Source organism: Stylophora pistillata, chromosome 1 (assembly GCF_964205215.1).
Source record: "Stylophora pistillata chromosome 1, jaStyPist1.2, whole genome shotgun sequence".
NCBI lineage: Eukaryota > Metazoa > Cnidaria > Anthozoa > Scleractinia > Pocilloporidae > Stylophora > Stylophora pistillata.
Window position 1 is genome coordinate 53,953,153 of NC_142519.1, and position 138,863 is coordinate 54,092,015.

At 38.5% G+C, this 138,863-nt stretch overlaps 19 protein-coding genes and 1 pseudogene across 30 annotated transcripts; 16 read left to right on the plus strand and 4 right to left on the minus strand.

Annotated features, from left to right (window-relative positions):
- Positions 1–6,315: 6,315 nt before the first annotated feature.
- Positions 6,316–8,652, plus strand: LOC148743109 (techylectin-5B-like; annotated as a pseudogene).
- Positions 8,653–11,587: 2,935 nt separating this feature from the next.
- LOC111335388 (ficolin-1-like) lies at positions 11,588–15,976 on the plus strand. 3 transcript variants are annotated; one of them, XM_022941278.2, is made up of 4 exons: positions 11,588–11,959; positions 12,808–12,898; positions 13,369–13,795; positions 14,322–15,976. In XM_022941278.2, the coding sequence occupies exons 1-4, from the start codon at positions 11,636–11,638 to the stop codon at positions 14,539–14,541; spliced, it is 1,062 nt and encodes a 353-aa protein (XP_022797013.2). In that variant the 5' UTR covers positions 11,588–11,635; the 3' UTR covers positions 14,542–15,976. The 3 variants fall into 3 exon arrangements, with proteins under 3 accessions (XP_022797013.2, XP_022797014.2, XP_088618641.1); XM_022941279.2 differs by lacking the exon at positions 11,588–11,959 and adding an exon at positions 12,397–12,527; XM_088762515.1 differs by lacking the exons at positions 11,588–11,959; positions 12,808–12,898 and adding an exon at positions 12,966–13,084.
- Positions 15,977–16,076: 100 nt separating this feature from the next.
- LOC111335386 (vesicular glutamate transporter 3-like) lies at positions 16,077–23,193 on the plus strand. 2 transcript variants are annotated; one of them, XM_022941277.2, is made up of 10 exons: positions 16,077–16,612; positions 17,155–17,188; positions 18,051–18,250; positions 18,804–18,891; positions 18,981–19,076; positions 19,588–19,712; positions 19,931–20,086; positions 20,696–20,825; positions 21,279–21,517; positions 22,376–23,193. In XM_022941277.2, exons 1-10 carry the CDS (start codon positions 16,457–16,459, stop codon positions 22,538–22,540), a joined length of 1,389 nt encoding a protein of 462 aa, XP_022797012.2. In that variant the 5' UTR covers positions 16,077–16,456; the 3' UTR covers positions 22,541–23,193. The 2 variants fall into 2 exon arrangements, with proteins under 2 accessions (XP_022797012.2, XP_088618618.1); XM_088762492.1 differs by lacking the exon at positions 18,981–19,076.
- Positions 23,194–23,303: 110 nt separating this feature from the next.
- On the plus strand, positions 23,304–33,379 carry LOC111335384 (vesicular glutamate transporter 3). The gene is made up of 10 exons (XM_088762486.1): positions 23,304–23,897; positions 24,541–24,574; positions 25,621–25,820; positions 26,494–26,581; positions 26,932–27,027; positions 28,661–28,785; positions 29,239–29,394; positions 30,497–30,626; positions 31,256–31,494; positions 32,010–33,379. Exons 1-10 carry the CDS (start codon positions 23,736–23,738, stop codon positions 32,169–32,171), a joined length of 1,392 nt encoding a protein of 463 aa, XP_088618612.1. The 5' UTR covers positions 23,304–23,735; the 3' UTR covers positions 32,172–33,379.
- Positions 33,380–33,417: 38 nt separating this feature from the next.
- On the plus strand, positions 33,418–36,082 carry LOC111335399 (neuromedin-U receptor 1-like). Its single transcript, XM_088762527.1, has one exon. The coding sequence runs from the start codon at positions 33,583–33,585 to the stop codon at positions 34,555–34,557; it is 975 nt and encodes a 324-aa protein (XP_088618653.1). The 5' UTR covers positions 33,418–33,582; the 3' UTR covers positions 34,558–36,082.
- On the minus strand, positions 34,620–43,247 carry LOC111335400 (uncharacterized). 2 transcript variants are annotated; one of them, XM_088762532.1, is made up of 5 exons: positions 42,932–43,247; positions 37,764–37,917; positions 36,919–36,981; positions 36,329–36,554; positions 34,620–34,935 (listed from the first exon to the last, which is right to left on the minus strand). In XM_088762532.1, the coding sequence occupies exons 2-5, from the start codon at positions 37,825–37,827 to the stop codon at positions 34,803–34,805; spliced, it is 486 nt and encodes a 161-aa protein (XP_088618658.1). In that variant the 5' UTR covers positions 37,828–37,917; positions 42,932–43,247; the 3' UTR covers positions 34,620–34,802. The 2 variants fall into 2 exon arrangements, with proteins under 2 accessions (XP_088618658.1, XP_088618661.1); XM_088762535.1 differs by lacking the exon at positions 42,932–43,247 and having other exon boundaries at positions 37,764–40,261.
- Positions 40,246–48,980, plus strand: LOC111335374 (acid-sensing ion channel 2). 2 transcript variants are annotated; one of them, XM_022941263.2, is made up of 7 exons: positions 40,246–40,384; positions 41,103–42,053; positions 45,755–45,917; positions 46,395–46,457; positions 46,911–47,136; positions 47,516–47,607; positions 47,898–48,980. In XM_022941263.2, the coding sequence occupies exons 2-7, from the start codon at positions 41,127–41,129 to the stop codon at positions 48,044–48,046; spliced, it is 1,620 nt and encodes a 539-aa protein (XP_022796998.2). In that variant the 5' UTR covers positions 40,246–40,384; positions 41,103–41,126; the 3' UTR covers positions 48,047–48,980. The 2 variants fall into 2 exon arrangements, with proteins under 2 accessions (XP_022796998.2, XP_022796995.2); XM_022941260.2 differs by lacking the exons at positions 40,246–40,384; positions 41,103–42,053 and adding an exon at positions 43,815–45,092.
- Positions 48,468–57,551, minus strand: LOC111335375 (phosphatidylinositol 4-kinase type 2-alpha). Its single transcript, XM_022941264.2, has 9 exons — positions 57,083–57,551; positions 56,046–56,246; positions 54,273–54,404; positions 53,615–53,768; positions 52,600–52,676; positions 52,361–52,457; positions 50,263–50,396; positions 49,837–49,896; positions 48,468–49,452 (listed from the first exon to the last, which is right to left on the minus strand). Exons 1-9 carry the CDS (start codon positions 57,425–57,427, stop codon positions 49,279–49,281), a joined length of 1,374 nt encoding a protein of 457 aa, XP_022796999.1. The 5' UTR covers positions 57,428–57,551; the 3' UTR covers positions 48,468–49,278.
- Positions 57,552–59,479: 1,928 nt separating this feature from the next.
- LOC111335398 (uncharacterized) lies at positions 59,480–63,598 on the minus strand. 2 transcript variants are annotated; one of them, XM_088762547.1, is made up of 4 exons: positions 63,461–63,598; positions 62,963–63,076; positions 62,044–62,108; positions 59,480–60,822 (listed from the first exon to the last, which is right to left on the minus strand). In XM_088762547.1, the coding sequence occupies exons 3-4, from the start codon at positions 62,047–62,049 to the stop codon at positions 59,815–59,817; spliced, it is 1,014 nt and encodes a 337-aa protein (XP_088618673.1). In that variant the 5' UTR covers positions 62,050–62,108; positions 62,963–63,076; positions 63,461–63,598; the 3' UTR covers positions 59,480–59,814. The 2 variants fall into 2 exon arrangements, with proteins under 2 accessions (XP_088618673.1, XP_022797026.2); XM_022941291.2 differs by lacking the exon at positions 62,963–63,076 and having other exon boundaries at positions 63,461–63,542.
- Positions 63,599–67,259: 3,661 nt separating this feature from the next.
- Positions 67,260–70,624, plus strand: LOC111335389 (putative skeletal organic matrix protein 8). Its single transcript, XM_022941280.2, has 2 exons — positions 67,260–67,388; positions 69,544–70,624. The coding sequence occupies exon 2, from the start codon at positions 69,544–69,546 to the stop codon at positions 70,378–70,380; it is 837 nt and encodes a 278-aa protein (XP_022797015.1). The 5' UTR covers positions 67,260–67,388; the 3' UTR covers positions 70,381–70,624.
- A 2,326-nt stretch (positions 70,625–72,950) lies between these two features.
- LOC111335397 (putative skeletal organic matrix protein 8) lies at positions 72,951–77,932 on the plus strand. The gene is made up of 3 exons (XM_022941290.2): positions 72,951–73,080; positions 73,413–73,481; positions 76,364–77,932. Exons 2-3 carry the CDS (start codon positions 73,464–73,466, stop codon positions 77,108–77,110), a joined length of 765 nt encoding a protein of 254 aa, XP_022797025.2. The 5' UTR covers positions 72,951–73,080; positions 73,413–73,463; the 3' UTR covers positions 77,111–77,932.
- Positions 77,933–79,764: 1,832 nt separating this feature from the next.
- On the plus strand, positions 79,765–83,479 carry LOC148743110 (putative skeletal organic matrix protein 8). The gene is made up of 3 exons (XM_088762565.1): positions 79,765–79,917; positions 81,727–81,794; positions 82,208–83,479. The coding sequence occupies exons 2-3, from the start codon at positions 81,771–81,773 to the stop codon at positions 83,063–83,065; spliced, it is 882 nt and encodes a 293-aa protein (XP_088618691.1). The 5' UTR covers positions 79,765–79,917; positions 81,727–81,770; the 3' UTR covers positions 83,066–83,479.
- A 5,401-nt stretch (positions 83,480–88,880) lies between these two features.
- On the plus strand, positions 88,881–93,053 carry LOC148743111 (putative skeletal organic matrix protein 8). Of its 2 annotated transcripts, none has more exons than XM_088762579.1 (3): positions 88,881–89,301; positions 90,956–91,048; positions 91,777–93,053. In XM_088762579.1, exons 2-3 carry the CDS (start codon positions 91,031–91,033, stop codon positions 92,632–92,634), a joined length of 876 nt encoding a protein of 291 aa, XP_088618705.1. In that variant the 5' UTR covers positions 88,881–89,301; positions 90,956–91,030; the 3' UTR covers positions 92,635–93,053. The 2 variants fall into 2 exon arrangements, with proteins under 2 accessions (XP_088618705.1, XP_088618700.1); XM_088762574.1 differs by having other exon boundaries at positions 88,883–89,272.
- Positions 93,054–98,476: 5,423 nt separating this feature from the next.
- LOC111335382 (putative skeletal organic matrix protein 8) lies at positions 98,477–102,745 on the plus strand. 2 transcript variants are annotated; one of them, XM_088762597.1, is made up of 3 exons: positions 98,477–98,883; positions 100,537–100,629; positions 101,444–102,745. In XM_088762597.1, the coding sequence occupies exons 2-3, from the start codon at positions 100,612–100,614 to the stop codon at positions 102,203–102,205; spliced, it is 780 nt and encodes a 259-aa protein (XP_088618723.1). In that variant the 5' UTR covers positions 98,477–98,883; positions 100,537–100,611; the 3' UTR covers positions 102,206–102,745. The 2 variants fall into 2 exon arrangements, with proteins under 2 accessions (XP_088618723.1, XP_088618719.1); XM_088762593.1 differs by having other exon boundaries at positions 98,479–98,854.
- Positions 102,746–112,729: 9,984 nt separating this feature from the next.
- Positions 112,730–117,034, plus strand: LOC111335359 (putative skeletal organic matrix protein 8). 2 transcript variants are annotated; one of them, XM_088762611.1, is made up of 3 exons: positions 112,730–114,212; positions 114,481–114,562; positions 115,408–117,034. In XM_088762611.1, exons 2-3 carry the CDS (start codon positions 114,545–114,547, stop codon positions 116,182–116,184), a joined length of 795 nt encoding a protein of 264 aa, XP_088618737.1. In that variant the 5' UTR covers positions 112,730–114,212; positions 114,481–114,544; the 3' UTR covers positions 116,185–117,034. The 2 variants fall into 2 exon arrangements, with proteins under 2 accessions (XP_088618737.1, XP_022796979.2); XM_022941244.2 differs by having other exon boundaries at positions 112,730–114,562.
- A 2,869-nt stretch (positions 117,035–119,903) lies between these two features.
- LOC148743112 (uncharacterized) lies at positions 119,904–121,057 on the plus strand. The gene has a single exon (XM_088762626.1). It carries the CDS (start codon positions 120,043–120,045, stop codon positions 121,042–121,044), a length of 1,002 nt encoding a protein of 333 aa, XP_088618752.1. The 5' UTR covers positions 119,904–120,042; the 3' UTR covers positions 121,045–121,057.
- Positions 121,058–121,543: 486 nt separating this feature from the next.
- Positions 121,544–124,826, plus strand: LOC148743113 (uncharacterized). Its single transcript, XM_088762617.1, has 2 exons — positions 121,544–121,645; positions 122,456–124,826. Exons 1-2 carry the CDS (start codon positions 121,631–121,633, stop codon positions 123,503–123,505), a joined length of 1,065 nt encoding a protein of 354 aa, XP_088618743.1. The 5' UTR covers positions 121,544–121,630; the 3' UTR covers positions 123,506–124,826.
- Positions 124,827–124,962: 136 nt separating this feature from the next.
- Positions 124,963–127,921, plus strand: LOC111335390 (uncharacterized). The gene is made up of 3 exons (XM_022941282.2): positions 124,963–125,318; positions 125,628–125,714; positions 126,887–127,921. The coding sequence occupies exon 3, from the start codon at positions 126,887–126,889 to the stop codon at positions 127,682–127,684; it is 798 nt and encodes a 265-aa protein (XP_022797017.2). The 5' UTR covers positions 124,963–125,318; positions 125,628–125,714; the 3' UTR covers positions 127,685–127,921.
- A 648-nt stretch (positions 127,922–128,569) lies between these two features.
- LOC111335392 (putative skeletal organic matrix protein 8) lies at positions 128,570–137,472 on the minus strand. Of its 3 annotated transcripts, none has more exons than XM_088762629.1 (2): positions 137,124–137,472; positions 128,570–129,970 (listed from the first exon to the last, which is right to left on the minus strand). In XM_088762629.1, exon 2 carries the CDS (start codon positions 129,929–129,931, stop codon positions 129,146–129,148), a length of 786 nt encoding a protein of 261 aa, XP_088618755.1. In that variant the 5' UTR covers positions 129,932–129,970; positions 137,124–137,472; the 3' UTR covers positions 128,570–129,145. The 3 variants fall into 3 exon arrangements, 2 of the variants coding, with proteins under 2 accessions (XP_088618755.1, XP_088618753.1); XM_088762627.1 differs by lacking the exon at positions 137,124–137,472 and adding an exon at positions 130,942–131,811; XR_016002281.1 differs by lacking the exon at positions 128,570–129,970 and adding an exon at positions 133,730–135,184.
- LOC111335396 (putative skeletal organic matrix protein 8) lies at positions 132,412–135,266 on the plus strand. Its single transcript, XM_022941288.2, has 3 exons — positions 132,412–132,495; positions 132,848–132,903; positions 134,512–135,266. Exons 2-3 carry the CDS (start codon positions 132,886–132,888, stop codon positions 135,193–135,195), a joined length of 702 nt encoding a protein of 233 aa, XP_022797023.1. The 5' UTR covers positions 132,412–132,495; positions 132,848–132,885; the 3' UTR covers positions 135,196–135,266.
- Positions 137,473–138,863: the final 1,391 nt, after the last annotated feature.

Consider the following 138,863-nt stretch of genomic DNA (forward strand, 5'->3'; position numbering starts at 1 on the left):
AAAAACCTCTTATGTCCAATACACAAAAACAGATTCTAACGGTTTTCTGTTGAAATAGGCAAGTCTGAACGCGAGATAGAAGCCGTGAATCGGTAGAAATAAGACATTTGGAGATCGAGACGTCGGTCCTTTTATCAACTGGCTGGGGGAGGGGGGGGGGGTGTCGTTTTATTTTGGTTATGTTACAATAAAATTGCCCTAACCTCGACTAAGGCTCTGTAGCCACTCCTTGCCCCTATTGGTAATTATGATCATCACGACCCTCCCACCTTCCCCTAATGGTGGTCATGTCAAACTACCAATATAAAAAATCTGTACGGCTTATTGCTCTGACAAGGACATAGGTGAGGAGTTCATTATTTTTCATTTTTTTTTTTCAACAAGCTTTGTTGAAACTAAAATGCAGTTCCAAATAACTTTTCCTGGAACTTTCTGAAGAAGGTTTTTTGCTGTAAAATAAGTGCGACGGCCTACCTATTTTCTATTTCTTGCGTTCCCTTGCTTTTTCGCAAGCATGAATACATAGAGTCAATATTTTCCGTGCTTTTTCAGTCAGAGACTGGAATCACTTGTTTGCAATCGTCCCCTTACTTGAATTCAGTTTTCTTCGTTTACCGAGTCTTCAAGAGCTTGAACAAAAATGTGTTCGTTACAAAGTAATTCCAACGCCAGAAACAAAATGAATCAAATGTCATTATGAAATTTGACTTCTTCAATGAAGTAATAAGACATTTCTCTCGGCAAAGTACTCGAAGCCCAGGCAATTTAAAGCAAACACTAGTAGAATAATCATTTGGTTAATTAGAAGAGCACACATAGTGATCACAGACACATTCTGACAAGCACCACAGAAAACAGGGCAATCCGTGAACATTGTTTCAGAGTAGCTATGACCTTAACATTGCACAAAATGATGCTGAGGTAAACATTCTAAGGTACCCCGGGTAAGAGGATATTTGTAAAAATCCATTGAAAACAGTGAAGATGGACAGTATCGACGCTCTAGTCAAGTCGATGAGTTTACCCGGGGTACCTTAGTATGTGTGAAGGGTTGGTGCTAAAAGACTATGAGAAGGACCCGTTGAGAGAGATTTGACTAGGGTCCAGGTTGACCGCGCATTAACGGTCTCTTAGCTGCACAAGATGTTCCTTCCACGCATTAGAAGAATTCAGAACGGCCGTTAATATTGAAATTCTCGCTGGATTGGTTGCTCGACAAACCAACTTTTTTGGGATAGTTTTCGGTAAACTTAAAGGGAAACTATATATTTGGCTTTTGGTGCTGCCAAGTTTTGATTCGAGGGAAAGTGTTTAAGTGTTGTTTTCGATCGATTTTGGCGAGCATGCGTCAACAGAAGTTTCCGACCTTCCCGTATTTTGTGCACGGTGATTTAGGGCGTCAAGCTAAAACACATCAAAACGGCCTCAAATCGCGAGGAGAACAACACAGACTACTCTCTATGAAGGTAAGACTATATTTCTTTGATAATTTCACACAACTTTACATTTACGGAGCTCAAAAGCAAGTCCAACTAAACCACTATACAAACTCTTTAATTATTCACTGTGAAAGAGCCTGTGACAGAGCTTGGACCACCTGTGGTCACATGAAAGCAGTTTCTGGAATATTACAGACCATAGTTAATCGAGGGGACTGGTTATGAAACCCGGCAAACTTCAAAGGATTAACTATGTACAGACTAAAGACAATCCTAGAAAAGTCTGGGACTGCGTGACAAATTCAGTGAAAATAATTCGATCCTCGTAACAGTATTAAAAAAGAATGAAAGCAGCCGGGTAGTTTAAAATTTTTTTTCTCGTGTTCCTCCAACATCTCTAGTGGTTTATTAGCGGGTAAGCTGATAGAAAGTGTGTTTCATTGCTTTTCTGACATGAATATGGGTGACGTTTGTCAAAGCGGATGATAAATTTCACCTTGTTTTGTGATCTAGTCGCTGATTCTCATGAAACCCATCAAAAATTGCGCTATAAAAAATCAATGAAAAACTGCAAGCCAGAACAACGAAAGCTATAATTCATTTATTGCTGAATGAAAGCAATGTAGTGGTGTTGTTTTTCAAGATCTGGTACTTTTTATCGGACCAGGTGTTTTCGATTCGTAGCGCGACGCTCCAAGGAAATTGAATTTTTTTTAACTTTCTCATTTCATTTCTTCTCTTGCCTCTCGCTTAAATAAAGACGACTTTTTCTAATTACGACAAAGTCCAAAAATAAGGGTATTTTAAGACCCAGTACCTCCGATTGGCAGCCACTTCTGATCATCATTCCTCTATTAGCAGTGAAAGCCATCACTGGACTTCCAAAATCAGTAATGAGATTTTTGGGCAATTTATTTTATAGCCCGTCATGACGTGAAATTTACATCTACCTCCCGCTAATTCCGTACACAACATCTTTGTTTTAACTTAAAATAACTTGAAATTTACAAGAAATTTCTCAGAGATTATCGTTTAAACATGAACGAGGAGAGAATATTTGAAGAGCGCAAGTTGAGCCATTTCAGTAGAACTTATTTCGCAGCCATATTTGGATTATTCTCGTGGAAACGCAGCAGTTGATGATGAACATCAAAGGGGCGGGTACTCTAACTTTCTGACAAAAGAAATCTAGGGAGAAACTTGATAGTACGTAGATGTCTCTGTGGTGCCTCAGTTGCAACTTTTGGCTTGATATCATTTGTAGATGAGGAGCCATTATGTCAACAATGTACCAGATTCGATTTGCTTCGTTGCCTTGTTGAAATATTAAACGCAGACAGAGCTCTCGGAAAGATCCACCAAAATGATTGGTCTTTTACGGCGTGATACTTATCGACCTACATGATATGTGTTGGTGACAAAAAGATAATTTTCTCTAAAAGCTGATGTTACTCTAAAGGACAATTCGCCATCTTTGATGAGATCGCACCAACAATTTTGTTCAGCGGTCAACTTTGACATTCATTTAGCATGTTGTGTTTCTAGTCTACAAATTAAAGTTTAAAATATGACAAAGATTTACGGCTACCAACATATTTGAATAGTTATTTTTTAAGCTTGAGATAGTTGCTGGTTTACCGAAAAGGAAATAAACCGGTGATATATTGGTCTCCTATCAGCACAGACAAAATATAGAAAATGGCAAAAAACTTAACACGTATAAAGAAATCACTTACATATTTTATCCGAGGTTTACTGCATACATTTGATGTGTAATCTCTTGTCTATTGTAATATCTGGCTCTTCGTCGAGATGTACCTTAGAAATTTAACCAACTGAGCTAACCGCCTCCCGGTTAGCTCAGTTGGTTAGAGCGCCGGATTGTGTTGTGCGGGAGGTCGAGGGTTCGAGCCCCGGCCGGACCGATACTCATGGTCTTAAAATAAGTGAGGAGAATTTGCTACCTTTCTATAATCAAGAAATGGATAGATATTCTAGTCTTCTCGGATATGGACGAATAAACCGTAGGCCCCGTCTCCTGCAGGGTTAGGGGTAGGAGACGTTAATTTCCCACGCACGAGATTACTGTGTCGTGGATGTCCTCCCCTGGGGTGGGATGGATGGAAATTGACCCTGAAAAGCCCCCATGGGGAGTGGTCAACTAACGTATGTATGTATGTATGTATGTATGTATGTAAATTGGTCAATTGCAAAAGTGCAGATTATTACTCAAAGGTGAGGCGATTAAAGAGGAGGGGTCGACAATCAATTTCGTAGTAAGTATCAGACAGAATATTTTGTCCTATTATTTTCACACATTTGTTAACTCGTGATACTTAACGTTTGTGCTAAGTCTGAGCCAAATCGGTGATTTGAGGTTTATCGCCCCCTGCCTAGTTTTCTCGTGGACACGCTCTTGAACAAAAAATACCCATTTGACGCCCAATTATATACTTCTGTTCCTCTTTCGTTCCACATTTATCTCGACCGACCGAGTGATATCGTGTCATGAGACATAGCTTCTTTTTAAAATTGATTAGCCTTAATTAGGTAATTGCCTAATTAAAAAAGCCATCTTCCCACACAATCAACTTGGCTCTATTTAGACAAATGTTTTACAGGTAATCCAAATAAAAAAGAAGAGGTTAAAAGTCGCAAAAGAAAACAGACTAAAGTGGAAGGATAAAAGATTGAGTCACGGAAGCAGAACATTCGGAACCCGTCGAATGAACAACTAAAAGATGAACAAACTCATGACTGATAAATTGGCCTCAGAAATTACATTTTCGGACACGAAATGGCGTAAAGGTGACACATTAACAGGGAATCAACCCTTGACGTACAAACGCATTACAAAGAGCCGGAGATCCTCCAATACACGAGTTTTTATTCGCGTCGTTTTCCAGGCGCAAAGGATTCGTAATAAAGGAAGCGCTACGCTCCCTAAGATCAAAATTTCTCACGCTTTACGTACAGTGAAAACGTACAGATATGTACAAGTTACGCTTGAAGAGTAGAGGATACCCAGATCAAATTTTGAAAGAAGTTTAATTTTACTGGGAAAGAAAGGTTTTTCCGAAACAGGGAAAATAGCAAACAAAAGAAAATATTGCCTGGCGTAAGACGATATCATTTAGCGCTACCTAACCACAAGAACACAGTAACGGAGAAATAGCATTTTATCTAAAAGTAACCAGCTCAAAAGCAATGTTGAAGAAGCCACATCAATTAGTGTGATATCGAAAAGTGAAGTCGTTAAAAGACATTCTGATTAGCGCTTAACGACTCTTAATTTGAAAGAAGATTTCTAATCGCTTCCGGTTACAGGAGTTACGCGGGCCCGTCGACACCCTTAAAAGAGAAATTGACCTTACGCGTTTCTTCCTTTCAGGGTGATTGTCCTCCGGATACCGGCTAGTATGGAGAGCGAACCATCTTCTAAGGAAGCTGTAGTGCTGTAGCCTCTAACAACACGCCTTCCGGGCATAATTCTATATTTCTTTCCTTGTCTGTAGTGTGACTGTTTTCTCGCTGAATGATATGAATTATGTGTAATCGGTTCCCAGGATGATGTCATGAACCAACCCGCCCCGTTTCCCCCATTTCTCGGTCGTTAACATGATGGAGGCCATTGTGGGGATATTTGAAAATTAATGAAAATAAATGGCTAAAATAGAAGAGACATTAGTTTTCGACTTTGTTATCAGTAAGACAAGGTTTACTCTGTCGAGTAGAGCTCAATTGGTAGAGCGCTGCACTAGTATCGCAGAGGTCAGTGGTTCGAGTCCCGTACAGGCCTGATTTTTTTCAGGTCTGATTTTCGCTATTGCATAAATAGCGCTATCTACTGCGAGGATCGTGCATCATACGTATCTAATACCGCAGTTCAAAATATAAGAACTTCTTATATTCATTGTATCTCAGACTTATATCTGTTTGATTAGCTGGATGAAAACTCTAGGGTTAGTCTTTATGGAATTTCCTAATCAGAAGTTAAGAAGACACCCATATAATCGCGAAAAACAGGAAATAGAGATAATATTAACGATGATAAAAGTCGGCCGTTCATTTGAAGGACCTTGTGGGAATTTTTTCGCGTATAAAGAGCTAAATAATGATCTTGCAAGTATGCTTTTATGTAGTTAATTAAAGGAAAGTGATTTTCCGCTTGCCTGCATTTAGGGGGTATAATGATTACGATGATACTGATGATAAAGGATTATTTACAAGACCTCGTCGAGTGAATTCTTCGCGCCGTAAGAGAGATGATGGTGATCTCAAAAATTAACAGAGAGTATTCATTTTATAAAATTGATTAGTTTATAAGTTGTTCTCCTCTGCCTGGATTACGATTATTATAATAATAGTGATGATAATGGTTTATTTACAGGACCTCATCTTGAGCATTCGTTGCGCCGTTAAAGAGATCACGGGTGATCTCAAAAGTTAACAGAGGGTATCCCTTTTATAAAATTGAATAGTTTAAAACAACTTTCCCCTCTGCCTGGGGAACGATGATTATCTTAATACTGATGATAGAGGATTGCTATCAAGACTTTATCGAGCGCATTCATGATTTGCGCCGTTGAAGAAATGAATGGTGATATCACAGGTTAACGGAGGCTATTCCTTTTATGAATCTGATTAGTTTCTGACTGTCCGCTCTACCTAGGATATGAGGACTGTAATGATGACAAAAGTTTATTTACAAGACCTCATCGAGCACACTCTTCGCGTATTAGGAGCGTAATAAAAAGAGTTGCGAACTATTACATCAATTCAAGGATGTATTTTCAACTGCTAACCAAGGTCGCGGCCCAGAGTCCATGAAGATACAACATGACTACACGCGAAAACCTTTCTATGGAGACTTAACATGCATCTGGGGAAATTCAATCTCGTCTGTACAGCTGTGTACGGCATTAGCTGCCTTTCAGAACCAGATCTGAGAGCTGTTAACTTCGCCGACAAGATAGAAGGACAAAACCTAAACGGAGGCCTGATAAAAGAGATAGAAGTCGATACGGAAAGTTCCTGTCAGCTTGAGTGTGTGGATGAGGAGCGATGTCAGTCTTACAACTTTGGAACCATGAAGGGAGGCTCAGAGAAATTCAAGTGTTAGCTAAGCGACTCTGATCGATTTGATGGATTTGCTAACTTTACTGAGGATAAATATTTCATTTAGAGAGGAATAATGGTAAGCTAAATTGGTCTCAGTGCAACACAAATTAATTGCAGCTCAAAGTTTGAGTCTTGTTGTTCCTAATCGTAGCTGGATCTCTCTATTTCAGTTTCTTTGCATAGTTCTTTCAGTAATCGTGCACTAATCAACAAAATGAAGAATTGGCGCGGTACGTTAATTGCACGAGTACGTTCGGGTGCAAGGAAGCGAACTAGTTAAGATGGCAGCGAGTTTTTTTTAACTTCAGGGGGCTGAAATCGCAACGATGGAAGTTGGGCGAACTTGAAATGGAGCGAAATCTCCCTAAACTATAAGCTATGCCTCCAGGCCCAGAACTTATAGACATATTTGACTATTTGTTTAAGTGTTATAGCTTTCGCTCTTGGACTATTTCAAATGGCAAACCGTTTTCCTGCATGTAAAATCGAAAAGAGGGTTGAAAATTTTAAAAAGAAACAAAACGTCCGCTATCCAAATTTGAAAATAATACGTTTCTCAATTTCTTTCCCTAATGTTAGAGCACCTGCAAAGATGACCCGTACAAAGAAAACGAAATATGTCTCGCAAGCTACAAATCAAACACTCACTTCTGTGAGCGTATCAGAGGTAAGTGGAAATCCGTTAGGTTTTTTTGGTTTGAGAGCAGCTCAAGTCTTTTTCGTTAGAGAGGAGAAAGTCCTCTCAAGCCGATTAATCAAGACGTATGTTTTCATCTGTTACCTCGATCAGCACAGGACTGCGATGTTTTGAATGTTGAAACACCTTCGTTCGTTGATTACTAAAGAGAGATGAAAGGGCCAAATCTTACCCTTCGCTGGAAATCGTTACAACACATTATTTTCCCTTTACCACGCCATTTTATCATGTTAAGGCAACTGAAAGCAGAAAGTATGCCTCGGCATTACACAGTGAAACAAGGAAAAAAAACGGACGGAAAAGGGAGGGACAAAATGGCCGTGACGAACGATCATGATTTTGGTTGCTAATCTGCTTTGACTTTTAAAGGAACAAACGTTCAAGTAAATCAGATTTTTCTGGTCACGTTTTCATTTTGTAAGTTAAACCATCGAATAAGGTGTATCTATGAATGAAGGTAACCTTTCCATTCGCAGATTACCCCAAAAATTGTTTTGACTATTATCAAAATGGTTCCACAACTGACGGTGTGTACTTGATTTTCCCTCATGAAGAAGAACCATTCCAAGTAGTGTGTGACATGACAACTGATGGCGGAGGCTGGAACACCTTTCAAAGGTGCATGGATGGCTCTGTAGACTTTTATGTCCATTGGGAATCATACAAAGAAGGCTTCGGAAGTCTAAAGAGCGAGTTTTGGCTTGGGAATGACTTTCTTCACCGTCTGACTGCATCAGCCAACATGGTGTTTCGCATTGATATGGAGGATTACGAAGGCGACCGAAGATTTTCCGAGTACACGACTTTCTCTGTGGCCGACGAAAGCGATTAATATCGGGTGACAATCCATGGATACCGAGGCACCGTAAGCGACTCATTATCTTCAATTCAGTCCATGAGGTATGTCATAGGTAATTCCATGATTGCTCTTCTTAAATTGGTGACCAAACATTGCTCCTTGCACCATGACTCACTTTTTGTACACTGCGTTTTACACAGATTACTATGTTCCTTTCCTCTTTGACTTTCCTCGGATCATGAATACATTTTTTGCATATTTTTGACAATGCAGTTAAGTTATGCAATGCTTCCAGTAGCATTACTATCCAGCTCATTCTAAAATTTTTCAAGAAGTTGTTATTTTGTGTTTTTTTTTTCTTTTTTTTTTAATACAGAAATATGAATTTTACAACCAGAGACAGAGACAACGAACTCAGTGACGTTGGAAACTGTGCAGAGTATTTTAAAGGTGGTTGGTGGTACAATAGTTGCCACAGGGCCAACCCAAATGGTTTGTACTAAGGTGGAGGTCAAGCTCAAGGAGTTAGCTGGATTTCATTTCGAGGACTAGATTATTCGTTAAAGCGCACCAAGATCAAACTTCGGCCAGCATGATTTCTGTTGAGGCCATTCCTCAATAGTGTCCATATTTGTTCCGATTTTATAATTACATAATACCATGATGCTCAGCGTGCTTTTTCTTCGAATTTGGTGAGGCGTTCGTGAAAGAAAATGTGCTCAAACAATGATTTCACGCCGCTTTGATACTGTCTTGTCTCATCATTTGGTAAGATTGTTTCTTTATTTTTGTTTTTAGCTCCTTCGTGAATTTTGTTTCGTAAGGTAACTCTAGCTTTGCGTCGTGTACAGGTTGATTATGGCCTGTCAGCTTGCAATCCATGGTCGAGGCGTGCTATGTTAAAGTACAAATAAACTCGTTGAGTTCTACTAAACACTGGTTTCTCTCGGTGCTACGAGCGCCTCATATGTTCGACTGGACAATTGTTTCATTTGTACAAGTTGTCTTTAAGCTCTCAGCTGGCACAATCTTACAAGAGTTAGAGATGTCTGCTATGCGTACAGTGACTCTTTGCTACAGTGGCTTATCATGATTGTAACATCGCTTTTAGTGAGGTGTCATTAACCGAGACGGAGTTTACCGGGCTTAATTTTGATGAAAGGATGCCACAAGCTTTATAGTCTGTAATGCAGTAGAACAGAAAAAAATAGATTAGTACTTTTGTATAGATCATCGCTACAGCCGACTGATCTCTCTCCTAAGCCAACGAATAAACTTTGTAATCAATTATTGGTAGCTACATGAGGAAGTGAATTAAATGCTTATAAAGTCCTGACGAAAACAAAAGGAAGATCTATACCACACAATATGGAGAAACTCCTGAAATTAATTCAATAAGACTTTTCCCACCGTTTTATTGCCTTCATTTGACAGAATTGCGTTAATTCGGCTTGCTCTTGCTAAGATGATACAACCACAGGCGGCCCAGGCTCTGTCACAGGCTCTGTTGGTTACGAAGCGGTCAAACTAAACACTAGCAACACTGATCATGACTAATCATTCATATCGTGGGGCTACCCGTTGGGCCTACTTTTGATAGTGTCCAGGCCGACCGCGTCGCAACGAACTTTTGACTACACAGGATTTGACAGACGCGCTTTCTAATGGCGTTGAAATGGCGGTCAGTTTGAGAATTTCGCTGGGCTGGTTCCTCGACAACCCAGCTTTTGAGGGATTTGTTTTAGTGAACCTGAAGGGCAACTATTTGGCTTTCGTGCTACCAAGTTTCGATTCAAGGGGAAGTATTTAAGAGTGTTTTTCGAACGATATTCGCGAGCGTGTGTGAGACAGAGCTTTCCTACTTTCCCTTTTATTTGGTAGTGCTAGGACTTAAAGCTGAAACACAGCAAAACAGCCTCAAATCGCGACAAGAACGGCGCAGACTACTCTTTATGAAGGTAATACTTTATTTCTTTGATTATTTCACCCAACTTTATATTTACGGAGCTCAAAAGCAAGTCCAGCTAAACCACTATACAAACTCTGTAATAATCCACTGTGAAAGAGCCTGTGACAGAGCCTGCGACAGAGCCTGGGCCGCCTGTGATATACAACTGTCTTCTTTTTCGTCATTTGAGCAAGTTGCCATACCTGCGACTGGAAGTGTCCTCCGAAAAAAAGTGAGTCTGGTCTTAATTTTACAATCCAAGCTATTTTTTTTTCCTGCTTCGGAGTAAGTATCCAAGTTTTCCGAGTAAAATTTTTCTGACTGGCTTGGTGAATACTTTCGACGTCCATTCTTTTGTCGTCTAATATGCACCGTGTGGCTTCGTTTCTCCTTTTGGTAGCACCCCCCCAATAAGTATCACGGAGGCTGCTGTTCGAATACCGTTCAAGCCTTTTAATAATAATCATAATAATAATAATAATAATAATAATAGTAATAATAATTTATTTACTTATATAGGGCCCTTTAACACTACAGGATGATCAAAGGCGCTTTACAATCCTGGAATATTAACATTTACAGTAAATAATTACAATAAAGATATTATTTACAATATATAATTACAATAAATGAATGAATGAATGAAAAGTAAATGAATAACTTCAAAATACAGATAAGATTGTAGTGCAAATCTGAAACGCTAGCTTAAAAAGATAGATCTTAAGAGATTTCTTAAATAACTCTAGCGAATCAATCGTGCGGATATGCGCAGGCAAGCTGTTCCACAGCGCAGGCGCAGAGGTATGAAACTAGTGGGCACCTAAAATTGTGCGCATAACCCCTTTTTGGGCATTCTAAATCATAGCATTATCATTGCGTAACGAATATCTAGACGATGATCTAACACAGATCAGGTTATCTAAATAACTAGCAGCCATGCTATGAATCGCCTTAAAAGTCATCGAGATCTTGAATTGAATACGATAATTTACTGGCAGCCGATGAAGGTTGAATAGTACAGGATTAATCTAAAAAAATCGAGGCGCAGCCAGGATGAGACATAATAAAATACACTGAGAACATTCTCTGGTCAAACGTTTGAGAAAACGTAAGCTTTCGGCTGTTGATCAACAGCATTCCACGGATACTACGGCTATCCGTGAAAGGCTGTAGATCGACAGCCGAAAGCTTATGTTTTCTAAAATTTTTAGCCAGAGAACGTCTTCAGTGTATCTTAATTTTTTTAAAAAATATAAAGTTGTCTTTTTTTCATTTTTTTTCTGCAATTGCTAAAATCGCAGCTTATCTGCGATAATCATAGCTCAACGTAGTCCCCATGCAGTTGTTTGATCAGATGTCAAGAGAATGGCCAGATTAACAATTGTGACACTGCAAATGGTGACTGGTATTTTGATCAAGTTGACGTAAAACATGCATATTTGTCGGCAAGTTGATGCTTATATCATGATGTTGTAAACATTCGTAACAATGATAATTCTTTGTTCCCTCGCGACGAAAGTTTTTAATAATGAATCAGGTAGTTTTAGTTTGTTTAGTTTTAATAGTTTAGTCCACTGGATCACAAACTCAGCGACTACGATTTGGGTCGAAGTCAGCACAAAAAAGCTAACATGTGCCTGTGGGTGCTATTGATGGTTCCACTTATGGCCCTCGTACAGGCCTCAAATCGTTTTTTGGAGCCCGAGTTTAAAACTGCTAATTTTGCAAAGGCGATAAACGATCAAAAACTCGACGGGAGTGTCCTTAGAGACTTTGAAGTGGCGTCTGAAATCTCTTGTCTGTTTGAATGTATCTCTGAAGACCGATGCTTTTCATACAACTTCCTTCCCATCGATGGTAAGGCTGCAAACAGATGCCAGCTAAGTGGTTCGGACCGATTCGTGAGTTATGGGAATTTTATAAAAGAGGATGGAGCATTATATCGAGGAATACAGGTGAAAACACTACATACTTTGAGAGTTTATGCTCGTTAACCTGAGACCTTGCACATATTTGTTCTGATGAATTCGGTTCGTTTTAAGTTTTTTACTTTATTAAGTCAGAATTCATTTCGAACAAGATGCTGCGATTTTTATCAGATTCATTACTTCATACCTTGCTAGTTGTTTTAGGAATTCAAAAAATAAACAACTTTTATTAGCTAGCTAGGACCGTTTATTTCATGAATAGAAGGACAGGAACTCTTTGAATGACGCAGTGATTTTGGTAATGATTGCCTTGCATCGCGAGTCAGTAATTACTGTGTTTAGAGAACTCATGCCGTGCTTTGAAAGCTCGGGACTGAAATTGAAATGATCACAACTTACATAATTAAACACTTCAAAACGTCGGCCTTTTGAAAATTGTGTTGTATCTACGGTTTTGTAGGTGTTTCACTTCTTGACTGATTCCAAAGAAAACAATATCTTTCTAGAGTTATCAGTGCCAAGAAGCACCTGTCGTAAAGGCAGAGGTTTTCACAAGAGAAGGAACGAGAAAAACCCCGCAAAACCGTTCTTTCATGTAATGAATCTACTTTAAGATAAAACAATCTAAATTCCTTAGAAATACTTTCGTCTGAAAAAATTTAATTGGGAATGTCGCCCAAGAAGCTAACTTAGAGATAAATCTAGAAATAAGCCGAGATGATTTCGTTCTTGGACGCCTTTTATGTCCTGACTGTCTTTCTTTTAAAATCCATCACCAACATGAGGCAATACGTTTTTTTAGACTATTCAACGAAAAAGTCTGCCATCATCTTTTTTATGTCAGTTTGTAAACTATTTTCTTTCCTTGACTTTAGAGCACCTGCGAGAAAGATGATCCTTGTAAGGAGAATGAAACATGTGTGGTTGACTACAAATTAGACACTCACTTCTGTAGGTGTATTAGAGGTGAGAGGAGATCCGGTAGATTGTTTCTAGTTTAGCAGCCATGGAACGAGACACTTAAGGAAAGATTATCTCATGGAGGGAAGGGTAAACTGGGAAAGACAAAAATCTTAGGAAAAGAAGATAAGATCAGGACGCTTTGAAAAATGCTAGGGGACAGATGAAACGGGTAGATTAGCAGCTGATGAGGTAAGTTTTCGAAAGATAAAATATGAAACGTCTAGTACAAAGACATTTAAAGAGAGAGAGAAGATCGGTTCATGTAGTCTTCTTTAAAAAGCGGTAAGGAAATCAGCCAGGGAATTTGGTCGTCGAGTATCACGAAAGATATAAGCGATATCAAATGAGGACTAGATATGGTTTATTACATTTCTATGTGTTGCTATAAAATTCAATTCAACTCAATTCAATTCAATCGGCGTTATTGTATGAGGCCGATTTTTTTACAAACGATAGTATATTTTATTTTACAGACTGCCCCAAGAACTGTCTTGACTATTACCAAAATGGTTCCACAACTGACGGTGTTTACTGGATTTACCCTGATGAAGAAGAACCTTTCCAAGTGTTGTGTGACATGACAACTGATGGCGGAGGCTGGACCACTTTTCAAAGACGCATGGATGGCTCTGTAGACTTTTATGTTGACTGGGAATCATACAAAAAAGGCTTTGGAAATCTGAAGGGCGAGTTTTGGCTTGGGAATGATTTTCTTCACCGTCTGACTGCATCAGCCAACATGATGTTTCGAATTGATATGGAGGATTACAAAGGTGACCGAAGATTTGCCGAGTACACGACTTTCTCTGTGGCCGACGAAAGCAATTATTATCGGTTGACAATCGCTGGATACCGAGGGACCGCTGGCGACTCATTGCTATCGCTCACGAAGCCTATCAGGTACGTCGTAAGCATTGCAGTTTTTTTTTTCTTTTTACTGAGAATGACCAGTAATATAAGGGTAATTTCTGAAAAGTTTCTGCCTTAGAACTTTGAAATTCGTTGATGATTGCCGGAAGTTGAGGATCTCACTATAATGCTGAGCAGCTTTTTCTATAAATGACGAATCTAAGCTGAATTATTGCATCCCAGTATGCATCGCTACATGCACAATGACCGATCCAAGGTATTTCAACTTCAAGTTTATTGTTAACCAGGATTGATTCTTTTAACTTGTTGACACTAGATTTCTGTTTGCTACATCATTCACCTTATAATTCTCTGAGTAAAAACAACGGTTGCCATTCCATTTTCTTTAACTTTCCCGAGAAGGGAGTCTTTTCGTGTGCATTGCTGACAATGCAGTGCTCTTTGCACATTTCTGACCATTCGATGCCATCTGCACTTTAATGAATGTGAATTGCTACTAGAAGCATCGCTCCCCAGCTTTTACTCAGTTTCTTATTAAATGCTTTTAATATCATAGAAATATGAGGTTTACAACCAAAGACAGAGATAACGACGTTCATAGCAGTGGAAACTGTGCAGTAAACTTCAATGGGGGCTGGTGGTATCATGTTTGCCATAACGCCAATCCAAATGGTTTGTATCGAGGCGGAGGTTACGCACAAGGAATTACATGGCAATCATTTCGAGGACAAGATTATTCGTTAAAGCGCACCGAGATTAAAATTCGACCAGCATAATTTCGTCCGTAAAAATTGCCCCTTTAAAGCAACAGGAAACCTGTTTATGGTGATAAACTTCAATTTTTTTGGTGTAATAATTTTATTGATCTAGTTTGTATCTGTCTCTTATTTATTTCTCCACTTCACCTAGCAGCAAGTCAAGTTAAATAATACTGAACAACGTAATAACTACCGTCAATGCAATTCTATTTCTCTACGTTCAAATGTGAGATAGGAGAGGAGAGAACACTTCTAGATACCTAATACAGTGCCCCTTAATTAACAAATAAAGGAGCCTTGAATGTGCTCTATCCTGTTGCAATGAAGAACGCTGGAAGTGGCTAGAGCACGAAAGAAGTGTAGGGAGAAAGAGGAGAGGTACGTCGAGTTTTCCTCCCCACTACTTTTTTTTGCGTTTTTATGGACCAAGACGAAGTCGAGGTCTATAAAAACACGGAAAAAAAACGAGGCCAATATCCAGCTCGTTTAATTTTTTCTTTCTTTTGACTGACTTCTAACGATTTTTACGACTGCGTCGCCGACATTGCCTAAATGTTACGACCTTTGTAGGTCCGCTCCACGCACTTTCTCTCTTGCGCAGGATCAAAACGGACAATCTCGAGCAAGTAAGATGGGCCCATCTTGCCCCTTCGGGTCGCCAATCAGAACACTGGATTCGCTTCATCCTACCCACAGGCGCAGACAGCTATATAATTAAAAAAAGTTATTCACTTAGCTAGACTTAACCAAAACAGCTTACCTGAGAGAGAAAGACAGAAGATGAAGCACATAAATAGTTAATATTTATTCAGATAGTAGTACGAAAGTGCTTTTTTAAACATTAATTTTGTTTAGTTGGTTTTTCTCCAATAGGTTGAGAAATATCGTTTCAGATATGCCTACCGATAATTGTTGGACAAAATTTCCTGAGAAGGAATTGATTGACAGAAGGTTGTGGGATACACCTCGAATGTCATAATCATGCAGTTCGGACATTAACGAGAGATTTAAGTTGAAATGTTTCTCAGTAGTAGAATAGTCATAAAGAAGTAAAGAGGTCTTAAGTTTGACGATGTTAGGAACTTTAAAAAGTCTAAAGGCAGTATGGCGAGGAGTAATCGGTTCCTTTAGAGGAACGTCATTGATAATGTGAACCGCTTTGTTTTGTAATTTTTCTACTTATATCCCCAGAGTGCACAACCACACTTAAGATATGGATAAATAAGAGAATGATAAATGCATCTTAGTGTGTTGATCGTTAGGTGATGCTTTTACTTTGTTAGAATGTCCATATAGATATAAAATGCATTTTCGTCTCTTTCTATCTCGCTCCTTCGATTCACTTGAAGAAATGTACTTATAGGTCGTACTGTCAAAACGTTACCTATTTCACTGCTTAAGACTTTCGTAGATTTTCATGACAGGCTTATATTAAACTACTCGTTTAAATGTCTTAATTGAGGAATTTGTTTAGTTACTTAGGCTGGCCTGCAGACACACTTAAAATAAACATCAGCAGAGCCTTGTTAAATCTCTTCAGTCATCTTGATGAAAAGGGACCTGTTGCAGTGTGCTCCTGTTTCGTGTTTTCTCTGGTACCTCACTCATGACTCAATTGAAGACCTGTCATCTTTCTTGTTTTTCAGCGTCTTTCAATAAATAATTACCTCAAAATATAATTTCAAGTGTCTGCTACATTTCAACATGAACTTAAAAAAAAAGCTGTGGAAAGAGATGTTTTAGACCACTAGACATTTGCTTAAGCGATGAACAACCTTTGGAGATAGTGCTAAGCTGAATTATGGCCAACAGATCTAAAACGACGCGTAAATCGTAATTCTGTTACAATTCGAGTGAGGAAGGTTCTTCCTGCTGGTTTCCATCATCTGCGTCCATGTTTATCGAAGATTGCTTTATGTTTATCTAACGTAAAATGGCTGTTGATGCTCTCCCTAAGCGTTATGTCTTGTCTGGAATGATTTTCATTGGATTCTTTGTTATGTCTGGGTTAAGGGTAAATTTGAATGTCGCTATTGGTGCGATGGTCAATAATCACACGGCTGTAGTAGATGGAGAAACAATCTGCAGGGTAAGTCAAGATAGTTGTGCGACACAACTCCTTAAAATAAGATACCAAGAGAAATTTATGATATTGGAGAACTTGGGGCCCATATTTTTTTAATGTTTCTTAGTCATTGGTAACGATAGTGAAGCGCATTTAAACCTTGCACTGGATATGTCACTACTTTTTCATCCACTTTCCTTTTCATTTCAACTTTACTAGCGACCAACCTTTGCGGATGACCACGACTAATTCTAGGGCTATTAATTCAAGTTGGTTCTATTTATGGTTTCATCTCTCGGGAAGCGACCACTCTACATGCGCCGACCTCAGTACAGGTGCTTTTTGGGTATCAAGACGTTTTAAAAACCACAAATGTAAATAGACTTTGTGTTTGCTCCTGAACGCTTTTAATCTTCCAAAGACCCGCTGAGATTCTATTCATAGAATTGGTAGCATTAGAAACTCTTAAGATATTTTGTGAGAAAACTATCCCCAGTCTCATATGTTAAGATTATTACTCGATGTTTTGATTCGGAAGTATCTTCTCTAATATTTTTTTTTTACAGGAAGCGGAATTCAAATGGAAACCCGAACTGAAAGGTACTTAATAGATGAATGAAGCAGTGAAAATTAAAGACATTATCATTTAAAACCAGATAAAACCAGGTGGTACAAAGACAAAAAGCTTATCTTAAGACCAAGAATATCCCCATTGCTAAAAATAGATCGAGGCGCACTAGTCCTAGTGGGTAATATTTACATGACAGGCTTCTGACAGGGGAACTACTCACACTATCACACATTCCTCCAGTGTTCCTACTATTTAACAATTGGTTCATGCTTTAGCGTGCACTATCGAGTTATGGAGCACACGGGAAGTTTGGAGGGCACGAACGAAGCGTAAGAGTTGCCCGAGGCGATAGCCGAGGGCAACTCTAGCTTCTTGAGTGCTCTCCAAACTTCCCACGTGCTCCATAACGCGATAGTGCACAGCTGAAAGCATGAACCAATTGTTTTAGAACATAGCCGGTGGAATTGTGCATCAAAATCCGACGCGAAAAACGGACAACAATATCAGTTGAAGCGAATCGTGACGGCGCTGATGCCGAGTCTCCTTTTCCTTTGTTTTTCTCTTTTTCTGCCTCATTTAAGAACTCTAGCCCAAGGGAAAAGGTCGAAACATTGTCTTCGTTTTTGGACTAGTAGGCCGAGTTTCTGTTTGTATCCATTATTGTCGCGAAATGTATTATTTTTCCCCGCGCTAACAATGGCCGCTCGCGCGAAAAAAGAAATTTCTAGCGAAGTCGGATTTGCTGACGCTATCAGCGTGCACTATCGGGATTTTGAGCACGCTTACGTACAATAAATTTGATTGCTCGACTCTGCTAGCTATGTTCTAAATTGTTTTAGTGTACATTCGATAGCCGTGTAAATAACAGATAGCATTATTTGCTTTCGTTAGGAGTAATTCTAGGAGCATTTTATTACGGTTACATGGTGTTCCAAATCCCAGGTGGATGGCTGGCTCTACGAGTGGGTGGAGCTCGTCTGTTTGGGGCTGCTGTCATGATCGCCTCACTGTTTACTTTGTTGACTCCCATGGCAACGCGCTGGAGCTCTTTTTCATTAATTATATTAAGAGTATTAGAAGGCCTCGTGTTGGTGAGTTAAAAATAAAAATTATGATGACGATGATAAAAAATGAAAACATTAAAACTAATTCTACTCCTCTATATGATGCAGTGGAAAAATTATAAGAATTAAATTCTTTCCAAAAACACTTTTTTGGAAAGTTTTAAGCTTCGACGTTAAAGGAGTTAGCGATATACAATTTTACATTTCACCAAGGATAAAGTCCTAGGGCTGTGTATAAGGTTACATTTAGAAGTGACAATAACTTTATTAGGAATTTGTCGGAGCGGAATAAAGTGAGGAAAGTGAAATTTGTCTTCAATAGGAACTTGAGCTCTACAACATCGACAGATTTTAACGCTGAAAACAAAATTCCAGAATGTATCCTCATGATAAACAGTTGAGTAGCCGGTTTAACTCTTTCAGAGCAAGCGTTGTTTAAAAAAAGTTTGAGAACATTATTTTGTCATGAGGGCCATGCCCAACGCTCTCATTAGTTAGCATTTTAGTAAAAACCAATTCCCTCTGTATGACTGCATTGGACTTAAAGAACTAATTTTATTTTTATTTCCACGAATGTTAGGGTGTTTTATTTCCTTGTAATCACGCTATGTGGAGTCGATGGGCGCCTTCAGCTGAGAGAACAACTTTGGTGACGGTTTCAATCACAGGTTTGCTCTATTATTGTACGGGGTGGTTTTTCTTTTCAGTAAAGTGTACCCCATGCACTTACGCTCTTGGGCTTTGCTTACCATCTCAGGAGCAAGTATTGGATACCTCCTCACTATGCCTATTACAGGCTTGCTGACCAAATATGGTTTTGATGGGGGCTGGGCCTCTGTTTTTTACTGCTTTGGTGAGTGTGTGTGTGTGTGCTCAATACGGAATTGTGGAATTTCATTAGTTGGCAGAGATACGTTAATGACCTATAACGTACGAGTTTTGTACGTCATTGACTACCCTTTCCCCTTCGATTTTCCGATAACTCAAAAATTATTTCGAGTTTACTTACGTTACTTCTTTATCCGAACCATGTGATTTGACTGCTACTGCCTTTAAGTAATGCACTACTCTATCAATGTTCAGAACCCGTTTCGATCATATATGATTAAAATTTTCTCTACTCTGTTCTCTAAGGCTAAGATAACTTTAAAGCTTCAGGTTCGTTAAGACCTAAGTTGCTCCGTCCTCCCTTTCACTCAGACGTGCATGTCAATATCTTGAACTATCCGCCTTCTCCTCCCTCCAGAGACCACTTGCCTTAGAGGAGGTGGCTAAACCAGTCAGTCAGTCAGTCACATAAGGACAGTTAGAAAAAGAAAGGGATTGCAAATAATGAATTTTAGGGTTTTTTTTCTTTTTATCAGGTGTGTTTGGTATTGTATGGTACATTGTTTGGCTGATGGTTGCCTACGAGTCTCCCACACTTCACCCGACCATATCAGATGACGAGAGGTGTCTAATACAAGAAACAGCACTGGACATGTCCAAGGTGGGGCTCTTACATGACGTTTACAATGCTCCTAAATTAACAAAGTGTGAATGAACATCCGCGTTTTTTTTTAAGTTTTTTTTGTGACCGTTTGCATGCGTATATGTTAACTTCGATATGAATCCCTCTGATATTCGTTTTATTCTGAGTTACGTCTTTTATTTAGCTTCCCACCCCTCAATCGAATTAAACCTGGCACATGGTCTTTCGTTCCTCAGGTAGAGAAGATCGTAATTCCTTGGAAATCTATTTTACTATCGCCACCTGTGTGGGGAATAATTGCGGCCAACTTTGCATTGGATTGGGCATTTTATATTTTGCTTATTTCGATGCCAACTTTTCTACTAGACGTCATGAAAACATCTATCACCAGCGTGAGTTTATAGCATCATATTAATAAGTTAACAGTAAGGAAATCTAAGAGCGGAGCACATTTACGTACCCGCATTCATTATTTGACCCGCACAACACCGGTGAAATGGAAGATGGAAAAAACGCAAAAAAGAAGGAAGAAAGACAAGATCAGTAGTTCAGTCTATGTATTATGATCTCGAGGTAATTTTTTTTCTTGTCTGACACTTACACTCAGCCCTTAAGTAAATTGTGGTTTTCGCTAAGCTCATTCTCAGATTCTCCCTGCCAGATACTAGTGACTTGTTGGTAGCCTAATGAAGTGGACCTGAAAAATATTTGAGAGGGTTATTAGAAGGCTGATGTGCAGGCCACATTATTGCCACATTATTGTGGAGTTGGTTTTCTGTCTCATGTCAAAGAAACCAGGGAAATTTTCCAGTTATATTGAAAGAGTAGCCAGAAAACATTAAACATATTATTGTGGATAACCTAAATAAAAATTTTTGGGAAGTTAACTTAAACAAAATTTAATGTACAATTTAGCTCTGTAAGAGTCCAGACAAGACCGATAGTAAGTAAAACGGGCTTCCTGGGTTATTCCTTTTTTTTTTCATTCTTATTATTTTCAGATGGGATTCATGGCTGCTGCCCCTTTTCTCGTCAAAGGTGTATGTTCTCCATTGTCTGGCTTAGCAGCAGATATGCTCAGAAGGAGCACGGTTTCCACAAAGAACGTTAGAAGATTTTTTTACGCTGCTGGTACGATAAAAATTGACTTACTAGTTCATGTATTTTCTGACTTGGCAAAAGGTGTCTTTGTCGTGTTCTTATATAGGTTGTATAGCTTACCAATAAGCAACTTTTCCATATAACAAGAACGAAAAAAAACCTTTTCTGGCCGTTTGGATAAACACAAAGTCACGAATTTCTTTTTCTACGTAGTGAAAACAAAAAGAACAGCGGCGGATTTCCTGGCTTACCTTTGGGATTCTTTGGTGTAATTTCTTTAATATCTGCATTCGGTAAAGATAGCTGGAAATGGGCTCCATCTTTGTATCGGTCCATAAAAACGCATCTTGTAGCTTTTATTACCTCGATCTTTATCGAGAACAAGCATCTTTCGGCAGTCATCGTGAATTTGGTGATTCGTTTTGACCGATAACTACTTCACCCGTCTTCTTGGTAGTAATTTTTTTCCTTCTTCTTTCCCAGGCGCTGTAGCGAGTGGGTTTTTAGTTCTCATAGCTGGTTACTCTTTAAATGTCACAGTGATTGTTATTTGCATGAGTCTGGCGGGATTGACTACGTCTTTAGCGTTCCCGGCATACACTGTTAACATGCTGGACATAGCTCCACGTTATTCAAGTATTATAATGGGCGTTTGTAATACTGTTGGAACAACTGCTGGGTTTGTCAGTCCAACCATAGTGGGATTCATTACTCAAGATAAGGTTGGTATAGATTACATTTCGGCTGATTGTAGTTAAATCAAAGCTAAAGCAATCACAACAGCCGGTCACAGCAAAAGAAAAAGTCACAAAGAGCCGATGATAATCAAAGTAAAAGCAAGCCGACGGTTCACAGCGTTGGAAAAGGTGATTGACCAAGTCGCAGTTGGTTAAGGTCCAGAATCTGATAAGTTGAAGAAATGACGCAAGTTTGCTGGACCAATCACGAACTGAAGTCAAGCAAACTCAAAGCAATTCCAGTTTACTTTCGATGCTCCATTGAAAATAACTGCATTAGTCAATGAACATTTTTAGCCTCACAGAAACAGTCTGTTGTGAGTGAACTAAGAACGACGTCCAGGAAAGAACAAAAGACACCGATGACTTTTACTAAAATCCGTCAATCAGCCCCATGGAAAAAAATTTCAAAAAACCACAAATACCTCAATGATGCATATTAATTTTTCATAAGAGCAATCGTATATCACTTGATCTTGTATGCGTGTTCTACTCAGAGGCGAACGGGGAAACTCAAAAATCGAAACCTTCCTGTGAAAGTTTTTTCTCCTTTTGACTATATATAATCAGGAACAGACAAGCTCGTGGGCTTAGCGATATAGGACATGACTGCATTACAACTTCCCCTCACTTTTCGACAGCTCTGCTCCCAAAAGAAAACCCGAGACCTGAGTAACCTCGCTTTGATGTACTCGACCCGGGCCCTTAGCATAGTCCACCATATTTGCGTTCAGTCTTTATCAAAATATGAAACCTTCTACTGTAAATACTGTACTCGTAGCTTTCTAAAAAAAAATGTTCGACTACGTAACAAAGTGCAAACTTCATTTCTTTCTGTCTTAGACTGCTGAAGAGTGGCAAAGAGTCTTCTGGTTAACATTTGTAATTTTACTTGGAGGGACTTTCCTATTTTGCCTGTTGATGTCCGGAGAACGACAGGACTGGGACCAAACTGTCAATAAACCAACAGATGCAGACACCGAATCTGGAAGTGCTGCTGGCAGCTAAGACAATCATAAACCTGAGCCCGTTACGTGCCTTCGTGTACAATATAATTTGTAGATTTTAGGAACATGTCATTATTCATCGCCCTGTGGGTGAGACGGGGGGGGGAAGTGGGTGGGGGTTAGGTGATTTGTTGTCTCAAGAAAATATAAGTAATCTTTCCACATGACTCTGTAGTAAACTTATGATCCCTACCCCCCTCCCTTTCCCCCTTTTCGTTACCAGCTAATCGGAAGTCAATTTTCTATAGTCACCCCTGTATACTCTACTGGCGACGACTGATTCGCCCCTCCGTTCCCCGTGATAACCATCTGATTCTCCGCCCCAAATCCTCCGTTCCACACCTCTAGTGATAAATAAACTTGTCCCTTATTATTTGTCTTAGGTTTCAATCTCGCCAATCGGTAGAGGAGAAACTTGTTTGTAATTCAACGAGGTTTTCCTTTGTTCTGCAGAGTGCATTCAAGTTAGAAATTGTCGAGGAAGTTAACACACCCATTAAGTTAAGGCACTCATTCAAAAGGAAAGGAATAGTATTGGTCTTAGGACCATAAAGTTGAGATAGAAATGTTTTTTCAAAAAAATGTTTTGAACTTTCCTGCAAGGGAGTTTCTTAGTTAAAATTTGTTGAGGTTCATTAAACTCCACTTTTGTTATTTGTTTTTTGTTTTATATTATCGATCGAGTTTAAGGTGACTCATTTCAAGATGTTTTGACGGGCGCCACCTGCAATTCACCATGTTCAAACTTCATGCAAACTACTTCAAAATGGCTCAATCTTGTTTATGATATTTTTGAAATTAAAAAAAAATCCATATTTCCTTACTCTTTTGGTCTAAAAGGTCCAGTACTTAAGCGATATAACACGTCTTCTCATTACAGTATTTTGTAGTTGCACTGTTACTTGTTGGTTTAACTTATGGTTATGGTTAATTAATGATATTGAAAAATCATCTTGTGTCACTGAATGGCGCGAAATGAACGGTATATGTACGTTTCCTTTGCCATGTAGGCAGTTTAGTAATTGTGCGCAACTGTCTGTCAGAAATTTTAATCCATTGGACAACACTTTAAGTTCGAAAAGGATTATTATCGGGCATAACTATAAACAAGTAAGCCATATTGTTGGTAATGTCAGAAAATTGTCGAATACGCCGTAAATATTTCTACAAGATTTTCGAGGCCTTCATCCAAAGAAATGGGAACTTGTTCGAATGGGATTCCGAAGAGGTACGTCCTCTCAGTGTTGGTGTTTTGGGGTTTCTTTACGATGTACGCGTTGCGAACCAATCTGAATGTGGCCATCGGAGCGATGGTTAAAAACCACACCGTTGTCATCGATGGGGTCGAGACAGAAAAGGTAATATATAACGTTAATCTAACTTAATTCTCTTGATTCGAAATTGTATCACACAAAAAAATTCAAGAACGACTACTCGCAGACTAATCGTGGAATATAAAGCGGTCAGGAGGTAAATTTATTTGGTCTGTGGTTTCCATGATTCAAAAGATTTTGCCAGTTTTTTTCTTTTCAGTCGCCGCGAGTAACTCCCGCGGCGACTGACCTGACATGCACGGGTGGCATTCTAAAAAAGATAAATTCAAGCTTTCATATCCCTGAAATCAAATAATTACGAAATAACGAAAATTACCACTTGGAAAAGATAGAAAAATCTTCGCTTGTTCGACACAGTGCGCTTTTAGAGCGCGTGCGCGTAGTTTTCAACAATCGACTAAATTCTCTAACATGTAAGGCAGTTTCAACGACGCTATCAATAGCAGAACCGGTCCAGCAATACCATTTCTTCTGTTTCTCTTACACTAAATTGACGACACTGACTTTAATGAATGACTTTAAGAGCACAAAGATCGCGAAATTTATTTTCAAGATTGTATTCACAGCAACAATCCTTGGCCAATCAGGTCTCGCTTTGCGCGGCTGGAATAGACAAGTGATAGACACATCTAATGCACAAATTATATTTCTTTAATTTCGCTTTCAGGAGGGGGAATTCAAGTGGAGCTCAAAAATACAAGGTAGGGTTACTTTGAAACGATGACATCGTTGCCCTCTGGCAAGGCATGATGTATATGTCGTAGTTCAATTTTATCCTTGGTTCAAATTTTATTTTCCTTTGTTTGAAACTCATTATCATACATTAACATGACCGAGAACAAAAGAAAAGAAAATTTGAACCAAGGATAAAATTAAACTACAACATATATGTAAATATATAAAGAGAAGGAGAGAGAGAATATTATTGGTACATGGGCGCGTAAATACGGAATTTCTGGGTTTAACTCGAGTTGAACGCGCGAAGAGAAATTCTACATTTACGAGCAACCAGATGTTGTGTTTATTATTCAAACACCATAAACTATTGGAGTGCCATTACCACCAATATGCAGCTACTGTTTCCTTTTTTATAAAATGGTGCTTAAGATATGAAGCCAATTATGTTTTATGCAGCTAATCATTTTATAAAATGGTGCCTTAAAATATATGGAGTGCTTTTTATGCAGCTAATCATTTTATAAAATGATATTTTATAAAATGTATATATTATATTTTATGCAGCTAATCATTTTATAAAATGATTAGCTGCATAAAATATAATTGGCTTCATATCTTAAGCACCATTTTATAAAAAAACAGTAGCTGAATGGCGGTAATGGCACCCCATAATAAACCTATAATGACGTGAAAATTTTAACAAACAGTCAGGGATTGAGAATGGTCAACACTTTGTCATTCAAACAACAACAAACATATGAAACATAGGTGTGAACTGCGGTTATGAGTGCTTTACTGCGAAGGATCGTTCTCATATACGACTTTGTCATTCGTTCATCAACCTGACAGAGTTGTGCGAAAGGCGAGTGATGAGTCAGTAGCTGATTGGTGATCTCAAACACACGTAAGAAATTATCGTTATTTTATACAAGTACAGTTACGGCTTCTCTCAGGGCTGGAAATCTCTGAAGAACATCGCAGTTTGTATGATAAAACATTTAAACAAAGCGTGTTAACTCTTACCCACTACCCGTCGGGAGAATGCTAACCTGTGTAACTATACTCACAGGGGTGGTGCTGGGTTCGTTTTACTACGGCTACGTTGCGTTGCAAATCCCCGGAGGCTGGTTCGCCTTAAAACTCGGAGGAACACGCCTGTTTGGTTCAGCGGTGCTGATAGCCTCGGTCTTGACATTATTAACCCCGTTGGCTTCCAGAGCAAGCGTGGTGATTCTTATTATAGTACGAGTTTGTGAAGGATTAGTTCTGGTAAGTATTAACTTTCTTCAATGCATTCATGTGGCCACTGAAGCAGATTGGAAAAGGAAGAGCCTTTAATGCAACTCCTTGATTTTCTCAATAAGCAAGTGCGTAATGCGCATGCATCAACGTGCATCTAGACGTGAAACACGCGGAAAGTTTCAAAGAAGCCGAAAGGTGGTTAAATTACTTGAAGCATACTCAAGGTTTTAGAGTGCTCCTCCACCTTCCCACTGCTTCAAATGTCTGTAACCGGCCGTTTTGTCAAATTATAAATTATCAGTTTTCCACTGAGATGTAGCTTCTGACAAAAAGGGGCGTTCAAAAAGTTAAATAACCACTTGAAAAAGCGTACTTGGGTTCGCCAATCATTTGTTGTTATTGAGTGATAAAAAATATCCAAAGATCATCAGTTAATCAGGAAAACACTTAATACCTATAAAGAAAAATGTAAATATAAATGTCTATGTTAGACAAATTGTAATATTTCAAAAGCATTCCTACCTTCCGTGGTAAGTTCATTCAAAATCTCACTGGCGGTAGTCCCAGGTTACCTCCATAAAGAAATTGTAGCTGCCACAGCAGTTTTAGGCTAAACGTACCTTTTATTTCATTTGCAGTCTGCCTATCTATTAGAGAGCCTTAACCTGTTACCTTTTCACGCGTATTCACAATTTCTTAGGGCGTACTATTTCCATGTAACCACGCAATCTGGAGTAAATGGGCACCAAGCATAGAGAGAACTACTTTAGTTACAATAGCAGTGACAGGTACTTTTCAAACTCGTTCATTTATCTTTGACTGATTTTATGGATCGCAGATAATTGGTTAAATAATTTTTTGCCGTGAGTGTAATCATATCGAAGAGACTAGAATTAATAACACAAGGAGCACGTGGATTAGGGATTGAAAAGATTGCTATGGATCTCGAATGATAAATTTGCAAGATATACCCTTTTTTTCGAATAACCTAATTTTTTTTTCTAGATGTAAAAAGCGAGGCTCCTTCTGTTGGTCTCCCACTCAACGTTTGGCAATTTCGTTTTAAATGTAAATATTTCACATCATTTCATTGGAACGAAAGATGTTCAAAAACAAAACTTGACATTTCTGATTTAAGGTTGCACTGTTGGCAGTATTGTAACAATGCCGATTTCCGGTTTGTTAACAAAATACGATCTTGATGGAGGATGGCCAGCTGTGTTCTATACATTTGGTAAGACAAAATGTTTAAGGTACACAAATAATCTCTAGATTGTGAAGGTGTAGTCTGATCGTCCGGGTGAGTGTAGTCCTGAGAAGGACTGTTGTCGGTGGTAGTGACTGACGTTTCGACAACCTGTGCGGAAGTCATCATCAGAGTCAAGTGAATGATTTTTGTCAGTAGAATATTCTTAATCCAGTTCGTGTGAAATGATCGGTTGGTTTTGCCGTGATGTTATTGGCTGTAAGACTCAAGTGACGTAAGTCGGTCGTCATTGGTCTGTTTCGATCTGTCGGTAAAGTTAGGTCGTTCTTTTTCGGTCGTTTGTGATGTTTATGTCGTCAATGAGTCGTTTGTATGGAGCGGGTAGTTGCTGACATCTGTTTAGGGGAGTCTGTTCTAAGTTAGTAAACCAGCTTTGTTTCAGTAGTGGTAGTGGGTAGTGGGTCGGTAGTGGTAGTGGGTCGGTGGCGAAACAAACGACACCGCAACCCCTACGACTACAGCAACCATACCGTACATAAAAGGCATGTCTGAAAACATCTCGCGCATCTTACTACCCTTCAATATCCGCGTCGCCAACAAACCCATCACCACACTACGTCAGGTTACTAACCAACGTTAAAGACAAAGACGAACCGAGGAACAGACAGGGAACGATTTATAAGATCAATTGTTCCGACTGCCAAGCCTCCTACATCGGTGAGACTGGCAGAAACCTCACAACAAGACTGACTGAACACAGACGGGCGACGAGGAAAGGTGATGTCAGCAATCATATTGCTGAACACCATCGACTTACCAACCACAACATTGACTGGGACTCTGCGCAATGCCTAACCTATAGCACTGACTATTTTCAACGACTGACTCTGGAAAGCTGGTTTACTAACTTAGAACAGACTCCCCTACACAGATGTCAACAACTACCCGCTCCATACAAACGACTCATTGACGACATAAACATCACAAACGACCGAAAAAGAACGACCTAACTTTACCGACAGATCGAAACAGACCAATGACGACCGACTTACGTCACTTGAGTCTTACAGCCAATAACATCACGGCAAAACCAACCGATCATTTCACACGAACTGGAATAAGAACATTCTACTGACAACAATCATTCACTTGACTCTGATGATGACTTCCGCACAGGTTGTCGAAACGTCAGTCACTACCACCGACAACAGTCCTTCTCAGGACTACACTCACCCGGACGATCAGACTACACCTTGATGTTACCCCCGGGTTCAAGCCATTTACTGAATCTCTAGATTTTTTTGCTTAAGCATGAAATTAAAAAAGATAAACGAATCATTTAAAGCCTCAAACCAGATTCAAACTCAGTGCACATCCTTCCTTTTATTAACGTTTTGTGTCGTTTGAAAATTGATCTACCTGTCTCATTATCAAGAGAGGCAAAAGGCACCAACGATTAAAGGAAGAAATTTGATCAATGGCTAAGTAAAGCTGTGCAGTATATCAGCCGAGCATATGGAAATCAAATCATCCTCCCCTTCGAAGCCCAAGCCTCCTCTGTACAGTCCATTCGCCAGCATGAAAATTGTTAAAATTAACACTAAATTAGGGCTCCCCAAAAAGCTGGTTTTGTCAAAGCTTACAAACCTCTTTACTTCAGGAATATTTGGCATCATGTGGTATGTGGCGTGGTTTGTTTTGGCGTTCGAATCTCCATCAGTTCATCCTACCATAACATATGACGAACGTTCCTACATTGAGCTGACCGCCGTTAATATGGATGAGGTAAAAGTCTTTAAGTCCCGTATTGCATACGGAGGACTAAAACATCTAGATGCACGAAAAATACCGTAAGGACTGACCAAATAAATGAAAATTAGACTGTTCTTTTTACTCGGGGGTAAGAAGTGAGTTCAAAATAGTCACCACGTCAGCTCGACTTATGAAAATCCATGGACTTTTAGAAACGACAAAATTTTATTTTCTCTACGTCGCGCATGACCTGTAGAGGAATAAACTCGCATTATTATTTGCAGCTTGTAACTTTTACAGCCTTAGTTGAGTCCTTGATAGTTTGAATTAAAGAAACAGAAATCCCAGTTGTACAGAGGTCAGCTGAATCAAGTTTACACAACAATTTTGGGCATAACGGTTCAAAGTAGTTATTGTTGTAACCGTATGTGAGCGTTAACTCAGTTTTATTGTACTTTGTTGACATTTCGAGAATTTCATTGGCAGGTATCTCATGGTACCGTTCCTTGGAAATCGATATTGACCTCGGGCCCTGTTTGGGCCATCATCATAGCGGCGTTTGCTTCTGATTGGGGCTTATATGTTTTACTTATTTGTGTTCCACTTTTTTTGATGGACATCTTACACTACGAAGTTGCAGCGGTGAGTAATCAGCGAATAAAAAGTACTGGATTAAAGCAGAAGAAGTCTTGTTAATAGTGTCTGATATGAAGTCTTCATCATGCCTTGAGGCCATGCAGCAAAGAGTCTGCTATAATTTTTAGCGCTTGAGTGTTAATTGATGTCTTAAATTTTACATTTGTTAATTGAGTGTTTATTGAGTGTTTTAATTGAGTGTTAATTGATGTCTTAAATTTTACATTTGCCTACTTGTGATGTGAAGAAAATATTGATAATTAGTTAATCCAATACAAATTATTCTATACAAAACCTTCGACTGACAAAAGTTGATACGATGAAAGTATTGCCTCAATGACTGTTGTGTAAAGTGCTCTCGTAAAGGATTTTAAACCAGGATGTTTCAACTCCACTGAAGTCGCAATCGTGCGCAAAAAGGCTTACAGTCGCGTGCAAAAAGGCTTACTTGGATCTGTTGATTTGAGTGAACACAACGTGAAAGAACAAAGCGCGTAGAATCTTTGAAAGAGGAAGGATTGGTAGTTTAAAGGAAACCTTTCTCAGTGCAGACTACGAAGAAGAAGACTTACGCTTCCATAAGCTAGAACCAGATGATAATTTCAGAACATAAAAGATGAACGAAAGACATGGTCGATTCATCGCGTCTTTAAATTTGACAACAAATGAACAGAAAACCAAGATGTTAAGTGAGAGTTATATTTCAGTCTGATAATGGTATAGTTTATACCGAAATATAACTGTCACTCAACATCTTGGTTTTCTGTCCATTTGTTGTCAAGATTTAAAGACACGATGAATCTACTCGGTCACGTTGTATCGTTCATCTTTTATGTTATGTTTCCATCTTGAGTAGAAATGACTTAAACACAATAAAAATATCCCAAATATCAAAGCTCTGACTGTCCATGGCCTTCTTCCTATTTCTTTCTAAAATTTTTGCCATTATTTCCTTTTTATCACATTTCAAGGCTAGTTAAAGAGCAACAACAACTATTCTCTAAGCTTAGCCCGGCCAAATCAATTTACTTCTGTAATGATCCTCTCCGGAACTTAAAATCTTTTGTCCGATACGTGCTTCTACTCGGCTAATTTTTTTTCTTTCCAGATGGGGTTTGCAGCATCCGCTCCGTTTGTTTTCAAATCGTTGACTTGTCCACTGGCGGGAGTCACCGCTGACCTTCTTAGACGAAATATTCTTTCTACAAAGGCAGTGAGACGCGTGTTCTACACAACAGGTATAACAGGCTCACATTAACTTATTTAGCAGTCGGATGAATATCATGAAAAGAAAAATAAAAAAGGAAAATAAAAGATAGATGGCGTTGTAAAGTGTTTAAGCCTAAGGAAAACACAGATATCATAAAAATACAGGGAATTCTTACTTCGAAATTCTTCATAAGTTCCTAGCACTTTAATAACGATAAACAGTGTTAAATGATAGGGTCGTAATCCCAATGGTATCAGGCTTAATACTCGCTAAATGTTCCTGAAGTAAGAAACCACCATAGCACTCCCGAAATGTCGTTGGAGTTGCACGGCAAAAGGAATGAACATCAGATATTCATAACAAGATAGAAGGTTCTCTTCAGCCTCGTCCTGTTTCAATTTCATAACACCGGGTTTTCTCGTCATTGTGTGTCCAGCCCGAAAGCCTTTACTTCTTTGATCACCTTGAGGAACTCTGTGCAAGTGAAAATGAAATTCTCACAAATCAATCAGCTTATACATCTACACTTAACGTGAATTGCCACAGGAATAGCCAATCAAACAAAAATATTTTTCAATTAAGCCAGACTTCTGACTAACATCCATCAGCTGGTCAAGTTTCCTACGCATGTTAGAATGAACTCTTTTTTTTCTGCAGGTGCAGTTACCGCTGGGCTGTTTATTCTAATAGCAGGCTATTTCAATAATCCTGATGCTGTAATTGGTTGCATGTGCGTTGCCGGAGCATCCCTTGGATTGGTGTATGCGGGCTTCCATGTTAACATGTTAGATATAGCGCCAAGAAACGCATCTGTCGTCATGGGCATCGTTAACGCAGCCAGTAACACCGCGGGCTTTCTCAGTCCCATGTTGGTTGGGTTCATAACTCATCACAAGGTGGGATTCACTAAATAAATTTTCAAGGCTGATAATCTTACTCCGTTGTGTGTCTAGACGTATTCGCATGGTACCCTCCCTACTCTGTACTAGCAAATTAACGGAGCGACCTATTATATATGTGTATGGTTCAGGGCGAGACGGACGAAGCGGGAGGGGATGTGGAGGGTGAGATCCACTAAATATATATGCTCGGCTGATAGTCTAACTCTGCCGTGTGGCTTGATGCAGTCCCATGGTATCCCCTTCCCCCCTCTCCCCTGTACTGTGGCTGACAAATTCGTTTCCAGGGCCTTTTCCCTTGATTGGGAGTGGGCCCCACCTAAGAGAAAGGGCCTCAAGACGAGGTTGGGGTGGCTGATAAACCTGTCTCAAGAATATTTTGACTTTGTTCTAATAGACTAAGAATTCGTTTGACTTCATCTTTAATTATTCCAGCCACTTCAACTGAAAGGACAACTTATCCCTAATATCTGTGCCTAAACTTTGCTTCTTTGCCTCTTGTTGCTTTTCAGACCGCGGGGGAATGGAGGACAGTTTTCTGGATAACATTTCTTATGTATGTCATTGGATCTATTGCTTTCATGGTGCTAATGACGGCTGACAGACAAAAATGGGACAAAGTTGAAGGTGTTTCGAGAGAACCCAGTTTAGACGTCGCCATTACACCAAGATAGATTTCTATTTTATTACTATAGATCTTCTATACAGCTAAAGAAAGATAAGATTTAGAACATTCCCATAAATCGAAACAGGGTTTGATATTTTTTTGTAAATGTTTTTATAGATGTGTGTATTTTTAAAAGCTACGAAAGTATCCAAACTTCGGCACAAAAATGATAGGTTACAGATTCAAAATACGGATCAATACAATACGATATTCTTTATTTAACGAAGGTGACGTAATTAACCCAATGAGTTATCTAACTTACGGCCTTCACAACCCACCCATACCACCCCAGGGGAGGACATCCATCACACAGTAATCTCGTGCGTGGGAAATTAACGTCTCCTACCCCTAACCCTGCAGGAGACGGGACCTCCATTTATTCGTCCCTATCCGAGAAGACTAGAATATCTAACCATTTCTTGATGTTATAGAAAGGCAGCATATTCTTCTCAATTATTTTAAGACCATGAGTGTTGGTCCGGCCGGGGCTCGAACCCTCGACCTCCCGCACAACAGTCCAGTCCTGTATCCATTGAGCTAACCGGGAGACGTTTTCATCGCTTTTTCACATACATAAACTACTTTTTTAATTATAGATTCGTGCTCCATTATCATCATTAAACTCAAATGAGTTCAGAATAATAAACTTGTCTATTATTAATCGGAGTAAAAGAAAAATGATGGCGTAGTCTTTATTAATTAGATCTCATCGGTAGCACAGTTCTCTAAATGAGTAGCTACTGAAAACGCAGTATTTTCGCAGAATCATACGTGAGAACTGTCACAAGATCAATACCACACTACATTGTATATAGTTTTTGCGGCTGACTGCTCTTGATATTATTGTTACCTCAACGTATACGCAATACTGCTTTAATTGCTGTATGATGCGAGAAAACGGACACCAGACGTCATTATATCAAAGCTAAGACCTAGATAATATTCTTGAGTTAAGAGGATGAAATTTCTCTTTTGACATCGATAAAATGGAATAGAAAGGTTGTATGAATACAATAGATATTCTTGTTTGTGATCTCTTAAATCTCATGGATCCATAGCGCCAGTCTTTAGTGTTATTTCTTATCACCTCTCTATGGTGATATTGTATTGTTTGTCTAAAGATAATTGTATATAGGCCTAATGGTTAAGGGAGATCCATAGCAATGTTTTGAGTCAAAACTGTCCTCAGCTAAATTAGAAATTTCCTTGATAAGATGCAAGAGGCAATATTAAACCACGGAAGAGAACGAATGGCTACGGATAGTAAAAGAAATTAACATCCTGAAAAATTCCAAATTTGCAAAGTTTGAAATTGATATATTGCTTCCTTGAGATCAATATTCGCTGCAACGTAAAACGAGTACGTCATTGATCATTTTCCACACAGAGTATCAAGCTGCTCATTCGAAATCACAGCGATGAATCACTCTCAGGAGAATACCAGCTCCTTTTCAACTTCTGACGTTTCGGTAGGAGACTGCTCGCTTCCATTATCTCATGGATTAGCTCTTATTTCAGTGAACGCTATTGTGATTATAACAGGAACACTTGGCAACCTACTGGTTTGCTTTGCAGTTGCCACAACTCCTCGTCTTCGTAGACCTGCAAACTTCCTACTGTTTAGCTTGGCTATTGCTGATTTGCTTGTGACTATGGTGTGCGAACCGCTATTTCTGGCAATCCTCACTCGAAGAACTTTTTTTAATGAGTGTGCAAATGGCTTGGAAATCCCATACATTATCTTATCCATGCTTTCGTGTGCTGCTTCTGTGGAACACATTGCGGCTATTAGTGTTGATCGTGTTATCGCTATTTTGTACCCTCTGCACTACAAAAGCATCATGGAGAATCGTGGTTTGAAAGCAATGCTTATAAAGTCTTGGTTATCGCCGATTGTGGTTCCCATTTTGAACCCCATTATTCCGAAAAGATTTCCGAAACGTTTCGTTGCGTTCGGAATTTTCAGCCTAAGTTACATGGCTGTCTTTGTGTCGTACTCACTGATAGTAATGTCGCTAGTTAAACATCGAAAAAAACAAATACAGATCAGAGCTGATCCTTCCAAGAATTCCAGCAACTTCCAGCAATTTCGGGTGGAGATCCGCATTGCTATTACACTGGCGATTGTGACTGTTGTTTTCACCATTTGCTGGGTTCCGCTTTTTACAACATTTTTTGCAGCGGGAAAACTACTGGTGAAGAATCGCGGTATAGCTTATTTATGGATTAGAACTTTGGCTCTCTCAAACTCCGCAATGAATTTCGTGATCTATGGGTCGCGAATGCGGAACTTTCGAGAGGCGTTCACTGCAATTCTGCGGAAGATTCTTAGCTATTGTGAATGTTCACGGACCAATGTTCACAACATCAGGCTACAGACATTACGATCTTGATAAACATTTTAATGAACAAACATCTAGGTAAGAAAAGAACTATAGTAAACACAAAAGTAAACTGTGCAAGTTCAAATAATTCTCTTTTGCCAAGAGTGCAATTAAAAGCTGAGTTCAGACACACAGCTTGCACATAAGAGCGAACGTCAGTATGACATCGAACAGCACCACTTGTGGTTTATCTAATAATAATAATAATTATTATTATTATTATTATTATTATTATTATTATCTAATGCTTTACATCAGATGCTATACTTTTCTCGTGTTTTGTTGCTTTGAACAAGTGCAAAATTTTCCTGAAGACAAAATCGAAAAACTCTAGGAGAGTTAGGAAACTCATTCCAAGGAAAAGACCAAAAGTAGCTCCTAAGTTTCCTGGTGGAGCAAAGGAAAAACAGTTTAGTACCAGAATGGTGTCTGGGTTATGAAATAAAGTAAACTGGATTTCGTGGCTGTTGCAGTGAAGTATATTTTCTTTATTGATCATAAGTTCCAAGAATGCGGTGGTATATGGAAAGCGCCAGGGTGTATGACTAACATAAGCAGAAATACTACGCTCTTTAATTACAATGAAAACTCATTACTTTTTATCTTGAAAAAGCTTAAAGACGGAGGAGATAGATGTTCTCTCAGAACAGCCCCACTGTTCACCAATTATGCCTCTTTAATTCTGGCTACGACAGTTAGATCATATATTTAAGGCAATTGGGGATATGAATAAAGGAAAGGTCATCACGGTCATGATATTTTACAATTGAGCAGTAGGTTGTCGGAATTCAAACCGGCCATGTAACCAGCAAAAATCGCTAACAAGGGCATGTCAAACTGAGAGACAATGAAAACAAGACAAGAATGGCAGGAAAGTTCAGCGTTCTTAGAATTAAACGGCGAATAATTTTAGTACTAACCAATCAAAGCCCAGGTTTCAAAAACAGGTTTTTGCTCAATGATCTCAACACTCAGATCTTCAAAATAGATGTCCACTGAAATGATGTTTTCGTTGCGGGGAAAAAAAACTTGTTTGTCAAATTACAGTTTCTAGTTTGATTTCATGGGAAACATACGATAACTTTGTGTTAGAGTGGTAGGAAGAAGTCCTTTATAATTTTAATGAAATTTTTTTCATTAAAACCGTAACAGCGGCAGTTTCTCTCAGAACTGTCCTCTTACAATTGGCCACACCACATGATCAAACATTGCAAACATCATTTATTTTCCACAAGAATTTTTGTTCTTGTCCAATATTGATTGGAAGATGAAGTTGTTTAACTTGTTTAATCCGCCAAAATATTCACAAAGAGAATGTTATTATTACCGTATGATTAAATTTAGTGCCAGGGGCGCATTTTTACTTTTATACCTAAAGGGAGGGCGCTCACTCAGAGGAGGGCGCCTATTCGGGACAGGACACCCATTTCAGCTTTAGTATTTATTTAAAAGAAAGAAATGAACAAAAACCGGAGTAAGACCACTGTTTTTGTAATGGAGCAAATAAAGGAAGATGAACCACGGTTGATATCAATGACAATGTACATGCACTCTAATAGAGCTATCACCAAAACGGAAAAGATGCGCTTATTGGAATGAGGATGCTTATGTAAGAGAAGCACTTATTAGAACAGGGGTACTTATTAAAAAGGGGCGCTTATATATTGGAACGAGAGCGCTAAATCGAATCATTACCGTAGCTTGCGTTAAGAATACTTAGCTGTCAATCACTTGAATTAAAACATACTTGATCTACTTGGTCCAATCGTTATTCACTTACTCGATAAACTTTTCACTCTGTTCTTTGGTCATGTTCAAGAAGGGCTTATACATCCCGAGTTCCATAACAGATTTGTCGGTGTTGTTCAAAGAGAATATGAGTTGCTCAATGAATGTATCCCTCTGAAGTCCAATGTGGGAAAGAGATGTCTTGTACTCCACGAATTCACATGGCTCACGACACTTCTTTTCGCATTCAGTCTTCTCGCGAGATGTGCCAAAGTTTTCTGCGACAGTAGGTTGTGTTTCATTATGGTCCTTGCTTAACAATTTTATTTGGCCTAAGAACTATTTTAGTCGGTTTAACCTTTGCTTTTAGATGACATTTCAGAGTACACCTCAAGGTAAAGAAATATCAACTTCAAACTGGACAGAAACAGCAACATGGAAGCTTATGAAAAAGTTTTAATCTAGAGATTTATGGATATTTTGTATAAAAGAGCCACTTATATAAACATCAATTCCTTCCGACAATTTTCATGTATAACACCAAATCCTTGTCTCAAAATAACTTGATGTTAAAAAAATGCAAAAACAAAACAAACTACGACCCTATTATAAGGGTGTTTCAGCATCTTCAAATTGACATACCGTACGATGGGAAAACGCATAGAATTGAGTCATTCACCGCGCAAATTGGGATTGGTCGATAGGCTGTCGAAAAAAAAAGAAAGAAAAGAATTGTCTATCACAACTTGATTAGATACGATGAATATATGAGGTTCATATATTTTGAACTGCGGTTATAGATACGTATGATGCACGATCCTCGCAGTAGAGAGCGCTATTTATGCAATGGCGAAAATCAGACCTGAAAAAATTAGGCCTGTACGGGATTCGAACCACTGACCTTTGCGATACTAGTGCAGCGCTCTACCAATTGAGCTAACCAGCCAACTGGAAGCAGGCCATTAATTTGATTATTTATTGCATAAATAGCGCTCTCTACTGCGAGGATCGTGCATCATACGTATCTATAACCGCAGTTCAAAAACATATGAGCTTCATATATTCATCGCATCTGATTTGTCATCACGGGTTTTTTACGAATCAACTTAACGGCCTGCTCCCAGTTGGCTTGTTAGCTCAATTGGTAGAGCGCTGCACTAGTATCGCAGAGCTCAGTGGTTCGAATCCTGTACAGTCCTGATTTTTTTTTTTTTTTTTTTTTTTTTTCAGGTCTGATTTTCGCTATTACATAAATAGCACTCTCTACTGCGAGGATCGTGCATCATACGTACATAACTTGATTGCCATCCTTATCGACACCCGGTATAGCAATGTTATAAATATCAATATTAATGATAGTGGTGATGATACAAATGCATGTACCCTATCACGACGACCATATATTTGCTAATTATTGAAATCCTAGTTATTCGTACAGTTTGAAGTAAAAATTTCCATGTTATCTGCAAAGATCTGGTGGGACTGACCTTGAAATTTTGTTACTGTGCAACCGCATGTTTTGATAATATACTTGTTGCGACAATTTACCATACAGGCTCGTTTTGTGTAGGCAAAGTCCCTGTCAAACCTGAGAGATCCTTTTCTGCAGTTGGTTGCATACGGCTTCTCCAAGGTAATTATCTGTAAAAATCACGATTTATTCTTACATTTGACAGCTTGCATACATCGAAGACGAAGGTCCGGGAGCCTGCATGGGAGGTTGCTTTGATTCTAAACTGTTGGGAGGCTCAGGGGAACTTGATGATTGACTTAACAATATAAAAAAATTCCATGTTTAGATTTGCATCGCCTGTGACGGTATTTTCTTTCTAAGATCAGCGTAATTCATTGTGTATTTGTCGTTACATTTTTTTCCAACGCAAAGATTCTACGTTCGTTATCTTCCTTTACTTTTACCCATCTGCACCTGGTTGCATACAGCTTCTCCAAGTTTATCATATGTAAAAATCATATGTTCTAAATTTGACGGCCTGCAGACAACCACTTGAATTTTTTTTTTTTTTTTTTTTTTGGAGGGAAGAGATGGGGACTACAGTCAAAAGGGAAGTTGCTGTTTAACCTGCTAGAGAGCTAGATATGACCTAGTGATTGACTTATTGACTAAGAAACCGATCGATGATGACCAAGTGACTATCTGGCAGGATGGATGGACGACAGGTCAGTGGCAGAGTAAACTGATGAATGAATAACTGGCTGTTTCAATAACTAACTAACTGACTCCCCAGTTGGCCGACTGACGGGCTCGATGATCGACTCAATTATTGGCCGACTGACTGATTGATGAACGGAATAATTGACTGACCAACTGATAACTGAACAGCCTTACCGGTGGGCTAAATGACGAGTTATCTGACCATTTGAAGGACTAATAGACTTGTCAAGTGACTTGTCAGCTGACTGACTGACTGTCTGACCTATTGGCTGCCGGGCTAGCTCACTCTCCGACGCAATCATGTTCCTTACTTTCTTCTTTTTACGGCTCATTAGGAAGACATCCTAGGTTGAATAGCAGTACCAAACTCTTCCACATGTAAAACGCTTTCTGTTCTAGTATAAGGAGCAGCTGGCCTCCATGGAATTGGAATATATTCGTCTCGTTCGATGTTAAGTCCGCCGAAGCCTCAAACCGCTCGGAAGACCAGCTACGGTAGTACCATGATGGAAGCTACGGAAGCTACGGAAGCTACCATGATGTTTAGATGTCTGCACGGGCTAGCTCCAAGGTATCTATATTCAAAGTTTACGTGGCGTGACTCTGCTTATGACCTCAGGGACTCTGAAAATAAACTTAATGTTCCACTACCGCGCACTAATTATTACAGAAAAAGCTTTAGCTACAATGGCGCCACATTATGGAACAGCCTACCACGCGATATAAGGAACACAGAGTCTCTGGGGTTATTTAAACGTAAGATCAATGACATTCTTTAAGTCTAACGCACGGCATTCACGGAAAACAGCTTTAGTGTTATAGTATGTAGTTTTAATTTGAAATATCTTAGCGTATGTGATATGTACTTTTATAGGCTGATGAATTGATCGTGTTTAAATAAAGATTAAATAAATAAAAAATAAATAAATACTCAATAATGGGTTACCACCCTCTGCAGAATTGAAGGTATGACATTTCAACCCAAAATAGGCACTCACTGAGCTGGTAGAGTAATATGCATTGCACGACAAGCCATTATTGAGCAGGAACTGTATTCTCGGCCGGTTGGTAATGGCACATCCTTCAAACTATAACCAACTATCCAATTGACTGTGTCTGTATCGCTGACAGTTTGAAAACGATAAAAGTACTCTGGATTGCGCTATTAGAATTATTTGGTAAACATTTCTTTCGATCTTCTAATCATTAAATGCATATCCTGAATTGCGTGGTCGATCGTCGCTTGGCTAGAAACACCCGAGAGCGATTTTATAAGTTTTCGTTTGTTGAATGTAATAAGTTTACATACAGTCACGGCCGGAAATAGAGGTTCTGGCAAATTAAGGCTATGAGCCATTGTAGTTTTTTTTCCCTTCCAAATATATTTCCGTGTCAGTCATTATTTATCTATTCTGTGTGACATACTGTTGATCAGTAGGATTCTATATTTAAATTTAAGAGACGTGGTAGTTTTTTTCTTTCTTTTTTTTTTTTAAGTTCAGCATAATTCGTTATGGAGTTTTCCCCGAATTGTTTCCTAAGGCAAAGCTTTTAAACCCTCGTATTTTGCTGTCCATCATATCTCACTACGCACAGAGTCGTAAAGGAATTGTTATATCTCGAAGTCAAAATACCGTCTGCAAAAAAAAGGAAAACATCCACCTTCAAACTCCATGAAATGACTATTGTCAAAAAATTTTGTTATGATTTACATTATTTTTTAGTAGCTGGCTCCAGAAGGCTTTAAAGAAATATGAGTGCAACAAAGGATATGTTAACACGTATGTTACAATGTTGAAAATTTTGAGCATTAGCTGTGTGAACTGTTCCATGTCTCTAGTAGTGATTTCTAAATCACAATGCTTTTTAAGCAAAGTTTAAGTTTAGAAAATCAGCAGGTGAAAAAAAATCCTTTAGTGCTGCAACAGATGAGAGGTGAGAATTTAATGTTGTTCATGCGAGAATCACTTTAAAAATTATGCCAAAAAAACAATTTTTGAAAATTTTTAATGGTATCAGCTTAGGGTTCTTATGGAAAGACACTAGCTCTGTTCAGCTGATGGACTGATCTATCGAGTTCCTGTTCTTTAATTAACTCCATAACTTTTAGATGTCAAGGCTAACACTGAAAATGAAAGATATAAATTTGGATTCGAGTCATTTGAATTAGGTTGGTCAAAATCAAGCGAAAACATTCAAACGCAGAGAGAGAAGGAGAAAGAAAGAAGAAACTTCAATGAATAAAACCTGCAGCAGAGTAGAACACCACCCTAGACATGTTGAAAAATAATTTTTTTAAATAATTTTTTGTCGAAAGCACTAACTTTTATGCAAACAAATGGAGATGCAAAAAGAACTCATTTCCTTTTAAGAAAAGTCATTAAAGGTTTCGTTTTTTGTTTGTTCAATTTGAAAATGAAATTTTCATAAGGCCTGCATATTATATTTATGACTTGGTGGATAAGTAATACAAATCTCAAGACTGTATGAAATTTGTTCCCTAGTCGCGCTAAAATAACCTCCGTAACCGTCGATTTAATCCATCATGCGCAATTTCGATACTAATGTCACTAAAAGGAAACACTGTCCAAAACTGAATGTCAAAGATTTCTGCCAATTGTAAGTCTCTCAGACTAAATTTACATCCAAGCAGATTTATAAATTATTCTGAAGAAGAATGCCAGTAACAAACCAAAGAAATGAGATTATTCTGGGAGGGGAAGCCACCCTGCACGAAAGTGAAGCACGAACAAAAATACCCAAGATTGATGGGCCAGACACAAATAATGGCAATTGTGAAGGACTGAGATCGTTCGCCCAGGATACCACTCTCCACGGAGCCAGATTTTTGTTCTCTGACAGCTTTTTCAGAAGACTGGTTTGGTTGGGGATGATACTAGCGTGTTTCAGCTTCTGCGCTCATCAAGTCAACATTTGTTTAAAGCAGTATTCCCTTTATCCTTTCAACACGAAAATGACAACCAACTTTCGTACAGATGGCAGTCAGCTTCCCTTCCCGGCTGTAACCTTGTGCAATCTCAATCCTTTTAATACTCGAAGATACAGACGATATGTAGGAGTAAATTCTAGTGAAGGTGAGATCGAAAGACAAATTCAAGATATATCTCTCCTGACCACGAGATCAGATGATATTTCGAAGGGAGACTTTGAAAAACGCCACGACGGGCTTTTTGGTCGTCCAAAAACGGCAAGCAAAACCAACCCTCATGCAATGAAATTTAGTCATCAGATTGAAGACATGCTTTTACCAAAGGGCCACCAGCTTCATCCTTGTTCCATCAATGGAAAGAAATGCGACGTAAACAACTTCACAAGCTTCCTTAATCAACTTTTTAAGAAATGCTACACATTCAATGCAGCAAAAAGTGACAGGCCAGTGTTAAATGCTTCATTTGCCGGCCAGCAAAGCGGTTTGAAGCTACGACTTAACATCGAACGTGAGAGCTATCTACCAAATTTGTTGTGGCCTTCTGTTGGAATCATAATTCTTATCCACGACCAAAACAGCTTTCCCATTATTGAGGAGTTTGGAATTACTGTTCCACCAGGGATGTCTACTACGTGTGCTATACGTAGGAGAAACGTAAGTGCTCGAAATATTTAAAAAAAAAAACTTTTTACTCAGCCATAATATTTTCCAGCCTTTTGCTAACAAACTTCAAAAACCCCGAATTGCCTTAGTCAAGATTATGGATATAATAGCGTTATACAGTGAGTGTAAGTGTGAGTAAGCTTGGGTCATTATGGACTCAGATAGTCAAAGAGAAACCAACTTTACATCTGTTCTAGTCCTTTTTCATCACACTGGCCAGCCAGGATAGTCAGCCAGATCAAGAATCTTTCAGCTGGATAGTCAGTCCTGGCAGGCTGGCTAGTCAGTCAGTCAGTTAGTCGTACAGTCGGTCAGTCAGTGAGTCAGTCGGTGAGTCAGTCAGTTAGTCGTACTGTCGGTCAGTCAGTGAGTCCGTCAGTTAGTCGTACTGTCTGTCGGTCAGTCAGTGAGTCAGTCAGTTAGTCAATCACATCTTGATGGTGCTAGGTTTCTTTCTGATTATCCATCAGTTTTTAGACCGACGACCGTTGCCATATCAAGAGAACAACGTACTACTTGATATTTTAAAAAATCTGTCGATGGTGTGATGAAATCTATTGCCGTGGTAGTTAATAATTTATCTGAAAAACCTAAGTCGAACTCAGTCACCGTGGACAAGCTTTTTAATTTTTCACCAGCAAATTCTTCCTGTCAGCCATTTTCACACGCTGGAAAGGCTTAATCAATCTTTGCAAAAGTTTCACATCAATCGAAAACTTTCATTTTTTTCGACAGCAGTTGCAATCTGTAGCTACCAACAAGCACTGCTTTCTCAAGTTTAGAGATATCAAGAAAAGTACATCTCAAAAAGCCTTATGCTAACAAACACTGTAACAAAAAGAAAAAATGTATTCCATGTTTAAACTCACTGGCCGATAGAGTTACGTTAAGTTCTGGGATGAATTATTGTGCAATTTTCCCCACACTTCTTTGCGACCAAACTGTTGTGGATCCATGCCGTTTTCCTCTTTTCGTTATATTTTTTGTCAAACTAAAATTTTCCGTCTTAGCTTATTTCAATTTATTCTGTATGACATATTTTTCAATAATAACACTAAATGTATACAGTGTTTAGATTCATACGACCCGGGGAGGTTTTTTTGTTTTAAGATCAGCGTAATTCAGTATGAAACAGTTCCCCAAAATTAATTGTTTTCCAAAACAAAGATTCCAAGCCCTTCTATTGCTTCCTATCGTTATATTTTGTCATGTCCAGTGTCAAACAGGAATTCACAATCTTGATATCAACATATTTTATGAGATGAGCAGGAAAATGTTAAATTTCCAGTGGCATGACTGTTGTCAAATTATTTTTTGATGTTTTATCTTATCTTTCAGTAGGTGACTTCAAAACGCATTAAAGAAGTATGAGCGCAACAAAGGAAATGTTTACCGTCACATTGTTAAAGTTGTAGTATTATGCATTTATTATGTGAACTGATGCACGTGTCTCGTAATGACGTTGTTCGCAATCGAAAATGCTTTTCAAATGAAGTATAATTTTAGGAAAGTAACGGACGAAAAACATCTTCAGTGCTATATCATATGAGGCGAGATGAGAATGTTATATTTTTTATGCAAGAACCATTATTTACCAAGAATTATTTTTTCCAAATGAAATACTTATGAAGTGGTATTAGCTCTGTCCAGCTTGCGACTTTAACTGTTTTTATTATCATCACGTTCTTGTTCTTTAATTAATTTTTTTAATATTGAAATTTTAAAGCTAACAACGAGAAAGAATAAAAATATATAAACTGTTGTCGACTAGATAGATTGGTCAAATTCAGTTCAAAACATTCAAATATATGAAGATCGCGAGGAAAAAAGAAGCAAGGTGCGGTGAGCTACACAAGAACTCATTCCTAATTAAGAAGAGTCCATAGAGGTCTCATTCTTTCTTTGTTCAATTTGACTGATGAATTTTTAATGTGGTGTGTATAATTTTAATACTTGTTGCTTGGTGACTTCTTACGATCTGCTTCCTAATCGGACTAAACTTTAAAAACCTCCCACGTCGCTTTTATTTCTCGTCTCCATCGAGCTCTGGTCTCTTAGACTAAATTTACACTCAAGCAGGTTTATTAACTATGCTCAAGGGGAATGTTTGTAACAAACCAGAGAAATGAGATCAGTACTGGTATAGAAACCAACCAGCACGAAAGCGAAATACGGATCAAAAACCTCCAAACAGATGGGCCGGACACAAGTGACGGTAATTTCGAAGGACTGAGATCGTTCGCTCAAGATACCACTCTTCACGGAGCCAGATTTTTGTTCTCCGAGAGCTTTTTCAGAAGACTGGTTTGGCTGGGAATGATAATCGCATGCTTTGGTTTCTGCATTTATCAAACCTACAGTTGCCTTTGGCAGTTTTCCCTTTATCCTTTCAACACTAAAATGACAACGAACTTTGGTAAAGATGACAGACACCTTCCCTTCCCTGCGGTAACCTTGTGCAATTTCAATACCTTCAACACGCGATTATTCAGGCAAATTGAAAAAAGTTATTTCAATGAAAGCCAAATCGAAAGACATATTGCAGATATAGCTCTCATGGCGACCAGATCAGATGATGTTTTAGGGAAAGACTTTAGAGAACGTAACCCATGGCTTCTTTATCGTCCAAAACTGGCAAACGAAACCAACCCTTTTGTATTGGAATTTAGTCATCAAATGGAAGACATGCTTCTGCCAAATGGTGACCTCTTTTATTCCTGCTCCATCAATGGAAAGAAATGCGACGCGAACAATTTTACCAGCTTCCTCAATCCACTTTATGCAAAATGCTACACGTTCAATGCAGCAAAAAATGGCAAGCTATCACAAAGTGCTTTATTTGCCGGCAAACAAAGCGGTTTTAAGCTAAGACTTAACATCGAACGTGAGAGTTATCTACCAAATTTAGTGTGGTCTTCTGTTGGGATTGTTATTCTTATTCACGACCAAAACAGCTATCCCATTGTGGAGGAGTTTGGATTTGTTGTTCCACCAGGGATGTCCACTACGTGTGCTATACGAAGGAGAAACGTAAGCGCTGGAAATATTAAAAAAAAAAAACTGTTTACCCAACCAAAATATTTTACTGCATTTTCCTAACAAATTTCAAAAACCCCAAATTGCTAAGCCAACATTATGGACATAACTAAAATTTTCCGTCTAAGTTGTTTTCAATCTGTTCTGTATGACAAGTTTTCAATAACAAGATTTAATGTATTCTATGTTTAGATTCGCGCGACGTGTTGAGGTTTTTTTTTAAGATCAGCGCAAAGTGCTGGAAATATTTCAAAAAAAATTATATACCCATTCAGAATATTTTGTCGCCTTTTCCTAAGAAATTTAAAAACCCCAAATTGTCTTTTTCAATATCCTTGATATTATCAAGTTAGAGTGTTTTTGAGGGTGAGCGAGCTTCTGTTGCATCTAGATAGCAAAATAGGAACCAACTGTGCTGTTGGTCTCTTCCTTATTGGTTAAACTGGCCAGTCAGCCAGATCGATAACCTTTCCGTAAAAAAGTCATTCAGTCGGGCCACCCAGCAGGCTAGCCAGTCACTCAGTCAGTCAGTTTGTCAGTCAGTTGTGATAAATCAGTCATTCATCTAGAAGGAAAATCCCGGAATATGGTCTTTTGTTGATCTATGTAATTTTAAGAGAAGACACGAGTTAACGTTAAAATGAATTTCTTGGCAGATTACAAACCTGCCACACCCGTACAGCACCAAGTGTAAAGAAGGGACCCTTGAAGCGTTCAACGGAGCCTCTCAGATTGCTTACAGCAAACAGGCCTGTCTTATAAAATGTCGCAATAAGTACACTATCAAAACTTGCAACTGTACACCAACAAAATTCAAAGGTTGGTATCAAAATATTTTTCGTACTTAGAGCCAGCTTCTAGGGCAGGGCTACTTCATAAGCACGAACAATTCCGTGTATCCTCGGAAAAAGAGTTGACACCCAACAAAAGGCCCCACGATGTAACACCATCTAATATCAGTAGGAACAAAATCTAGAAACAATTCCTCTTCTGATTAATTTTAGTTATATCAAAGCAGTATTCATTCGTTTGCTCGGCTTCTTCGTGCTTGCTTCGTCTCTTAAGCAATCTACTAATATATACTTCAAAGTATAAAAACAGATACAGTTTTTAACCCCTCGAGTGTACCGGCCTTAACTTCTAACTGTTTCGCTGCATCTGTACGCAAACGAAAATTCATTTGCTTACGAATTAGAGTCTAGTAAGGAAATATAGTGCGTTGAAACGAATTTTTGAAAGGTCAGACGCTTGCTTCGAGTATAACTCTTACGCTGTCACTGTTATGATTCTTTTCAGCCGATCCCGGAGTTCCCTTCTGTGCGCCGATTGAAGAAGCTACTTGTGTTTACAAGTCTCTTGGTAAGTCAATCCATTCTTAACAGGACTAAACATAATCTACAACCAAGTTAAGGATCCAAGATGAGTCACATCCATTCAACCACATCTTACTTGGCACAGAAATGACTACGATATGGCATTCTGTTGCCTTAGGTATAAGCCGTTTAGGATAGCTGCATACAAATATAGGAACAGTTGTGAACACAACACCATCAACGCCGTTTCACTGGATAGGAGGATTAATTATTCCCTTCTTGCCGTAAACACCACCTTGAACCTGAGTATGATGCACGCGCAGGGGCTTAAGTATTATTCATTGATGCTTGGATATATATATATATATATTTTTTTTTTTTCTCCCTTGGACTACAGTTCCACTCCCTCATTATCTCGTTTTCCCATGATCAGAGCGAGATAAAAGGACGTAGAGGATGGTACTCTATAGCTCTAATGTAAACTTATGTCTTCTTACAGAGGAGTTTGGCAACTCAGATGAAAGGAAGACATGCGAGAAGGAATGCCCTGAGCCCTGTAATCAAATCGAGTACAAGACTTCAATCTCATACAGTGGACTGCAGAGGGGAGCTCTAATTCAACATCTCATGTCCTTCCTAAATGGAACTGAGAAATCATCAGTCGATCGATCGATTTACGAGCCTCTGTTGAATATGACGAAAGCTGAAAGGGAAAAATACATTGAGTACGTGTTTTAGTTCTATTCCGTAACCCTGAGGTTGTGTTATTAACTCATCGTGGTGAATTACAGTAATTAATGAAATATTATCATTTACAATTTGAGTTACCGCGCGACCTTTCAAGTACTCAGTGCCAGTCTTTTTTTAGGTCATGCTACCAGTCACGCATAGCCTAACGATTCTTTCTACTTCGCTGCAATTGTTGCATTTCGATGTTGTGGAGTCTCGTAGCTTTCCAAAACTGCGTCTCTTGGTTTGTGGGCACTCTCAAGTGTCCCAGTTGACACTGCTAGGATTGTCTTGTTGTTGCTCAGTAGACTTCAAGGTAAAGTGACGTTCTGTGATTCACATTTGACGACATCTCAATCTTTTCCTTTCCCACAGTGACAACATAATTTCATTGGATATCTATTTTGAAGACCTAAGTGTCGACATTATTACACAGACTCCACTCTATGAGACTTGGGCTCTAATCGGTTAGTTTTAAGTTTTTTGTCCGTAGCATCTTTTTGGTATAAATTTTTCTATATATACCATACGTCTGTTTAAATAACATACGAGTTGTTGGAGATTCTGAATCGACTCGAATTCACTTTTACCCGATGGAGACTCACAACTCTACCACTTGTTGTTTTAATTTTTGTTTTGTTTTTCGTATTTTTTCCTTACGCCCACGAAAGCACAGGCTATGCATGGTTCCGAGGATCCGACCAGAGCCCTCGCTAATCTTGTGAACATAATAATTAGTTTTGCCTTTGCTTTGTAGGAAACTTAGGAGGGACTTTTGGTCTGTTCTTGGGAATGAGTTGCCTCACTCTTTTTGAGTTTGTGGATTTCGCGTTCAGGAAAATTGCTCATTTGGCTAAAGGCGACCGGGGTAAAAGAGCCGTCAATGTCCAGTACCAAACTGAATAGCACAACTTTGCGGATTACGAGTAAATGAGATGTTGTTATCTCGTTTAAAAAATTACGTGTAAATTTACGCAACCCACTCCCCCACTGCAGCTAACGCTTCTTGCTCTTCCAGTACAGCTACCTTCGGAAAAATTCCTATGGAGCTACCAACAACGAAAGCTCTGTTGTTCGATGCTTAATTCTGCTTGCAAATTTGAGACAGTGCACCACTGCCCCTATGTTACACAATGTTTGGTGATCGTGGGAATAGCCATCTCGGTGCTCGTGATGTCACGCCTTTGAAGCAGTTTAAGCTCTAGATATTCTCATCCTTAAAAAATTATAAAATATAATTGCGATAATAATGATGGACTTCACCTTTAATTTTAATAAAATTAAGAGCGACTCAAGCAGGGAAGTTAATGCTGAGCAAAGCACCAAGCACTGCAAATATCCATTTATTTAACTTATCTATAAAATGACGTATTTCTAGACAGTCCGATTCAGTGCTTTCTCCCCATACATCACCAGATTGCCCGATTGAGGCAACGTGGTTTTCAATGATTAACCTATTAATTTTCATAGTCCCTGCACAATGATCAGTGTGTTCTTAACCAAAGAGGGAACGCACTATTCACGACAATTCCTATTCATTAAAATAATAATTTGAATTTCCATATACATAATTAAACGCTCTGCACATAATTTTACTTTAAGAATGTACCACTTCAGTAGTGCAAGGTAGTGTCGCGCACTTCTGATTAATGAAGCTGTTATCAGTTACAAAATATGAACTACAACCTTTGTATAGTTTCAAAGAAGTTTCATTTTAGCTGAACTTTCGTTTGACATAATGGTAATTTATCTCTGTTGGAACCCCTGTAAAATCTCTGTTGAAACCACTGTAAAATCATCCTGCATCTTTTAGAAAAATAAACCTCACTACATTATTCAACGCTGTCAGACCATTTTCGTAGCTTTGAATCGTTTTCGATCTTCTTCCGAACATGCGCGCAAAGTTCTCCATTACCAGACTCCACGAGAGCGAGGTTGCACATAAAATTATGTCAGTCACAGATAACCAATAGCAAACCAGGTTATGGCTGACCAGTAAGACTTACTAGAAGTCAAATTCCCCGCCATTGTTCGACTGATGACAGTATCCCATATATCTCAGAGAGCGCACCGTTCATCCGTTTGAATCAGCAGAGAAAATCACAAACAACAAAGTTCGTTACGTGACACTTCTTTGGTTAGCACCATGAGAAAAACGGTGGTCTGTGTTGAAAGCTTTGAGTGAAGGCGTGACTATGGCTTCTCAGTCGGTCTCCAGACTCAATTTTCTTTCTTTCTACAGTGACTACGGGCATTTGCACAAGTTGCAGAGGGGATTTCTTGTCCCGCAGTGCCTGAGTTAAGTTCAAGATCTGACAAATAAAAGAAGTGTCTATTTAGTTGGTTTCTCTCTAGAAAAAACTTTAAAGTAAATGAGAAACAGCTTGGACCAGTCATTATTTATCGCCGAGGGGTGGGGTGGGGTGGGGTGGGGAGGATTATTTTGGGGCGAACACGTAGTTTCCAGGGGGAACAGCCATCACAGCAACAGAGTATAAAAGGGAAAAATAGAAAACTGACTGCTAATCACCTGCCAGTGAAGGAGGGGGGGGGGGGGGGGGGGAGGGAAAATGAAATTATAAAAATATTGAAAAACTTTAAAGGGGTTCAGATCGGAACTCCCCCCTGTCCCACTCCACCAGAGATAATAATGACCAGTCCCTTATCATAAATGAACTAACAAGTTTTCTGTGTACCTGTCCTCTTAAAACGGACATCTGTCTTTCAAAGAGTGATTTATCGAAGCCTTTGTCCTCCTAAAATGAAAAAAAAAAAAAAAAAAATCAGTAATTACTTGCATTTCTGAGTTCCTCTCACAGAACGTTCCCATTAACAATTTACAATCCGTTTTTTTTTTCGTCTCCATTCTCAGCCAACTTTGTTTCTTCTTGGTTTATGGTTTATCATCTCCTTTGTTGCTTTTGCTTTTTTTTTTTCCCGACCTAAACGAAATTAATATTTTGTAGAACCTTCACAGCATAGTTTTTTTTGCATGTCCTACAGAGATGGATGCATTGACGACTTTCCCACAGTGAAACCCACAACTGCACTCCAGTCAAACTGCTAGAAACTAAGATAGTTCATGGTGAGAAAGGCTAAAAAAAAATGCAAACAACACAAACCCGAAAAAGAAGGTACAAGTCCTCAGTGAGGTCTTGAACAAAGTTCATATCTGCTATCTGAGGTAAAACAAAGTCAGAAATCTCATCCATAAACGGCTCCTTTGCTTGTGTTAACCACGCCCAGTAAAATGGATCTGCAAGAAGGAAAAGAACCAAATTGACTTAGGTTCTACAACAAGACAATACTTTTTTTTAAAAAAAGTATCTACTGAACAGTAACGATGGTTATTTTTTAAAAAAAGGCTACACCTACCGTACCTATGGTATCTAGAGTCAGTTTAATTTGCTTATCTAAGACGAAACCTTAGACAGTGATTTCTGAATGAAATATTCAGTCTTAACCCTTGTTCTTCTGAACGAGTTCCAGGTTCGAAGTAAAACAATTCGTCACAAATTTAACTCATTTAATTTAACGAAAATAACAAGCTACATCAGTAAGACACAACAACATGGCGGTCATCTGACCTCATGGTCAAACTAGTTTCCAGTCCTTCTAAACAACTCTTGACAATCTAACCTCAGCATTTTCTCCATACTGTTGTCTATACATCGTACATCTGCTTATAGTAAGAGCTAACTAGGAGAATTAGTTTAACAATCAAGAGCTTCTTTAGTTCATGCTCATTTTCTTTATTCTTGTGACCTTAACGTGTGATTAAGGAGTGTTAATATTGTGTAGAGAAATTAGAAGCTAGAAAAAGATCAGAGAAATGAAGAACGAAACTCAGAACTTAGAATTCTACACTCCAATGTTCGACTGCCGCACTGAAGAGGACTCAACAGCAAAAAGGCCATCATTGTGTACTGCGGTTTCATGAAATGTATGAAAGTGATCCTTGCAGTAATGAACCCTACTTATGTAGTAGCGAAAAGTACAGTTTCAAATTCCATAAGGGCCCGAATTTTTTCCAGGCCATATTTTCTACTATTACGTAAGTAGGGTTCATTATTATCCAACTACACTCCGTAGAGTACAAATAACGCCATAGACGAGTACAAATATCACGCGGTATTTGTACTCCAGGGAACAGGTTGGACAGGTTTTCTCGCATCGCGCAAGTGAAGTCACGAAAATAAAAATAGCGTACAATTTGAATCATATTTCTAAAGACGAAGAGGCGGAATGGCTGACAAATATAAATCCAAGTTTATTAGATATATCGAGCGACAAAAAACAGGGCAAGATTTCCGTATAACCCCATACTTTATCATCTATTCAGTTTTTGGATAAAGGAAAGCAGAGGCAAAACAACAGATTTCCTTTGGGACTACGGCTTTGTTTTTGATTGGTATGGGGTTATACGGAAATCTTTCCGAAAACAGTTAGACAACTAGGAAATTTCTTTATTCATTGGAGAAAATAGAAACAGCAACAGGACAACGCGCCAATTCCGTTCCGCTTCGCATTATTCCGTCACGCACTCCTCGTAAATAAATATCCGCGAAATTAGCACGCACAGAATCAACAGTTTGGCGTGTTGGATAATAAATAACTTTTTACACGTTTTGTTGTGTAGTATCGCTGAGTATTTTTACTCGTTATTTGTCTTTTCACCCGCCCTACGGGCTTGTCAAAATACAAATAAGTTTAATTTGCTTATCTAAGACGAAACCTTAGACAGTGATTTCTGAATGAAATATTCAGTCTTAACCCTTGCTCTTCTGAACGAGTTACAGGTTCGAAGCAAAACAATTGACAAATTCAACTCATTTAATTTAACGAAAATAACAAGCTACATCAGTAAGACAAAACAACATGGCGGTCATCTGACTCCATGGTCAAACTAGTTCCCAGTCCTTCTAAACAACTAAAAAATACAATTTGTAAAAATACAATTTTTACGAGTTGTGCCGTATTTTGACAAGCCCTACGGCACAACTCGTAAAAATACTCAGCGATACTACACAACAAAACGTCTAATAAGATATATTTACCGCAAGGATCGCTTTCATACATAAGTTGATAATGTTGATAACTAGCCACCACAAAGAGTTTTTAAGGCGACGTTTTGAGCATTAGCCCTTCCTCAGAGTAAATGTTGGGAATGGAGACATGTTCATGTAATAAGCATTGAGCAAGCTTCTCAAATCAACTTACAAGCTCTCCAAGAATCTGGATGCTTAAAAGGAAATGCCAGTCCATTGTCTATTGCAGCTACGAATATCTTTGGAGGATCAACATAATCCCAGTCACCCTGCGAAGAAAAAGAAAATTTTTCATTTTTAACTTAGCACTGAAGAAGGCAGGGTTCACACAACCCTACTCAAAAGCTGTTGTTCCAATATCCACTGCTTCTCAACCAAAGTAAGTTGAGTCATAACACTCATAACACTCACCCCCTCTTCGCCTGCCACTTGTCGATCAACTTCTGGAGTTCTTTCATATTTTATAAGCCAGTTGTCATTCCCCCGATCTGACAGAACAAAAAACAGAGGAGGTCAACCTGTCACCCTTTCACTTCTAAAATATCATTTAGTAATTCTCCTAACAGTCTGCCCTGTAATTCTTATCACATTGGTTTGGAGAATTTGGTATTGGATCAATTAATAACAATCCCTTAACTGATATTTTTCTTCATTCTCATCACTTGTCTGTTTGATATTGTATTGATATTGTTGGGAGAATTTCTGTCTTGGTCACTCATGGGAGTTATGGGTTTAAGATTGAGAATCAAGAAATGAAAGATTTTGCATCAATCACCTGCCCAGGTTCACAGTGCTGGATTGCTACATCTACCAACCCTTTAACACCCAGACACATTTAACATTTAACATGAAACTTTAATATTCCTTAATATATAGATTTAGCCAAGCCTAAAAGCAGAGCTCCCAAGTTCGTAATATTTATTTAACAATAACATAAAAGATGTGCATTTGCCAAGACTCGCCTGAGACACCCCTCCCTTCGTTTTGCTCCTACCCTACCCATGCAATCTGAGGGCACATACATACGTACATACGTACGTACGTTCATACGCTTGGTCAGTCACATGACAACCAAACGAAAAGAGGTTGACCTTGTTCCATGGCTATGGGGCTATGTCCCACATGCGCGAAGCGCGCATGGGAGCCCTGCTATAAATCCATACATCATCCAGCAAAAGGGTAATGAGAATAATCAAACTTATCAGGTAAGAGTTATCTTGATCCATAACCAAATTCTCATAATGTATTTACAAGGAAAGGCATAGCACCCAGATGGAAGAATGACATGTAACAATCAGATCCTGGGAGTTGAAGAGGTTGACAGTGCAATAATACTAAACCACGTAAGATACTTAATTATTGCAACAATGTAATGGAAAAAAAAATAACACACATTTTCATTTTACCATTTCAAATTGCTCCATACCTGTATTCCTAATAATATAATCAAGACAAACAAGTTTTTGAAACTGTATCAGAAAATCTTTGTTTGTGATGGCTGGAAGAGATTCTACTTCAAACTTCCTCAGGTGAAATTCTGCATCCTTAAAACCATCTACAAATGTTTGAAAGGAACCCAGCTGAAAAAGACAAAACAACATTGACATGTCATTGGCACTGTTTTCACAAGTAAGGTGGACAGTAATTGTGTAAATGGGCAAGGAGAGACAACGAATTCTGAATTTAAGATCAAATCAACTTCATGAGTTGATAGGCCACTTTGGCAGGCCATTTAATTGGAAGGAGGTTTGATTATCTGAACTTGTTGTGACTAGACAAACACTAAAGACCCGCTGTTTTGAGGCATAAATAATTCAAAATTTGTATTGTCTACATTTCTGTCTGTTCCACAGGAGTTGCAAATGATAGTCATGCATGAGAGAAAATGAAACTCAACCTCCTCTGAAATATTATTGATCTAAATATACAGTCATGTAAAATGAAGTTTGGACCACAATATGGTCATAAAGATAAGTATGTTCCTCATAATTTGTTTTCCTATAAACATTATCAAATTTAATTAGAAATAACCAACCATTAAGTGATTTACCATATTAAATTTATATAATCATTCAATCAAATACCTTTGGAGGAAGCCCTGCTTTTACATGTTTTCCTAGAGTATCAGGGAATCTTTCTGTAGCGAACTTTTTTGACCTTGCTTTTGCCCGATCAAATGCAGTGTAATTAAATGTTTCACTAGCAAGTCTGACAACCTAAAACCAAAGGAATTAAAATAAGTAAAAAGTATCATATCACTGAATTAGGGATGAAAATTAAAAGCTATTTATATCCTTCAGTTTACTTTGGATGGTTGTGAATGGAGTATTGTGGGCCCTGTGGTTGTGAATGGAGTATTGTGGGCCCTTTGGTTGTGTCTGTAAGTGGAGTATTAAGAGCCCTCTGGCCTGCTATTACAGAAGCTCATTCACAACCAGCAACCAGTTTTGTCTGAATTAAATGACTATGAGTATTACCATTCCACCTGAATGGGACAGCCATCCATCATACAAGGTAATTAACAACTATTCTTCACCCTTCAAGTTTACTGCTATCCACTTTTATATCACATGATAAGTTGAAAACAGTGGTTAGCACTTAATATGCATTTTGATTGGCTACTCAAATTCCAAACTTCTTTTGCCATTCACCTTCAAGGAACTCACATGGAACTTGCACACAAAAATGTTTAATTGGAGTGGGAATAAATGAGTTAAAATTGTCTTTTGTGCTATATTATCTCACTGCTTTAGCAGTGTTGGTGGCTGGCCATGGATATTTACCTTGCCGCTATGCCCTCGGTAAGTATTCACTCATGATCACCTCTACTTCAATTACTAGTTGTTGCAGACACATAGATGATGTCAGCATTGATAACACGTTGCTATTTTTTTCATATAAAACAAATAGATTCCAAGTTGCTGTACATCTGTACAGTAACAAATCACACAAAACTTCAAAATGTGGTAAGAACATACTTGTGACACACTCAGCTGCGCCTTCTGTGCCACTTTTTGTTCTTTTCACATTTCCACATCACTTGTGATCTATTACTGATTATCAAAAACTGGATCATTGGATAATGCAATTCAAGACTTTTTATTGGCTTAGCAATTATGGTATATCAGCCATTAGTATACACTAAAACAGTGGATAGCGTTGAAGGCACGCTCTGATTGGCTAGTCAAACTCCGAATATCCTTTGCTATTTACCTCCAGGCAACTCGGGAAAAAATGGCGTCCTGGTTTGCATCCATGAAAAGTGAAGAAATCACTCAAATTAACGACGGTGGTGTACATTATATCACTGTTTTAGTATATACTAAATCAACTATTTACCGCAGTGTCGGTGGTTAACGGTGGATATTTACTTTGCCGCATCGCGGCTCGTTAAATATCCACCACGGTGAATAGTTGTTAAATAAACCATAATCTGCAAATATGGTAGGCGTACGTGTCAGATTAAAATTAAAAGGGAGCTAAAAAATTTAATAAAATTTAATAACCTAGTTTAACACTTTTAATAAAACAATTATTCCACTCACGCTTGTTGGATATGAGATGATTATAGCCAACTCAGCACTACGCGCCTCGTTGGCTATCTATCATCTCATATCCAATGCGCGCTTGTGGAATAATTGTTAAATATTGACGCAAGACAACATGGAATTCACAAGGCACTGAGAGGGTACATAGTTCTAGGTGTCTTAATTTCCAAAAAACTGGACATAATGGTCATGCCTCAAGGCTTCACAACTGGGCTTCTAAAAAACACCAGACTTTGCAACTCCTACATAATTTGCATGATACAAAGATAAGTTGCAAAAATGACTCTTGTAAGTCACTGGTTGTCTTACCTTTGTCTTAGGAACAATATTGAGACCAAGTTTCTGATCTACAAGGCTTGCTCCAGCTTCAGAGAGATATCCTTGGTTTGGAATTAAACAATTTCTACCAAAACAACATGGACAACAAATCTTGTGACACCATTTTGTCCACTTAGGGTTAAGGTGTCCATAGGGTTCTTCATCTTTAGGTTTAAATACACCAATCTTTTTCTGCAGGCAAAAGAAAAACTATGAGATTATTTTGAAAGCTAAAGTTTATTAAAACAGTCAACTTCTGGCATTGTTTCTGTTTGCATGTACTAAGGAAGGTTTGAAATCGAACAGCATAAAGAATGCTTTTAAAACTATTGAAGTAAAATTGGTCAAAATTTGCACCTGTTCACCTATAATTCTTTCTTAATTAAAATTGATTTGTACTGTCCATTGGAAGAAATTTACCATAATAATCATAATCATTAAAACAAAGTAAACACAAATAAGATTCAAGGTGTAGTTTCAAACCTATTATGTTTTGATAAACATAACCACCTACAGTTATAAACAAATGTGATGGAAATCATTTATGAATGGGGAAAATAAATGTACATTGCATTCCCGTAAATATACATTGGTGATAATTTGTTGTGAAATAAATTTCCCTATTCAGCTCAGTTTGAATTTGGTTAAAAGATAGGGATAGTTATAATTATTTCAAAGGAAAATTTAAATATTGGTGTATCTTTACAAATTAATAATGAATGTAAGATTTCCCCTATCTTAACAAAAACAAAGATGATAGCAATCAGAGGCAAATTGGTGAACATTCAAACGATTTTAGTTTGTCACAATATCGCTAGAGTTATAACACACGATGTACTTGTGAGGCGTTAAGTCGAGAAAGAGAAACCGGAAATAGGTCTTGCAGTCCAAAGAGCATCCATCATGTTAAAAACAAATACCATATATATAAGTGAAATTGGATTTAAGATGTTTCCATGGACCTTCGTCTAGACAAAGTGAGAATCGATGAGAAATGACAATAAAAAAACCACGTACACGCATCTTACCCCTTCTTTGTCCTTTACGAAGTAACTGCCACTCGATCCCTGGTATATACGCTCGGGCAGAATTCCCACATCAATAGCTTGTTCGGCGGCTTGAATAAGACTGCTAAACTCTGGATCGTCAAAATGATTTCCTTGGTATTCAGTATCACTGTGACTGTCCATTCGCGATCTCGATCTGCCGAGTAAAGGTCTTTGTTCAGAAGTCCTGCTATCGTAATGGGTACCGCCAACTATGGCCGTGCTGTAACTGGCCGGGTCCGCGTGATACGGAACTACATCAGGTCCGTTTAGCCGGCCTTCGGAGGCAAAATCAATGAGTGGACGCCCTGTTTCGTCTACGGACATCTAAATCTTTAATTTGGCCGCCCTCTTTAGAAATTTTCCAATCGCTTTCAGAGCATTTCATTCGTAGAAATTTCAGCATAGACCGATCTATTTTGGTTCCTTACAAAATTATCGAAATTGTCATGATTTCATTAAACGCGCGCATGGTTTCCTTTGACTTTTGCTGCCGCTGACTAGATCATGGAAGTAGATTGCACTTTCAAATTTTGTTTCCACAAAATATCCTCCAAACGCGATTTGACTTCCGACGAGGTATAAACTACACAGCCTTTCGAAATTTGACTCTAGCCGATCAAAGAGCCTATTTTATTTACTGACCTATTAAGAACTTATTTAACGTCTCCGCATTAATCATTTTAGCGATATTTTGAGCTGTCACGCGGTAAACTTACGTAAATAAAATATTTAAGATCCAATTCGAAGAAAAAATTCGAAATTATTAGAAAATAAAGTTTTCTCTCCTTTTGTACCCTAAATGTCTTCTGAAATACTGACGCTTTCGAAAAAAAAACTCTTGTATGAGCAGAAAGCTCTGCAATTTGTAACCGATATCGAAAATCCTACTGGATGTTCTTTTGCGCAGTATGACGAAATAAAAAAATAAAAAATTGCACAAAATATTGAGTCAAGCAGACTCTTACAACACTGAATCAAAACAGGGTCAGAATACAAACCTGTTTAACTGGAGCTTTGAGCAACATTTGGCAATATTTGTGCAGCGCCGATAAGAGTTGAGATTAGGATCAACGATATCATCAAAAGGTGTTTTGTTGCCACGTAACCAAGTGCCACGGGAAACCGCCGAGCAGTGTACGCAAATAATTGCACAGGGGGCTATTCAAATGCAAAACATGCCTATCCTGAATTCTTATTGGTTAAAAAATAACCGATTCCTCGGCGGAGTTGAGGTTTTTGACCGAGTAAATTAATCAAAACGTCCACACAAAAAAACTGGATTCCGCACCTCGAACCTGCCATGGATAAATTGTGACCAGAATTCATCCTCTACTTTGAATTCACAGCCAGTTTCCTGGAAAAAAAAAATTAGAAAGCTTATTTTCTAATTTTCTTAAGTGCCTATGCGCATATATAAAAATTTCGGGTAAAAGCGGGGGAGAAGGGGTTTATTGGAAGGAAAACGCTTTATCGAGCAGGCTAATTATAAAATTCTTCCCTCAAAAAACTATAACTTTGTTTTGGCTAAACCTTTATAAAGTGAGGGAGGAGTGGGCGCTTATTCGAGAGGTGCTTGTTTGACATTTTGGCCCTGGGCCGGGAGTGGGCACTCATTCAGGGGAGAGTGCTCATTAAAGCGTACGCGTGTATTCGTGGAAATACAATATCTCTGTACTATTTGGCATCATAAGCCTGGAGCGTTTACTTTCCATCCATTTGGATTTGCCGATAAACCCGACCACTGGCTGTTGCCCATGACTGTGTCACGTACAGATAGATACCCCCTCTGGCGTCGATTTGGGTTATTTTTCTTACGTTCGCTACCCACATTTTCATCCTGGCGACGGGGATATACAGTACGTGGAAATATCAGCTCGTTTATTCTCCGAAAGAAGAACTATGTTCTTTTATTCATTCATTCAGGCTCCTTTTATTCAGTAAGCGGAAAATAAAATAAAAAAGCGACAAAATAAAAAATAAGAAAAAAAGAAGGAAAGACAAGTAGGAGCTCAAATCTTTCTACGCTCCTTACCATCTAACCCCATAGAGTGACTAGCATCTCATTTCTCCATACAATATCACCCTGAATCCCACATTAAGGTCAGGAGAATAAAGGAAATGATCACTACCTTAAGGAGCTCTGGATTGTTAAACTAATTCTCTTTGTCAGCCACTAGGGAAATGTAGAGAGCACAGTATGGAGAATAAACCTACTGATCTTAGGGTGTAGATGGTTGGTTTTTTTTTTTTTTTTTTATATCAGTGTATTTCTTTTCTATGTGTCTGTCTCTGTCTTGGTCTGACGAGGCCCACTGGATGGGAAGGGAGTCTGGGATGAGGATACGAGAGAATTCATAGTGACGTCACAGCTACTGACAAGGTCCAGGTTTGACCGAGCAAGGTCCCCTGTGGGACTTGGCCAAGTTTAATTCTGTATTTCAGTGAATGTATAAAACATGTATTCAAAAATTAAATTTCATTTTAGCAAGCTCAGTAGTCGTACAGTTATAAAATGGAACTTGCTGTCTGCCGGTTATACGATAAAAAAAAATGACCCGTCCCTAAATAAAGCTTAGTGGAACGATCAATGACGTACCAACTGGAAAATAATTTATGCATGTAAATTTGCAAATGCATAAAACAACGATAAGAGTTGATGTGCGGCAAGGGGTTGAGAAGATCAACTCTCATCTGCTCGTTCATCTTTGCTGTTATCTATCGTCATCATCGTCATCATCGTCATCATCGTCATCATCTCCACCTCTTGACGCAATCGCGCGATAAACATCCGGGTACATTTCGCATTCACAACATGATCGAATCTCCTGTGTGTAGAAGTCCCACACCTCCTTATACACTGGCTTACCAGCAAAGTGAGTCATTTGAATGTCAAGCTCGAACTTGCCTGTAAATCGCAAGAAAGAAAGTAGATGTGTCCTCTGGAAACAAAGCCCCATTTTTGCAGCACACTGATGGTCACTATCCTGGCAAATTACTTCGTTGATGTACCTTGGAAACCGATCGTCACCAAGACGGGTGGTGGCTGAACATTCGGTGCATAAACGGTGCAAATTGGTGCCATCTAGAATTGTACCCCGTCCCTGACACCCACGGATAAATGTGCCTGGAGTGGCGGGAATGCTCCTTTTCAGGCGCTCCACATCGAGTTTTCCTTCGTCAGCTTGCTGCATGGATACATGGTGCTTAGTGCTTTCCGTCGAGTTCGTTACTTTGGGTTTTTTCGTACCATGCTCGGGTGCCTTCGGTTGTCCCTCCGGAAAGGTGGTTAGATCCTCAAAACCACATGCGTCAGTGATGTTAACAGCGGCATATCGTTTGTTTAACCCTCCAAGAGACCCTAACTGTACCAAAAGGTCATGTGCTGACTTTCTCAAACACACGACCGGTCCAGGCTCGTCACCCACTCGGGAAACCCTCGAGTGGTTTCTGCAAATGTCCGGATTTGATTTGATAGTCGCAGATTTAGTGGGTCTTAATCTCCATGGATACCTAAATCTTTGTCTTATTCTATTTCCAGGCCTTCCCCGATTATCCGCCGGCCAGCCTCTATTCATGGTTCGCGGCTCTTTTGACCCAATCACAATTCTGTGTATCTGCTGCCTCTCATTATTCTCATCTGGGTGATGCTTTAGGAAAAAAGCCTCAACTACGATGATACACATGAGTAAAAATAACAACGCAACAGCAGTTGTTTCCGGCTGCAACAAAGTAACAAAGTTTAAATTACGCCACCGATTTTTTTTTTTTTTTTTTTTTTTTTTTTATCAAAAAAAATATATGATTTTCATATATTCTTAGCATTAGGCTCATCACCTTACGGGTTTATTACGAATCATCATCATGACCAGCTCTCAGTTGGCTTGTTAGCTCAGTTGGTAGAGCAGTGCACTGGCAGAGGTCATGAGTTCGAATCCCGTACAGGCCTGAATATTTTTTCAGGTCTTAATATCACTATGCCCCTTACTGCGAAGATTGTTCTCATGTGCGTTTCTGTAACCGCAGTTCAAATATATGATTTTCATATATTCTTAGCTTTTAAAAATATTTAAGGAAGTCGTGTCGCATGAAAACTGAGTACAATACAGGTGAGCTATTTTAATTCAATACTTCAAGGTGAAAGAGCAGAAGACGCTACGTGAGCAATTGTTGATATGGGAGTTTGGTGCATTAACTAGCAAAATTTGTAAAATCATAATGACAGAGTTATATAGCTTGGACACCTCATAAGCCCGGAAATATCTTTCTAAAACAAGACTTCCACGTTTTATTGGTGTTTATGTAAACTCTTTTGAGCAATTGATATTAAGAATGTCTGCTGCATTAACCAGCAAATATCATAAAATCATTATGAAAGACTTCTATGGCTTGAACGCAAACCTAGTATTCCTGAAAATATCCTCTAAATGATGATTTCCTCGTTTTATTTGCGTTTACGTAAACACTTTTGAAACTATAAAGCAAACAACTGGAACCTGTTCAAAATATTGAACTGACATCTGTAAGTATCAATTAAGATGACATAGATTTTGTGATCATTTCATTGTCGAGCAAATGATACCATATATTTTCACTTAAAATACACCTTTGGAATAAGTTTCAGTAAAGATATCTCCTTGATTATCAAGATTTCATTTGATCTGGATGACTTCCAAAATTGTCTCATTTGGCTTGATTTGCTTTTTTGACTAATGCAACCGTCTGAGGGGTATATCTTCTTTCCGCAAACTTCCACAATTCTGTTTGCCATCTCTAAACGGTACTGTTTAGTAAAGGGCTTTTTTCTAAAATGGTGGATCTTTAATTTCCTTATTTCTAGTTTATCTGTATCAGCTATTGATGGTAACACTACTGAAAGTTTCGACAATTAAAGAGTGTACGCTGACTGAACAGAAAGTGGAATTCCCAATAATCTTTCTTACCTTCATCCTATGCGGTGCTATGTCTGTTCTGTCACAAGGTAGATTGTTTCACGTCCTAATACAAGCTAATGGTAGAAGGATAATTGTTTTAGACTCAGTACATCAATTATTATAAAAGATTTCGTTCTGTCGATATAATGACCAACGCAGAGCCTTAATGGGGTCGCTAAAACTACTTGTTTTTACATTAGCTTTATTAGAGAAGCAGCGTCACCACAACGGGTGTTTTACAAAATTTTTGGCTCAAATTTTTCCAGTTCGTCATTTGAAATCTGTTTTGATATTCTCCAACCTAGGGCATCCATGAAATTTTTCCATTTATTAGTGCCTCTTAATTATATTTTTCTCTTACGATGATGATAGTTTCACATCGCAAAATATCGACGAGTGGAGGGGATTAGTATGACGTCACTTCTTCAAGGGAAATAGTTTTGAGGTAATTATAGATATTCGGCGTTAACAAAATAACAACAAAAGACCAAATATGTACAACTTACACTCGAAAGCAAAGTCAGAGATAGAGTTTCCTGTAAGCCTGCAGGAATTTATCGTTAAAAAGTATCAGTTTCAAGAATTAAGATTTGCCGCTGACACAATAGCAAGATCTCTTCCTTGCTCGCAGTGATACTCTGCACGATATAGTATTTGCATCATGTTCATCTCATCCTTTCACGGTAAAATTTTAGAAGGCACGTGCAAAGTGCGAGAAGAACGTTTAAGAGGAATGCAGCTAGTTTGAAAGAGCATGTAACATTGAGCAGGAATCCAGTAAAAATTGCAGTTCTTTGTAAATTTATTATGTGACGAGTTCCGCCGTTGTGGTGATTCAATTATGCGACATTGTAATCTCCGCCGCACAAATATATATAAGACAACACCTTTTGTTTAAGAGATTACAGACAAATATTATGACATTCACCTGCCGTGGTTCTGAACAAATACTGAAAGATAATTTGCCGTGTAATTTGAGGAATTCAAGTCACAAATTATCGAACTGCTTGTCTTCACCTCAAGGTGGCCATGGGATCGATTCCTATCGATGAAAAAGTTAAAACTCTGTAAAGGATCAATGACCACGTTAAAGAAGAACTAATCGAAAAGTAGTAAACTACTTTCAATGCTAACATAAATCTTAATGGACAGTACTCTTTGACTCTTTAGTTAGAGCTGAATATAGAGGCTTTGTTTTCAGTTATCGTTTTCAGTTTAGATACCTCGGCAAAACTCAGTTTTCCAATTTTAAACACGTTCGTATGTTGGGCTTTTAATAGTAATAATTCTATTCATGCTCTGCTCAAACAGACTTGCTTTCTTAAAGCATACATCAAATGTAAAAAAGATCACTCTATCGCAACACTATGCCCAAAACACTTAATCACGAATCTGTTTCTTTAGGCCAAAAATATTTGTCACTCACCTTTTTCTACACAGACAGAACGTCGACTCAGTGAAAGTTAGTTTAAACGATAGAAACTTTAAAACAGACGGCTGGTACTCCAAATTCCAACTGAAAGCATTACCATAACATTTATAAGGACGTTGAAAAGGAATTCTATTTTTAACATTTTCTCTCATATTTTATTTCAAGTAGACTCTTACGCCTGGAGAGGTAATATTGTGAGGATGTTTAACAACCAGCAATTATTAGGAAAGTCTCTCAAATCATCCCCCGTTTAAAAATGTATTTTCCATAAGCCAGATGCGAAAAACCAAATAAGGAAAGGGTTTTATTTGGGCAAAATTTCTCCTTATCTGTAAAACGCCTTTCAGCTCTGATTGAGCTTGTTGAATTTACTAAGGTCATCTTCATTGATAGTAAGAATAGTTTCATGGTTTTTTTTTTTTCTTTCTTTTATGAATAATGAACTTTTTCATTCAGAATTACCAAAGTACTCTAGCTAAGTGAAATTTTTACATAATCCTTATTGTCCATAACCTCATTTCCCATCCCCGAAATACTGGCTTGTGCTGCGATCAGAGTCAATCAGGTAACGTATTGAACGCTTGGCTTTTTTGAAACTACCAGAGAGCATCTTGATATCTTTACATAAAAGTTCCAAATCGCTGCTTTAATGATTCATGCGGCCTTATCCTTCAATTCCTCTCTCATTAGTGATCACTACCTGAATTCTCCCATCAATTTTAATGCAATGTCAAACAAACGGGTGATGAGAATAAGGACACACATCAAGTATGGGATACTATGCGACGCTGAATTCTCGGAGGTAGCCATCAACGACTGGTATTTTTTGTCTCCAATTGGGAGACTTTTTTTCAGATCTTGACAGCAGACAAGGAGAGGAAATACGCAGACATTTTTGAGCCAGGCAACATCCTGGGCACCGGAATGTTCCTAATCCAGTAGCGCTCGTTTAAATTTCATAGTTAAGTGACATAACACAATATATCGTTGTAAAAGAGACAACACAGTTACCGTTTTCCTTCCTGCAATTATTCTTGGCCCCTGGCTGTCTGTGCTTGCCTCAGCTTTTTCGTATATGGCAGGTATTCAGTAAATATTAACTCCATCTTAAGGTTTTGTCTTTTAAAATTAGGTCTGATTTAAAAGCACTATCTAATTCTCACCCGCTGATCGGTCAACCCCCACTGCTTACTTTTGCTTCTATTTATTCATTTCGGGCTAGTATTTGTTTGCAATGTAAGAAAATGAATTTAAGATGAATCACTTCAAACAGCCTTTGTTATATATTGAATAAAGGCTGATAGTTTCTAAAGAAATTGTTTGGGGCTGCGTCGGTGGGGGTAACGAAATAATTTGAATATATCAACAAAGTTGAAATGGTAAATTGGCCACCGTAACGATTATAAAAGCTGACGTTTCGAGCGTTAGCCCTTCGTCGGAGCGAATAGGGGAATTGTGTGTTATGTGTGCTTTTAAAGACAGAAAAAGGAGCTACGTGATTGGTGGGAATGTGGCAACATGGGAACATGGCCACTAATTTATTCGTGTTTTACTCGAAACGTCAGCTTTTATAATCGTTACGGTGGCCAATTTACCATTTCAAGTTTGTTGATCTTTTCAAATTATTTCGTTACATATTGCTCCGTTTGATATATATTGCTCCATGATATTGTTATCAACACATTCTGGCTAGCTTTTCAGACTCTGTCTCATGACGTAAGAACAATAGGAAAAAGCGATATAGACACAAGTCGTGTTAGGCCGGTATAGCTTTGGGAATACCCGCGCGAGGTTGGAATCTTTGCCGTCATAATGTTGCATCTCGGCGATCCTTTAATTTTTAATGTTCCCGTTTTGTGGAATACCAAATAAGGGCACAATTAGAGCATTTTGTATGCCCTTAGCGATAGTGTCTTTCAGTAAAACAGTGACGACATAATAGATTTTTTCATTTTCTTTTTGTACGCCTTACGAAACTGTTGGTAATTTTAGAAAAAAAATAACAAATACAAATGTAGAAGGACGCAGATCTTGGCCAATGAGAAACTGGACATTACTTATCACCTAGAAAGGGAGGGGGGTTGGTTCGAGAATTCTCCTCCCCCCTACGGTGACAAAGTCTGACTGGTTCTTTAGGACCAACCGTAAGAATGACGGCTGAAACACCAGAAAAAAACCTTGTTTGTCATTGAGTACCTTTGTGTCCTCGCCTTCTTTTTCAAAGTTAGCAACTGAGTAGTAGAATTTAAAGTAAAAACGCATTTTCATTTCAAATGGATTTGGCAACAAAAGCGTCTTTTAATTTTTTGCGGTCCGTACAGCTTAGTATGGTACAATAAATTAGTCAAACATGGCGCGTGTAGTAACTAATTATATAAGACGTTCATCACTTTATTTCACCAATGCGATCCTTTTTCGTGATTTAAGTATTCATTTGTTTCATTTAGATCAACGCTGATCTTTCCTCTACGAATATTTACAACAATATACACTGCACAGCTCATGATTAAAACGTTTTGGTGTAAAATTTGGGCTTCATAAATTAACGGTAATAGAAGAAGAAGAAGAAGAAGAAGAAGAAGAAGAAGAAGAAGAACCTTTATTAATTTATACCGCTCAGGGTAGCCCCTTCATACGCAAAAAGCTGTCTGTTATCAATGGGAGCCCTGAGCAACAACGCACAAAAACCACATTAAACATATAAACATTACACTAATACAGGTAATAATATAAATAGAAAACTATTTACAAGTAAAAAGATTGAAAGATGGAACTACTGCTCAACTTTGTCAACATAACTCGTTACATGCATACGCAATTTCGTGGAGTGACACATACCGTAAGATGCACCAATCACAGCCGTAGAATTCCATCAAATCATAGCTGAGCATAACAGTATAAAGGTGACACGTACTCAGTCGACGTCATCGCCTGAAGCAGACTAACAATATGCATTCGAAACGTCCCAATCCATATGCCAAGTGACCACATCGTGAGACAAACGATTACGTTTCTCTTTTTAAGTGTTATTTACCACGATGAATAACCAGAACCCACTTCACCATGCATACAGAATATCTGCCATATCTTCAGTCCTCCAGGACGTGGCATACCATCTTTCAATAGGGTGACATTTTATTGTTTTGTTATGCTGTAATTTACAATTTACCGCACAAAAGTTGCAGAATGACAGCCTCTGACACAACTTGAATTAAAAATTCTTATTAATTCCTTGCTAGACATTTTGGCATATATCTGACGAATATTTGTTTGGATATCCGAAAGTAATTCGTTTCCATATCATTTATTTCATAATAGTAACTAGTCACTAATTACGAAAAGTAGGTACACTTTCGAACATTTCATTTATCAACCTCCCTAATTTTGCCAGACATTTTGGCATTTGTTTGTTAAATGTTTGTTTAGAGGCCCAAAACTAATTTGTATCCATATCTGTTATTTAATAGCTAGCTGTAATTAGTGGCTAATTGCGAAAAGGAGGTATACTTCAGAACATTTCATTTATTGAACCGCCATTTCTTTTCTTTTTCTTTTTGTAAGTGGTAAAATCTCCTTCTATGTTGGTCTACGGACTTCCTGAAGTGTGTTTAAAGGTTCACCCAGGTTTAATTACTTTCCGTTGTTGCAGGGAAACGGAACCTTTTTTTTTTTTCTTTTTGCTTCACGTTTGACAAGCTAAGCAATTGCGGTAAAACTAATTCTAAACATCCTTGATGTGATTGACATTTCTCAATTCAATCCTCTTTTTTAAATAGCCAATGATTCAGTTTCGTTGAGTCAACACTTATTCAACGGTTTGTACTTAAGGAATACGAAAGACTGGGTAGAGACAGACAAAACTGATTTTCAGATCTCCAAGGAAAGCTGTTTTGTGAGGCTGAGACTAAATCTAAGAAGCAAGGTTCGTAATTTATTTTAATACGAGGGCTGTAACTTCCGTCTCCAACAGGAACTTTACTAAAATGAGCTCTTACGCAGTTTTAGTTTGGCTTTCTTCAAGGGTAATGTGGTGACTTTTACTGAAATTTTGCTTCACCGGGAACTAAACTGGTAGAGATTTTTCTTTGACTTGGTTGAAAAAAAAGCAAACAAACCAACAAAAAAATCTGTATAAATGTAACCTTTTCATTTTATCTTACGGAATCGTTGTGGAGCTTGCAGTTAGACGTTCTATCTCTCATTTTGTCTCTTATGAAAGAGCCGTGATCAAAATGACCTTAGGCAAAAAAGGACCTTAAAAGAAAAAAAAAAGGACAAAAAAGGACCTTAAGCAAACCCCGACGGCGACGGCAACATGGACGAGGCAAAACAAGAGATCTAATGGGCAGAGCAATAGCGTACGCTTTAAAACTTTGTACATTTCTCAGCCCTCCTTTGCAAAACAAGAAAGTGAAATCACTAAAATTTGCTCAAGTTGAGGTGTGGCGCCGTAAAAGACGGTAAACACATGCAGCCATATTCAAAGTTCTAATTAAATGTAGAAATTAATTTTATAATATTCTTTGGCGTTGCCGTCCTGACTGCTTAAGGCCCCTTTCATCTCTTCTCTCCTTTACTGGTATTACATGATTCAGTTATTTGTACATAACAGTTATCTCAGGACTTCAGTAGATTAGTACCCTTGAAAGGAAAAGAGGGATCCAGGACATGTTCAATATTTTTTTAAGGGCAGCCTTGAGCTGCCTCATTGCGAAGCTGCACTCTTCAGCGAAAAGCATGCTGCGACATCAAAGGCACCCTCGAGCCTCGGACAAATTGTATCCCAAAATTGTATCCCATCCCAAAATCGGATTGGGGATGGCTTGACACTTCTCAAACCCAAAAATAGAGGCGTAAACTTTATAGTTTTCCATAGTGGACATTTAATGTTGATTAATTACTTGATTAAATTTTTAATCCAAAAGTCTCTTTACTTTGGATTCATCGGTGAGAACTTTTCTTATATTACCTCACAATAACATTTTATGGCCCGCGTTGGGAATTGATCAAAAAAGTTAAACGGCCTTCGCAGTTTTGATATCTCTATTCATACACATTTCTATCAAATGTTTAAAAAACTATTTAGAGTTCCTCAGTGCCTTTTTTAGTACCTTTTTTGTTTTGTTTTGTTTTGTTTATATTTCATCTAATACATGCGAGCGCGTCATTTAATTAAAAAAAAAAAAGAAAAAACTAAGTAACGAAAGTCAGGCTGGAATTTCTTCAGTATTTCAAAGCGGCGCTGCAATAATTGATATCTTTGCTCAGGGAATTATGGCACCGTATAGAATGGCATCTTGACATTTTTAACTAATTAAGATCATTAGGGACTGTCAGTTACCCTTCATTTTTATCATTTCGTAATACCGAGACAAATGTAACTGTATAATTTGGTTTTATCAGTTGATAATTCGAAATGATAATGATCATGTAAATTGGCCACCGTAAAGAGCCTCTGATCTTAAGCTGCCGTTTCGAGCATTAGCCCTTCCTCAGAGCTTTAAAAACTTGATACGGTGGCTAATTGACAATTATTCCACGAACGCGCGTTGGGTATGAGATGATAGATAGCCAACGAGGCGCGAAGCGCCGAGTTGGCTATAATCATCTCATATCCAACAAGCGCGAGTGGGATAATTGTTTTATTAAATAAAACGCCCCCAAGATATTAGACAAATCTTCTCGACTTTATTTTGCAAGAAGAAAACGGATGTTACAATGTACAGATATTAGATTATGGTATATTAGCTCATATACCATAATGACTAAGCCAATAAAAAGTCTTCAATTGCATTATCCAATGATCCAATTTTTAATAATAATACATGATAAACTCAGTGGATAAAACCAAATTATCTGGTTATACCCCCACCGACTCAGCACCAACTTTTCCTTTAGAAACTTACCCTCTTTTATCCATTGTAACCATGGTTTCGTTAAAGGATAGATAAAGTGCATTGCCTTAGTTTGGTTGGTTTATGTGCCTCCGTTTTCAAGACAGTAATGGATTCTTTCTGAATTCTCTTTTTATAGTAATATCTGTTTCGTGACATTTCCTTTTTTTGCTTAAATTACAGATGCTGGCCCAAGTATTTGTTCTGTTTCTTTTTATTTCCATGCGGCCTTCGTCTCAGAAGCATTTTCACTTTTCACCATCCAGGACAACCCCCACTAGGTCCCCTGAGAGAATCAGTAAGGCTAAATGCGGTAAGATCATGAGCGAAATTCCTCAGCAGAATCGAAATTTATTTTCTGTATCTGCTCCAATTTGTGTTCGTCTCAACGATACTCAGTTGTTTGAAAAGCTTCGTAAGGAAGCTACGTACAACCCGCGTTATATGGCCATCAATGAAACAGAGGCGTGTAAAAACTTCAACGACCTGGTCCTCGCCGACACGATTCCCCTATCGGAACAATCTCTACGTTTATCAATCCAGGCCAAAAATGATCAACCTCAATCTGCCCAACTGAAGTCGAGCGTGATAAGCGATGACGCAAATCACTTCAAGGTTGATGCCGAACGCTTTGAATCATGGATCGAGAGCAAGCGAAGACAGAAGCGTTCTTTGATCGAAAATACTATGATTGGCAATTGCAGGAAACCGAGCGATGTCATCAACAGAGTTACGTACCTGTGCAAGCAATGTTCCGCGATGACAAAGCTAAAAAGCAATATTTTCCCTCCCTACATCAATGAGGTTATATGCGACGTCACTCAATTCTGTAATAATAATACCGGTAAATGTATTCAGAGAGCTATTACCTTCGACTTCCTTGAAGATACTGGTATGTTTAAACGAGACCCCGTCATTAGCCAAGAGCTTAACATAGAAGTCTACATACAGGACTGGAAAAAGATCCCACATGAGATCAGATCATGCTGTGAGTGTGGTGTTCTTGTCAAAAGAAGATAACTGATAAAGCTTTGTAAAGCATTAACATAATGTAGAAAATGAAGAGTTGGAATCTTAGTTTAGTATATCTCAAAAAGCGTTGAAATTATTCCTTAGCAAAAGTGATTCACTGATAGACCAGCAGACTTGCTGATTAGTCCCAATACTATTGAATACCATCGGAATAAGTCCTTTTTTTCCCGATCTTAACTCTCGATAATTCTGCTGGACGTCTTATTTCGAATAAATTGATACCAACAAGGCCTCTTGTTGTTTAGCTTCTTAATGCATATCAGTTGCGGTTGAGTTCTTTCTTGGTTTAAACTTTTTAAAACCAGTTTATTGTTTTGTTTCCTTGGTATTGTATTCGTTATCTTAACCTCAGACAAAAAAAGGACTACATAACGTGAAAGGATAACCGCTGAGCAGACAACATGACAAATTTCAATTCGTTGGAACTCGTTGAACAATTGATCAGTTTCAAATACCGCATGACACCAAATGTAGCTTACGAAACAATTTTCATAACAACCATAACTTACAATTTTTCCAACATGTTAACGAAGCCGAGTGCGCCTTGAGCTAATTCATACGGATCGAGGCTCAGACTGTTTAAGCAATAATTCTATGGTGTTGGAGTATAGATTTGACATAATCGCGTACATATCGCCCTCTTTCTGTTATAAACATATACATCGTCATGTTCAATGATGATATAGAAGTCAAATTGTTTTGATTAGCAATTGGTAGTGCCTCAACATCTTGAATCAAACGATTGTAATTAAGTTTCACACATCTATCTCTTAAACAACTCTAGACGGTAAACATAAAAATGATAAATGGATGGTTTGTAATAATTTGAAGATCAAATTTAAAATTTTACCAAGATTGTAGACGGTCAAAAACCACTTAGAGAAAAGGGTTATAGTTTACGATGGGTTCAATGTTTTTACATCTCTTGACGACACGTTTTTTTTTTTTTTTTTTTTTTTTTTTTTTAGAAGATGTTTCTATTTTGCTAAAAGCTATCGACGAACCTGTTTTTATTCTATCTAAAACGAGACGGTATTGAACTTTTCCTAAGTGCTTGTCGCGTGCACTGAGCTTGAAGTGAGTCAGTGACGCACAAATTAATTACTTTGTGCGTATCACGTGTACAGCTGACTTCCGCCAGCTCCGAACATGCACACAAAACAAGCCGTCATAAATCCTTGCGATATAGTGAATTTCAATAGAGAAAAGTAATATACGAAAAAGGATCGATAGAAGCAACAAACTGGAAAATACAATGAGGATCAACGACACGCTGAAAGGAAATATTGCGTCCCTGAACCGATTTTTCTAGAGAGCGGAATCTTCTTTATCTCTTTGGGCTTCCTCCAAAAACGGAACTTTCAGTGTGTTGCCGTGTTAAAAGCGTGCCCAGTCGAAAGGATATTTCAAAGTCCAACGAGACTAGAATAATGGAAATGAGTCTTAGATACCGCAAAAAACATCAACAACATGTTCAAAACAGGAAAATGTGAACATCGGCTTTTCTAGACAGCCCAGGTTTTTTTTGTCTCTCATCGATCCTGGGAAACTTTTGGCGTTGCTATTGGGAACATTAAAATAACTGACATTATCGAAAGCGGAAAAAGTACAAATTAGTAAGTTTACTTGCTTGTTTCCATAGAAAAAATAGTTAAAAAATCACTTTAACCATAGAGAAACATGTTAAAAAGTCTGCAAAAAAAAAATAGGGAAGAAGAACAACTAAATAACATTTAATTTATCAAATTAGAAATTGGAATCTTAAATTTGAACTTGTTTTCGGAAGACTCGACGCTAAAAAAAATAGTAAGAATATTTAATCGTTCTGCAAAGAGAAAAAATTCGTGACATCGAGTAACGGGAGAATCAAACTGTTACGAGGATTTTTAAGGATAAATCGGAACACAAGATTTCAAGCTACGAAATGCAACTGAATTTTCCAGATTCACCTACCATGTCATTGCAGCTAGCGAAATTTAATCGGTTGGTAAGTCACCTAGCTCTCCATACTTCCCGCATAGAAAGACGTGAAATCTGGATACTTCTCAAGTGCTTTCATATCTCTAGGAACGCATGCTACAAATAGAACACCGCCAATTGATATTGTAAAACATGGTCAGCAGACTTGAATAAATGAAGTAATTTCAATATATCAACAAAGTCGAGATGGTAAATTGGTCACCATTTCAACTTTGTTGATATATTGAAATTATTTCGTTACCCCCACCGACGCAGTCCCAAACAGTTTCTTTAGAAACTAGCAGCCTTTATTGAATAAATGAAGCATGCAAGTGAAATCGAATTTCATTACGCCATTTTAACCAATTGAAGAAATGTTTTTAAAGAGCTTTACTATTCAGTTCAAAAACAACATCTAATTTTCAAGCATTAATCTTGCTGATACTGCGTCGCTAGGCCGGCGTGGTTGTCAAGGATTCTGGCAATTACTTAAGAAGCGGAAAAATCTAGCTGTTTATTCTGATGCAAAGCGGATACAATTTACCACAATTAATTTCTTTCACCTGGAAAAGTTCTGGACTGTTTTTTTCCGCTTCGCATTTGTTTTAAAAAGAGGTCCAGTTATCCAAAAAGATTCACAACTGCGAGCAGGGTTAGAGAAGAAAACGGTTTCGCACAAAAGAATACCTTCCTTTGAGCAAACAATCTTCGGTCTTCATCGAATCAACGGTAAGAACATGTTTAAGAAAGTGACAACATTTTGCTTACATGCCATCAAAATTTATATTAATCTTAATAAAATTCAATTAAAAGGACCAAGTTTATATAATTGGGCTGAAAATTAAGTTAAGATAAGCGAAAAATATTTACACAGTTTCAGACCAAAGCGAAATAGTTGTGGTCTTTGCGGATTTTGACAAATCAAACAGACAACAATTAACTGAGAAAAAGGCATGAGTTTGATTGAGAAGGGCAAAGAGAACCATTATATACATTAAAAAACTAACGCTTCTTCAAATTTAACACGATGGTCAAATATTCCTAAACTGCTGACTTTTCAGATTTTCAAAGCATCTTTCATTGGTTGACTGGAAGTTTTTGGAGAGCTGAAGATGAGCTCAATGCTGAAGGTAAAATGGATTTTTAACATGTTGTGGAAATCCTGGTATTGAATTTTCCCAAAGTGTGACGATCTATTGGGACAAATTCACCTCTGCTTGTCTTTTTTTCCAATTTGAATTTCGCACCGAACAAATTCAGTCCTATAAAACTCGTAGCAATTTCATAGAAGCACGCGCTGACCATATATCTGCTTTCACGTTGTATCTGGTATCTTCAACAACAGAGCAGGAATGAATCTTACGGATTATTTACTCATTCGTTTCCCGAACAAACAGCAGTTAAAGTCGATCGGAGGATGCAACTGTAACAAATCCGTGCAAAAAAACAAACATTGCATGGCAAAGTTAAAAAACTAAAATTCGCTGTTCTTTTGCATTTAAGTAGCCTTTAGAAAGTATACGATCGCCGAGTAGTTTTTTCCTTGAAAAAACTATTTGTTCCCGAAAAAACGAAAAGGTTGCATTTTCAGTCCCGGAATCGATTTGTCGACACCGAACACGGGTTTAAAATAGGTCATGACTCCCTCAACTTACGTACCAAAACAACTAGGCTAGAAAAAGCTGTCATAGTTCCAAGTTGTTTTACAACTTGTCATAGTTCTAAACACCGTGATTTCATAAAGATTAGATTAATTCCAGCATTCAAGAGAAGTCAAAAGCTCATGGCTCTCCCGTGTTGCGTAAAACGGTAGGCAAAAAAGAACGATAATTTTGAGCATGTGCCTTTATTCAAAGTTGATGATCTTTCAAAATATGTAAAGTTTAGCTTGGGAAATGAATTTGGAGTTTTTCACAATTTTTTGAAAATCGTGAAGAAGGACAAAATCACGCCATCCTGTTATGTATATGTGACCACTATGACATTGATATAAAAAAAAATTAACACGACTCCGATGCATATAGGAAAGTATAATAACCTTAACTCAAATTATATTCGTAGCTGTTCGTGTGAGTCCAAAGTTTTTCTGTTTTGCCGTTTCCTCCATTCTGCGGTCTCCGTAAGTTTGACATCTACACCGTCGCTTTATGCTGTGGCTCGATCAAAACGGCTACTCCTGAAAAAATCTTAACTTTGCAATTAATTTTGTGTTTCTTGGTGTTCTTTGCGACAAAACTCATTAAAACACTGACCGAGCCGACTATTTAAAGCTTATTTTCAGATTTTTCTATTGTCGATCCTGTCCATCACTTATACGTTGTTTGACAGACTGTAGGCAAATTTATTTCGCAAGAAACCATAAAAATTTGCATAGAGGCCGAATTGAACGAGCTCGCATGACAGTTGAATTTTATCATGTATGGGGTCTCTCTCAATAATGCGTTACTTTGGGGGTAGCAGATTCCTCTTTGGATCGCTAATAAACTATTTTACCAAGAATTTATCTTTCTTATCACTTAAATAAAATTGAGGTGTTCGATTCTCCAAAATTAATTAAATTAACCTCATTAGTGCATGTTTATTTCCCACGTGAACTAAAGAAAGATTCTAAACTTAAGAAAGACAATACTTTGCGTGTTCCTGCTCTTGGGGAAATAATGGCGGTTTTTTGCTCTTTCGGGAGTATAGTCGGCAGTCCATGTTCGTAAATTTATCATACTATATTGTCGCGCCGCTATGCAAATTACGAAGGGTAGCTCTGTCAATTAAAACTATCGAGACCTCTTTCCCGTTTTGAACTGATTTGATTGAAAACTTCGGTACAACGATCGTCAAAAACAGAAGAAAAGAGACATAGGGCAAAAAGACCCAATCTCGGCCACTGAGAACACCTTATTCCCCCTATGTACTAATTACTGTCACGAACTCTTGTCCAGCCTGATACGCAAATTTTGTTTTGTTTTGCAAGCGAGAAGTAATTTACATTTAGTCTCAAAATGGTTCACGGTAAACTGCATGGGAACACATGCTTGAACTAGTTGGCTTTATTGTCAGCCCTTTTACGGTTTCCTTTAGAATTTTCAGGAAAATTTTTTTCACAGTATAAAGCGTACAAATGTGAAAAGTGAGCAACAAAAAATTCGTCGAAAACTAAGCCAGTTCTGATCGTGGCTGCAGCGGCGGGCTTCTTTGTTAATTGTTCACAATAATCCTCACGAATGAAATTAAACGGTAAAATGAAGCAATTTGAAAATTCGAGAATATCATGTCCAAGTTGAGGTCAGTTTATTTGCATTGTTCTTTACGCCATTTAAGTTGCCAGAATTTCTAAAACAAAAACGATTTTGTTTGTGTTAATTGTCACGCTTACACAACATGGCGTGATTTTAAGTATTTCGTTGACGATTTTCAATAAATTCTTAAAAATCCCACATAAAATCCCACATTCATTTCCCCAAAGTTAAGTAAACTTTACATATTTTGAAAGATCGTTAACTCGGGTATTGTCATTCTTAATCTTACGAAATTCTAAACAAAGGCACAGGCTCAAAATTATCGTTATTTTTCGCCTATCGTCTTACAAAGCACAGTAGAGCCATAACTTCTTTACTTCTGTTGAATGCTCAGATAAATCTGATGTTTATGAAATCATAGTATTTAGACCATGGCAAGTTACACAAAAAATTGGAACTATGACGGCTTTTTCTAGCGCCGTATTTTGACAAGCGAGCAAGTCAATCATGACTAATTTCAACCCTGTTTGCACGTGTTTGGGACTTGTGCCTAAGTTGAAAACGGCTTCCATCGTTTTTCTCAGGAATTAAAAGATGTTTCAAGGCAAAAACTGCATGGCATTCATATACTTACTCAAGGCGATCTCTATGCAAAAGAGGAGTGAATTTGAATTTTTCAGCTTTGCTGAAGATTTACGATTTTGTTTGTTTCACACACGGATCTGCTCTTAAGCATCAACGATTGATCCCACCTCATATTGCTGCGTCTTACTTTACAGACGCCGTTCTTCACCACTTTGATATTTCTGTGCGTGACAATTCCGTCATCTTTGGGGAGGATTGGAAAGCGATCTCTTTCTACGGAGTACAAGCATATTCGCCCAGTGGCCGAGAAGTCAAAACTGATTTCTGACGGAGAATGCAGTATCATTGTCGACAAGATCCCCGATTATCGAAGCAGAAGCAAGTTGCAATCTCATCCACGACTTTGCGTCCGCCTCAATGACACCCAGCTGTTAGCCAGGCTTCGACAGGTTGGCGAATTCAACCCGCGTTTCATGGCGATCAACGAGAAAGATGCCTGCAGATTTAGGGACCTCTACAGCAAGGACAAGCTTCCAATCAAAATCTATCCCTTCCAGAAAGGCAGACAGTACCAATATCCAAAGAGGAGGTTGGAGAGCTGCGTCAGTCAATCTCAATCGTACCGTTGTCGGAGTGGAGGTACACCTGTGGATAAAAGAGGATTAATTCGCTTATGTACGGAATGTAATAGAGTAACCGAATTGAAAGATGGAGTTTTCCCCAAGTTTATCAACGAAGTCAAATGTGTATCTGGACACTGCCTCGATCACCAGGGGTTATGCGTCCAGCGGTCTCTTGAGTTTACTTTTATTTACTTCACTAAGGAATATGTGTGGCATCAAACCATCAGTGATGACCCACCGCTCCATGTCTACGTCGAGGTATGGGATCCGTATACGCAAGAAATCGGTGTTTGCTGCGAATGCCAGAAATTCCCATGAAACTCGCGCGGATGGTTTCCCAGGTATTGGGTAAGGTTTTTTCTCACCCTCTACTAGGTGTGCGCAAACTGGAATTCCTTCTTCTGCTGTTTGTTTTTTCGTTTTGTTTCGCCGGCTCGACTTTTATCAAATTCATGAGGGAATCGTACATATTAATGTTCAAAATAGAATTTGGATGCAATTCTACGATTGCAAACTTGTTATTTTGTTTTTGCCTTTTAGATGTAAAAAAACTAACAGTAGACAATGCAGTTGTAACATGATAATTTGGTTTTATCGACTGAACTGATAATGTTAATTGGCTACCGTTAAGAATTTCGAGGGGTTTTTAAAGCGTTTCAAGGGTTTGCCCCTCTTCAGAAACGAGTATAATTGTAGTAAGCTTAACTAGCGATGTTGTGGTCAATTATATTTTGCTTAGGGTTAGGCAAGTTAACAAGGATTATATTAGGGACCTTAAGAAACCACGACGGCGACGCCAAGGAAGACTTCGATTAAAAAATGAATTTCTACTCTTAGTTAGAATTTAGAAAATGGCTGCAAGAGCTTACTGTCTCATACAGCGCCACAGCTCAATTTCAGCATGACGTATAAAGTAGCCGTTGAGTTCCAAATTTTAGCCATTTCACGTTGTTGTTTTGCATAGGACGGCTAAGAAATGTACAAAGTTTCAAAACGCACGTGCTGAGCTATTGTTCTGCCAATTAGATCTCTTGTTTTTCCACGTCCTCGTTGCCGTCGCCGTCGTGGTTTGTTAAGGTCCCTATTATCGATTTAAAGGAGAATGCAGCACATCGAAAATAAACTGATGGTTGGTCAATATACGACGTTTCTGTTTTTTTCTTCCACTCCATTCTCCCTGAAAACCGTCTAGTCCCTCCCCTCCCCCAAAAATCCTGCAGCTAACCCCCTCCCCCTCAGGCCCTTCAGTTGACAAATAATTAGTAGTTCCTAGGGTCCAGTCACCAAGGTTTTGAACTCGAGAATCTCTAGAATACTAGTTGAAGGAATCAGTATGGTTTTCTTTTTTAATGAAACATGTGGACTACGTTGAACAAATGTCACCTTTGGCAAAGATGCTTAAATGCCTCCAAACTTCCTACATGAATGCCAATCAGCGCATTCAATAAAAATTGTTACAGAGCAAATATAGAATAGAGGTGGTGACAAAACTCTTCAGAGCTCTTAACAAGAAGAAAAATAAAATGCTACTCCAGACAGGGCGACATTTTCCTTTAACAGAAATACCTTGAATTGATGAACAGATGTTAATTAAAAAAACTGTCCATTCAGTATATTGTAATTGACGGGGTATGACCGGTTATTTTCAAGGGGCCGCTGATTTGCTTCCTAAATCGGTTTGTTTACGACTTTCAGTGTAGCTACGTAGTTCTCTTTCCTTTCTGAAACACTTCAATTTCAATATCAGTTCGGTACAATCCCTTAGCCTACGTACAAGGGTTAAAATACCATGTTTTTGCCGCTTTATTACCCAGTTAAATCCTATTACATCAATATCTTCGCATCGTGTATTATGTTATTATTCTTTTAATGACAGTTCGGCTTATACTATACGTCATAAGGGCTGGACCCAAAATAGCACACCGAACAATGACGTAATTGCAAGACATTACATTTACCAGAAACAATAAAGAATTTGATATTTGCTTATTGTATCTAAGAGACATGGTGTTATTCAAATGCTGCCTCAGTCTATTAACGTCTACTTACAATTTCGACCTTTGCTGTGAGAAACAATTTGTCAACGAAAGTCTACACTCAAGTCCAAAGTATACAACATTACTTTCGCTGTTGCCTAAGTTTTCTACATTGTATGATCGTCGACTTTTATAGTCTTTACTGATCTAAAAGCAACTCCTTCCTGATGTTTTAATTTTTCCCCCACTTCATGAGTTCTTCCTGGGGAAATATCCTGGCGTGGAAACAACGGAAGTTGTAAGCTAGAGATGTTACAACTTTACACAAACGTAATAACAGTTGGGAAAAAAAGAAGTACGCTATTTTTTACTAGCAATTGGATGAAATTTTGAATTCTAAGAGAAATGTTTCTCCCTTTTTTTTCGCGAAGTCTTCAAACTGAACTTTTTTTTTTTTTTTTTTCAATCTAAGGCTAGGATGAAGATCTGTGGACAGATTGCTTTTGTTCACCAGCCGCTATTGTAATACTGATGGATTTTATCGGTATCGATCAATGATATTTTTATAATGCGAATTAAACCTGATATTGCACAGGGAATCTGCTTCTAACACAAAATGTTCGGTGCTGATTTCTGATGTGTTTATGACTAGGCTGCAAACATGCTATAGACACGAAATCAATTCAGAACCCAATATACGAGGTTTTGCATCACAACTTGTGGCCGGCAGAGCTTCCAACTGAATCATGGTGAAATTAATCCGAACTTGAAAAAATTAACAAAGGAAAAGCGAGTTATAGTAGCAGACCTGCTTAGCTATATATTTACTTCTCCTTTTTTGGTTAAATCTCCGAGTTTTGTCCGCCCTCTTGCCGGTGAAAGCATTAACAGGAAGTAGACAGGTTGCTAGCAATAAAGCGTCATTATAATGCAAAACAAATAGTAGGCTAAAAGCCTATTATCATTTATTTATAAAGCCATAAAAGGGGAGTGAAATATTTCGAGACAAAGATGTTGCTTTGTGTTTCTTCCGCCTTGGGTGGTTAAATAGTGTCGTTACGCTGACGGAAAATTAGAACTGACAAATGCAGAGCTGAACAACAGAAAAGCGAGCTAAACAGACCTGAAGCTTTGGTTGATTTTGGAAAGGTATGAGCAGGGAGTCCTATTGGGTTATGAATTTACTTAACTGTTTTGTTGTCATATTCACTTAATCCATAAGATTTAGCCTAAATGCATACACATAAACTACAATGGTCTCACACAAGCAACGACGAATTTTTCAAGCCAAAAAAATTAGTTTTTGATTATTGCAAGGTTGAGACGGTATCAAGAAAATTCTCTTTCGGGACTTAAATCAAGAACGTTTGATTATTTGCATAATTTGGTTTACACAGTGAGAATCAATTCGCTATCGATTTTATTTTTTATCATTATTGGTACAACTTCATCACAACTGTTCAATTTCGGACATGTCTTTCATATATTTGATACTCTTCATTTTTGTTTGTATTCCTTCAATCACTCCGTTGAAGACGGGTTGAGGAATATAAAGTTTCGTCGACATTTATATTAGACTTTTATTTTAATGATATAACATAAAGATACAGCTTCTCTTTCAAAAGAAATCCGCCGGGAATAACTCACGCGTGTTGCCGTTAAAATTCCACTCAATGAGAAGCTGATCACTATGATTTGTTATTTTTTTGAGGAAAGTTTAATTCCGATTGAGCAATAACTGCAAATGTCTTCGTCTTTGAAAACTCGACTTTTTACTTTTCCTTCCTGATTGAGTTGGTCAAATATTGAACAGCGGTTATGACTTAAAAGCTCGACGAATTACGTTTTGTTTTTTTCCTCACCTGCAAATATCAGCTTAAAAGTGATAACGTAAAAGGCTTTTGCATTCGTTTGTCGGTCTAACAGAGCCTAAAGACTGATATTAACTCTTTACAAAAGAACCTCGCAGAAAAAGCTGGCTAAAGGAGTTAAGAAATATGATTTTTTTGTTCTAACAAGTCAACTAGTAACCTTAAAAAGCAAACCACGACTACGAAGGTATCGAGGAAACAACAAAACAAAACATCTAATGGGCAGAACAATAGCTGAGCACGTGCGTTCAAGCACATTTTTTAGCCCTCTTCCGCAAAACAACTTGAACTTGACCTGAGATCACCAAAATTTGCGTGGTCCGAGAACGGAAACCATGACGACAAAATTATGAAAGTTTGCATTAAGAATTCATCGCCGCTCTCATACGTACGTTAGACGGCAGACACATCCGGCTGGCAGTTCTCAGAATTTCAACTAAAAGTATAAGTTTCGTTCAAATCGACGTCTTTTTCGGCGTTGCCATCTTGAGTGCTTAAGGTCCTTCATGTGTTTGTTCAAGATGAAAGAGCAAAAGGATCCATTCAAAATCTGTCACGCAAGTCTGTCTCTGACCTGCCTGAGGGGTTTGCAAACAGTTGCGCCGTCTAATCAAACAATGGCCACTTGTTAATATTTCCACGCAAGAGAATTTATACATCAGCCAATATGGACGTTAACAAGGATTCGATGCAAGTTTGGCGTACTACGAACTAGTTTCACTCGCGAACTATTTATGTTATTAAAAAAAAAAAAAAAAAAAAAAAAAAAAAAAACGCAGACTGACGGTTTAAAGTCAGCTGAAATTTTAATCGAGGTTCACTTATTAACTAAAGTAACCTTGGAAAAGCATGAACCCCTTAAAGACGATTGGCATCCGAGAAACTGGAGTCGACCTTAAATTTTCCCCCGGCGATTCGGCTAAGGACGATATCACTGATCATGGCTGCCAAACAGCTAGTTGTCTAAACAGTCTTAATGTTCATTTAAGCTTTTCGCTTTGTTTGTGTTTTAATTTGATCCACTTAAGGTAGGTGACGTGTCAAGATAACAGCCCAAACTCAATCAGTACTTGATATTTCTTTGCAGGCTGCACACGTGTTAGAGAAGTTCACCAGTCAATCTAGAAAACCATGGAGATACCTGTTAATCTGAAGGTGAAAATTTTGCTTTTAAGGAAACTAGTTTATTTCCCAGTATACCGGATAATATGATAAGACTTTGGCCTTACCCATTTGTTGTTGTTCCGTAGAGACCATAATTTAAAAAAGATTCTCAAGTTAGAGAACTGCGGCCTCTTAATTAGCTCAATTGGTGAGAGACTGAAAGATTCTCAAGTTAGATAACTGTGGCCTCTTATGCTCAATTGGTAGGAAATTTCAACTACTGTTTGGGAGACACGGATACGAACTTTGCCGAGGCTATAATTTTTTAAGGGTTTACAATGCTATTTCTTCAATCTGATTGCAGTTTATTTATCAAGATCACTCAGTAATTTCAACTCGCTTAAATTTTGATGGTTATAGTAATTCATAAAATGTTCTCCCATTTTATCTCATTTGCTGAACAGATAATGTCACTTGTTTTGTTCCTGGTTGTCGTCTCGGCTATGCTACCAGCATCTAGTGGAAGGACTCGAATTGTGCGTCCACGCCGAACAAGAACATCACGTAGACCTGTAATAACATCAAGGCCAAAAATTCGAGAAACAGATTGCGGTCGCATCGTCAACACAATTCCTAAATATCGAGGAAGGTTACTCGGCCGGAATCGTCATCTATGCGTTCGCCTCAATGAAACCCAGTTAATAACCAAGCTTCGTATCAGTGGAGGAGGTTTCAACCCACGATACATGGCCATAAACAGGACAGATTCTTTCAGATTTCAGGACCTTGCTATTGCAGACGAGCTTCCAGCACCAGTTGCTACTTCGTCTGAGACCCAATCTCATCGGCCAAGGCAAATCCAGCAGGACTCCGCCGGCAATGATTTCAGCCGCAGTTTGGATGAGCCGGAAGTGCGTAAGGAGGAAGGGTCGAGACAGAAACGGATGACTTCCTCGAGCCCAAGCTCCACCCTGCGCGGCTGCTGGAGTCGAGGCTCTACCGTGGACGACACCAACTTGCGACGTCTATGTACGGAGTGTGCTGCAACCACCAAACTACCATCAAAAGTTTTCCCGACCTTTATCAACGAAGTTATTTGTGACAGCTCAGACCGTCTCTGTTTTAGAGCCATTGGGAGATGTGTGCAGCGGTACATAAAGTTTACATTTCTCCGCCAGACTGGAGAGTTTGAGCGCGATGATGCCTTGAGCAAGCTCCTAGGAATTTCTGTCTACATGGAAGAGTGGGAAGATTACGAACAAGATATCAGGTCGTGCTGTGAATGCCGAGTATTTCCAACTCAGTTTTTCGCAGGCAAATGATTTTCACGTTGTTCGTTGAAGATATAGTTTATATTTCATTTTTCACACATTTTTATTGCAACCTCGCTCCGGGCCCTATCATCTTCCTGCCCCAGAGGTCTGGAAGATGAGAGGCCCTGGGAACGAGGTTGATTTTGTTGTTCGGTTTCTAGTTATGAAATTGTTGTCGATTAAAAAATAACCGTCAAAAGCATATAGAGCTGCAGAGACAAAACAGTCGGATTTCGATATGTAAATATTCTCTATATTTCACAGTTTTCTCTTTGTAGCCTCCTTCTGAAATTCTGAGATTCTTAGTTAAAAGAATCGAATTTGTTCTATTGTGATGCCCATAATCACCGCACGAGCAAAACATATGTTGTCATAAACTCAGAGTTTTTCGTTGTTTGACAATAAAACAAATCAAAAATCTTACGTTACATTCACATAGTCATTGAGTCAGTTCACTTTTTAATGGGGTACAGGAAATTATATATGGCCCAAGAAGGTCGGAGGATTTCGTCTGTGTTATAATAATTTCTATCAGTGATACCCCGCTGGAGCTCTGTACGTAGGACTTTATCCCTCCCCCCTTTATCGGCAGTCAATTTTCTAGAGTCCCCCCCTTTATGCTCTATTAGCGACGGCTGCACTGATCTCCCCCGGAAACCATTCCTCTTCAGCGGTGGGTGCTTTTCTACGCATGCGATCCTCTTCACAAAGCGAGAAAGAAGCACCGCGGGCCCCACACACAAAGGGCCCAGAAGTGGTGTTGGGGTGGACTGTTGACCTTAGCTAGAGACGCATTATGCCATTTTATACGCAGTTCACGGCAAATTTTTATCGCTAGCGAAAAGTCCGGGCGGAAAAGGCGCACTTGGTGATCTTTTACGCCATTCAGTTTGATCCATCTCGAAATATCATGTAAAAAATGCGCCCAATATTTACGGGTGATTCTCAGGGCTGGGCGACGAAAATTGCCAGGTCAGTCACAGGACGTAAAAGGCGGCGGGTTTAATTGCCGACACATGACAAGTCATATAATGACCGTTTGAACACCGAGTGCAGCGAGAGGAAGTGGCGAAAGTATTTAGCTTTTTGTTTCTGTTTTTTATTCAGTTAATCCTGGTTTAATTAAAAATATTTTCGAGTATGATTGAAGCTTCAGGTTGAAACAAGCTTTGTTGTTTGTTTTCCTGTCCGTGGAATTGCATTCTGTTATAAAAAGGCTCATGGTGATGTTGATATTAGAACAATTTTCACCGATGAAAATATTGCTGAGTGTAAAAAAACGTTGAATTTTTACTGTTTAAATTGCCCGAAGGATGCTTTTACGACTTCATAAGGACGTCACTGACCATCCATTTGGTCCAGAGGATATTGTTACCTTAGTGAAAGAGGCTAAAGTCACGTCATTTTCTGCAATTCAATTCATTGTTTTAGTTCAGTGTAGAGTCCATTGGGACAACATCTTATAAGTCATTTGTAGTAAAAGACAAATTCTGATTCGGAACTCAAAACTTTGCTTCGTAAATATTTGGAATAACGAGTCAAAGTCAGCATTATGAGCACCTCTAAAACTCCATCCGTTTTCGTCCTTTTTCATTCGTCTCTCCATCCGCACTTATCGTTTGTCCTTCACCTTGAATATTCACAACAGTTTCCGAGTACTTTTTTGCTGTGAGATTGAATCACATTTTACAATTAGTTATTCAGTGTTAAAATCCCCTCCACGCACCACCTTGCCATCACTTCTGAAGGGATACCTAACGGAAACTTTCCTAATTTTCTAATTATCCATGAGACTTTTGTATCTCAAAAGCGTGACAGTCAATGATCTGTTATCGGTATGAAAAAAGATCCTGAGTTCGTTTTAAAGTCTTCTTCTTATTTGTATAATTAAGTCATTAGAACTCATCATTTAGTGTGTCCAAGTCAAATGATTTTGGATCTGGCTTGAAAGAAATCAACGTTTTTGGTTTTAGATTTTTAATGTTTTGATTGCATAACCACCGGCGTTCGTTTGTGAGAAAATAACTCCACATTTAATACTGCCTCGTCATATTTGCGCGAAGCAGGAAGAACTAAGATAGAGTTCGTTAGACGGCTATATATAGTCTTTATTTCAGTTCAAAGGGTAAAAACACATATCCTATGTTACAATATATTTAAAACTAAACTAAACCGTACCTAAAAATCAATCTACATTTACAAACGTGGATTTGAAGCGTTGGGTATTAACTTTGGGGCAAAAGCACCCTTTCCTACGTAGATTGTATGCGGTATTTTTCTCTTCAGGAATGATGTGTTTAAGAGGGTGCGAGCCCAGTGAGATCACCTGATCAAAATTTTTCTCTCCAGTGTCTCTGAAAGGCTTGAAATAATGAACTGACCGCAACTATATCGCTGCATGTAACATTTATCAAAGAAGTCTCGGATTCAGAGGCTCCATACACAGGAAGATGTCAAAATTGGTAAAACAATAGATCTAAGGAATAAAGGCTGATCGTTTCGAAAGAAACTGTTTGGGGCTGCGTCGGTGGGAGTAACGAAATAATTTGGATATATCAACAAAGTTAAAATGGTAAATTGGCCACCGTAACGATTACAAAAGCTGACGTTTCGAGCGTTAGCCCTTCGTCGGAGACATGGTCTATTTCTTGCTGACTGTAGCGTTCTCTCCTGAGAGTTCGCAAAACGTGTAGGCGTTTGTTTGCTTCCATTAGCCTCAGCTTTGCGTGACTGCTTGTTTTACTGTCATTCTGGCTTGACAGCATAACGTTTGCAACTTAGTTCAACTGCCCCACAATTAAGCAGTGAAAAATGTTTTATAATTATTCTTCTAGCTTCTCAGGACGAGAAAAGTCAGTTTTTATTAGAACATACGATTTAGAGAAGTTAATTAAGAAATCAAAAAGCAATATGAAGCAATATCGGTTGATGTTGAGCGTCAAACTTACCGGTTCCGTGATGTAAGAGACGCAGGAAGTAAGCTAAGACAGTACTAGTACGATACAAATTGAAACATTATCTGCGCTACAGCGGTACTCTATAGCTACAATCTCTTAAATTTCCCTTCAAAACAGAGCAAATACTACATTTAGGCCTGTAACTCTGCACCAGCCAATGAATACGACCACTTTCGCAAGTTAGGCAAGTTTTCTCGTCGATTTACATAAAACTTTCCGTTTAACTTGATCTTGATAAAATTACGATATGCACTGTATGCTCAATGTCAATCGTGCTATGAAGAGTGCGTTATGTTAGTAAACCAGTGAAACCGTGTTCAAGATAAACCTTCAGACAACCGTTCCAGCAATTCACTGTCGGAAACAGTCGTCTGCTGTCAAATTCTTTACGCGGAAAGACTTCCTAGAGGAATCTAGCCGAGAATGCAAACGCGGAAACGGCTTCGCCATTTCATTTACGTGTCACAGAATGATTAAGTGATTATTTTGGATTAAAAGTATAAGCTTTAAAGGATTCACTCCTTGTCCTTTTACGATGAGGCAAGGACATAAAGCCGTTGCTTCTCTAAGAGTTAAGAAAAGACGAGATCCTATGCGAGAAAAGAGGCAGCTAAAGTTGTTGCTATAATTGTTGAATCTGAAACATGCTCAACTTGACTTTTACGGTTATGCTGACATGCCGGTCACTCAGGAATGCCATAGTCAACAGAAAAAATTTAAATGTATACATACATTTGATGTTAGTTCCAATTGAAATTAGTTTACTTTATCATTGTGCACGAACACTCGAGACACTGACTCGATTTCTTCTATAGTTCTTCTCAGTGAGGAAATGTCAACAGCTTTCTATATTGGCTTTTATATGATCAACACGCTTGCATTAGGAACTCTCGTATAAATATCTTTTAAGATAGATCTTCACGGGAAAGACTGTCACTTTTTTCTACTCTTCCTCAGCCATATATTTTGGGAGCTGTTGTCAAATCAGAGTTAGTTAAGTCATATTTAAAGCATTGGCAGTCATAAAAATTGCTTGTTTAGCCAAATCGTAGTTATACGTGGAGACACTCCCCCTAGAAGTATCTAGAATGCAAACACGGAAAAACTACCGTAACCTTTACTACCATCGACATGTCCTTTAATGTGTGGTAATTTTAGATCAAAAAGGATAAATGATTGAGTCTTTGTCCTCTTATAGTGAAACAAGGAGATAAAAGCTTAATTTCCTGTGCAGGAGACAGGATTTCCCGCCGAAAACATTGAAGCTGAAACAAGCTGAAACCTCCACTTCTTCCCTCCTGCCTTAAGTAGAATATTTATGCTGCAGGCTAGACACAGTCGAACACAAACATTTTAAAATAGAAATACTTTAATTTGGGGATGATTTTCAATTGAAACTGCCGTACGTTTATTTATTTATCTATTGTCTACTAATTCTTGATTCGTTCGAAGATTCTTTCCTTTGATGATATCGACGATATTGAGCGTGCATTCTGTTATGAAGTACAATTTAGTTTAAACTGCGAGATTAAAGAAAACTGAAACAGACAACTCGATAGTCGTTAGTGCTTTCGAAAAAGTGTGTCGCGATCTGCAGCTAGTTTCCCCTTCAATGCGACAAATTAAACGCAACCAAAACAGTGCATCGCCATCCTTGCGGTTAGCAATCGTCGCAAATATCTGTGCGTGGTGCTCCGTTACTTTTTTCAAGTGGCGAATAATCTCTTCAAATCAAAATCAACTAAACCGTATTGAAAGCATTTTATTTTGTGCCTGTTTTGCGTTTCATCAAGCTGTTAGATATCTAGCTGACCCAGGATAGGTGAATCCTGATTTATCTAACAATACCATTACAGACGACTCCCGATAACTTGAACTTTCAAGACACATTTGAAAAGGTTCAAGCTAAAGCGAATTCAAAAGAATTAAAACCGGAAAAAAGAAATAAACAGCGGGAATTTGAAGCTATTTTGAAATGGTAAAGAAACCTCGGGTGATCTTGGAATCATTTGCAGGAGATGAGCAGCGAAGCTTTTATTATGAATTCAAAACTAATACGCGCTGCTGTTAAATGTTTTGTTTTCGGCGAAAAATGCACTGAACTAAAATTTGTTTGGTGGAAATGCAAAGAGGAAGAAGAATCCATGAATACTTGTCTATTAATATAATATCCTGTACTAGAGTACAGTTGCACACTAGTAAAACCTGTCACGAACTGAAAAACACAATTTGTAATCGAGTGCAACATCGTCTTGAAATGAACCAATGTTATATTCGACGTGGCTTGCGAAGTATTGGTGTGCCTATGAGATATGAATCCGTTCTATAGAAATAACTACATTATTTGATCCGTCTCAAAAATTATTTATTTTAAAACTTCGTTTCAAAAGCATTGCCAACATCTCTCAACGTTAACCTTGGACTGCAATTTTCGAAACGTGTGCGACATGATTCAGGATTCTAAGATATTGTATATTAAGCTTTTAGTAATCCAGACATGCAAATCATTCAAGTAAAAAACAGATTATTTTTAAAAACACTACTCGCTCAGTAGACTAACTGTTGCTAGTACAGTCTGACTGTATCCTCTGTAATGAATACTGGTGATGGCATCATGATATTTCTAAATAAACTTGGTAATTTTGTAAACGATGTTAAGATATTTTTCAATGAAATCTAAAGTGAAAAGTCAAGGTCAGCTTTTTTCCTCTTCTGCTGTCGCCGATTTGGCCACGTCAAGGGGCTTCCCCAGCAGACAATAATAATGGTATGGTTATAAAATATTTCGCCAAACAAGCAACTTTCTGATAGACGAGATTGGTTTCAGGGATGGTCTTAACCCCATGAGTAATTTCTGCCACAGCATCCGGTAATACATCTTCAAGTGCTGACGTGGTGGAAAGAAGGAAAAATATCAACGATAAGATGAGAAACCGTTTAATATCTCGGAAGGGAAATACAGATGTATATTGATAAATGTTGAAAGCGGTTGCTTGGTGACCAATGGGACTTTGAAAGTTATCACGTTATATTGCATCGACCGTGGTGCTAATTATTTTTCAATTTGAAGCACTAAAGTAATCTTATTATTCATATCTATTTTTGATGATGCCAAGTCTACACAAATAACTCTACGACGTCATACTGGGCCGTTAGCGATATAAAGCTTTAAAGAACTTCTCTTTCAGTCAGAGTCAAGCCCTTCCTCGGAGTAGTTAGACAGAGCTCAGAAGCCGAGGAGAAGCACATCGCCAGAAGGGTAAGCTCCTAGCGGATTCTTGATATTAGGTAAAGGTCAAATGAATATCAACAAGAAAAGTGAGACGATATCTCGTTGTTACAGATCGACTGCCGATTTGTTAATGCAAATGTCAAATCATGATGTAAAGCAAAAACTGGCTGTTCATTTTCATACATACCGAAAAAGCGTTGGCCAAGTTAACATGGTTTATTAAGCGACTGTGTGTCACAAAACATGGCTACCTCACTCTTACTAGAATAAAAATCCCGCGGAGATTTCATGTCTCACAAAACTAATCTTAAGACTTTGAGGCTCCCGATGAAATGAAATGATTAACAGAGAATTTCACAACGGCTGGAAAATAATCCGATCAACTTCAAGAGGCTTACTAGGTCAGTTTTCCTACTTCCGTTTTCTGACAAATGGGAAAAAGTAAATTCCGCGTTCAGAGAACTCTTTATGGTTTCAGAAAAATATTTGATTTGTGAATTTAGTGTTAAGATAGTTCTTAAGCCCAATTTTTTTTCTTTTTTTCGGTTTTGAATGCCCGCTTAAATTTAAATCAAGTATAACTCACGAAGAACCATTACACTTCTTAATAAACAATATTTGCCTCCTTAATTATGGCCAAATTGTTGTGTGTATCATTACACCTCGAGTCTCACCCAGTTGAGACAAGCCGCTGAAGTTGTTCGTGTTGCTGATGAGCAACAAAAAAGATAAAACTCTTTTGATGTCGAAAATCGTCGGTCGAGAGCCATGACCTCCTTAAGTCGAAAGGGTTTTTTTTTATTATTACTAATTTCGAGTACTGCTATTCAAAAAAGCCAAATTTGACGTCACCGTATCCAGATTACATTATAATCTATGTAATCGGCGAAAACGTCACAAGTTGAGGGTTGTTCTGACTTTCTGGGATGAAATTTTCAATCGACTTTAAATGGTTCATAATTCGTTTGTAAGTTAAACTATTTATATAGGCGACAAATTCAATCAAGAAAACAACAACTGCCAACCTATTACTCACGTTTAAGCTTCGATGAAAGGCGCTTTAACAGATATTGTTTGATTGCCGCTAAAATTAATCGGCGATTAACCTTTGTCTGTTTTGCTTGTAAACCAAGAAAGCGAAAACCACACAACAAAAAGATATCAATACTAATCAAACTAATCCGCTTGATATTTAATTGCTCTGTTTAGGCTTCTTTATTATAGACTGTTAAGGTTTTCAAATTTCCTGTCTACTAACGACGTTGACGTTGACGTCTACGTCACCCAGTGACGTTTTCGGTAATTGATGAAATCTTTTTAGACTCACTCTCATTGTAAGAAACCTTTGAAAAATCCCTCAAGGGAACACAGCGAAATAGTTTTTCTCAAAAGTGATTCCACGATTTTCACTTTGATACGTAAAGAATTGCGAGCCGGACGTCCAGAAGTTCAAATTTTACCTTTTGTAATGAGCGTTATACTCAATTCACAATACGTCTACTTTGGTCTGTTGCATCAGGAAAAATAGATAAATAGATAGATATATTCTTCTGGAACTTACCGCGAAACGGAATTCACCCGGTTGCATGGTTGCGGCTACGGTACGGAGTTCAGACGTCGTCGGAGTCCTGTAATTGATGTAGTCCTAAATGATACCGAAAAATATTTACGTCTAACAAGTTTTTCATTATCTGTACTTTTTGGTACTAGCACAAGGAACGAAAAAAGGAAGTGTCTTATCAGTCTCGAAGAACAAGCGTCAGTACTGAGAACACCAAAGAAGTAATGGAGCTGAAAGTAAAGGTAAGATTCTACTCAACATTTTAATTCCGACTAACACCTCTTTTCAAAAAGCTAGTTAGATACACGTGTACAGATAATTTGGTTGATCTTTTAATGTGTGTTTGCCCCGTTATCCACGTACGCGCTACTCCCTAGTTTTGAACTCTGGAAAAATGAATATTTAGATACTCAACCAAACAGTTCTATTCACCACCCGAATGAGTTTAGTTTTTCGAACGAGATATCAGTTTCTGGTTTTTAGGCGCATTGGATTCAACCACCAACCTACAGCTCTATTCACCCGTCTTTGGCCTTATTGTGTCTGCTATTTAAATGATGAAAATTTTGCTTTTAAAGAAACTAGTTTACTTCCCAGTATACCGGATAATATGATAAGACTTTGGCCTTACCCATTTGTTGTTGTTCCGTAGAGACCATAATTTAAAAAAGATTCTCAAGTTAGAGAACTGCGGCCTCTTAATTAGCTCAATTGGTGAGAAACTGAAAGATTCTCAAGTTAGATAACTGTGGCCTCTTATGCTCAATTGGTAGGAAATTTCAACTACTGTTTGGGAGACACGGATACGAACTTTGCCGAGGCCAAAATGTTTTAAGGGTTTACAATGCTATTTCTTCAATCTGATTGTGGTTTATTTATCAAGATCACACAGTAATTTTAACTCGCTTAAATTTTGATGGTTATCGTAATTCATAAAATGTTCTCCCATTTAATCTCATTTGCTGAACAGATAATGTCACTTGTTTTGTTCCTGGTTGTCGTCTCGGCTATGCTACCAGCATCTAGTGGAAGGACTCGAGTTGTGCGTCCACGCCGAACAAGAACATCACGTAGACCTGTAATAACATCAAGGCCAAAAATTCGAGAGGCAGATTGCGGTCGCATCGTCAACACAATTCCTAAATATCGAGGAAGGTTACTCGGCCGGAATCGTCATCTATGCGTTCGCCTCAATGAAACCCAGTTAATAACCAAGCTTCGTATCAGTGGAGGAGGTTTCAACCCACGATACATGGCCATAAACAGGACAGATTCTTGCAGATTTCAGGACCTTGCTATTGCAGACGAGCTTCCAGCACCAGCTGCTACTTCGTCTGAGACCCAATCTGATCGGCCAAGGCAAATCCAGCAGGACTCCGCCGGCAACGATTTCAGCCGCAGTTTGGATGATCCGGAAGTGCGTGAGGAGGAAGGGTCGAGACAGAAACGGATGACTTCCTCGAGCCCAAGCTCCACCCTGCGCGGCTGCTGGAGTCGAGGCTCTACCGTGGACGACACCAACTTGCGACGTCTATGTACGGAGTGTGCTGCAACCACCAAACTACCATCAAAAGTTTTCCCGCCCTTTATCAACGAAGTTATTTGTGACAGCTCAGACCGTCTCTGTTTTGGAGCCAATGGGAGATGTGTGCAGCGGTACATAAAGTTCACATTTCTCCGCCAGACTGGAGAGTTTGAACGCGATGATGCCTTGAGCAAGCTCCTAGGAATTTCTGTCTACATGGAAGAGTGGGAGGATTACGAACAAGATATCAGGTCGTGCTGTGAATGCCGAGTATTTTCAATTCCATTTTTCGGAGGCAAATGATTTTCACGTTGCTCGTTGAAGATATAGTTTATATTTCATTTTTCACACATTTTTATTGCAACCTCGTTCCGGGCTCTCTCATCTTCCTGCCCCAGAGGTCTAGAAGATGAGAGGCCCTGGGAACGAGGTTGATTTTGTAGTTCGGTTTCTGGTTATGAAATTGTTGTCGATTAAAAAATAACCGTCAAAAGCATATAGAGCTGCAGAGACAAAACAGTCGGATTTCGATATGTAAATATTCTCTATATTTCACAGTTTTCTCTTTGTAGCCTCCTTTTGAAATTCTGAGATTCTTAGTTAAAAGAATCGAATTTGTTCTATTGTGATGCCCATAATCACCGCACGAGCAAAACATATGTTGTCCTAAACTCAGATTTTTTCGTTGTTTGACAATAAAACAAATCAAAAATCTTACGTTACATTCACATAGTCATTGAGTCAGTTCACTTTTTAATGGGGTACAGGAAATTATATATGGCCCAAGAAGGTCGGAGGATTTCGTCTGTGTTATAATAATTTCTATCAGTGATACCCCGCTGGAGCTCTGTACGTAGGATTTTATCCCTCCCCCCTTTATCGGCAGTCAATTTTCTAGAGTTCCCCCCTTTATGCTCTATTAGCGACGGCTGCACTGATCCCCCGCGGAAACCATTCCTCTTCAGCGGTGGGTGCTTTTCTGCGCATGCGATCTCCTTCACAAAGCGAGAAAGAAGCACCGCGGGCCCCACACACGAAGGGCCCAGACGTGGTGTTGGGGTGGACTGTTGACCTTAGCTAGAGACGCATTATGCCATTTTATATGAGGTTCACGGCAAATTTTTATCGCTAGCGAAAATTCCGGGCGGAAAAGGCGCACTTGGTAATCTTTTACGCCATTCAGTTTGATCCATCTCGAAATATCATGTAATAAATGCACTTGATATTTACGGGTGATTCTCAGGGCTAGGCGACGAAAATTGCCAGGTCAGTCACAGGACGTAAAAGCCGGCGGGTTTAATTGCCGACACATGACAAGTCATATAATGGCCGTTTGAACACCGAGTGCAGCGAGAGGAAGTGGCGAAAGTTTTTAGCTTTTTGTTGCTGTTTTTTATTCAGTTAATCCTGGTTTAATTAAAAATATTTTCGGGGTATGATTGAAGCTTCAGGTTGAAACAAGCTTTGTTGTTTGTTTTCCTGTCCGTGGAATTGCATTCTGTTATAAAAAGGCTCATGGTGATGTTGATATTAGAACAATTTCCACCGATGTTAAATATTGCTGAGTGTAAAAAAACGTTGTTTTTTTACTGTTTAAATTGCCCGAAGGATGCTTTTACGACTTCATAAGGACGTCACTGACCATCCATTTGGTCCAGAGGATATTGTTACCTTAGTGAAAGAGGCTAAAGTCACGTCATTTTCTGCAATTCAATTCATTGTTTCAGTTCAGTGTAGAGTCCATTGGGACAGCATTTTATAAGTCATTTGTAGTAAAAGACAAATTCTGATTCGGAACTCAAAACTTTGCTTCGTGAATATTTGGAATCACGAGTCAAAGTTAGCATTATGTGCACCTCTATAACTCCATCAGTTTTCGTCCATTTTCATTCGTCTCTCCATCCGCACTTGTCATTTGTCCTTCACCTTGAATATTCACAACAGTTTCCGAGTACTTCTTTGCTGTGAGATTGAATCACATTTTACAATTAGTTATTCAGTGTTAAAATCCCCTCCACGCACCCCCATGCCATCACTTCTGAAGGGATACCTAACGGAAACTTTCCTAATTTTCTAATTATCCATGAGACTTTTGTATCTCAAAAGCGTGATAGTCAATTGGTATGAAAAAAGATCCTGAGTTTGTTTTAAAATCCTCTTCTTATTTGTATAATCAAGTCATTATAACTCATCATTTAGTTTTTCCAATTCAAATGATTTTTGATCTGGCTTCAAAGAAATCAACGTTTTTGGTTTTAGATATTTAATGTTTTGATTGCATAACACAGGCGTTCGTTTGTGAGAAAATAACTCCACATTTAATACTGCCTTGTCATATTTGCGCGAAGCAGGAAGAAAAGTAAGATAGAGTTCGTTAGACGGCTATATATAGTCTTTATTTCAGTTCAAAGGGTAAAAACACATATCCTATGTTACAATATATTGAAACTAAACTAAACCGTACCTAAAAATTAATCTACATTTACAAACGTGGATTTGAAGCGTTGGGTATTAAGTTTGGGGCAAAAGCACCCTTTCCTACGTAGATTGTATGCGGTATTTTTCTCTTCAGGAATGATGTGTTTAAGAGGGTGCGAGCCCAGTGAGATCGCCTGATCAAAATTTTTCTCTCCTGTGTCTCTGAAAAGCTTGAAATAATGAGCTGACCGGAACTATATCGCGGCATGTAACATTTATCAAAGAAGCGCTGGATTTGCTTTTTAAGGTCTCGGACTCAGAGGCTCCATACACAGGAAGATGAAAAAGTTGGTAAAACAATAGATCTAAAGAATAAAGGCTGATAGTTTCGAAAGAAACTGTTTGGGGCTGCGTCGGTAGGAGTAACGAAATAATTTGGATATATCAACAAAGTTAAAATGGTAAATTGGCCACCGTAACGATTATAAAAGCTGACGTTTCGAGCGTTAGCCCTTCGTCGGAGACATGGTCTATTTCTCGCTGACTGTAGCGTTCTCTCCTGAGAGTTCGCAGAACGTGTAGGTGTTTGTTTGCTTCATTAGCCTCAGCTTTGCGTGACTGCTAAATTTACTGTCATTCTGGCTTGACCGCATAACGTTTGCAACTTAGTTCAACTGCCCCATAATTAAGCAGTGAAAAATGTTTTATAATTATTCTTCTAGCTTCTCAGGACGAGAAAAGTCAGTTTTTATTAGAACATACGATTTAGAGAAGTTAATTAAGAAATCAAAAAGCAATATGAAGCAATATCGGTTGATGCTGAACGTCAAACTTAACGGTTCCGTGATGTAAGAGACACAGGAAGTAAGCTAAGACAGTACTAGTACGATACAAATTGAAACATTATCTGCGCTACAGCGGTACTCTATAGCTACAATCTCTTAAATTTCCCTTCAAAACAAAGCAAATACTACATTTAGGCCTGTAACTCTGCACCAGCCAATGAATACGACCACTTTCGCAAGTTAGGCAAGTTTTCTCGTTGATTTACATAAAACTTTCCGTTTAACTTGATCTTGATAAAATTACGATATACACTGTATGCTCACTGTCAATCGTGCTATGAAGAGTGCGTTATGTTAGTAAACCAGTGAAACCGTGTTCAAGATAAACCTTCAGACAACCGTTCCAGCAATTCACTGTCGGAAACAGTCGTCTGATGTCAAACTCTTTACGCGGAAAGACTTCCTAGAGGAATCTAGCCGAGAATGCAAACACGGAAACGGCTTCGCCATTTCATTCACGTGTCATAGAATGATTAAGTGATAATTTTGGATTAAAAGTATAAGCTTTAAAGGATTCACTCCTTGTCCTTTTTACGATGAGGCAAGGACATAAAGCCGTTGCTTCTCTAAGAGTTAAGAAAAGACGAGATCCTATGCGAGAAAAGAGGCAGCTAAAGTTGTTGCTATAATTGTTGAATCTGAAACATGCTCAACTTGACTTTTACGGTTATGCTGACATGCCGGTCACTCAGGAATGCCATAGTCAACAGAAAAAATTTAAATGTATACATACATTTGATGTTAGTTCCAATTGAAATTAGTTTACTTTATCATTGTGCACGAACACTCGAGACACTGACTCGATTTCTTCTATAGTTCTTCTCAGTGAGGAAATGTCAACAGCTTTCTATATTGGCTTTTATATGATCAACACGCTTGCATTAGGAACTCTCGTATAAATATCTTATAAGATAGATCTTCACAGGAAAGACTGTCACTTTTTTCTACTCTTCCTCAGCCATATATTTTGGGAGCTGTTGTCAAATCAGAGTTAGTTAAGTCATATTTAAAGCATTGGCAGTCATAAAAATTGCTTGTTTAGCCAAATCGTAGTTATACGTGGAGACACTCCCCCTAGAAGTATCTAGAATGCAAACACGGAAAAACTACCGTAACCTTTACTACCATCGACATGTCCTTTAATGTGTGGTAATTTTAGATCAAAAAGGATAAATGATTGAGTCTTTGTCCTCTTATAGTGAAACAAGGAGATAAAAGCTTAATTTCCTGTGCAGGAGACAGGATTTCCCGCCGAAAACATTGAAGCTGAAACAAGCTGAAACCTCCACTTCTTCCCTCCTGCCTTAAGTAGAATATTTATGCTGCAGGCTAGACACAGTCGAACACAAACATTTTAAAATAGAAATACTTTAATTTGGGGATGATTTTCAATTGAAACTGCCGTACGTTTATTTATTTATCTATTGTCTACTAATTCTTGATTCGTTCGAAGATTCTTTCCTTTGATGATATCGACGATATTGAGCGTGCATTCTGTTATGAAGTACAATTTAGTTTAAACTGCGAGATTAAAGAAAACTGAAACAGACAACTCGATAGTCGTTAGTGCTTTCGAAAAAGTGTGTCGCGATCTGCAGCTAGTTTCCCCTTCAATGCGACAAATTAACCGCAACCAAAACAGTGCATCGCCATCCTTGCGGTTAGCAATCGTCGCAAATATCTGTGCGTGGTGCTCCGTTACTTTTTTCAAGTGGCGAATAATCTCTTCAAATCAAAATCAACTAAACCGTATTGAAAGCATTTTATTTTGTGCCTGTTTTGCGTTTCATCAAGCTGTTAGATATCTAGCTGACCCAGGATAGGTGAATCCTGATTTATCTAACAATACCATTACAGACGACTCCCGATAACTTGAACTTTCAAGACACATTTGAAAAGGTTCAAGCTAAAGCGAATTCAAAAGAATTAAAACCGGAAAAAAGAAATAAACAGCGGGAATTTGAAGCTATTTTGAAATGGTAAAGAAACCTCGGGTGATCTTGGAATCATTTGCAGGAGATGAGCAGCGAAGCTTTTATTATGAATTCAAAACTAATACGCGCTGCTGTTAAATGTTTTGTTTTCGGCGAAAAATGCACTGAACTAAAATTTGTTTGGTGGAAATGCAAAGAGGAAGAAGAATCCATGAATACTTGTCTATTAATATAATATCCTGTACTAGAGTACAGTTGCACACTAGTAAAACCTGTCACGAACTGAAAAACACAATTTGTAATCGAGTGCAACATCGTCTTGAAATGAACCAATGTTATATTCGACGTGGCTTGCGAAGTATTGGTGTGCCTATGAGATATGAATCCGTTCTATAGAAATAACTACATTATTTGATCCGTCTCAAAAATTATTTATTTTAAAACTTCGCTTCAAAAGCATTGCCAACATCTCTCAACGTTAACCTTGGATTGCAATTTTCGAAACGTGTGCGACATGATTCAGGATTCTAAGATATTGTATATTAAGCTTTTAGTAATCCAGACATGCAAATCATTCAAGTAAAAAACAGATCATTTTTAAAAACACTACTCGCTCAGTAGACTAACTGTTGCTAGTACAGTCTGACTGTATCCTCTGTAATGAATACTGGTGATGGCATCATGATATTTCTAAATAAACTTGGTAATTTTGTAAACGATGTTAAGATATTTTTCAATGAAATCTAAAGTGAAAAGTCAAGGTCAGCTTTTTTCCTCTTCTGCTGTCGCCGATTTGGCCACGTCAAGGGGCTTCCCCAGCAGACAATAATAATGGTATGGTTATAAAATATTTCGCCAAACAAGCAACTTTCTGATAGACGAGATTGGTTTCAGGGATGGTCTTAACCCCATGAGTAATTTCTGCCACAGCATCCGGTAATACATCTTCAAGTGCTGACGTGGTGGAAAGAAGGAAAAATATCAACGATAAGATGAGAAACCGTTTAATATCTCGGAAGGGAAATACAGATGTATATTGATAAATGTTGAAAGCGGTTGCTTGGTGACCAATGGGACTTTGAAAGTTATCACGTTATATTGCATCGACCGTGGTGCTAATTATTTTTCAATTTGAAGCACTAAAGTAATCTTATTATTCATATCTATTTTTGATGATGCCAAGTCTACACAAATAACTCTACGACGTCATACTGGGCCGTTAGCGATATAAAGCTTTAAAGAACTTCTCTTTCAGTCAGAGTCAAGCCCTTCCTCGGAGTAGTTAGACAGAGCTCAGAAGCCGAGGAGAAGCACATCGCCAGAAGGGTAAGCTCCTAGCGGATTCTTGATATTAGGTAAAGGTCAAATGAATATCAACAAGAAAAGTGAGACGATATCTCGTTGTTACAGATCGACTGCCGATTTGTTAATGCAAATGTCAAATCATGATGTAAAGCAAAAACTGGCTGTTCATTTTCATACATACCGAAAAAGCGTTGGCCAAGTTAACATGGTTTATTAAGCGACTGTGTGTCACAAAACATGGCTACCTCACTCTTACTAGAATAAAAATCCCGCGTAGATTTCATGTCTCACAAAACTAATCTTAAGACTTTGAGGCTCCCGATGAAATGAAATGATTAACAGAGAATTTCACAACGGCTGGAAAATAATCCGATCAACTTCAAGAGGCTTACTAGGTCAGTTTTCCTACTTCCGTTTTCTGACAAATGGGAAAAAGTAAATTCCGCGTTCAGAGAACTCTTTATGGTTTCAGAAAAATATTTGATTTGTGAATTTAGTGTTAAGATAGTTCTTAAGCCCAATTTTTTTTCTTTTTTTCGGTTTTGAATGCCCGCTTAAATTTAAATCAAGTATAACTCACGAAGAACCATTACACTTCTTAATAAACAATATTTGCCTCCTTAATTATGGCCAAATTGTTGTGTGTATCATTACACCTCGAGTCTCACCCAGTTGAGACAAGCCGCTGAAGTTGTTCGTGTTGCTGATGAGCAACAAAAAAGATAAAACTCTTTTGATGTCGAAAATCGTCGGTCGAGAGCCATGACCTCCTTAAGTCGAAAGGGTTTTTTTTTATTATTACTAATTTCGAGTACTGCTATTCAAAAAAGCCAAATTTGACGTCACCGTATCCAGATTACATTATAATCTATGTAATCGGCGAAAACGTCACAAGTTGAGGGTTGTTCTGACTTTCTGGGATGAAATTTTCAATCGACTTTAAATGGTTCATAATTCGTTTGTAAGTTAAACTATTTATATAGGCGACAAATTCAATCAAGAAAACAAGAACTGCCAACCTATTACTCACGTTTAAGCTTCGATGAAAGGCGCTTTAACAGATAATGTTTGATTGCCGCTGAAATTAATCGGCGATTAACCTTTGTCTGTTTTGCTTGTAAACCAAGAAAGCGAAAACTACACAACAAAAAGATATCAATACTAATCAAACTAATCCGCTTGATATTTAATTGCTGTGTTTAGGCTTCTTTATTATAGACTGTTAAGGTTTTCAAATTTCCTGTCTACTAACGACGTTGACGTTGACGTCTACGTCACCCAGTGACGTTTTCGGTAATTTATGAAATCTTTTTAGACTCACTCTCATTGTAACAAACCTTTGAAAAATCCCTCAAGGGAACACAGCGAAATAGTTTTCTGAAAAGTGATTCCACGATTTTCACTTTGATACGTAAAGAATTGCGAGCCGGACGTCCAGAAGTTCAAATTTTACCGTTTGTAATGAGCGTTATGCTCAATTCACAATACGTCTACTTTACTCTGTTGCATCAGGAAAAATATATAAATAGATAGATATATTCTTCTGGAACTTACCGCAAAACGGAATTCACCCGGTTGCATGGCTGCGGCTACGGTACGGAGTTCAGACGTCGTCGGAGTCCTGTAATTGATGTAGTCCTAAATGATACCGAAAAATATTTACGTCTAACAAGTTTTTCATTATCTGTACTTTTTGGTACTAGCACAAGGAACGAAAAAAGGAAGTGTCTTATCAGTCTAGAAAAACAAGCGTCAGTACTGAGAACACCAAAGAAGTAATGGAGCTGAAAGTAAAGGTAAGATTCTACTCAACATTTTAATTCCGACTAACACCTCTTTTCAAAAAGCTAGTTAGATACACGTGTACAGATAATTTGGTTGATCTTTTAATGTGTGTTTGCCACGTTATCCACCTACGCGCTACTCCCTAGTTTTGAACTCTGGAATAATGAATGTTTAGATACTCAACCAAACGGTTCTATTCACCACCCGAATGAAATGATTTAGTTTTTCGAACAAGATATCAGTTTCTGGTTTTTAGGCGCATTGGATTCAACCACCAATCTCTAGCTCTATTCGCCCGTCTTTGGCCTTCTTATATCTGCTATTTAAATGATCTAACATTTTAGCATACACGAGTTTCACGGCACCAACAAACTCTCCCCTCCATTTATTTCGAAGCCTACAGTTATTTCACAGTTACTTCCAGCTCTAAAGCGAAGGCTGAGGTGTTCGTAACGAAATTATGATCACGAAATAAATGGTCTGTAACTCGCAAAGTAATTTCCTTGAAGTAGATAAATTGTCAATCCCTGAAGATAGATCCACTATCGTCAGCATAATCCAAGAGCTAACTGTTTACAAACTTAACTCAGTGCGTCTTATCGCCAGAGCACTGAGATTTTTGTTCATCGTGGCTGTAAGGAACCAACTTCGAAAAAGAATCAACCATACCAAGTGGTCTTATCTTAGTATTTCATATCACTTCATAGATCGGCCAAGATTAATAACAAAAGATCTAGAGAACCGAGAAAAGCGATTGTTATCTTACATAGCATTCATTGCAGTAGAGATCAATTCAATTCAATTAATTTGCATTTTTTTTTCCAGCTGTTAGTTGTTCTGCCTGCCATTTTACTTTTCATGGAAGTCTCGCCAACTCTCGGATTTCGCCGAGAGTCTCGACATATTTCCCCTGCACGCCTACCAAAAGTCATAACCAAAAGAAGATGCCGGAAAGTGTGGTCTAAACTTCCACCGGTGTCAGTTCGCCGCTTTTTCAGAGATCCAATATGCGTTCGACCTAGCGAAACAGACTTGTTAAAAAAGCTGAAGGATATTGGTGGCTTCAACCCTCGGTACGTGGCAACCAACAGGATACAAGCGAAGAAATTCCCCAATCTTCTTAGAGATATGGACCCTGTGCCTGCTAAACGACCCCCATACAGGCAGACCAAGAACACTTCCACTACTATCACCTTGGTTGGGAGGAAACTAGGAAACGTCTTACCAAAGGTTGCAGGTACTACCGTTAACCAAGAATGCTTTGCTGCAGGTTCCATCGTTTCAGGAAGCGTCTTACAGCGTCTTTGCAGCGAATGCTCAGCCATTACGCAACTTCCAGTTGATGTTTTCCCTCGATTTATCAATGAGATTATCTGCGAGGAAACCGGCATCCAGTTTTGCGGCTCTCCACCTATAGGCCAATGTCAACAAAGGAATTTGCAATTTAGGTTTCTTCGTTTCACAGGAAATTTTATACGAAACGATGAACTTAGTGCGCTACTTGGATTTGATGTGTTTGTCGAAGAGACTGACGATTTTGATCAAAATGTTAGAGTATGTTGCGAGTGCCGTACTTTCGTGGGCTGAACTGATAATATTTAAAGTGCCAGAAACCATAATGAACTATTCTATTTTGCTTAACAATTTTCATCCACATTCAATAATTGCCGAATAAGCTTATGTGATGCTCCGTATATCTTTCAGCGAAGTACTTACAAAAATTTTTTTCATTTTTATTATCGATTAGAATTTACAAGAATAGGTAGTGAAATCGCGTTGCGAATTTCACATGGCAGTGGCGTTTGAAGCGAAAAATTCTAGCTGAAATAGCATCATTTGGTTTCGCCAGAGAGCTTACTCTCAAAATCTCTGCTTTTGAGGAACACGCAGCGAAAGTTTCAGGAATAATGACAGGAACTGCATTGATTTATGGGAATTTCAAAGTACAATGTGATGTAGTGGTTGTCTTAGCAACATGTTATATGCTGATTTTTTATCTAGTGTTCAACAATTATTGTAAAACTAACCATTATTTCTGTGTAAAAGTAAAAGATTGTACTAAACATAAATATTACAAATAATGCTTTTGAAAAATAAAGGCTACCACATACGTGGCAATGAAAAGAAGTACTCATTTGCCATTGCATTTATAAGAAGGTGCTCGGGGGATTACCCCGTCGCCAACGAGAACAGATCTTCGGTTCGATGCTGTACTGATCGATTCTTTTCGGGCGTGGATCCAAGAGCCCTCTTTTCCTAGTAATATAGTCGGAATAAAAAAAAAAGATACTGAAATGAAAATTAAGTTTAAAGGTAACTAATCGGTTTTTCTTGAAATGATAAAGATAGATTTCCACCATCGAAATTTTTCTTCTTGGTATCATGAACGACACACAATATCGTATCCAGCTCCATTTACGAAGTATTATCATTGAAAAAAGGACCACAATAAGTTTCCGTTACCTTCTAAGTTTAGCAATCGCCAACCAAGTTTTTACACCAATACTTAAATTCTCATTAAAACGTAACAAAATCTTATTCAAATTCATCCGTGAACGTTTAATGGGACATGGATAGGATATCCCTTGGTTAATTAGTTACTAATATTGTGACCTGCTGCTCAGTTTCCCCATATGTACATTTAAAGCCTTCTTTTTATTTTCTCTTTGCTACACCTCTTCTGCTCTAAATCAATGTTAGCTACCAGAGAGTAACGTCGAAGGAGTTGATTGCAGGGAGTATTACTATTGCGTTAGGTATTAGCTTTGGAGCGAAAGCATCCTTTCCTACTTAGATTGTATGAAGTAGTTTTCTCTTCAGGAACGATGTCTTTAGAGAGTGCGAGCCCTGTGAGATCACCTTATCAAAAATGATTCAGTCCGCCCCGTGTCTCTAAAAGGCTTGAAATAATAAAGTGTCACTTTACCTTTATTGAAATAATAAAGTGTCACTTTGCCTTTTATCTTTTTAGATAAACTGATGTTGCAAGCTGCTTATGACATCAGTTTATCTAAAAAGAGCTGGATTTGTTGTAAGGTCTGATTCAGAGGCTCCATACACTGGAAGGACATATGTCAAAATTGGTAAAACAATAGATCTAAAGACCATTCCTCGCTGACTAAATGTAAAGTCCTAGATCTAAAGTCCATTCCTCGCTGACTGTAGCGTTCTTTCCTGAGAGTTCGCAGAACGTGCAGGTATTTGTTTCCTTTCATTAGCTTCAGTTCAGCTTTGCGTGACAGCTGCTAAATTTACAGTCACTCTGGCTTCTGACCGCACAATGTTTGCAATTTACTCCAACTGCCTCAGAATTAGGCAGTGAAGAGAAAAAAATTTTTTTTCTTCTAGCTTCTCGGTACAAGAAAAGACATTTCTATTGGAAAATGCGAGTTAGAAAAGTTAATTAAGAAGTCATAAAGCAATACGAAGCAATATCGGATGATGCTGAGCGTCAAACTTATCGATTCCGTGATGTAAGAGACACAGGAAGTAACCTCAGACAGTACTAGTACCATGATAATTGTAACATTATCTGCGCTACAGCGGTACTCAACCTCTTTTAAATTTCCCTTCACAAGAAAGCAGATACTGCATTTAGGCCAGTAACTCTGCACCAGCCAATGAATACGACCACTTTCGCAAGTAAGGCAGGAAGTCTCGTGGATTGTCATAAAACTTTCCGTTTAACTTGATCTTGACAACACTACGATGTACACTGTATGCTCACTCTCAGTCGTACTATGAATAGAGTGTTCTGTCAGTAAACCAGTAAAACTGTGTTCTAAATAACCCGTCAGATAACCGCTCCAGCAATGCACTGCCGGAAACAGCTATCTGAAGCCGAATTCTTTACGTGGAAAGACTTCCTAGAGGAATCTAAAATGCAAACGCAGAAAAACCAGCTTCGCAATTTCATTCAAGTGTCCTAGAATGATTAATTTTAGATTAAAAGTATAAGCTTTAAAGATTTCACTCCTTGTCCTTTTACGATGAGGCAAGGACATATATAAAAGCCGTTGCTTCTCTAAGAGTTAAGAAAAGACGACATCCTATGCAAGAAAGAGACAGCGGAAGTTGTTGCTACAGTTGTTTAATCTGAAACATGCTGAAACTTTCCTGTTATGCTGACAGGCCGATCACTCAAGAATGCAATGGCCAACAGAAAAAAATTTAAATGTATACATATATTTTGGGAGCTGATGCCAAATCAAAATTAGTTAAATCATATTTAAAGCATTTGCAGTCAAAAATTGCTTGTCAAATCCTAGCTATATGTGGAAGACCCCCTGGATGTATCTAGAATGCAAACACGGAAAAACTATCGTAACCTCAAGTGATATTGCATCGACCGTGCGTGCTAATTATTTTTCAGTTTTACATTGAAACACTAAAATAATCTTATTACTCATATCTGTTGTCGATGATGCCAAGTCAACGGAATGAATGAGTTGCCCGTAACTAGATCCCTATCATGCGCAAAGGGTTCTGGGATCGCCCCGGGGCAAATATTGCGAGTTGCTCAGTACAAAGAAATATATGGCGGAAACTTGTTTTGACGTACAAAAAGACGATTCTGGAGAGAATTCAGCGCATTTTTACAGCCGTTTAATCAGGAAAGGAAGAGAGCAATGTTGATTCGGGGGAAGCGTAAGTTTTTGATCGAATTATTCTGAAATATGCGATAAAATGTACCAATAAAGTTCTATGCATGCGAAAGGTTTCTTATGAAATCGACATCGCGTAATGGTCTCGAAATATTCCAAAGTAAGGTATAAATAAGAGGAAATTACTCAATAAAGAAATTTCAGTTTTATATAGGTGTGAACAGCCTGTTTTTAACATTAGCTAACGTCTTTTATATACGAGTTATGGCTTCCGAAAATCTACCTCCTCAAAAGAGAGAGGTCGTTGTCAGTGGAGATGGAAATTGTTTTTACCGAGCTATCGCTCCCTGGAGGAACGAAATAAGTGATGAGAAACATGAAGAAATCTGCATGTTAAGTTCCAGTTTGATAGAGAGAAATCCAAAATTGTTTGAGCCGCTACTCTTCGCTTCCAATTCCGTGGGGAGTCGTGTCAAGAAAAGCAAGATAGCAAGACCTTGGGCTAAAATTGTGGACACTTCAGCTGTACATCGCTCGTCAAGCGACCCATTTACACGTTCTCGTCGTCGCAGAAAAAATGTTACAATTTTGAACCGAATTTGAACACTGATTCGTTTTCGTCGATCAAATCAAAGAAGTGCAGGTGTCCAATCACTTTAATGTATCACAATGATTATGCTTAAACAAACCATTTTAATCTCCCTCTGCAACTGTGGGACAATACAAGAACAAAAATTGGCACTGTGAGATGAGACACCTTTTGGTTACTGGTAAAAAAATTAAATATGTTATACCAGACAAAAAACTTTAGAAAGTTATCCCCTTACTGATGTATCACTGACTGTTAAAAATTTCATCGATCAAGAAGAATTTAAAGAAAACCAAGGGCAAAATTCTACCACTCAAAAGTCAGTGAAAAACAGCACTTGTTCATTTGATCCTGAGGGGCTTCTTCTCTTTATTGGTAGCAGTTATTCCTGGATAGGAGCAAGTTTAGGTGGTATTAGAAGATTTCATTGTTGTGACCCTTCAGTATATATATTCCCTTAGCTCCGGTTGGAGCATAGGCCATTAACCACTTCCGTCCTCCATCGGGTTCTGTCCTGGGCAAATCTTCCTAAAGTGGCCCAAGTGTGGCCCCAGTTTCTCATTTGGGACTCTACACCTCTTGTGACCCTTCAGTAGTAGAGATAAAATGTCTAATCAAAGGAAAGGACCTTGACCCTAAAATTGCTTTCCTGCTACCAACATTTGGTGGAAAAAAAAGTTGAAGATGGGAATCACTTTCTTGACAAAAATCACTTACATTATTTCCAAGTTCAGACTGGCATGGCAGTTTCAGGTTTAAAAACTTGTGATTTTGTAACATATAGAAGTAAAGGGATATTTGATGATGATGATGATTCTGATGATGGCAAACAGCCGAAAACGTTTGGTTTAAACCTTTAAATAATTTTTTTTCTTTATCTTTTAGCCTTGTATATATAATATCTAAAGGGATATTTATTGTTACAATTCTAGGAAACTGTTATAGCAACAGTTTACAAGTTTTATTGTAGGCAAATAGTTCCTTCTTTCCTTATGAAAGCCTTATATAGTTACAATTTTCACATAAAACAGTTATCCCAAAGTCAAGAAGATCAACAAAATCACTAAATAAAACTTTTACTATTGCAGTGTGCTCCTTACTTTATGCTTCTTCTACATAAATTAGTGTAAGTAGCACAAACAAAAATAATTCTATCCAGCATTGCTTTAAACAAAAAGGGAATAACTCCTGAAAGAATTCTAGATTGTTTTAATTTCAAAGTGTTACTCTCAACATGAGTATGTAGTGCTGCCACGCAACGGGTGTGTGTATTCTTTTTGGCTGACAGACGTGGTCCTCGACGGTAGGCTGGTGAAACAAGGTGGAATTTCTTAAGTGTTAGGAGATCCCAAATCACAAAACCCTTGTCAGCCATGACTGCATCCCCTTCCTCAAGCAAATCCAGCAGTCCACTTTGCCTAACAATTTCTTTATCACTGATGGATCCTGTCCATAATGGTGGAATGAAAGATACTACACCAGTTGGCGTTATTTCTACTAGTAATTTAGCATTATTATTCAACTACACTTCGTAGTGTACAAATAACGCCATAGACGAGTACAAATATCACGCGGTATTTGTACTCTAGAGTACCGGTTAAACAGGTTTTCTCACATCGCGCAAGCGAAGAGTTGAATCATGCGAAAAAAAAAATGGCGGAAAATTTGAATCATATTTCCGACGACGAAGAGTCAGAATGGCTGGCAAATATACATCCGAGTTTATTAAATGACTAGAACAAAGAAAGCAGCTAGACGACCTGGAAATTTCTTCATTTACTGAAGAAAGTAGAAACAGCAACACGACAACGCGCCAATTCCGTTCCCCTTCGCATACTTCTGTCACGCACTCCCCGTAAATAAATATCCGCGAAATTCGCCCGTACTGAAATAACTGTTTGGCGTGTTGGATGATGAATATGATGAATAACTTATTAGACGTTTTGTTGGTATTTTTAATTTGACTCGGCTCGCCCCACGGGTTCGTCAAAATACGACACAACTCGTAAAAATACTCAGCGAGACTACACAACAAAACTTCTAATAAGATATATGTATTCCAGCGTTTATAATTACTCCATGTGATCTTTTGGCTTGAAGGAACTGTTACTTTTTGTATAAAGGGTTCAAGACAGCCATTAATTACTCTTACACTCTTAATTTTCTAACCTTTTTGGAAGACACTTTAGTAATTCTGATCTTGAAAGCCAAGGAACTAAAGAGGACAGCTCTTGAGAAGGAAGTACTATCCATGTATTATAAATTCTGGACACTTGAGATGAATTAATGCTACAAGTGTCAGCTAGGAATTTGACATCGAAACCTTTTCTTGTTCTAACAAACCTTCGTACTCATGGTAACCTTGAATTGAACACGATTAATAGCTCTGGCCCACGACAAAAAAAAATCTTTCTCATTCTTCAACGAGTGGAATCTTAATATCCCAACGTGAGGAAGAATCTTTTGCCTTTCTGGGTACCTTCGATCGTTGTCACAACCCCAATGATTGCCACGAGGCATATTTCCTATACATAATATTTGCGTTTACGAGCTTACAAATAAACCAGAAGTAGACTGTACACACTTATTTACAACTGAAATCTCTTTATTGGGTTCTTTCCCAGCCAAACTTAAAACCGCCAAAGTAGTTCCAGTCTTTAAATCTGAAGATGCATCTAAGCCTGGAAATTATCGACCAATCTCTTTGTTATCCATTTTTTAACAGAATATTTGAAAAGCTGGTTTATAAAAGACTTGTTAAGTTTGTCAATAAACACAATTTATTTTTTTCTCAGTTCGTGAGAGGGCGGTATTCTACAAATCCTGCAATCTGATTGGTTCCGAGAGCGGGCAGTATTCTCCCCATCCGGCCGCTCACAGTGGGCGGTATCCGTTTCGCTTGAGTGACTTTGCAGAACATCTCAAGCTTCGTTGCAATTTTTTTTCACAAATATATCTCATTTTGCCGGTCGGGCAGAATTTTGGAGCAAAGACTTCGGTAACGACCTTTCGGCGATAAATAATTTTAATTTTTTCTTCTCTCTCGCTCTCAAAATTACTTTGGTTTTTCCGCAAAAATTGATTTCCAAATAAATTTGGTAGTACTGAATTTGTTTTGAAAGCGATTGAAACGCGACCTAAAAACAATTTGTTATTTAATAATCCTTCCTAAAATGTAACTCAGAAAGTTAAACGAGAGGTTGTTGCAGTTAACAATTACGTTAATCAATGTGACTTTCCTTCGTTTATATCTGAATTCTTCCTTCCTCCACATAGTTCGTTCGTTTGTGATAGGCTGAGCGAAGGTTTGAGTTCTTCTATAAATTCACTTTCGCCTATTCTTCGCAAACGCCTTGAATTTGGACATTTCTACCGTAAACTTCACAACAGAAACCGGAGGTATTAGATGAATAAAAGTCACATTAAATCCCCTTGTGTCTAGCTGGAAAGAGTCTCACTGACTTCAGCTTTTCAGTGTAAGAAAGAAAGATTCACACGCACCATTGCAGAAAACGAACAAGCAGACTGACAACACCAAAACACATTGCGTTCACTTACAATTTGACTTTCCGTGAAATTTTAAAACGGAGCAGAGGTAAATCTTTGAAGATTAATCGTCGTTGGAAATAAACAGTACTTTCCGTAAGATCTCTGAGTGTGTTTTTTTTTTTTTTTTACGAGAAGATTGTTCCATGGTCATTTAACTCGTGTGTGTTTATCATACAAGTGCCGTTGTTTATTCAAAAGCGTTAGCATTTTTTCCTCTTCAATTGACAGGTGTCAGATCTTGACAGTTACTTGTCAAAAACTGTTTCAAAGTTTGTTCGGAAGCCTTTCAAGTTACATTTAATTTACAAATAAAAATATTTCGATGAAAGCTTTCTCTTTAAATTCAATAACGTCTGTTTTGTTTATCATCCACTCGCTAAAAAAATGAATTATTAAGTTTATGGAGGATTTTTCCGTAATTAAACTCGTAATTGTAGCCCTAAATCATCGATAGGTTCTTTTGACAATCATTTCGTTATGTGTTAGAAAAAAATAAAAATGTTAGTCAACAGCTTAGGTCGGTTCGTGTTGGGAAAAACTGTGCCCTCTTTCTTGAGTACCACCCCAAGACTTCGGGCACAGTTTTTCCCAATACGGACCTCCCGGCTGGTGAATAACATATGTATATTATATTCATCACAATATGGATTCCGCAGAAAGCATAGTACACAACACGCTGTTCTAGAAATCCTAAATGACATTTTTACTAATTTTGATAACGGTCAATTCACTGTTTGTTTATTCATTGATTTGAAAAAGGCTTTCGACACAGTTAATAATGAAATTCTTCTCTCAAAACTTGAAAATTATGGCCTCAGAGGTATAGTGAATAATTGGTTTAAGCCTAAACATTATACGACCGTCAATGGTTTTATATCTGATGCTTATCAAGCCCTCTGTGGAGTACCCCAAGGCTCTGTAGTGAGACCCTTGCTTTCTCTCCTGTATATAAATGATATATGTAATTCTTCAAATAAACTTCAGTTTTACTTGTTCGCTGATGATACTACTTTAATTTATGCAAACGGTGATCTCAAAAAGCTTGAATCTGAGATTAACGAAGAACTTAACAAAGTTTCCTCGTGGCTAACTCGTGGCTAACAGTAAATTAAGGGGAATATTGGACATCACGTGACTGAGGTATTTGACACCCTCAGGAAACATCTATGACGAGTCTCGACTAAAACCCATGGTTAGGGTTAGGACTGCAGAAATCATGTCAGTTCCATTGACCTTTTTTTCCAGTATCTTGGGTTAGGATTGGATTTGTGTTAGGGTTGGGGTTTGAGCATCTATAAGTCACGTGACCAGCATTCTCATTGCACTCCAGAACCCTGGGGCGGCTAGCCACACGGCAATGGTCTTGCTGAGCCCGAAACATTTTGCTCTGACCTGATAATTTAAGAACTGACCACCCCCCTTAGCTGCACTTTGTGTTCTAATCCCAAATTGAGCCCTGCAAGGCTTTTGACAACTACCCTCCCCCTCTAAGTCCTTATCCTTTACTGCAATTTACACAAAACTTTCTAGTCTTACTAGTACCATAAGTAGTTAACAGCTTGCATAGTTGGTGACATCAAAATAACAATATAGTGACGAAAGGAAGTTTTTATTAACCTTGAACAACGAAAAAACCAATTATATTATCTTTCGCTCACGCCAAAAGACTATTCTTTTTTATCCTGATATTAAAATGGTAAATAGCAATTCAAACACCAGTCAACTGTTACAAATGAAAGGCTACACTAGATATCTTGGTGTACTCATTGATTCCAATCTTTCATGAAAAATTCATGTAGATTACATATGTCAGAAAATCAGTAAAACAATCGGAATTATCGCCAAGCTCAGACATTTTGTTCCCTGTCATGTACTTCTCACTTTATACCGCTCTTTAATCTTACCCTATATCAGCTATGGCCTTTGTGCTTGGGGTCACACCACTGAAGCGCATCTTCATAAACTAACCGCCTCCCGGTTAGCTCAATGGATAGAGCGCTGGACTGTTGTGCAGGAGGTCAAGGGTTGAAGCCCCGGCGGACCAACGCTCAGGGTCTTAAAATAATTGAGAAGAATATGCTGCCTTTCTGTAACATCAAGAAATGGTTAGACATTCTAGTCTTCTCGGATAGGGACGAATAAATGGAGGTCCCGTCTCCTGCAGGGTTGGGGTAGGAGACGTTAATTTCCCACGCACGAGATTACTGTGTGATGGATGTGTGGGATGGGTGGTTAACAGGACCCCCGTTGATACCAGTGTTTACTACACTGAAGGGGCTATCCTGTATAAATATGGATGTCTACTCTATTAGTTCTTCAGAAGAGAGCTCTTAGGCTAATGTTCTTCGCTGATCCAAGGGCTCATGCAGTTCCGTTATTCTTACAAGCTAAACAGTTGCCGATATCATTCTTGTGCTTTGAGCAAATGAGCCTTTTAATGTACGATTTCGACAATAATTTCGTTCCTGATAACATTAAGAATATGTTCACGAAGCTGGCTTCTGACCACAGTTTCCAAACTAGATCTGTTACCAATTAAAATTGTTATGTTGAACAAGTTAGAACTGAAAATATGATGAGAGCCTTCTCTATTTCTGGCACCTTGATCTGAACAGTATTCCACTTCCTATCAAAACACTTTTAAAAAATCAATTTAAAAGCGCAAAAAAGGAAAAATTTTTGAAATTCTGAAAAAAGAGGATGATTATATAAGAATTGCTGATATTAGAGTACAATTCTCAAAATTATAACTATGTGTACTTCCAGTATATACTACAGTCTGCCCTCCTGTTTCATTCTGTCTATAAGCCACACGGCAAACTAGAACTCTTTTAGGATTTTTCGTCTATATATTATATTTATACATATAAATATTCATTTTCTACAGAATTCTTTTCTTTTTTTTTTTTATTTTCCTCTCTTATGCCCGCCTAGAATAGCCCTTGTTACTTGCGGGCCTAAGCATTGTAATTTTTTAATTAAGCTTAAACAAATTTGTTGTTGTTATTTCCTCTGCTTTGTACCTAACTTTGTAATATTTCGAGATCATTACTAAAGGTCGATTTCAGAATAAACCTTACGCAAGGAGAGAACTTTATCGGTACGTTTTATCGCATATTTCATGGTTATTTCAACAAAAACTTACATTTCCCCCTTATCAATATCGCCCTCATCCTTTTCTCATAAAAAGGCTGCAAAAAGGCGCTGAATTCCCTTCAAAACCTTTTTTTTGTACGTCAAAACAGATTTCCGCCATATATTTCTTTGTCGCAAATTGTAATGTTTGCCCAGGGGCGATCCCAGAACCCTTTGCGCATAATAGAGGATCCGGTTACTGGCAACTCATTCATGAACTCTACGACGTCATACTGGGCCGCTAGCGATATAGAGCTTTAAAAAGCTCCTACTTCAGTCAGAGTCAAGTCCATTCTAAGAGTAGCTAGACAGAGCTCAGAAGCCGAGGAGAAGCACATCTCGGTCCCCAGAAGGGTAAGCTCCTGACCGATTTTTGATATTAGGTAAAGGTCAAATGAATATTGAGAAGAAAAGTGAGAAGATATCTCGTTGTTACAGATCGACTGCCGATTTGTTAATGCAAATGTCTAGTCATGATGTAAATCCAAAACTGGTCGTTCATTTTCGTAAATACCAAAAAAAGCGCCGGCTAAGTTAACTTGGTTTATTGAGCGTCTGTGTCTCACAAAACATGGCTACATCATTCTTACTGGAACAAAAATCCCCCGGCGATTTCATGTCTCACCAAATTAATCTTAAGACTTTGAAGGCTTCTGATAAAATGAAATGAATAACAGAGAAATTTCACAGCGGCTGGAAAATAATGCGATCAACTAGCCCCGTACTTCAAGAAGCTTACTAGGTTTTTCTACTTCCGTTTTCTGACAATTAGGAAAAAGTAAATTCCGCGTTCAGAGAACTCTTTATGGTCTGGGAAAGATATTTGATTTGTGAATTTAGTGTCAAGATAGTTCTTAGGGCCTTTGTTTTTTTTTTTTGTTTGTTTCTTTCTTTTTTTTCTTTTTCGTTTTGGAATGCCTGCTTAAAATCAAATCAAGTATAACTCACGAAGAACCATTACACATCTTCATAAACAATATTTGCCTCCTTATGGCCAAATTGTTGTGTGTATTATTACACCTCGAGTCTCATCCAGTCGAGACAAGACCCGAAGTCGTTCACGCTGCTGATAAGCAAGAAAGAAAATAAACATCTTTTTATGTCGAAAATCGTCCGTCGAGAGCCATAACCTGTTTAAGTCAGAAGGATTTATTTATTATTACTAATAATAAGCCAAATTTAACGTCATCGTCTCAAGATAACATCAAGATCTATGTTATCGGCGGAAACGTCACGAGTTTGAGGGCCGGTCCGATGTTTTGGGGTGAAATTTTCAATCGAAATTCTATGGTTCATAATTCGTTTGTGAGATAAACTATTTATTCAGGTGAGAAATCAAAACAAGAGAACACCAACTGCCAACTCATTAGTCACATTTAAGCTTCGTAAAAGGCCCTTTAACAGATACTGGATCAGCGATTCACCTTTGTTTGTTTCGCTCTTAAACCGAGAAAGCAAAAACCACGCAACAAAAAGAAATCACTTCTAATCAAACTAAATCCGCTTGACATTTAATTGCTTTGTTTAAGCTTCTTTATTCAACACTGCTAAGGATTTAAATTTCCTGTCTACTAACGACGTTAACGGTGACGTTTACGTCACTCAGTGACGTTTTCGGTGAGTTATGAAATCGTTTTTTACTCACTCTCATTGTTAAAGGGAACACAGCAAAATAGTTTTTCTTAAAGGGAACACTGCAAAATAGTTTTTCTTAAAGGTGATTCCAAGATTTTCACTTTAATACGCAAAGAGCTTTACACTCAATTCATAATACGTCTACTTTGCTCTGGTACATCCGGAAAAATAGATCAATTCTTCTGGAACTTACCTCAAAACAGAATTCACACGGCTGGCTACGGCTATACGGAACTCATACGTCGTCGGTACTCTGTAGTTGATGTAGTCCTAAATAATACTGAAACATATCTACTTCTAACAAGTTTTTTATTATCTTTATTTTTTGGTATTAACAAATGGAACGAAAGAGAAAGTGTCTTTGTTATCAGTCTAGAAAAACAAGCGTCAGTACTGAGAACACCAAAGAAAGTAATGGAGCTGAAAGTAAAGGTAAGATTCTAATCGACATTTTAATTTCGACAGACACTTCTTTTCAAAAAGCTAGTTAGATACACGTGTACAGGAATCGAAAATGTCTTGTTTGTTTTGGTTGATTTTTTCAATGCGTGTTTGCCACGTTATCCATCCACGTAGTACTCTCTAGTTTTCAACTTTGGATTCATGTGTATTTAGATACTCAACCAAACCGTTCTATTCACCACCTGAATGAATTTAGTTTTTCGAACAAGGTATCAGTTTCTGGTTTTCAGACGCTTTAGATTCAACCACCAATCATCTATTCACCCGTCTTTGGCCTTCTTATATCCGTTATTTAAATGATCTAATATTTTAGCATACATGAACTTTACCGCCACAAATAACAAACAAACTCTACCCTCCATTTATTTCGTAGCCCACAGTTATTTCCTAGTCATTTCCAGCCCTAAAGCGAAGTCTGAAGTGTTCGTGACGAAATTATGATCACGAAATAAATGATCTGTAACTCGCGAAGTACTTCCTTGAAGCAGATAAATTATCAGTCCCTGAAGATAGATCCATAATCGTCAGCATAATCCAAGAGCTAATTATTTACAAACTTACTTCAGTGCGTCTTATCGCCAGGGCACTGAGATTTTTGTTCATCGTGGCTGTAAGGAACCAACTTCGAAACAGACTTAACCATCCCAAGTGGTCCTATCTTATAATTCTATATCACTTCATTAATCAGCCATTCATAATGTTGAGACAGAATGCCCCCTCTCGAATGATTAATAACAAAAGAGAACCGAGAATAGGGACTCATTCACTGCGGTAGAGGTCAGTTCAACTCAATTAACTTGCATTTTTTTTTCCAGCTGTTAGTTGTCCTGCCTGCCATTGTACTTTTCATGGAAGTCTCACCAAGTCTCGGATTCCGCCGAGCTGTGAAGTCCTACGAGCAAGAAAACTCCTCTACTGCATGTCTACCAAAAGTCATACCCAAAAGAAGATGCCGGAAAGTGTGGCCTAAACTTCCACCGGTGCCAGTTCGTCGCTTCCTCAGAGGCCCAATATGCGTTCGACCTAGCGAAACAGACTTGTTGGAAAAGCTTAAGGATATTGGCGGCTTCAACCCTCGGTACGTAGCAACCAACTGGAGACAAGCGAAGAAATTCCCCAATCTTCTTAGAGATAAGGATCCTGTGCATGCTAAACGACCCCCATACAGGCAGACCAAGAACGTTTCCACTACTATCACCTTGGTTGGGAGGAAACTAGGAAACGTCTTACCAGGGGTTGCAGGTACTACCGTTAACCAAGAATGCTTTGCTGCAGGTTCCATCGTTTCAGGAAGCGTCTTAAGGCGTCTTTGCAGCGAATGCTCAGCCATTACGCAGCTTCCAGTTGATGTTTTCCCGCGATTTATTAATGAGATTATCTGCAAGGCAACCGACACGCAGTCTTGCGGCTCTCCACCTATAGGCCGATGTCAACAAAGGAATTTGGAATTTAAGTTTCTTCGTTTCACAGGAAATTTTAAACGACACGACAGACTTAGTGAATTACTTGGAAAAAATGTGTTTGTCGAAGAGACAGACGATTTTGATCAAAATATTAGAGGATGTTGCGAATGCCGTACTTTCGTGGGCTGAACAATATTAGGGACCTTAAGCAACCAGGACGGCGACGGCAACGAGGACGTGGAAAAACAAGAGATCTAATTGGCAGAACAATAGCTCAGCACGTGCATTTTGAAACTTTGTACATTTCTTAGCCGTCCTATGCAAAACAACAACGTGAAATCGCCAAAATTTGCGTCGTCTGCGAACCGAAACCGCAAAGGCAAATTATTTTAATTTCCATTTAGAACTCAACGCTGCTTTTATACGTCATGCTGAAGTTGAGCTGTGGCGTCGTATGAGACAGTAAGTTCCTGCAGGCATTTTTAAAATTCTAACTAAGAGTAGAAATTCATTTTTTAATCGAAGTCTTCCTTGGCGTCGCCGTCCTGACTGCTTAAGGTCCCTATTTGAAAGTGCCAGACGCCATAATGAACTCCTCTCTTTTACTTAACAATATATTTTGATCCACATTTCAGTACTCGCCTTATAAACTTATGTGAGGCTCGGTATAATTTTCAGCGAAGCACTCACAAAAATTTTTTCATTCCATTCGATTAGAATTTACAATTCGAACTGAAATAGTATCATTTGGTTTCGCCAGAGAGCTTACTCTTAAAATCTTTTCTCTTAGAAACGCGCAGCGAAAGTTTCAGGAGTAAGGATAGGAACTACATTGATTCATATGAATTTCAAAGCACAATGTGATGTAGTGATTATCTCAGCGACATACTATATGCTAATTTTTTTTTATCCAGTGTTGAACAATATTGTAAAACTAACCATTTATTCTGCGTAAAAGTAAAAGATTGTACTAAACATAGATATTACAAATAACGCTTCCGAAAAATAAAGGCTAGCACATACGTGGCAATGAAAAGAAGTATTTATTTGCCTTTGCATTTATCACCCGTCAGCAACGAAAACAGATCTTTGGTTCGATGCTGTACTGATCGATTCTTTTTGGGATTGGATCCAGATAGATAGATAGTGAAATGAAAATTAGGTTTAAAGGTAACTGATCGGTTTTTCTTGAAATGATAAAGATAAATTTCCACCATCGGAATTTTCCTTCTTGATATCACGAAAGACACAATACCGCATCTAGCTTAATTAACGAAGTGTAATCATTGAAAAAAAGGACCACAATAAGTTCCCGTTACCTTCTAGATTTAGCAATCGCCACCCAAGTTTTTAACGCCAATAATCGAATTTCATTAAAACGTAACAAAATCTTATTCAAATTTATTCGCGAGCGTTTAGTGAGACACGTATAGGATATCTTTTGGTTAATTAGTTACTGATATTACGACCTGCTGCTTTCCACACATGTACATTTGAATTGAGGCCTTTTTTCATTTTGAACGCGCAATATTTTTTGTTTGTTCGACCTCTTCTGCTCTAAATCAATATTAGCCACTATAGAGTGACGTTGAAGAAGTTCATTGCAGGGAGCATTACTTAGGAAGCTTATTACAGTTCGACTCTTTTTCAAAAGAATTTTCAATAGAGTACAAAAGGTAAGTGTAATTTCTTTCATTTTGGAGTTAAGGAAGACTTTAGAATCACCATCAAGTTTTTTCCCCCTGGTTCAGTCAGCTAGGATTATTTTTATTCCTATCTGGAATATGGGAAGAGCAAACTAAGGGAAAATTGCAGGCGCTTCATTACGACAACTCGATACTGAAACCTGTGAATATATCGGTAATGCATGATAAGACTATTGAATTAAAGTGATTCTCTCGTAGATTCTCAAATATGTAACCTTCACCCTTAAAAAAAATTAAAATCACACGCCTGAAACCATGATCTCCATGCATGTTCGCTAAAATTTCTATCAATAATTATAGTTCCACCATACAGAGCGAGATTGAAATCAAAAATTCATTCCGTTATCATAAATATGGTAACACTGGAAAACCCACATGGCTAGACATGTTCGAAAATTAAAACACGCTTAACGGTATTGTGAGCTTATTACAGAGGGTTATTGGCAAATGACCTGCTGATGATATCAGAAGAATCACGCTGTTGGTTTATTGAAATAAAGCTTAGATTAAGCTACGTATGGACATTATCTGTTTGTTACCAAGAATTAAACATATGTATACAGAGGTAATTGTGGTCTTGACTTATTATCCCAAACAGAAAGTTTAAACAAGAGTTGGAAGGTAAATTCTTAAAGAACAACTTTACATTCGTTACCTACTTGTTACTCACACCAATGTAATGTGATGAAAAAGGACATAAAAACCGTCTTGTTTACTGTTACTAGAAACTGAAAAAGAGAAAATTCAACAATTGTCTTTTTTTTTTTTAATTTTCGTAGCTAAGTCTTCAAAATATATTTAGGAAATAAAATGAGTACACTCCTACTTATTTCACATTAAATATCGAAAAGAAAGGAGTATCTATTTACGAGGATTATTATCTTTAAAACGGAATTCAACAGAAAGGCATAATATTCGAACCAGCGCAAGTTTGAAAATCGTTTCATTGTGATGGTAAATATCCCTTCCAGAACTTACTACCAACAATAAGAAATGATATTGCCAGAATATGTTTATCCGGTCTGCACTTCTAAACTGAAAATATCTTCATTCCGTTGTTGACAGCATGGTCAATGAGATGCAAAGGAATTGGAAAGATTAACAATAAACCAAAATGGAGTTTTTTAAGGTGAGAAAATATATACTTTAATATTGTGCGAAGTAGACACTTGAACTTAATATTAATATTAATATTAATATTAATATTAATATTAATATTAATATTAATATTAATATTAATATTAATATTAATATTGTGCGAAGTAGACACTTGAACCTAATATTGTGCGAAGGAAGCATTTTTCAAAGAATGATCCTTAAGGAGGTGGCGTGGCCGAGTGGTTAGGGTGCTGGACTTGTAATCCGGTGTCCCGGGTTCAAGTCCTCCACTCTGCCACTCACTGGATTTGTTCTCGGTTGCCCCTAGTTCAACTCCTCGGCTGCGCTCTGTAAACAGCCCACTGGTCTGCCTCCTGCTGGTGGGAATTTTTAAGCTCTTAGTTAATCTACATTGTGGCTGAAAAGCCCCTAAGAGGGAGCCTCAATTAACATATATTATTATTATTATTATTATTATTATTATTATTATTACGAATTGAGCTCAAAACGCAACGCATAATAACTGACCCAAGTTCTCAAGGAGGTTAGATTCCATTTTAAAAACAACAGATAACATGGTTTAGTTTCTTGTAGCTCATTGGGAGAGCGATCTACTGACCGGGAAATTCTAAGGGATAAGGTTTCAATCTTCGTGGGGAAGCTTAACTGTTTCTTCACTCCACGCACTAAACTGAGCACGGGTTAATGGCTAAAGGAGATAGGTTTCTAAAGAAATTGTGGTGCTGCGTTAGTGGGAGCCTGAACGAGGTAATTTTGGTTTTATGAACTGAGTTGATTTTGTAAATTGGCCACTGTGAGGAGTTTCAAAGCCAACGTTCGAACGCTAGCCCTTCGTCATTTGCTCTGACGAAAAAGAACTATAGTGGCCAATTTACATCTCAGTTTATAAAACCAAAATTATCTCAGTGAGCAAAGTCAAGTCGGAGTCTGAGTTAAAATATTAACCACCTTTCCTGATTTACTTCCAAAAGCAGCTACTATTAAAAAATTAAATCGGCAAACACCTAGCGTTCCCATGAGCACGCTCACTTAACACTCCTAGTAAACCATCTGAAGATAACTCCTTTTATCGACCCCATCGCTAAAAAACTGAAGTTTATGTTCAAAGCAGCAGAAAATAACATGTTAAGTGAATGGCGTCTCTTGCTCGTTTCCTTTCTCTCAGGTCATTTTCTTTCTTTCTCTGTGCATTATTCGATTTCCAACAGCCAACGGTGGAACAATGAACAACAAACAAGGAGGTAAAAACAGCCAGCAAGTATCCAATGGGACTCTGAAAGCAACCACAGTGGCAACAACTGGAGGTTCTTTGAACAATGGAAGCATTCATACGACCCGGGAGACCCCAAATTTGAATCCCTCCACAGCACTGAAGTCAATGAAGAAACCTAAAGGGACCGTCAAAACGATGTTGAAAAATGCTTCGAGAAATCGTCGTTGGAGTAAGACTAGGAAGAGTATTAACAGTAGGGTCGTGCGAAGTGGGAGAGATCTTGCAATAAAGGACTCCACAAGTTATGCCGCTAACAATGCAACATCAGGCAAGAGCAATATTCCAATTCGGTCATACCTATCTCATTCTAAGAAATTCCATCCGTGTAACACTGTACAAACATCTGCGATGAATTACACTGTCGGTGGCATCATATGTCGCCGGCGGAAGAACAATGAGCTGCTGCATCGTATGAGCTGTTTAGGGTCATATAGTCATCGATATCTGGCATCTTCCTTCAAAGAAGCGCAGCACTTTAAAGATCTTGATACAGGGAGAATCCAGGACTTAAGTGGCTCTTATATTTGGCATCATTCAAATCATAGAGTTCAGAAAAGAAACGGGAACATCAACCCGGGAGAGACATTAGTCAGTAAATGTCACCCGCGAAAATCTCCCACAGAATCTGGGCATTTAAGGATCTGCCCCACGTGTGCAGCCATTACACGACAGCCAGCGACGCCAAAACGATTTCCAGAGTATATCAATGAGCTACTGTGCGATCCACAAATGGCGTCCAATTACCTACCCGGTATCGATGGCTTCTGTGTGCAGAAAACGTTTACGCTTGATCTTTTGCAGTTTACTGGAGACTGGGATCTAGATCTCAAACTGAGCGCTCAGACTGGGCTTAATGTTTATCAAGAAAAATGGGAAATGTATACTCAAACAATACGACGCCATTGCGCATGCGAGCTATTGGCTTCAAGCCCGATGGCCAACTTCCTATGATTCAATGGGGTACTTACCTTCTTACGTTGGTGTTTTCTTTCGACGTCAAAACGGATCTGCCTTACCATGCATGGTTAATCAATATTCGTGAGAAATATGATGTAAATATTTCTTCATAAAAAAGAACGCCACGAAGATAATTTTCGAGGGAAATTCTTATAATTTGTAGTCTTCATCATTTGACCGAATAAAGTCGGTAAGATTCTAAAATAAAGAGAAAGGAATGCCTTGCAAGGCTTTGATCAATACTGACTGCTCTTGTTGTACAATGATTATTGGCAAAAAATAACCGATGATGTTGAGTTTAACATTGATTTTCTAAACATTTGTCCATTGTGCGTCTTCAACGAATATTCTCTCTAGTTCCTTCATTTACGTACATCTGTAGACTTAAGTGACCTTAAAGGACCGTGTATTTTGATATTTGCTTTGTTAATTTAAATGGATATTACATACACTTAGCGAATACTTTATATATGTATATATGAGCTGTACTCATTCAAGGAATATCAGTTAAATTCATATGATGGCAGTGAGGTCAAAAGGATACAAAAAAAACACAAAATAAACCGTACAGTAATTAGTTATGGAATTAACTAAGGTAAGGAAATTCATATCTTCAATTATTGTTTTGAGATAGATGATCCAAAGTTAGCATTTCGGCTGCAAAAAATGACACTCAAAAGTGAATCTCTAAACGAAATTGTTACATTTTGAAAACAATGTTAGCAAACTGCTCAGTTCCAGTAGTTTTGGTTGACTTTATCAATAAGCAAGCCCCATCACCTTTGAGAGCGGTATTGTGTCATTCTATAATTAATCTGTATTTTCATAAGATTGGCGGACATTTAAAAAAAAAAAAAAGAGAAAAAAAGAAAGACGAAATGCCGCATAACAAATCAAAAGTTTCCTGTGTCGTGTCAATAGAGGAGCACTTGTCGAACAGCGAAAGGGGAAAGTTTGATGTTCGCATCCTCAGACCTTTTTTCTTAGTCCCACAGCGGCAAGGAAAGTTCAACTGTTATGTCTCTCGACGGCTGAACCAGACATTAAACGCAATTTTCAAATCTATATACTGAAACGCAGTTATTAATTCGAAAGCAACGCGAAAGCTTACAGAGTGCATTGAGTCAATATATTCTGTCGCCATGACCTCTTGTCACGGATATTATAACCTCTTACGTACCTATTTTATGCTAATTTTTTTATAGAAAACATGCGCGCCTTAAAACGATCCACAGACCCAAATTTCATAAGCTTCTCGTGTAATAAACTTGAACAGGTGTTCTAAAGTGTTCAGAAGTCCCTTCTAGAGCACATCCCAGAAGAAATTAGATCGAGATCAGGCAAAGCGTTCTCTTTGAACTAATAAACTTAAGAAGGATTTTTTTCCTCCTATCATTTTTCTCAGGCTATTGTCACCTTCATGTGTCTTTCTGTAACCATCGTTCAATTCCCAACGGCCAAGGGGACGATGATAAGCAAAGGGCAAGAACCATCGAGATCGAATTCTAAGTCTTTAAACCCTAATGATATAGAAAGCGTTAGAGTCCTCAAAACACACAGGGAACCAATTAAAGATACTTTGGACGATGGAATTAGGCGATCAGACCTTAAAACCATAACCACGGTTCCCCCAACTCTTACTGGGGCAAACTTACGAAGCAAAAGAAACGGGATCTTCAACCTTCGCCGTTGGCGACGGAATCCTACCAGATTTGCCCGACGGGGAAGAAAACAGTCTGCCAGACGTTCAACTATAAATTCAAGGCCAACAAAGACCAGTTTCACAAACCCTTCAAACCCGCTTGGTTCCAGGAAAGTTCATCCTTGCAACACGGTACAATCCTCTGCGATGAAATACACTGTAGCTGGCATCATTTGCCGCCGGTGGAATAAAAACGAGCTGCAGAATCGCATGAAGTGCATGGGAACATACAGTCATCGCTACTTAGCATCTTCCTTCGAAGAAGCGCTGAGGTTTAGAGATCTTGATACGGGAAATATTCTAGATTTTACTAACTTTCATATTTGGCATCATCTAAATAGTAATGCATTTATCAAAAGAGTTCCAAACATCAAACCAGGAGAAACCTTAATCGGTCAGTGTCATGAGCAGAAGACGACCACAGAATCTGGGCATCTCAGGATCTGCCCAACCTGTGCAGCCATTACACGACAGCCAGCGACGCCAAAACGATTTCCGGAGTATATCAATGAGCTACTGTGCGATCCAAAAATGGCGTCAAATTTCCTTCCAGGCATTGGTGGCTTCTGTGTGCAGAAAACATTTACGCTTGACCTTTTGCAGTTTACCGGAGAGTGGCAACTGGACTCGAAACTGAGTGTAGAAACTGGGCGCGATGTTTACACGGAAAAATGGACAACATATACTCAAAAAATACGACGCCATTGCGCATGCGAGCTAGAGGCTTCAGGCCCGATGGCCAAAATGTTGTGATTCGTGGAGTATACATCTTGAGTAGTTGAGAGGTTACTCATCATAAATTGAATTTAAATCTTTTCATTAATATTGATAGGAAAAAATTCAGTCTTTAATTTTTTTAATTTAGGGTTGAAGATTGCAGTGGAAATGTTTTTTAAAAGTTAATCTAAATAGCACGCGCTTTTCTTGTGATCTATTAGAGAACAAATACATGGATGACGTCACCATTTAATGACACACTGGGCTGCGCCTCGTGTGCCACGATTTTTTTATTACCATATATGGAGGTCATCTGTGATATATTCATAACTGAACAAACGTACGCAACATGGAATCGATTTGCTAAATCGAGGAACTATATCGTTACATACCTTAAATAATTATAATTGTAGTGGACTTAACGTAACTTGCTAAGAATATGCGGACTTTCTAAAGCGCGGGTGACTTATCAGATTCGTGTTTACGCCTTGGTTGGTGCCGTTTGTGTTGCAGATACATGCGATGAGTCTTGCTTCGATTTCCTGAATTTGACCATTTTACATCCTGACTAAGCAATTTTACTATTTCAAGTGGCTCAAGAAATTGAACACGCCCTTCGATATCCCTTTGTTACTGTAAATGAGTATCACATACATTTTGTTTTTTTTGACAATATATCTAAAGATTGGTACAATTGGTTTTTTAAGTAACGCGGGACCAGATTTGAACTAATGTAAAGTCGGATCGATGAATCAAACTTGAGGGATCGAGCTAAAGGATATCTGATCGAGCCTGGGAGTCGTACAGGGGAATTCGGATTAGTAGGTCACACCATCAGGACTAGTGGCCCGTTTCTCGAAAGACCCGGTAACTTAACGGGCCCGAAGCCATGTTTTAAAATCAAAATTTCAAAGAAAGAAAAAAGCAGGCTCTGGCACCCAAACCAGTCCGTTTTGTTTCTCTAGCCGATAGTCTTATTGTAGTATTTTCAAAACTTTTGAAATCCCCATCTTTAATGAAAACAGAACAGCTTTACAGGCCCGTTAAGTTACCGGGACTTTCGAGAAACGTTCCCCAGGCCAAAGAGTTAGGCGTACAGAAGGTTTATCCTCGCCCAACGTGTAGCAGAGAGTGCTTGTCATGAGAATATTACTCATAATAGTTGATAATTGATTCGTCGGCTTTTCGTGCTGAAGGAATATAAAGGCAACTTGAGGTTTCAAGTTGTCAGAATTAATTTCACTGAATTTCATAAATCAAAATATACAAATATCAAGAACTTGATCGGATAATGCAATATTTTCCTACTTTAAAGAGGCGAATGCGTACATTAAAAAGAGGTCGAACACCGGAAATATCTTCTTTGAAAACCTCGGCAAAATATTGGCTTTTCTTCCCCCGCACTAAAAATATATTCCTTTATCGTGAAAACTTTAATCATCCAATCATGCCTTAATGAAATAACGCTAATAAAGAGTACAAAAAGAAGAAAAAGTAATGGTTTCTGAAAATCGATTTTTCGATTTTCCAACACGTGGAGTGTTACTAATATTGAAATGATACCTGGGAAATTTCAAGAAAATATCTTTTTTGTTTTTTTTCAATATTCGATATCGTTGCTCCGGAATCTCACCAGCACCGTAAAGAATTTTTCTCAATTTTAACTGTTTTGTTTACTAAAGTAATTGAAATTTTAAGGAAATTTGCCATTTAAGGCACGTATGGCGGTCATTGGTTACCAATGGCAACGGATGTAGTAAGTCGTGAGGCACGACTGGGCAGCGTGGTCCGACGGATAGTTAAGACAGAGAGATATCAGACCTACAAGTCCATAGGGGATTTATCTTGAGTAAGTTACATTGTGTTAATCTTCATATCACGATTAATTTTTGTCACTAAAAAAGCGTGTTGTCGTAGTCGCTTTGAAAAGATAAGCTAAGATTAACGTATATAAAAAAAAATGGACGCTTCTAATAAATTCGTCGACTAAGAGTTTTTGTTACTTAACTGTTTTGAATACTTGGCTCACAAGAAAAGCCGTGGCAAGAGATGAGATAAACGACATCCATTTGTTTCTAGAGCTAACAAGACAAACGTCATATATGTTTGTTTTATACAAGTAAACTCATTAAAGCTAAAAGCTGGCATTTCGTTTCAGTGCATTCACCGGTCCACTTGTAATCTTCATGACGAGTGGCGACTTTAATTTCTGTGCAGAATTAAGCCTAGAGTTTGGGAAATAAAGGTAAGAATATCTAATTTTTTTTTTTTACTCTAATTAAAAGAGAGTACTGGGGAACGTATCTAAGTTTTTGATAAAAAAAAAAAAGACAACGCTGATCGAACGTCTCATCAGTTTTCTTTTTCTCATAAATCTTTGAGTGCGAATCATAGAAAACTAGAACTTTTTTATTCCATTCTTAAACATTGCCTCTTTTAATTTTATATACAACAGATCGTGCAAAAAGCTCTATCTTTCTTCCAAATGATAATTTATCCTTACCATAGAACCGCACTCAGGCTTTACTGTTTAAGGAGGTCGCCTACGCTCCTGCCTTCTTCACGTTAAATGTTAACATATCAGTACATGAGGTTGATTTACTGAAAACTATTCGCTTCACCATTTATTTAAGGTTGTCATCTGCAAGTCGTTTTGAAGGTTTTGACCGGTGGATGGAAAAGAAAAACTACTTGCTTCGTTTGCTTAAGAGTTTGAAATATCAAATTGGTTTAATTTAGACACACCGGTGGTCCTGCTGAGTTTTACATCGATTTTGCATTTGAAATAAAGAAAACAATAAGATTAGGGCGAAAAACTAATACATCAAGGAATATGAATCAATTACATTTGTTTAACAATGTCACCACTGACAGATCAAAACATTTGGAGATAATATCTCTGTCGAATTTAGTTCCAAAAAGTTATTAGCAATAAAATTGTGTACATATCTGTTGAAGAAATTTTCATTTTCTAAAACGGGTTGTTGAGTTTTCTGTAGCGCCTGATGGCCAAGAAAGTAATTAAACTTTGTGGAGTGAGCCCCATTCTACTTGTGAGGTCTTTTCGTTATCAAGCATTGCTTATTATTTGTTTACTTGGCTTGATCTCGACCACAACACTGTTGGCCTGTAGGGTTGTAATCAAACTGGCAATTATCATATGAAGTTCTGGTAATGAAGACTGGGGGGGGGGGAGGGGGGGGTTACCTGAATTCATCTCGAGTGCCATCTTTGCCACTTTGTGTCGCAACAAGTTAGCAGTAAAACATACAACTTCCTACCGACAGCAACCTTACTGAAATCTGAGCAATAAATATGTGTTGCAAATCGAAGCTTCACAAAATAGAACTTCCTTTAGGTGGCTTTGTAAATCAAAGTGTTCCCTGATATTGTTTATCATAAATTCATGCTTTCCAGATGTTAATAAAGCCTCCTGCTGTACTCGCCATCGCCGCGCTTCTCCTGATAATTGCTTGTACGAGTAAAAGCGCCGATAAAGAAGAGTGGCTCCAAAAGAAAAAAGTCGAGGGCCTTACAGAGAACGATGGTTTTGGGCCTATGGTCCATCCTTGTTTCAACACCACTAAGAATCACACAGTCACCACTCCAGAAGGTGAAAAAGTCCTCTGTTTGGTACCCTCTGAAGATGACCTAATGAAGGACATTCAAGCATTGGGCGGATTCAACAGGCGCTATACAGCTGCCACCAAAGAACAAGTAGACATGTACTTTGAGGATCCTTTTAAAACTGACCCAAAGCCGATCAAGTGGGAAAGTAAATTCACTGGAAAACGCCGCCGTTCCATACATGAAAACGAAGAACGCTTTTCCAGCGACGAAACGCATGAACAAACTAAGAGGAACGGGAACGTGGGCGTCCAGAAATGTGCAAAAAGATCCACCTTAACACCCGACAACTTCGTCCAACTCTGCGATGAATGTTGGCATATTACACAGCTGCCGTCGAATAAGTTCCCACGGTTCATCAACGAAAAAATTTGCGGCACGTCTGGCGCAACCCTGACTGAAAAGTGTGCCAGTGCCGTGATTGGTCTTTGTGTTCAGAAAGAGATTATCCAAGATCTCCTTATCCAGACCAACCAGTATGAACAGATTCCATCGCCTGATCCTCAGTACAATGTGGTCTACAAGCAGGTCTGGAGGCCATTCAGTCAAAAAATCAGAAGCTGTTGCCAGTGTGAATCATTTCCGTAATCGTAATCTGCAGGCGCAACTGGGGAGGGGGACAGTTAAGAGAAGTTATAATTGGGAGATATTTAAAAACCATCATTAGTATTATTTTTGTCCGGAATAAATTTGCGCTTCGGATGTACATCCTGTTGCATGAAACTTTAAAGTTGCGTTGGGTATTTATTTCTTTTTGTATACATGATATAAGATAGCGTCCCCTCTTTTCCTGTTGTTAACTTACAATAAATCTTTTGAAATCGACTATTTCACTAAGTCTGATTTTTCACACCAAGGAAGCTACATTTATTATCCTTTACAGTGGGGGAAGAGGGGAGGGAAGGGGGAAGGGGGGAGGAGGAGGGGGAGACCCTGTTCACACCCATCCTCTCTTTTCCCACCTCTTCACTGCTAAACAAACATGTTTCTGTGTTATGTTGAATCCAAGCGACATTTTTCACTTTGATCCATTATTATGCAAGGATCCTTTTTAGGATTAGGTTGATCGCACTGTGTCTTCTCCCTTAACGGTCAAGTGACTCGGTATGATTTCTAGTCTTACCAGCTCTTGAAACTTTGACAATTCGCTTCGATAAACTTACAGAAGTTGTTGGAAACCTCGCTTATAACTTATTGCAGACACAATTGCGAATGTTTAGTCTTGAATTTTTCTGTGGCATGCTCTAATCCTGATACAGGAAGTAAAAGAAATTCCTATTTAATCGTCCTGTTTTATTATGGCATCCAAACCATTCGCTGAATACTTCGCCTTCCCAAATCATTCTAAAAAGCATATGGCAGTCTGCGGCATTTCTCAACATTTAGGTAGTTTGAAAAGCCGCATAACTCTAGACCAGAAATTTGTACAGTTCAAATCGGCACTCTTAATAACACCTACGGTTTCAACCTAACGCATCTCATCAACTATTTGTGTTTTCATATTACCATGTTCCCACCAATAGCGTAGCTCCATTTTTCTGCATTTAAAACACGACTAACATACAATTCCTCTATTCGCTCCGTACGAAGGGCCTGAAACGTCAACTTTATTCAAACTTCCGCTTGTTTTTTACTCTGACATTCCTTGCTTCCTTGACGTTGTTTTGCATGATGAATGAGTGTGTTTGTGTGCGAGTGCGTGTGTGTTGTGTGTGTTATATCTGACCCAAATAATTAAATTACATAAATCACGTAAGTATAGCTGCCCTTCTTTTCTAGCCTCTATGGTTATTTGGGGCAGCTAGTAATTTATTTAATATTTTTGTCAATTTATCATTATTTTTATCAGTATGTTTTTTTGTTGGGTAAAAATAAAGTTGTTGTTGTTGTTGTTTATTAAAACTCTTTGCGATAGCCAATTTACAATATGAACTCGGTTGATAAAACCAAATTACCTTGTAATAGGCCCCTACCGACGGAACTTCACGGTCTCTTTAGATACTTGTTTTCCTTTTAAAATTTATTTTGAGCAGTTTCCCCTTCAAAATTTTACCACAGCTGAAATTCACAACAACTACGAATCTTTTGTGTGTACGGTTCCCAGACCTGCTTAAAAGCTCTGAAATATAGCTGAGGATTTGGAGACTCCACTTCTACGTATTTTTCAGTTCTAACTAGGAAATCAATCAGTATATAACGTTGAATGCACATTCCTTGATGCATGTTACAGCACAAATTATCCTTTTTTCGACTTGCAATTTCTTCATCGCACGCAACTTCATTAATGTAACGTGGAAATCGATCGGAACTTAGCTTGGAAACTCGTTGACACTCGGTGCACAGTCGGATCATACCGGTCTCCGTTCGGCCACCTCGGTAGTCGCAACGAACTTTCTTTGAACCGACTATGTTGTTCTCAAAGACTTCACTGCGTGACACTGCTTTTCTGTTACGTGACAGCAATTTCTTTATACCTAAAAATTCTTTCCGGTTGCGTGACGGTGAAGACATAAAGTGACTCCATATGATAAGGAATGGTTTCTCCTCGCCATTTGTAACAGGTGGTTGAGGGCCAGGAAGTAGGTTGGTAAAGTTCTCGGCTTCACGTTCTGTCACCGCAGCATAATGCTTGTTTAACCCTCCTGTGCTTTTCAATTGCTCCCTTAGTTCTTCCTCCGTGGGAACCATGCACAAAATAATTTTTTTGCCCCCAGAGTTACTATTATTGCTGACAGGACTATTGCAAGGGTGACGTATTTCCTGTTTACCGTGGTACAGCACAACGCGCGTGAGATGACGCGTGAATGAGTCCTGGACGAATCCACGCGTGATCATGAACAACGTAATTAGTAAAATTGAATAAATCGTCACAACCTGAGGAAATAAAACAGGAAAGAGAACAGTTACCTAAGGTTTTGTAGAGATTAAATTCAATTCTACAAACCTAGCAGAAAGCTTTTCTTTTTCTATCTTTTCTGGTAGAAATCCTTGTAAAAGGAAAAACGCCATTTAGGAATGAAGCTAATTCACTACCTAGAAAAAAAGAACAACGACAAGCAATTGAATCTGTGGGAGAAATTTCAATTTCCTTTTTTTCCAGGGAAGTGTTATGAATAAGCACTGTGCCTATTATCCGAAAAGAAAATGGTTTTATTCTCAGATATTAGAAACATGTCTTGCTTTAACGCGAGAAAGGAATAGCATTCAATATAAAATAAGAAAGGAGCCTGGAGCAAACTACTTTCAGTTAGAATGGTTTCACCGAAAGGTGAACCTGTTTTTAAGCGGTCGCCCATAGGACCGCTTAATACAGACATAAAATAAAGGCCAAACGCGAAAAAAAGCGTCATTCTATACCATAATCGATCACTTGGAGTACAGTTCATTTCTAAACTCGCTCAAAAATGCATCGAGTCTGCGTTTATAAATATCATCAACAAAATGGTGGCGCAACGCAAAACAGAACGGCAATAAAGCAGATTTACTGTACGCAGTATATAGTCCGACCCCTTCGTCACTAACCGGCGAATGACTTGTTTGAACTTCGAACGTAATATTTTTCCTAAGAATCCCAAGAAGAAAGATAAGTTGCAATACGTTGAGGTCGTACCAACTTTGATTACGGGAGATAATCAGGAAGTCCCTTCATACATTAGGACAGTAAACAGGATTGAAATCACGACCCGTTATAGTATAAAATGCATCCAAAAGAAGATGTACGTGACTCTCTAACTGGTTCTTTCATTTTAAATTAACTGTTCGCGATGCGATGCAACTAGCAAACAGCTATCTGTATTACAGCCTGGGTGATAGGTTGTCACACTTACAATAATATATGTTCTTACCTGCGAATGCATTTTGAATGATTCCACTAACTTTTCTGTGCGTACACGAAAATCGTTACTTAAAAAAACCATAACCTGTCCAGTATATTCCGTTTTTTCACCTGTCGTTAGACACGGTGGGCCCAAACTGAGCCCACAGACAATGACAAACATGTGATAACCCACCTCAGAAAAGAAAAACACCCCAGATTGCTGAGCAAACGAAAAAGGCAACAAGCTGCCACCTTGCTAAACAACAATGGACAGCTGATGTGACTGAAAAGCTGGATCAAACATTGTCGAAAATTTCGAAAGTCTCCTCAGAATACCACGATTGATCTCAAGAACTTTTACTTCGATTTCGATTTCAATTAAAAAAAAAACTATAAGCAGTCAGCGTTCTCGTTAACATCTTGGTGCAATGGAAGTGTTGCTGAGAGCGCCAGTTTAGAAAATTCGACTGTCCTCGTAGTAAAGTTTTGTTCAAACAAACAATTGCCTTTCTAAGAATAAACGACATATGCAATGCTTTCCAACTATCATTTCAAAGCAAAATTCAACATTTTAAGTAAAGGAAAACCCAGACCTTACACGCGTAAGACGATTCTATTTATGAAAAATCTTCGCGGGGCGATCACCATTCGAAAACACTCTTAAACGCATCATGACGTCACATGACACGTCCGTTAACTGCACCCACAAAAATCAGACAAAAATAAAGGATTTCCTCACCAGCGGGTAAAAACCTTCAGACGAGACGGGAAATTACAAAAATCTAGAATTGACGCAGGAATTATCAGGAATTTAAAAGCAAAAAAAAAAAAAAAAAAGGGTGCGCTCCCCACACAATTGACTCTAATTGAGTTCAATGACGTTAAATTAAATCGGCTTGTAAAGATGGTATTATTTCAGAAAACAGGAGAATGGACCAGCCTAGAGTCAGTGACCATATCTAAAAATTACGGAGAATTGTAATTGAGAATTGTACGAGGAATTAACGTTAATGAAAACATCACAGAGTATATTGGTCAAGATTGCAACACACGCCAATATGACACAATTATTCAAAGCACTCTTTCACTCTAAACAGGAAGCGACTCCGAAGGGAAAAGCTGAATAACGTTAGTTCCAGAGTAAATAAGCTAACGAACCAACAACAACAGGAACATTAGCTTAAGAGTAACCTTTCGTCACATGGGCGTGTGTCCCAAAGTCTGTGTCTAAAACGTTCTTCATTTTAATCCCTCTCAAACTTTTACGTAGTTCCACTACCACATAAGAAGATAATGTACAGGAAAAAAAATATTTAAAAAAAAAACCCTAGCGTCTAAGGGAACTTAAACTTTCGATTGGTAAGTTTTTTTTTTTTTTTTTTTTTGCGTTCTCGTTTCCCCTAACAAATATGGAAACCAGGAGGAAATAGGAATGTCTCAGGTGACAAGACTGCTTAGGGTCGTGATTTATAAATCCTGTCTTACTTTCCGCCCAACACTGCAGAGAAACTTGTCAGCGAACAGCATTAAACTGAGCTGAGAACGTCAAGATTTCCTTTTCTGAAAACTCTGAAACACAAAGGTATGTTAGATTCAATCGAACAGATTTCTTGCTCATTCCATATCTATGTTAAGCTTTTATTTGAGCAAGCTGAACCGCGCATTCTTTGGTCCTGTAAATCACTCCCATAATTCGCGTTTAATTTTGTCTTCCTTCTCGTTCTTGGTGGCCTTATTCCCAGGGTAAGTACTTCTTCAAAGGTGAAAAAAAAAGATCACATTTTAATTTCAGTTTAGAGTTCTGGGGATAAATTCCGAAAAAAATCCCAAATCCAAGTTTTAATTGCTTTACGAACAATATTTATATTTCTCAATTAATGTCATTTGAACAACTCCAGTTGTGATCTTACTTTTACTTTATATATTCACTATAGAGACGGACCGATCCTGAGACCTGTCTGTTGACATAAAAATGGACTTTAAAATAATGGTAAGAATTCTAAATGTCTCTTCTCGCGATTAAGGTAAAATAAATGTAACCAATGCAACTGAAACATCTTCGGGAGACAGTCAACATCCCGAGGTTGGGTAGAAAAGGCAGTTGACAGACTGACAGTCACTTCCGCAAACAGTACGACATTCTATACTGATGATGCACGATCCTCGCAGTAGATAGCGCTATTTAAGCAATAACGAAATTCAGACCTGAAAAAAATCAGGCCTGTACGGGACTCGAACCACTGACCTCTGCGATACTAGTGCAGCGCTCTAACCAATTGAGCTAACAAGCCAACTGAGAGCAGGCCGTTAAGTTGATTCGTAATGAACCCGTGAAAGTGATGAAATGAGATAGAATAAATATATGAAAATCATATATTGAACTGCGGTATTTGATACGTATGATGCACGATCCTCGCAGTAGATAGCGCTATTTAAGCAATAACGAAATTCAGACCTGAAAAAAATCAGGCCTGTACGGGACTCGAACCACTGACCTCTGCGATACTAGTGCAGCGCTCTAACCAATTGAGCTAACAAGCCAACTGAGAGCAGGCCGTTAAGTTGATTCGTAATGAACCCGTGAAAGTGATGAAATGAGATAGAATAAATATATGAAAATCATATATTGAACTGCGGTATTTGATACGTATGATGCACGATCCTCGCAGTAGATAGCGCTATTTAAGCAATAACGAAATTCAGACCTGAAAAAAATCAGGCCTGTACGGGACTCGAACCACTGACCTCTGCGATACTAGTGCAGCGTTCTAACCAATTGAGCTAACAAGCCAACTGAGAGCAGGCCGTTAAGTTGATTCAACTTAACGGCCTGCTCTCAGTTGGCTTGTTAGCTCAATTGGTTAGAGCGCTGCACTAGTATCGCAGAGGTCAGTGGTTCGAGTCCCGTACAGGCCTGATTTTTTTCAGGTCTGAATTTCGTTATTGCTTAAATAGCGCTATCTACTGCGAGGATCGTGCATCATACGTATCAAATACCGCAGTTCAATATATGATTTTCATATATTTATTCTATCTCATTTCATCACTTTCACGGGTTCATTACGAATCAACTTAACGGCCTGCTCTCAGTTGGCTTGTTAGCTCAATTGGTTAGAGCGCTGCACTAGTATCGCAGAGGTCAGTGGTTCGAGTCCCGTACAGGCCTGATTTTTTTCAGGTCTGAATTTCGTTATTGCTTAAATAGCGCTATCTACTGCGAGGATCGTGCATCATACGTATCAAATACCGCAGTTCAATATATGATTTTCATATATTTATTCTATCTCATTCTATACTGAGGTAGAAAAATGAAATACCATGACACTCTGCGGTAGATAATATTTTTGTCTGTCCATTTTATTAAAAAGAAAAACATTAGTTCTTACCATCGATCCTGAATCACTTTAGTCTAAATGTGCGTTTTTTAAAGTCTTGACGAGTATTTTCTATCTTTTGAGAGATCATCGGTAGGGGTTAGAACTCGCCGACAACTATTGATTTCTTTGGCAGAAAACTAGCTGCAATGGAACAAAACGCATTCTAAGACTTCCTTTCCTAGTAGAAATTCAAATTGATTTTTACAATTTCTCGTCTACAGCTAGCTTTGACAACTGCAGCTTTTTTCGCCTGTCTGAAATACGCAGTGGCCGGTGGTCTTCCCTCAGCCGCGGAGGATCTTGCAGCTGAGCCGAATGTCAATCAAACATTGCTGGAGTTTACATCGCTGACACCACTCCGTTTCAAACGACAGAGCCCCCTGTTTCTTCGTTGCAAGCGCCACAGCCGTGCACAGCTGATTCGAAAACTGAACGGACTGGGCAATCAACGAGGGGCAAGTTATGGCGGCTTCAATCGACGTTTCATGGCTCTAACGTGGAAGGCAGCTCGAAAATTCCCAAACCTTGTCACAACCGTGAGCACTTCTCCACTTAACAACTCCATTATCAACAATCTCCCCCTTAATGCTCCTACAAAAGCGAGTACACTGACGTCACGCACCGACTGTCACGCAACGGAGAATGGACTACTGCGCATGTGCAGTACCTGCCCTGCTGTCACCTTCTTGGGTCACGATAGGATACCTTCCTTCATCAACGAGGTCAAATGCGGACAAGCAATGTGTTCACACGGAGTGTTTGGCCAATGTCAAACAGCGACAATGCTTCAGCAATTTCTTTACAAGACAGGACGATGTAATCCAGTCACAGGATATGAAGAATTATTGCCCTATACCCAACCAATACGCGTGTGTTGTGAGTGCATGGTCTTCCCTATCGGTTAAAAATCGAACGAAAGATAAATACATTTGGCAAAGTCAGAACTGAATTTCCTCAATAAAGCACAATCTTGGTATTATCTGTTTATCATTCAAAAAATTTAATTCATAGTGAGGATATAATAAATCAACTCATTACCAAAAAAAAAATATATATATATATATATATTGAGCACTCTGGCATGGCTTAGACGATACCACAAAGGTTGGATCGTTTGGGGTGACCATATTGGTTCTCCTCCATCCTAGCATTAGCACTGCACTGATGAGGCCCAGAAGGCCGAAACAGTACTGTCTGCAGTTAGTTATATATATATATATATATTTATTTATGTTTATATCGGTTATCCACCCATCGAGATCTTAATCAGTCTAGTAGCCTAGTATCGCGAAAGGTAACTGTGTCAAGATTGGGCGTTTACCCTCAGTGGAGAACCACGATCACAAAGGCGCCGTTCTGTTCTGTTACGAATGGGAGGAGGGGTAGGGCAAAAAAGGTAGCGAGGGAAGAGTTTCATACACCAAACCAAGCGCATCTCTCTACTCAAATCTTTCCCAAAATTTGCTTTGCGTAATTCGTTGGTTCTAAAGAACTCTCTGCAATCCTCCCAGTCACCAGTTGGGCTGCGATTGACTTACCACAGAGCATGAGAATTATCGAACATAATGAATTTTCCTGACGAAACGACTATTTGTGGAAATCTGCCCGGTCAGTTTTATGACGTGGTTTCAATGATTTCCCTATGAAAACGTACGGGGGGGAGGGGAGGGAGGAGCTTGAGAACAGGCACCCTTACTACCCCCCCCCCCACCTCTTGTAGCTTTACCGCGGTACTAATCGGAAATACGCTAAGAAGTTGTAGTTTTCATACCGCAAACTCGACCATAGTTTAGAGAACCGACCAAACTTTTATCATTAAAAGAATACAAGCCCCAAAGATATTATTACGAGTTCAAAATAATTCCAAGTTTACTGTTATTCTTCAACACTTGTGAACATCTTGTAATTATTGACAACGAGCTTAGCATGGGTTCTAAGGTGAGCACTTCGCAATTTAATTCAGGAAATGTACTTCTGTCGGATCTTCGATCCTTCCTGGGAACGTGTGGTTATGTTGCCAAGTTCATTTCAAACTATGCGAATATGGTCGTGCTACTTCGAAGACTCACTCGAAGAGGAGAGAGGTGATGTTGGGGAGCCGATCTGAGCAAGCCGTTCAGCGCCTTATAGGAAGCATTATCGGGCGAGGTGGTCCTCGCTTGTTTCCGTTTAGATGTTCCCACATACGTAGTTACCGATGCTATTCCAGCCGGTTTAGACGCTATTTTGCCACAGGATCAGTAATAGAGCGCCGGAGCACAAGCCCATGGCTTATGTAGGTCGATCGTTGACTCCGACGGAAAGGAAGTATTCGCAAATTGAACACGAAGCTCTGGGATGCGAATGGACAGTCGAACGTTTGCATAACTATTTATTTGGTGCACAGGTCACGCTGTTGACGGACAATAAACCTTTGCCCAACATGTTCGATCTTCATGCAGGCAAAATTTTTCCACCGTGAATTTAACGTTTTGCCTGGAGATTGCACAAGTACAGTTTCCAAATTCAATACATTTCGGGCAATAAGAACACAGCCGATTATCTGTCAGCAACGCCGACGACTCCGATATCGGTGATGTGTGCAAAATTTATATAAGGTTCCTTTGTGACACGAACGTTCGCAATCTGCAAGCCATCACTCTCGATAACACAAGACACGAGACTAACAAGGATGTCTGGCCGTCAAACCACAAGGGGCCCACACAAGCGGCGTATCTGTTCGTTTGTTCGAAATATAATAATGTATGGGAGAATATACTGTATGGGAGTCGTAATATCGTAAACTTATATCGAGGAATGTCTATTTTAAGGCTCAAAATAAATGTAAACCTACCTCACGTGCCGTGTATTGTCGTTTCTGTGGTTCTAAATGGCGAATTTGAACGATTTGCGGGAGTGGTAGATTTTGCGTTGACTGTTACTCTATTGTATAAGAAGGAGACAAGGGTGGAAAGCTCATTTTCGACCGTTCCGCTTTCGAAGCCGATTTTCACTCAGAAATTAGAATCGCCCGGCTTCCAAATCAAACACCAGATGAACCAAAAGGTTGACGCTTCTTCTCGTGTCATTCAATCGAAGATCCATTCAAAATCCAAGCGCTAACTGCCAAAAAACTTTCGAGAAATGAAGCTTTCCAAGCGATCGGCAACCGCGGCACAGATTTGGTGTGCCAGGGAGCAACCGTCACGCTGTTTGCTCCACGCTGATTGGATGATGATGAACAATGCCCTGTTTCAAATGCCTCATGTGAGAGGGGAATCAGGGGCACGTTCGCGCCGACGATTCATCTACTGACTAGCCTGGTGTGAGGTTTATGGGGCGTTACGGAAACCCTACACGACCTTAAACCTCTTTATTCGCGTAACCCGTCTGGTGAAAGTTAATTTACCCTGTGATGTTTTGTAACCTTCAATTGTCATTTTTCTTAACGCAGAAAACATCGCCAGTTCGACCCTTCCTTCTCTTTACCGTTCAGCTCAATCCGTTATTCGAAAATAATCACAAGTATCCTCTCAGAGCTCATTGGGTTACGCGAATAAAGAGGTTTGAGGTCGTATAAGGTTTCCGTCACGCGCCATAAACCTCACACCAGGCTAGTCAGTAGATGAATCGCAGGCACGAATATGCCTCTAACTCCCCTCTCACATGAGGCATTTGAAACAGAGCATTGTTTACCATCATCCAATCAGCATGAAGCAAACAGCGTGACGGTTGCTCTCTGGCACACCAAATCCGTGCCGCGGATGCCGATCGCTTTGAAAGCTTCATTTCTCGAAAGTTTTTTGGCGGTTAGTGCTTTGATTTTGAATGGATCTTCGATTGAATGACACGAGAAGAAGCGTCAACCTTTTGGTTTATCTGGTGTTTGATTTGGAAGCCGGGCGATTCTAATTTCTGGGTGAAAATCGGCTTTGAAAGCGGAGCGGTCGAAAGTGAGCTTTCCACCCTTGTCTCCTTTTTATACAGTAGAGTAAAAGTCAACGCAAAATCTACCACTCCCGCAAATCGCTCAAATTCGCCATTTAGAACCTCAGAGACGACAATACACGGCACGTAAGGTAGGTTTACATTTATTTTGAGCCTTAAAATAGACATTCCTCGATATAAGTTTACGATATTACGACTCTTCGATATTCTCCCATACATTTCTTTATATTTCGAACAAATGACCAGACACGCCGCTTGCGTCTGCCCCCTGTGGTCAAACTCTATGCCTGGTGATCCAAAGCGGGAAATGGTCACGCGACCAAGAGCTAAAACCTTTTCTGAAACTAAAGTATAAATTATCTGTTTACGAAGGTATAATTCTCCGGGGAAATCGAATTGTTATCCCGCAATCGTTGAGAAAGAGAGTTTTACGGCTGGCGCATGAAACTCATCAGAATAGTTAAAACCAATCAATTTCTTCGATCTAGATTTTGTTGGCCCGGGATGGAAGCAACAGAGACGATGTATGAGAATCGTCACCCTTATGTCCTTAATCACTCGTTAAATAAAAACCTACTGCTTCAGCCTGTAAAGCTACCCCGTGGTCCTTGGATCAAGGGAGCTGTTGACATCGTCGGTCAGATGG

What these genes read in the sequence shown, in the direction of transcription:
- LOC111335390 (XM_022941282.2), top strand. Translation starts at nt 126,887, where the DNA reads ATGTTAATAAAGCCTCCTGCTGTACTCGCCATCGCCGCGCTTCTCCTG.
- LOC111335375 (XM_022941264.2), bottom strand. Translation starts at nt 57,427, where the DNA reads ATGTCCGTAGACGAAACAGGGCGTCCACTCATTGATTTTGCCTCCGAA. An exon ending in TTATATTATTAGGAATACAG is followed by an intron (nt 52,677 to 53,614) that starts GTATGGAGCAAT and finishes TTGTTCTGTCAG; the next exon opens with ATCGGGGGAATGACAACTGG. An exon ending in TGTCCGTTTTAAGAGGACAG is followed by an intron (nt 49,453 to 49,836) that starts GTACACAGAAAA and finishes TTTATTTGTCAG; the next exon opens with ATCTTGAACTTAACTCAGGC.
- LOC111335400 (XM_088762532.1), bottom strand. Translation starts at nt 37,827, where the DNA reads ATGGTAAATTGTCGCAACAAGTATATTATCAAAACATGCGGTTGCACA. An exon ending in CACAGTAACAAAATTTCAAG is followed by an intron (nt 36,982 to 37,763) that starts GTCAGTCCCACC and finishes TTTTTTCGACAG; the next exon opens with CCTATCGACCAATCCCAATT. An exon ending in ATGCGTTTTCCCATCGTACG is followed by an intron (nt 36,555 to 36,918) that starts GTATGTCAATTT and finishes CTACTGTCGCAG; the next exon opens with AAAACTTTGGCACATCTCGC.
- LOC111335399 (XM_088762527.1), top strand. Translation starts at nt 33,583, where the DNA reads ATGAATCACTCTCAGGAGAATACCAGCTCCTTTTCAACTTCTGACGTT.
- LOC111335388 (XM_022941278.2), top strand. Translation starts at nt 11,636, where the DNA reads ATGTGCCTGTGGGTGCTATTGATGGTTCCACTTATGGCCCTCGTACAG. An exon ending in CATTATATCGAGGAATACAG is followed by an intron (nt 11,960 to 12,807) that starts GTGAAAACACTA and finishes CCTTGACTTTAG; the next exon opens with AGCACCTGCGAGAAAGATGA. An exon ending in CTTCTGTAGGTGTATTAGAG is followed by an intron (nt 12,899 to 13,368) that starts GTGAGAGGAGAT and finishes TTTATTTTACAG; the next exon opens with ACTGCCCCAAGAACTGTCTT.
- LOC111335384 (XM_088762486.1), top strand. Translation starts at nt 23,736, where the DNA reads ATGGGAACTTGTTCGAATGGGATTCCGAAGAGGTACGTCCTCTCAGTG. An exon ending in TTTGTGAAGGATTAGTTCTG is followed by an intron (nt 25,821 to 26,493) that starts GTAAGTATTAAC and finishes ACAATTTCTTAG; the next exon opens with GGCGTACTATTTCCATGTAA. An exon ending in GGTTCATAACTCATCACAAG is followed by an intron (nt 31,495 to 32,009) that starts GTGGGATTCACT and finishes GTTGCTTTTCAG; the next exon opens with ACCGCGGGGGAATGGAGGAC.
- LOC111335374 (XM_022941263.2), top strand. Translation starts at nt 41,127, where the DNA reads ATGCCAGTAACAAACCAAAGAAATGAGATTATTCTGGGAGGGGAAGCC. An exon ending in TTGTGTTTACAAGTCTCTTG is followed by an intron (nt 46,458 to 46,910) that starts GTAAGTCAATCC and finishes GTCTTCTTACAG; the next exon opens with AGGAGTTTGGCAACTCAGAT. An exon ending in TGAGACTTGGGCTCTAATCG is followed by an intron (nt 47,608 to 47,897) that starts GTTAGTTTTAAG and finishes TTTGCTTTGTAG; the next exon opens with GAAACTTAGGAGGGACTTTT.
- LOC111335386 (XM_022941277.2), top strand. Translation starts at nt 16,457, where the DNA reads ATGGCTGTTGATGCTCTCCCTAAGCGTTATGTCTTGTCTGGAATGATT. An exon ending in ATGGAGAAACAATCTGCAGG is followed by an intron (nt 16,613 to 17,154) that starts GTAAGTCAAGAT and finishes TTTTTTTTACAG; the next exon opens with GAAGCGGAATTCAAATGGAA. An exon ending in AAGATTTTTTTACGCTGCTG is followed by an intron (nt 20,826 to 21,278) that starts GTACGATAAAAA and finishes CTTCTTTCCCAG; the next exon opens with GCGCTGTAGCGAGTGGGTTT.
- LOC111335392 (XM_088762627.1), bottom strand. Translation starts at nt 131,094, where the DNA reads ATGTTTGTCATTGTCTGTGGGCTCAGTTTGGGCCCACCGTGTCTAACG. An exon ending in CATTCAAAATGCATTCGCAG is followed by an intron (nt 129,971 to 130,941) that starts GTAAGAACATAT and finishes TTATTTCCTCAG; the next exon opens with GTTGTGACGATTTATTCAAT.
- LOC148743112 (XM_088762626.1), top strand. Translation starts at nt 120,043, where the DNA reads ATGAACAACAAACAAGGAGGTAAAAACAGCCAGCAAGTATCCAATGGG.
- LOC111335389 (XM_022941280.2), top strand. Translation starts at nt 69,544, where the DNA reads ATGCTGGCCCAAGTATTTGTTCTGTTTCTTTTTATTTCCATGCGGCCT.
- LOC148743110 (XM_088762565.1), top strand. Translation starts at nt 81,771, where the DNA reads ATGGAGATACCTGTTAATCTGAAG. An exon ending in AGATACCTGTTAATCTGAAG is followed by an intron (nt 81,795 to 82,207) that starts GTGAAAATTTTG and finishes TTTGCTGAACAG; the next exon opens with ATAATGTCACTTGTTTTGTT.